This window comes from Tiliqua scincoides, chromosome 3 (genome assembly GCF_035046505.1).
Source record: "Tiliqua scincoides isolate rTilSci1 chromosome 3, rTilSci1.hap2, whole genome shotgun sequence".
NCBI classification, from domain to species: Eukaryota; Metazoa; Chordata; class Lepidosauria; order Squamata; family Scincidae; genus Tiliqua; species Tiliqua scincoides.
The window spans coordinates 14,245,676-14,370,827 of NC_089823.1; the positions used below are offsets into that span (position 1 = coordinate 14,245,676).

Below are 125,152 nucleotides of genomic sequence, written 5' to 3' on the forward strand. Positions count from 1 at the left end.
TGCTGTCTTTTCCAGGTGCCTTGCCAAAGGCAAGGGAGTCCAGGGCCACATGAAGTTCTTCTAGGGTTGGTTCACTGTCAAGCTCCTCCAGCACAGGCAGGCACTCAATGTTGTTCAGCGCTTCTTCGGTGATTACATTTTCTCTGGAATATAGCTCAGAGTAGTGCTGCACCCAGCGTTCCATTTGCTGCGCCCGATCCTGGATGACCTCGCCTGTGGCAGACTTCAGAGGGGCAATTTTCCTCTGTGTTGGACCTAGGGCCTGCTTGATACCGTCATACATCCCCTTGATGTTGCCCGTGTCAGCTGCTATCTGTATCTTGGAACAGAGCTGGAGCCAGTAGTCGTTAGCACATCTCCTGGCAGTCTGTTGGACTTTGCTGCGAGCAGTTCGGAGGACCTGCAGGTTGTGCTCACTGGGACAGGCCTTGTACGCTGCTTGAGCTCTCCTCTTTTCCTCAATGACTGGTGTCAACTCCTCAGAGTGGGCTTCAAACCAGTCTGCCGCCTTGTTGGTCTTCTTGCCGAATATGGACAAGGTGGTGTTGTAAACGGTATTCTTGAAATGTTCCCATCTGTTGGATGCGTTTGCGTCGGCCAGGCCTGGAAGAGATTCCTCAAGCGCTTGTGCAAATTCCTCCACTTTTCTCTGATCCCGGGTCTTGCTGGTATCAATGCGAGGTCTTCCTTCCTTTTTCGTGTGATACAGTCGCTTTGTTTGCAGTTTCACTCTGCTGCACACCAGGGAGTGGTCAGTGTCGCAGGCAGCACCGTGATAACTGCGTGTGATCTTGATGCTGGGAAGGCTGGAGCATCTGGTGAGGATCAGGTCGAGCTGGTGCCAGTGCTTTGATCTTGGACGTCTCCAAGAGACTCTATGTTGGGGCTTTGTGTTGAAGAACGTGTTGCTGACACAGAGACCGTGATGACAGCAAAACTCTAGCAGGCGTTGGCCATTTCGTTCATCCTCCCAGTGCCAAACTGACCTAAGCAAGTGGGCCATGAACTGTTATCAGCACCAACTCTAGCATTGAAATCGCCGAGGATGAACAATGGCTCTTTTACAGGGATTTTCTTGACAGTGGTGGCCAGGTCATCATAGAATTTGTCTGTGGCTTCTGCTGGAGATGACAGAGTCGGTGCATAAGCACTGATGAGAGTGCCAGGTCCTGCTGATGACTGGAGCTGCAGGGACAAAATTCTTTCACTTCCCACAGTAGGTGGGATGATGGATTTCAGCAGGGTATTTCCTTTCTTGTTATACATTGATCTTTTAATACATGGATTTGACTCGACTCAAATGACTGCTGTAAATGAGAAGGAATGTGTCAATCCCTGGAGAAGGGGAAAAAATGCACCCCTTTAAAATCATGTTTTTAAAAACTGTTTTTCTTACTGTTGTAGAGAGGCAGTTGGCAATAGAAATGCAAGCAACCTCTCTCACTGAAGCTTGGAATGCAGAAGTAATTAAATGCTTTTTCATTCCATTCTTCAGTGAGCCAAACAAAGGTATGGTGTCCTTTGCATTTATAATTGCTGGCTGCCTCTCTACAACAATAAGAAAAGCAGTTTTTTAAAATGATTGTAAAGGGACACATTTTGTTTAACTTTTTATTTAATGCTTTTTTTGGTATCTGTAGGGAGTCCTAGAACCACACTGTTGTGGATGTTGAGGCATAAGAACAGCCCCACTGGATCAGGCCATAGGCCCATCTAGTACAGCTTCCTGTATCTCACAGCGGCCCACCAAATGCCCCAGGGAGCACACAAGATAACAAGAGACCTCATCCTGGTGCCCTCCCTTGCATCTGGCATTCTGACATAACCCATTTCTAAAATCAGGAGGTTGCGCATACACATCATGGCTTGTACCCCATAATGGATTTTTCCTCCAGAAACTTGTCCAATCCCCTTTTAAAGGTGTCTAGGCTAGACGCCATCATCACATCCTGTGGCAAGGAGTTCCACAGACCGACCACACACTGAGTAAAGAAATATTTTCTTTTGTCTGTCCTAACCCGCCCAACACTCAATTTTAGTGGATGTCCCCTGGTTCTGGTATTATGTGAGAGTGTAAAGAGCATCTCCCTATCCACTCTGTCCATCCCCTGCATAATTTTGTATGTCTCAATCATGTCCCCCCTCAGGCGTCTCTTTTCTAGGCTGAAGAGGCCCAAACACCGCAGCCTTTCCTCATAAGGAAGGTGCCCCAGCCCCATAATCATCTTAGTCGCTCTCTTTTGCACCTTTTCCATTTCCACTATGTCTTTTTTGAGATGCGGCGACCAGAACTGGACACAATACTCCAGGTGTGGCCTTACCATAGATTTGTACAACGGCATTATAATACTAGCCATTTTGTTCTCAATACCCTTCCTAATGATCCCAAGCATAGAATTGGCCTTTTTCACTGCCACCGCACATTGGGTCGACACTTTCATCGACCTGTCCACCACCACCCCAAGATCTCTCTCCTGATCTGTCACAGACAGCTCAGAACCCATCAGCCTATATCTAAAGTTTTGATTTTTTGCCCCAATGTGCATGACTTTACACTTACTGACATTGAAGCGCATCTGCCATTTTGCTGCCCATTCTGCCAGTCTGGAGAGATCCTTCTGGAGCTCCTCACAATCACTTCTGGTCTTCACCACTCAGAAAAGTTTGGTGTCGTCTGCAAACTTAGCCACTTCACTGCTCACCCCTGTCTCCAGGTCATTTATGAAGAGGTTGAAAAGCACCGGTCCCAGGACAGATCCTTGGGGCACACCGCTTTTCACCTCTCTCCATTGTGAAAATTGCCCATTGACACCCACTCTCTGCTTCCTGGCCTCCAACCAGTTCTCAATCCACGAGAGGACCTGTCCTCTAATTCCCTGACTGTGGAGTTTTTTCAGTAGTCTTTGGTGAGGGACCGTGTCAAACGCGGTCACAACTATATAGCACTATATATATATAAACGAGGCACACACACACACATACACACACACACATATATATAAACGAGGCACACACACACACACACACACATATATATATATATAAACGAGGCACATACATACATACATATTTTATATATGTATGTATATATATAAAATATATATATATATAATACATACATATTTTATATATGTATGTATATATATAAAATATATATATAAAATATATATATATATAAAAATGAGGCACAACTATATAGCACTATATAGCTATAAAATGGAGATTCGCAGCCTTTTGAGAGCTGATACAGGGGCTAAGGAGCTGAGAAATTATTTTTGTGGTACAAATCTCCCCTCTGCCAGGCAATGGTATAGCTAATGAAAGAGTAGCTGGTGCCAAGTGCAACATGATGCCCTGGAAGTGACATCACACCCAGACTTTTATAAAAGTGAAAAATGGGGCAGTGGCGTAGCTAAGTCATCTGCTAGCTAGGATCAAAGAAGATTTTGTAGGCCCCCTCATGATGCAATCAAGTTTATTAAGTAAATAAAATGTTTTCTAGTAATTGGCCATAACATTTGACAGACAACAGATATTCCAGCATGGTTTGCTTCATTGCATTCAGCATTAAATTATCTTTCCAATGATATATGATGGTATTATTTGTGCATACCAAGGTTTTCACATTTGTTGCCACTAGGGTCAAGCTCAGCTTGTTGCTCCTTAAAACTTGTTGCCCGGTGCAATTGGTACCCCCTTAGCTATGCCACTGCTGCCGGAGTTCTTATTAGGCAGGCCTCTTTCTCTGTCTCTGCTCCCCACGTGCACTAAAGCAGTACAATACTAATCTTACAAAGCATATAAACCGCTTTGCAAACTTGGAAAGTGCTATACAAATGCTAAGTAGTATTCCTATTTTGCATGGTGTGGAGAATGTGGATAGAGGGAAGAGTTTTTCCCTTTCTCTCTTACAATACTAGAACCAGATTGGGTCATCAATTGAAAATGGGTGGCAAGGGATGGGCAAAAGAAAATACTTCATACAGTGTGTAATCTGTGGAATTCCCTGCCGCAAAATGTAATGATAGTCGCTAACTTAACTGGCTTTTAAGGGGAATTAGACCAATAAATAAAGGAAGAGAGGTTCTGTGAATAGCTTCTAGTCATGGTAGCTACATGCTTCTTCCAGGTTCAGAGGCTGTATGCCTCCAACTATCAGATGTTGGGAAGCAGTAGCAGGAGAGAGCTATATACTTATATGCTCTGCCTGTAGGATTCCCAGGAGGATTTAGATGGCCACTGTGGGAAACAGGATGCTGGATTAAATGGGCTTTTCACCTGATCAAGCAATACTACTTTAAAAATCATCTGTTTTTTAAATTATGTTTTAAATCTGTTTTAACCTGTTGTAAGCCACCTTGAGTCCCTTCGAGGAGAAAGGCGGGGTAAAAAAATAATAATAATAATAAATAATAATAATAATTAATTATTATTATTATTATTTATTACTACTACTTATCTTACAAAGCATGTGAACTGCTTTGCAAACTTGAAAAGTGCTATACAAATGCTAAGTAGTATTCCTATTTTGCATGGTGTGGAGAATGTGAGATTAAATATGACATTGTCTAGTTTGGGGGGGGGTTATTTTTATCTTAATTTATAGCAGCCCCTTCTGACTCAGATCAATACCATGGCATGGCAAGTAGTGTGTGTTTGACCATTTTCCTCTGAAAAATTCCCCGCCAGGCTGTGGTTCCAGATCCAGACTGGATCCCTATGTAGCTGCTATATTAAGTTAACACAACTCCAAAACTAGACATCACCATATTTAATCACACTGAGTAAGGTAGTTTTGTGTGATCCATATATGATGAACTTCCTTTTCCAGCTCTTTCATTCTTGATTATCTACCTCTGTCGTTAGTATTTCTGTGCCCTTCCCCTTCACACTGTTTTTCACACTCTTACTTCTGCTTCAATTACAGAAAAATATATTCCTCCCCATTAACCAAATTGGTCTTTTGCCTTCCTGTTACGTGGAAGAAGAAAGCTGTCCAAGAGCTCTTCAATAAGAAAGGTGAATGCAACAAAAAGAAATAAATGCAGAAATCAGAATAATAGAAATGAGAATGATTACAGGCCTGATAAAATTACATATCTAGACAAATGCCTGCCAATTTCAGACTCTAGAGAAAGCAAGTGAACAGAGGCCATTAAGGAGAAAGTGGCCACTCAGAGGCTCCTGCAAAGCTAGATGCAGAACAACAGTCATGTGTTAGCAAGACCCAGTGCTGATCTATGCTTGCAGAGAAACCACATGGTGCAAAGTCTTGGAACTTGGAAAGTCTTGGAACTGTTCCACTTCAGATGACAGGAGTGGACATGCCTGATCGAATGCTCTTCTGTGTAAAAACTCCCTGTGCACATTGGGGAGAAGGTGGGCGAGAACCCTAATCCCTGCAGTGTTAGTGTGTTTCGGTTGCATTTTATGAGATTGCGTTTGAACTTGCAGTCCTTGGGTTCTGCCCAAGTAGTGATGAAATGAACATAAGACACCAACCTCGGTTGTATGTTCTTTTGCATGAACAGATGCTTGATTCAACTCTCTCTCTCATATTCCCATGAACCTAGGCACAATAAGGAGCACCACAGATGTCAAACTTTTGGGATGGAGAACCCACATGGAAAAGCATCTGACACAGGGCTGCTGGTCCCAGCTAGAGGCAAAGAGGAGCATAAATTGGTTGGAGCGCAGGGTGATCCAAGACCAGATCCAATACCATTATGTTGCAGTTTGAGTAGTCAACACTATGGCAAAAGGGCACATCAGTCGCCGAGGTTTTTTCTTCTGCATTTGTAGTGAAGTTGTGTGTGTCTCCCTTTGTTCCTTTGGTAGGAAAGTAGAAAAGGGAGGGGTTTACTTTAAATAAGGAGGAAAGGTAGGAACTGGCACTATCCAGCTAGTAAGTGGAGTGGGTTTCAACTGGGAGATAATTACTAGGGATGTAGCATTCTGTTGCTGCTCAGGATAGAGAGTGCAAAGGTCTCAGACAGGAGTGGTGGGTTAAGACATAGGGTTTTAGTGGTGACCAAGCTTGTCTTTTATCAATCCTTTTAGATTTTGTACGGTTATACTATATGAATAGTCAAATCTGAGGGATTGTATAGCCATTGGATGTTTATATGGGGACTACTGAGTTTTTATTCTGTAAAAGTAAGGATGTTCTGTCAATTTAGCTATAATAATTGAGGGGTTGCAGTTTTGCTTCCTCTGCCTCCTTTTTGTAGTATTAAATTCCATTTAGCTTTCCTTTGTTTTGTATTACTGGGTGATAACTGTTTTAGTTTATAGATTTTTATGGAAAGGTTAAAGGACTCTGCCCAGGGAGCCTTTTTGGAAGATTTTGGGGAAAGCCTGGGTTGGTGGCAATGGAGAGCTAAGTAAGTTCCATCACACCCAGCCATGACAGAGTTGGAAGTGATAAACACAGTAGTTGAGACATTAGAAGAGATTTACTGTGTGCTGCTGTTCTTGCATATTCAGTGTAGTCATTTTCCTAGTAGAAAGGGAAGGCTCAAAGGAACTACAAAGTGGCTTAGAAAGGACAAAGAAGCCATAATGTTTATAACCAGGGAGAAGGTGTAATGAGCTCAGCTCCACCCACTCACCAAGTACATCAAAGAACTGATAACATGCAGGAAAAAAACCAGACCACGCCCCCTGCACTGTAGGTTAGATAAAACAGGCTGTGTTAGTAACAGGAATGAATAGCAATTTCAAGCAATCATCAATAATGGAGAACTTCAGCTGAACTATAAGAGCTAATGTGCATTCAGCAAAATTTCTGCTTGTCTGGAATACGCAGTGAGACTTGGATGGCAAGTAATTAGATAAGAAATGGATTTCATAAATTCAATTACCAGTCGCCACACCGACCCTGTGAAATTTGAGACAATGAGGTTAAGATGTCATTCCTACTGCCAAAGTAATATCCGGATTATTAGCACATGGAAGTAGCTACTGGATACAGTTTGAATATTAGTCTGTCTAGCCCTGAGTGGCCTACTCTAACTGGCAGTGCTGCACCAAGATCTTAAGCTGAGGTCTTTTCCACCCTTGCTGCTTGAAGTACTTTAATTCAGACTCCTGAGGATAAATATGAGACTGTGTGTGTGCACTGTGGCCCCCTCCCCTACGCAGGATGTTGGACCTGTGACTACATCACTGCACTTCAGATGCTTTGTCCTTGAATTGATTATTAACCCCATGATGGTATAGCTGTGCATAACACACACACACACAAGTCTTCAAAAATTGCAACAAAAGTTGCACTAGAGTTCCATTGAGTTTTTGCTACAATGGACAAAAATAGGACATTTTCCTACCCCCCCCCCCCAGTGTAAGACTGGGTGAGCACCTTCAAGATACAACCCCCAATGTCAAGACTGAATTCCAGCTTGATCCCAGTTTTCAAAAGGGATATTTCCCAGCCCTATCTTGAGATGGCAGGGATTGCACCAGGGACCTGCTGCCATCAGGGACAAAGTATATGCTGAACTACTGAGCTATACAGCTCCAGAACGGTGGCCATGGTGGAGACTGCTATTCCTCATGCATGTTCCTAATGGAGGTGCATAAATTGGGGGCTAAACCTATAAGGTGATGCCACACCCTTAGGTTGTTCATTTCCTCCCAGCCCCCAGGTGTATACATTTGATCCCTGTTGCATATATGCAACATATATATGCAACATTGGGCAGAAATGGCTTAAGCCCATTGTGAGATGGGGTCTTGGATCTCTCCACGCTTTCTCTTCACTCCCCATTCCAGCCATTTATAATAAAGTCTCCTGGCTTTGCTATCTGTCTGAGATTGTAAAACTGGATTAAGTGGGTTATCAAACATTGAGCAGGGTTTCTGCAGGTTTGATGCACATTGGAACAGATCAGGGGTGTCAGACTCATTTCATACAGAGGGCCGTATAGCATGCATGCTGCCTTCCGATGAAGGCCGGAAGTCATGTCATTAAGCAGAAAGAACTGTCATTAAGCAGGGCATGATGAAACAAAGTACTTTTTTCTCATTCGCTGCAAATAGAAGAGAAAATACACACATCTTGATCATAATTGCATGATAGGGGAGAGTCCAATTATCATGTGTCACAGCAGTGACACCTCAGCCAGCTTAGCAGCTGAGAGCAGCTGATGGTGAGGCTGGGAGAGGCCAAGGGCCAGATAAAGAACTTCCACGGCTGCATCTGGCCCCCTGGGCCTTATGTTGGACACCCCTGGAACAGATCAAATGGACTGGACACCTTTGCAAATCCATTGCAGTAGATGCAGCCGGTCAGTAAGATGTGATTCTGTAGTAGGGCTACAGTGGAACAGGCTTAAAAAGATGGTGAAATTGAATCACATGACCATTTTCATCTCCCAAGGCATGTCCCACCTGGTTGTTACTGTCTTAAAATATTTTAAGTCTGCTCAAATGACGCAAGTGCAGCGGGGGGGGGGGCACACAGATATTTGCACTCATTTTTAAGAATATATTAAATCCCAAAGCAAAACCACCACTTCAGTTTGATGGCTAGATGGCAGCAGAGGTGAAGGCTCTTCCCTTTCACTTTATGACATCAGGAGCTGTGAATCGTCCTATGTGGTTTCATCAGCACTTGAAATTATTTTGCAACGACAATAATTACCTTCATCGAAGACTGTCAGAAGCTAAAGCGAACCAAAAAGCAGCAAAGGGACCCACACGACTCAGACTCCCATTCAAGCAGAAGATATAAAACTTTCTTTTATTCAAATCCATTGTAAAGCAATTTTCTTGCCGCGCAGTAAAGAACTATTGATTGATCTCAAGCTCCTGCTGAAAGAATAATTCAAAGAAATGCTGTTTAACAGATGCTTCTGGTAGATATTAGCTTTGCAAAGATTATGAGGAAGAGAGTTTCCAACCATTTAGCTACCAACACCTGTGGCTTTGTATACACCAGCAGTTCTCAAATATTTTGGTTTCCAGGAGGCCCTTAGGCTCCTTAAGGTGTCTCAAGGAGCCCTGTGGGCACATGCGCAGAGACTCAAGGAGCCACAGAGTGCCGGCATACAAGCAGAATAGTACAGCGCTGAGCCCAAAGCTGTATACTGGTGAAGAGCCAGAACAGGAGGGGAATGCGGGAAGAGAACCACGAAAAGGAGAGGTGGGACAGACAGGTGAACAAACCAGGCATGAGGCAGATAGCAGCCACTTATGGTGTGCTCATGGTACCCCTGAAGGGGTCTCAGAGACCCCCAGGGCTACTAGAGCACACTTTGAGAAATGCTGGTTCACACTTGTCTTCTTGGTTTCTTTGAAGAGATTTGGACAGGGCAAAAGGAGAGGAAGTACATATATAGGGTCCAAAGTTCTTTGCATGCTTTAAATCCATCACATACATTATTTGTAATGATCAAGGCATTCATTACTTGTGTGTCAAGAGAGCTTAAACAGGTTAGAGCTGTGCTTTTCAACCTTTTTCATCTCATGGCACACTGGCAAGGCACTAAAATGGTCAAGGCACACCCTTGGTTTTTTGACAATTGAAAAGGCACATTGTGCTGCTGGTGGGGTACTCACATCCCCCAATGGCCCTACTAATAAATGACCCTCTCTCAAATTCCCACAGCACACCTGGGGACCATTCGTGGCACACCAGTGTGCCATGGTGTCATACCCCTGCCCAGAAGGGCAGCGCCAGTTCGGTAGACAGGGTGGATTCTGTCCAGTGCTGCTGAGGCCGAATAAGCAGACACTGAGAGGTGGAAGGCTTTGAAGGTTCTTTATTGTTCAACAGACATGTCTGTGACCTTTGAGAGTTTGCACACTCAGATTCAAAAGGGTGGGACCCTCCTTGTATACATTTCAGTTGTCATTCAAAACACAGTCCCCCAAAAGGGTGTTAACTTTCCCTGATAACGTTCCACTGGCCTCCTCATGCCCTTGCTCCCCCGCCCTTCTTCACTGTCGTCCTCATGGCTTTTGCCCCCCACCTTCCAACAGGGAAGTATCCTGGTTTCGGTCTTTCTGTGCAAACATGTTTTGCTATGGCTATTTTCAGCTATGAGGTTACATATTGTCTGGCGTGTGGGGTTTTGTTAGCTGTCAGCAGGGGAATTTTGTGACATTAAGCACTTTGGTTACCTCGTCAGTGAAAAGGAAGGGGGTCTGTTAATTATAGAATTTGCAAGGCAGTTAGTCTGGAGCATCTCTTAAGTTCATACTTTGCCTGTCTTTATTCTGCACCCCCTCCCTCTGTCCTGTGTTGATGGCTGTTACAAGTTACTTTGAGAGGAAAGAAGGGGGTCCAAGACAGGTAATTAGGTAACAATGGCACAGTGGTTGAAAATGGCTGTGTTACAGGGATGACATTGGTTCCATCTCTCCTATTATACGAACTTAGGAGCATTTCAGGTGTTCAGCCTGAACAAGAGTGGAAAGCAGCTGCCAGCAGAGCAGAGCATATTGGGCTAAAAATGAATAAATCACCAGACTTAATAATAAAGGTGGTGTCTTTCCAATGAAAAATATGAGCAGTAATAATATGGGGCCATAAAAACAAAAGAGAAGTTGTGCAGAGTTCCTCCCACCTCTCATTAAAGATGGGAAGAACAGCAGCATCTTTTCAGTGGTAACTTTTGGGAAATTTTTACCAACTTTGATCATTTTTATCCGTTTTCAAGTTGCATTTGCTTGGCTCGAATCCCTGGAACCTCTGCCAGTTGGACTGAGCAAGATGGATCAATGGTTTGAGCCTTTGTACCTCACTCAGTTCCATTAAATGTGGCAATTTTTATTGTAAGAGGAGGCAATAATTCTCTGGAGGGAAAGAGGCAGCAGTTGGTCCAGAGAAGAAGCAGCAGCCTGCCTTGAATTGATCGGACACCATATACGAAGTGCTGAGCAACACCATTAATGCTTTTTATTTTGTGCAAGTCAGTGCCATAACAAATTACAGGACATCAATTCATATATTAGAACACAGTTGTCTACCAGACAGAATAAGTTACAAGCAGTCCTTGGGAGCAAATGAAGCACATCCTAGAAACCCGAGGACCGTGACATGGTCCCACTACTCCGTATTTGCAAATTAGCAATGGAGAGAAAAATGTGTCACTATCTAAATATCCACTGGTTGTCTGCCCTTGCAAAATGGCCAGATTGGCAGCTTTGATGTTCAGCTCAAGCCAACACAAAACGTCATTAGGAAAAACGTCTACTGAAACTCTATGCAGGTGGAATACAGTGGACCTCCACTTTCACTGGGTTCACTTTACAATCAAATCGCTTTCAAGTGAACTCTGTGTCGTAAGACACATTCACTATACGTTATGCAGTTTACTAGAAGCTCACAACTGCCACCAATAGGACCTTATGGGTAATACATAAGCCATCAACGATATAAATGCAAGCGTTTGGTAGCATCTCGGCCAGTTGCAATTTTAACATCATGGCTGTGTGTTACTGAGGGAAGGACATAGTCAATTTGAACACTGAAGCAAACGCAAGCCTTCTAGGTAGTGGTCTAGGCCAATAGCAGCATTTTTAAGACCATGGCTGTATGTACTGAGGGAAGGACACTGCCTTGTAATTTGTGTTCTATAATTACAACATTGTAGAAATGGATAATCATGGCTCCTAAGCATGGCACGGTAGACACCTTTTTAGAGAGAAAATAGTTTAGTTCTGTGGCAGAAACTTCAACTTCTGAGGTCTTAGAACGACTCCCCCCCCATGCATTATTGGGTTCATGTTACAGTAGTAGGTTGGCAACCTTCAGTCTCGAAAGACCATGGTATAACCCTACAGCACCCGGTATGCTCAAAATACAATGGTGTCTCTAGACACCATGTACTGGGTCCATGTACTGATATATACTACGTCTTCTCACAATTGCTGGCAGTTGAAAAGTCACCTTTTCCCTCTCTGAATGATTGAGCAGCCCCTTTGGAGGCAACATAGTGATGTTACCAGACTTTGGGTCCAACCCTATCCAACTTTCCAGCTCTGATGCAGGCTGTGCCAATGGGGTTGCATTGCATTCTGTGGTAGGGGGCAATCTTAGAGGTCTCCTTAAGGTAAGGGAACATTTGATCCCTTACCTTGGGGCTGCATTGCAGCTGCATTAGTGCTTGGAAAGCTGGATAGCATTGGGCCCTTTGTCTCCAGACAATTTGCATGGTGGAGTTCTGCTCCTACCTACCTGACACTAAAATACGAGTGTCTAAAAAAATTAAAAAAAATCGTATCTGCTAGATAAATGCAACAACCCCCAAACCATACAGGTGAAATAGACCTGCATGTCACCACAAAACTCTCTGTTCCAAGGCAAGGCGCTTTATACCATTTTCCCACAGATGTTGCTATGCGATACTAGCGAGACCCAGAAGCACGGAGAGGAGAGCAGATGCCCTAGAGCACTTCAAAGGACTGAGGCAAGTGAGCCAAGCTAGCTACAACTAAAGGAGAATGCAGAACTTCCCCCAGGGTCACACATCCACCAGACCTAGGAGAAAATTCTGTCTCTTGCTCAAAACCACTAGTTGCACGCTCTCTCGCAGATGACACAATTGCTCACTTCGCCACATCGTTCAGTTCACAGCAACCAGTGGCTCAACAGATGTTATGTCTGTCTTTCCAAACTGATAATTGGAGGTTGAGGGGAGGCCGTGGGAGACCTGCAATCTCTTGCAATCGTCCTTCTTTGGCCATGCTACTTTGTAGGATGGAGCCACAGAAGCAGGAAGTCTTTGTTCTCTTGGGCTGGGGGTTTTCCGGCATATGGTGAGAAAGGTCTTCAGCTCTGCTCTGAAATTCTCATTGAGCCAGCAGTAAACGAAAGGGTTGTAACAGGTGCTGCTCATGGCCAGCCAGTGGAAAGCAAAGTACAGGCCATTGTTGGTATGGATGACTTGGCTGGAGAGAAGAATGACGTAGCAGTTCAAAGGAAACCAGCAGACCGCGAAGATGACCACCACCAGCATCATCATCTTAATCGTCATCATCTTCTTCCTCTGAAGGGCAAAGTACTGCTCTATGGTGACGTCTCCAATGACTCTACGGAACCAGAGTTTCTTGGCCACGGTCATATAGGTGATGGAGATGATGAGAAGGGGCAGGATGTAGAGCAGAGTGAATGTGGCCAGGTCCAGGTACTTCCAGAACAGATCTGCTGGCTCAGGGAAATCGGGAAGACACAAGCATCGAGTAATTTCTTCACTGGAAACCAAGGACAGAAACAGTTAATTCAGAGATTCAGTGAACACAGAAGAGGAGGACATAACAGGATATCCCTGAAGACCACTCTGGGTGTCCCTCGCTTTTGGTTTGGCCCCACCCATGGGGAAAGACTATGCTATTCGTCATACAACCTATGTTTAAATGATTTAGGGAGGAGCTGTAGCTCAGACTGTATGCAGCAGTCCCAGGTTCTATCCCTGGCATCTCCAGGTAGGATGGGAAAGGACTGAATCCCTAAGAGTTGCTGCTAGTCAGAGTACAGAATACAGAGTTAGATGGACCGAGTTAGTAGAAAGAAACTGTATATGTTAAATCACAGATCATAATAAAGGTTCCAGAGGTACTTTTATACAAGCCACCCTTATTAGGTCAACTCAAAAATACAATTCGAATTCTCATGACTTCAGAGATTGGTTTGAAAATGCATTTCAAAACACTATGGAGGGACGAGAAACAAGGAGGCAAGCCCAAATTCCTTGCATCTCTTTTTTAGGATTTCTAACCTCCTATTTTGAGATTTTCATAGTGAGTGCTGGCTCACTATATTCACATCAGTAGGCTGCAATTTTGCGTAATAATATTGTAGAATCTATCAGTCTACACAATGTGTCCATGGCGGTATTATTCCCATTCATGAAAAGTCATTATGTAGAATATATTTATTAAGAAATGTATACCCTGCACTTTCCCTTCCCTTCCCTTATGGAGGTGCTCAGGTAATAAATTTCTTGAGTGCCTATTAGTTAGGGATGGGACACCAGTCAGTAAACCAAATATTGTCTGATAAGAAATAACAAAGAACACCCTTGGGAAAATGGCAGCCTCTTGCACCATGAGGTCATCAGATCACAATAATCTGTAAATAATTGATCTGTGGAACTCCCTGCCACAGGATGTGGTGATGGTACCTAGCCGAGGTGCCTTTAAAAGGAGATTGGACAGACTGATGGATGAAAAGTCCATTACACGTTACAAGCCATGGCAGGTGTATTTAACCACCTTGTTTTAGAAGTAGGCTATCTCTGAATACCAGATGCAAGAGAGTGTCAACAGGATATGGGTATTTTGTGTGCTCCTTGAGGCATCTGGTAGGCCAATATGAGATAAAGGAAGCTGGACTAGATGGGTCCTTGGCCCAGTCCAGCAGGGCTCTTTTTAATTTCTTATGTTCTTAATTGTGGGTGAGAGGACCTCTTGTCACTAGACCTGCAAGAGTAATGCATGTTCTGCATATAGAACAGGGGACCTCCCATTCCATAATCTCCAGACAGCATCTATCCTCTCCCATTCTGTGTCTGCTTCTTTGTGAAGTCTGCATCCCTGTTCAGAGATGCTTGGCATTACAGTACCTGGCTGGTATAAGATGCATCTCTGAACAGCAACACAGGCTTCACAAAGAAACAGAATCATCCCATAAATGCACACTAGTCAGAACTACCATAGAGTTCATTGCATGTGGTGTGGCATGGAGACTGCAAGTAAATGGAAGCTTAGAAAAATTTATGGGAAGAACTAGGTGTTGGTATCTCTAGAAGACAGCTTTTGTAATGAGTGTCAATTCTCTGTTTCTCTGGTAATAAATGTACGCTTCAAATATTTGTCTACTATGTACTGACCAATATTCAACTGGTTGATTTGCCAAAGTTCTTTAGTTCAGTCAAATGCCAGGGCTACTCTCATTCTTGAAAATGCCACCCATCCTCCCTGCATTATTGTTGCTTGTTATTTCATCAACATTTAGCATGCAACGTGTTTTACGGTCTCTACTTTGTTTGCTCTAACAACAACCCTGTAAGGATTATCATTATTATACCCATTACATAATGGGAACTGAGATATAGAAAGTGCCTCTTGTCCACCTGGGTTGCTGTTTGAAACCTGATGTACTGGGTTCTAATCCAGTAGGCTGCCTATTGAATTGCAACAACTTGGCAGGTCCTAAGAAGATTGGGGGGGGGGAGGAGAAAGTTGTCCCCAAAAGGAGAGTCATCCTTACCTGTATTCAAAAGTGAATAATTTCTGGTAGATGGCATGTGGAAGGGAGAAGCAGGTGGCCATTAGCCAGATGACACAAATACAAGTAAGACTTTTTGTGGTAGATATCCGAGGCTTAAGGGGATGCATTATCACCTGTTTGCAAATCATTTGAACATAATTTAACAAAAAAAGTTATTTTTGTTTAATTCACTCAAAAAGTCTGGAGAACTTTAAAATTCAATTAATAGTTTTTTCCCCTTCCTTATTAAGACAAACAAGAATAAATATATCAAAGGCTGCATGCAGAAAAAGTCACCAGGACTCAGGATATGGCATTCCTGTTTCTTGCCCAATACATCCCCCTGTGTCTCTGGTCATTCCTCACATTATTTCTCCCTTGGAGGAAGCAGATTTAGCAGGAAGACTTGGCTGTAGTTCCCTCTTGCCTTTCTTCTATGGCTTTGAGAGCGACTAAGATGATTATTGGGCTGGGGCACCTTCCTTATGAGGAAAGGCTATGGCGTTTGAGCCTCTTCAGCCTAGAAAAGAGACGCCTGAGGGGGGACATGAGTGAGACATACAAAATTATGCATGGGAAGGATAAAGTGGATAGAGAGATGCTCTTTACACTCCCACATAACACCAGAACCAGGGGAATCCACTAAAATTGAGTGTTGGGAGAGTTAGGACAAAAGAAAATATTTCTTTACTCAGCGTGTGGTCGGTCTGTGCAACTCTTTATCACAGGATGTGGTGATGGCATCTGGCCTGGATGCCTTTAAAAGGGGATTGGACAAGTTTCTGGAGGAAAAATCCATTACGGGTTACAAGCCATGATGCGTATGTGCAACCTCCTGATTTTAGAAATGGGCTATGTCAGATGCAAGGGAGGGCACCAGGATGCAGGTCTCTTGTTATCTGGTGTGCTCCCTGGGGCATTTGGTGGGCCGCTGTGAGATACAGGAAGCTGGACTAGATGGGCCTATGGCCTGATCCAGTGGGGTTGTTCTTAAGTTCTTATGTTCTTCTGTCTCTCTCCCTCCCTTTTTTGAAAAGTCACATAGGCAAAAATTCTTCCCCAACCCTTGAAAGGATGAGAGAGGAGAGACAAGGAATTTGATGAGAAGAAACAAAGGATTCCTATTCCAAGCAGACCTTGAAGGCCATGAGATGAAGAAAAGGTTTCCCTTTTGTCCTTGCTTGGAGGTGGCCAGTAGTGGAAAGAGCTCAGAGTGAGTGCCTGGCTGAAGAGCAGGCAGGATTGAACACCGAGAAGGATCTTCCTCTGGGGAACTTTTTGCTGATCATAAATCCTGCCTCTTGGAACAGGTGGGAGGGAATCCACTCAGGATGCCCCTCATCCACTAACAAGAGGTTGCATCTTCCAAAGATGTTTAGGAATTAGTTTCATTTCACAGCGTTTCTACTTCAACTGGGCTCTACAGGGTTATTCCCCCCCCCAGTTGGTTCCACAGTTGCCTAATTGTTTTGGAGGCTTTTACATTTCTTGCTGGAAGTTTGTTAGGTGCTTTGAAAGCAGAACAGCAAGATGTAAAAGCTTTTAATTACAATTGTTGGTCACTTGATGGAAAGAAGCCACAAGCGGTGGCAGCTTCCTGCTGCACAAACAGAAAACCAAAAGTCCCCCCTGTGCATCCATCATCTCACACTAACTGTGCACAGGACTGACATAGGTTTCCTGCACACCAAGAATTTCTCTGCAAAAAGTTTATGTGAAATGGTCCTTAGACACAAACATGGGCAATAATGGCATGAAGAGCAATAGTTTGAAAAAAAAGGTTTTCAGGAATTATCTGAATGCACTTGTTGCAGTTCTCACCTGACGTCTGTCCACAGCAATGGCTGTCAAGGTCAAGGCAGAGACGTGCAAAGAGCAGTACTGTGCAAATCGACTGATGTGGCACATCTCCTTTCCAAATATCCACGTGCTGTTTACAAAGCGAGCCTGAGGACAAAACATTCATGACAGCGTTCTCTCCCATTCAAAGACATTATTTGCCAACAGCCTAATCTGGTGGCCGCATTTCTACCTTCAGCTCACACTGGGTTTTTGTCTTTACAATCTAAGGAACATAAAACTACTTCACTGCTCTTTCTCCTGTTCCTCTCTGCAGTATGTTGATTACTAGAAAGGTGAGTTGGATCACTGTGAGAACTTTACAGCCCTGATGGAGATGACCTTCAGCATCTTGCTCCCACATTAGCCAATCAGAAATCTCAGATATGAAAGCAACAGGTCTCCCCCTACACCCCCCCCCCATTGTGTTGCCTCTCAACCTCTAGTATTCAGGGACATATTGTCTCTTCTGAACACAAGAGATTCCACTTAGATGTTCTGATTTCAGGCATATCAGTGAATCTAACTGACCTTATGCCAGAACACAGATTGCGCTTTTATTTTCCCCCAAGCCAAACAATCTGAACCAGTTTGACCCTCCGGTGCTATAGAAATTGTTAATAGTAATGTTGTAGTGCATTGCAGAAACCTCTCTACTCTTTGAAGTAGAGGGCTTGATGAAGCAGGAGACATCTGGCTGATGATAACTAATTCAGCCACTTGTTAACAGCAGTAACCTTTGCTTTCAAGCTTGCTTTAAGTGCTCTCCTCATCTAGCTGATAATGAGTCATGAAAATCTATGTATAATACACACACACACACACAAACACACAAAATAAAGCATTAATATAGCCATTTCTCCAAAGGCTCACAGTACTTCACATAATTATCCTCGCAATTTTTACACAACCGTGTGCTTCCTTTCATTTCAATAGGGCTTGTGCAGGTCAATTTACTAATACATTGTTCCTAACATTCTTGACACCAAGAAAATCTTACTCCTTTTACCCCTACCTCCAATCCTCTCTCTTCTCACACTATAAATCATATGTCTGTTAGGACAAGGATCTGCCCTCTAGTAGTCTATAAATTGCCACGTACATTGATAATGCATTATAAACTAATAATAAAGTAAGGTGACAGAAAAAAGTACTGCAACACTTGAGAACATAAGTTTACTGTAGAACAGTAAACTTATGCTAGGACCTCTCTTTTCTAGGAGCTCTCTCTTCTTGAAAGTCTCAAGACAAATATGAATTGAACATCCATCTTTCAGGATCTCACTATTTATAAAGTAACCAGTATTGAGCTATACATATTATTTGACTTTAAAAAATAAACTACTGCTGTACCTACCCCCCCAACAACTTGAAAATACTCACTAGAATTAAAGCAAAATTAGACATATTTTACATTCTGACATGTGTCTATAAAGAAAACAAAATTAAAACACCAGACATGAGCACAAATTCTTTAATTAAGAACCTCCAAAAGAGACTTTTCACCCCAAATTCTTACCAAGGTAAAGGGAGTGTTGAGAAAGGTGATCATTAGGTCTGCTACAGCAAGATTTGCAATGAACAGGCTGGTGGTGAAGTGCATCCATTTGTTTTTGATCACGACGTGACAGACCAGGACATTGCCAAAGAGTGAGAACACTATGATAAAAGAGTATGCCACAATGAGGAGGATTTTCACAATAAGATTCTGAGACCCTGTCTCATGTCTTCTCCCATCCAGAAAGCTCTGCCAGTCCTGAAGGGTATAGTTTGTCCAAGAAAAGAAACGGGATATGTTCGGTGTTCCAAAAGATCTCCCAGAAGTTTCATTGACTGGAAACTTTACTGATCTCTCAAAACTGTTCACCAAGTAGGGGAGGAAGAACCATATATAGTGAGATGCCATTTCTGAAACAACAAACCAGCACCCTAAAAATCAGCTTCTCTTCAGATTCAGAAACAGCTCATTTAAGAACAGCAGAAAGTGCCCAATCAATGAGATATATAACAAAATATACTCTGGCTTTTGTTAAGCAACTGTCTGTGTGAACAAGATGCAGAAATCTTGTGGTAAAATATCAGTGGTTGTCCCAGATAATTGCTTTTTTTTTTTTTTTAGGTCTCTCATATAATCAAGGCACACTTCTCAGAGCTTGTCAGCACATTCCCTCTTAGGAAGCAGACTACCTAGAAACACTGCCTATTGATTTACACAGTATCTGTGTAAATAGAATCTATTCTATTCTGACGCATCTGTTTCGTCTATGCTCATCTGGAGTCTGTGGTTTGGTCCCATACTTCCTATAAACAGGAGAAAAACTATAAATTACTACAAAGCTTGGCTTCTAATTTCACAGCTACACAGCAGCAGTTCCTTGCTTGGTCAGATGTTGTGATGCTGTATTCAGAATGATGGTCCAAAGTGGTGTGTGTTAAAATGAGCTGTGTAGGCTAGTTCAAGTCTTGTGGCAACCACTCAAGCCTCTGCTGTGTCAATCAAGCTCAAAAGAGGTTAGAACAAAAAAGCAACTCCAGCGAGCTAATCTGGATTTGCCTTGAAAAAAGGTGGTTGCCCTAAAGGTCTCTCTCTCTCACTCACAGGTAATTTCCACAACTTAAAACTATGTTTAATGTGCACCCTTCATTGTTTTCAGTTTTTTTAAATATGTGCTTTAGGGTAGGGCCAAAGAGCCCCAACAAACTCTAGGTTTTAACAAATAGCCAGAATGCAAAGAGACCTAGCCAACAGAAGAATTCTGAACAATGTGTTTTTTAAAACAGCAACCTCTCATGTTCCATATAAGCCTGATTTTGAAACAGAGAGGAATTTTGAAATTTTTGTTGCACAATATAGCAGGAATGAATAAAGAAAATATAAGAACACAGCAGGAGGAGGAAGGTAAGTACACTTGACGTAATGCTCAGCAAGCTGTATGAAAGTTATGAAGTCGGCACAGATGTCAATACTAACCAAAAAGACAAAAGGTGCTTAGATGCATGGCTAAGAGGTCCTTACTAGCATGGGGATTAAAAGGAAACAAAGTCTACGAAGCTATTTGAGCCTGCTGTGCCATTTGAAACACAGATTTACTGCACAGGTTTGTTCATTAAGACCAGTTTCCAAAATCTCTGATACCACTGAAGAATGTTGGGTGATGACAAGTCATTTCAGCCTGCACATATTTTCATTTTGGCAGCCATCAGGGGAAAAAGAAAGGTATACTCCCTATAAGGTATGTACTCTTGATAATGCTGAAATATATTAAGGCAGGCTAGTTTTGGATTTGGTGTTATCTGTTTATAGGGAATAGTACTCATTTCATAGAAGATTTGCCCCCAATAATTTTGTATTACCTTATAAGACCATCACACATAGAAAACCGTTCCCAGCTCCCTACAATTTTGAAATGATTCCAGTTTCAAAATTATTTTGAAACTATTTTTTAAAGATGGTATGGTACAGTTTAAAAAAATAAAAAGAACAATATTCATCATGCGTCTGACCTAACTTTGGATCTCAGCAAATATTTATAATATACACATAGGCACAGCTGCCTCCTTGTTAAATCCTCTGCAGCTGGAAGTCATGCATCTCCTCCGTGATGATATAGGTGCTTTAAAACATGAACACAAGACTATTTCCAATAAGTTTATTCATAATGTAATATAGCTGAATATTAGGTTTTTTTTTATTTTTACAAAAAGCATTCACACAACTAATCTGCATTGCCACAGACTTTCATAAGTAGCCTTTAAGAAAAACAAAATTTGAAATTATACAGTTAGTAAACCATAATTATAAGATTTTGATGCCTGCAAGTAGTTTCCTTCTAGACAAGCGGGGGAATCTTGTTGTCTAGGGGTAAAGTTAAATAAAGTATGCATAAGAAATATGTAGAAAAACACAGTTGTGGGTACAAACACCCTACTGATCCATCGGAGGACAATGCTAAAATCTTTCTAAATGAGACACAGAAACTTACCCAGATTTTGAAATTGCCATTTGGAACTACAGAGCCAGGACTGCTTTTCTTCCAGATCTCCAGCAGCAGAGGTTTTGATTATTCACCAATTTCAAAAGATACTTCAACTAGTCATGCAAGCAAGGGGGTGGATGAATAGCTAATACCTATTCTATATCTAGATTAAACCAGCAGGACAGTCAGCTGACTCATACGTTTGGAGAAATAGGTGTTAGGTGATTAAGGTTGGACTGCAGCCCATCTTTCTATACTTGTTCACAAAGCAGTTGTATGCACAATAATGGTTCCCAATAGCTCTGTATTCTAGCTGGATATGCAACAGGCAGTGAGACCAACACACATTGTGATGCCCAGAGAGACAGTGAGGCATCAAAGGATGAAACATTAACACAAATCAAAAGGCACTGCAGTGCAATCTTTTTATGCACATAATGTTGCTACCTTACTTCTAGTAAAATAATAGACTCTTTCTCACTTCCGTGTAAAAGTAGATCAAACCAAAATCTAATTGGGTTATATTAGATGTAAAAGTAGATCAAACCCAAATATTAACAAATAGACATACCACATTAGAAATCTTAATAAAATACAGGGGAGGGGAGAAATAAAATATCCAATGAACTCAGTTTTAATTGATTGATATCACACACATAATATTCCCCAGCAAATCTTTTCAGAACAATTAAAACAGCTAAAAAAATGTCATCATCTGCACATACATTTTCTGTGTAAAAATATACCATACTATTCAAAAATTCCACAGTGCAGCAGTCTTGAGAGCTGTTTCCTGAAACACTCATGTTGGAATTGATCTTCAGCCTTGTAAAGCTGATTTCAACCTCATAGTGCAATCCTATGCAAGTTTACTCAGAAGTAAGTCCCACTGTGTTCAGTGGGACTTACTGCCAGGAAAGTAGGATCACACTGCAAGTCATTGAAACAATGGATGCTATCTGAGCAGAATACAAATCTTAGACAAGACAGAAATAAGAAATGCCAAACTTTAGCATCTCTAATTACTACTTTCAAACCATATCTATTTGGATCCATTTCAAGTCATACATTCTTTTCCAGAGTAGTATAAGGTTTCACACACTTAGAAAAGCAAAAGCATTCTCTGCTCTACCCATGCAGGTAGTTCAAGTTTATTCCTCTATAGAATTTTTTTTAAGATAAAGAAAATCAATGTTTCTTTGTACCAAGTAATATCTCTTGAACAACAGCATCTATCTTCGTTTTGCAAAGGTTCTGCTCTTGGAGATGCTGTTTCTATTCGGTATTCTTGCTCCAAGTGATGTCGCAGTAACAGAAGCAAAACATTTTAAGGCTACCTGTAACTGACAGTAAAATCATTTGGAGAAAGCTGCATAAACCCTAAGATTTCCTTACAGAACACTGAGATTGTATGGAAGGACACTGCAAAGAAAAAATAGTGGACTGAAGCTATCGTCTGTTTCTTCTTGTAGTAGGAACACTCTTGAATAGGTCATCCTGTAAATTAATTGTAGACAATTCATTAAGGCATGAGCCAGTCACATTTTTAAGGATAGCAATCAACACACACAACAAGCTACAGTGGGACTTGGATTCCCAAGGGAATTACTGAGTGCAGTTCAGTCCTGAATCGCAGGAATTTCTACTACAAGACTTTGCTACTAGAATCAATAAGAAAAACAAAAATCTAATCAATTTTGAGAAATTTGATAATCCCAGGATATTTTAGAGTGTGTAAGGATCAATCTGCATTAACACTATGAGATCAGTAAGAACTAAATTCTAAGAAATTATAGCTGGAATGATTGCTACATAGTGATGTAGGCTTTTAGAATCCCTGAATAACGAATGGTTAAACTCACACAGGCTGGTGTCCTAAGGTCTACCAGACTGCCACTCCATCATCACAAGGTCTTTCCATTCCCTAAAATGCTTTGTTTGCATGAGGGATCTTTGTACAAGTGGACTGCTCCCTTCTGGGAACTGAAGAAACATCCGACGATGGAGGAGCAGTGAAACCTGAGGATACAAACCATACTGTTTCCAAATGATTTGCTCTTTACATCATCACTTCCAATAATGTGACATGACCTACAGTTTGCCCTGATGTCAAAAAAGACTGCCTTTCAGGGTAACCTCTGATGCTCTGTGACATGGCTGCACATGGTGAATCAGCACTCTCCAGCAGAGGTTCATGCCAGTAAAGAACCTCTGTACCCAAAGAAATGAGATTAAACTCAAAATTCAGTGCATATGGTACCATCAAGCAAAGCCACATCATTTACAACTCCCTAAATGAATTTAAATTTTGACCTACTTCTCTTCCTCACGTATGCTGAATAACATAGCAATAGCATACTAAAATGCCACTGCCAATACCAATCAATATAGACAATATTGTGTCAGATGGACAAGTGGTCTGACTGTGTATATATGACTCCATCTGTGAGTGCGTGCACATGTGAAGGCAGCTGCATATACATTAATTCATTGACAGGGATACCATTTTCTTATTTTTACTGGTAATTTCTTAGTTAAGCAATATATTTACGTATATTCAGTTGTGCTAAAACTAACATGAGTGTACTTATGCTTGCACAAGCAATCTTCATTGCCCTCTCCTCTCTACTGCAGGTCCCTGATGCCCCCCAAAAGGAATTCAGAGGACCTTTGGTAACAGCACAAGATGCAGTGTAGGGGGCTGAGGTGAGAAGAGAAAATTCCCACAATGGGCCCGGGCACCTTCCAACCTTCAGAAGAGGCTTGGGGAACTGCAGAGGGCTGCTGTGCTGTGGGCAGGGTGCAGGTGAGAAAACTGCATTCTGTGAGCATCCTTCCGCTCACAGTAACAAACAACTATCCAGCTTGCACAAAAAGGAAAAAGAAAAAACTTGTTTATACCTCCTCGTCTGATTCAAAAGCAACTCCTCGTAGTGTCTGGCTCTGCAAGTTCCTTTGGCTAGACGCTGATGTGCTAGTTAACCTAGGTAGGATAAGCATTATAAACAGAATACAGGAATGACCTTAAATGAAAGCATGGCAACAAAATTCACACAAATCATTGCATTAGCACTTATACATTATAGCTGTTTCTTCAACACCACATATGAAATAAACAGAGATTCCATTAATCATGTCCCCAATACCACTAATGCACTCAGTAAAGGTATGAAGAATACACTAGCTAAGCTAGATGAAATTATGTTCTTTCTTCCCTAGGCTGAAAAACAAACCTGTTCTACATGTTGGCCTGGATTTAAAAATATATATGATTCATTCCATCATCATAAGCGGTTTGCTATGTACCAAAGTGAGAAAGGTTTCCAAAGCAGTTGATGAGATGACACTAAAGTAGAGTGGGGAAAGGAGAGAAGACCTACTGTTTAAAGAGTAAAAATTCAACTGAACATGCCCAATGCCTTGGGAATGCTGAAAAGAGGTAATTGTTTTAATGCAATTTTGTACTACTGTGCTTTGTTCAACCCCTGCTTTTATATTTTAATGGTGGTTTTAAAGTCCTAAAGCCCATAATTTAAAAAACCCTTATTAAATGAAAATTTTAAACTAGAATCCTGATCTTTAATTACCCAACAAGTTCTCTAATACAGTTCTCTAACACAACCTACAGGCTAACTAAGAGCCCAATCCTGAGGTCCATGGCACGGCTTTGCGCCGTGGACCTCAGTCACAAACGAGCCATAAGCACATTTGCAGGGCTTACCGCTGGGCTCCCGCCGGGCTCCCGCCGGAGCTAGCCCAACACCCAGCTAGGCTAGTGCCTGGCGGTTGCCCGGGTTCTGCAACTCCGTGGTCCCCCGGACTGCGGAACGGGAGGCGGGGGCGTGGCCAGGGGAGAGGCAGATCCGCGGAGCCAAGCTCCGCAGGATCCAAGGCACTCAGTTTCAGTTTCAGTAGACCTTTATTGGCATATTGGCTGTTCACCCTACACGAGCACCTTTACTTTAGTGGCGACCTTTGGTTACCGCCAAAGTGAGTAGCCCCATTGTGGGGCTGCTTCCCTTACTTGGGGGAAGGGGATGAACGTCCCCTTCTCCCAAGGAGCCTCCCACGGTAGCACAGGAGGCGCAGGATCAGGCGGCAGCCCTCTGTGGAGCCACCAGGTCCACGAGCTCCGGGCAGCTCAGGATTGTGCTGCCCAATAACAGGTATATGCCTTTAGCCTGATTCATTCAAAACAAAATTGGCACAAACATTTCATTTTTCATTTTAGTGTAAATGAGTGGTTGGCATTGTATATTATGATCCATATGCTTTGTTTTCATTAAATTATTAGTGCAATATATTAAGGTATATTGGTAAATAATTCTTTTCATATAAATCTGAAACTTGTTTACGTATACTGTATTTCTCACAATTTCAATAGACAAACTGCATCCATGATTAATCCTTGTCAAATAAAATAATAATAGCATTTGCCTAAACACTTTGAGTGTGCAAAGCACTTCACATGTATTCTTTTGATATAATCTACCACAGTCACCCATTAAGATATTATTATTCCCATATTACAGTTGGGGAGCTGAGCTTGAGATGGTGCGATGTGTCTTAAGGCCACCTAGTGCATTCATGGCCAAGGTGATTTGAGTCAGATTTACAGATCCATGCATGCAAATATATTTTACTCATGCCTTATATAAGCAAACACAAAACAACCAAAACACTCCAGAGAAACAAATTGTTTAATCTTACAGCAGCTTTTCAAGTATAACTACAATGCCTGATGACTGCCCCCCCCCCCCCGCCAAATATCTTTTGGCTAAGGCACCAGCCTGGTTTGCCTCTAAATCTGGCCCTGGTCATGTCTAAGCAAGTTAAAAAAACAAATCACAATCTCCCATATTTTGTCTGAGGAAGTTAGTGCAAAACATGGTCCAACTGAATAATCCCTCAACTGTGAAGTGAAATGATTACTAACCTTTGATCAGAGGTGGAAGGAGGAGTAAAGGACACTTCTTCCAAATCAGAGTCATCATCTTCAATTACCTAGAGGAAGAAAAATCCAAAAAGAATAATGGCACAGCATGCAACATGACCTTTTGCTATTCTGTCATCAGCCATTCTGCTGCTGCTAGTTCTTCTGTTGTCTTGTAGAGTTTTCAAAATGATAGTCTTATGTAGACTCTGTAGGATATCCTTTTATTTTGAATTGCAAACTGTCTTGCAGATCTTTCGACATACAAGTAGTTTATAAATGTTTTATCTAAGTAAATGCACAACATACCATAACTAAAATCCACTGGAAAAGAAGAGGTTTGCATGACTGATATCCATAAAATTTATTTATTTATTTAGGGCACAATCCTGAGGTGCCCTTGGGCCAGTGCAAGTTCCTTGCGCTAGCCCAGGAGGGTCACAAACATGCCGTACAGCACATCTGCACCTCCTCGAGAGTAAGCCGTGCTGGGCCAACGCAAAGCCTGGCTGGGCAAACACAAGCCTCTGGGGTGGGTGGGGAGGAGGTGGGAGGGAGGCATACCTGGGTGTGGGTAGGGTGGGCAGCCGGGAAGCGTAGCTGGGATTCAGCACTTATGCTGGATCCCAACCTTTGTTCCCAGGGAGTTCAAAGCAGCTTGAAGCCGCTCCGCTATCCTTGGACTTCGAGGAGACCCATGGGGCAAGGGCACCTTACCAGGGGTAAGGGGAAAAGTTTCTCTTTGCCTCAGGCTGAGCTGCCTTGGGTCCCTATCCTGCGCTGGATACAGCGCAAGCCTCTTGGCTTGCCTGTTCTAGCACAGGATAGGATTGCTCCCTTATTTGTTTACTAAATTTCTATCCCATTTTATCTCCCCAAAGGGGATTCAAAGCAGTTAATTACCTACCTCTGAATAACTTTTTGCAGGCAAATTCCGGGAAGGCTGCTGTCTTGATGACTTAAAAGCTAGAATTAACCAGAGTGAAATGTATTATTGTCAGGCATTATCCAATATGCATGAATGGGGTGGATCACAATGTGAAAGAATTTTGTTAAATAAGCACTTGACAACAAAAAGCATACAAGCTTTCAAAATGCACTTACTGCTACTAAGACTGGGTTCCAAAAGAGCATTTGCATACAGACAATTTTTGATGTTTGGTAGTCACAGATCAGTTAAACTCATAAAGTATAAAGAATATTGAACTTGTGCGGCAACAACACAGTGCATTTCCGCATCCTGCTTCTCATTCACACTCTGGCCTTGCAAGGAGACAGTGAGGCACTCCATGGCAATCAGATCTAGCTATCACTGCTCTGCAACAGCCTGACCTGGGTGGGGAGTGGGAATGTTGCCTCCAGTGGTGGAATGGATGGTCCCACCTCAAGCCCTTCCCCAGCAGGGACTGGCCAGTTAGTTTAACAATTTCTCAGCAAGTGTGTTGCAGGAAGAGAGAACAGCTGCCCTCTAATCAAGTATGCACACTCACTCTTACAGAGCACTTGCAGTATTTTTCAAGCAGTCTAATGAGGAGCATGTACATAAACAGCTCTTAGTTTTACTTAGCTAGATAGGCAGTATTCTTTGAAAACACAGGAAAAGATTAAAAGGAAAACAGGGAAAGTATAAAATCAGGAACCAAAAAAAGTACTTGAGATCAGAGAGAAGACAAAAATTCAAAAGTAGTTTCCAACTACTCTTAAGCTTATGCCTTATTCCACACCATTCCTTAAAGAACCCACTTATGCAGAATGAAGTAGCAACAGCAGCCACTCCACCATCACTGCATAGAGAAGCACTTGGCTCTTATATTTTCAGAGCACAGCCAAAGCATGTTTTGTTCTCCTCACAGGGGTTATAACAGGATCATCATGTGACAAAACAGCCTTATTGATGGCATGCAGTATCACGCAATTAAGATTAATTTTCAAAGCATTAAAATTATTTTCATATTGTGGTCAAGGTTCTAAAATTATTCAGCACTACAACAGTATTCTTTGTTCCAAACAATCATTAGCCTAAAGGCATAATTGAATTCCTATCTCAAAGAAAGCAATCACAGGCATAATTGTTCTTGAGGGTGAAATTCTGGCTGTGCTTAAATACAGAGTGCACCTCAACCTCATTGGAATTTCTCATGTGCATATTTGGCTTCAGCAAAACAATCTCCAACATACTGAAATACATACAAGGAGCTGAACCTATGAATAAGGTCCAAACACACACCTACTGATTTCTAGATATATTTCACACAGCTGCCCACAGAAGCTCTAAAAGAATCAATGGCTTTTGCATGTCAAAAGACACCAGATGAATCTCAGAGCATAATGACTCTTTCAGGGTCAGAAGGAAGGTCTGGAGGTAAGTTCAGAGTCAGGTGGAAATTAAGGTAGGAAGGGGCTGTAGGACAGTGGTAGAGAACCTGCTTTGTATGTACAAGGCCTCAAGTTCAATCCCTGGCATCAAGAAAGAAAGTACAAGGTATCACAGAAAGTTGGTGGGATAAGACCTATGAGTAGAATATAGTACTTCAAGAGTATACCTTGTACAAAAGTAACATAGCATAAAGGGGTTGTTTTTTGTGTAAAGAATGTATACACAGGCTGAGAAATCTGAGCACGGAAATCTGGAAGAGGAGAGAGGAATAAGAACAGTACTATAATTGAATAGGCAGAATATCTGGCCAAGTAGCAGTCATGGACGATGCATTCCAGAAAACAGATTTCTAAGTTCTCCCTAGAGGTGATAATGGAAGACTTCAACTATCCTGACATCTGCTGACATCTCTAAATTGACTAAGAGTGGGAGGTCCAATAAATTCTTGACTTGCCTCGCTGATCACTATATCTTTCAGAAGGTGGAGGAAGGAACAAGGTTATCCTTACCACAATGAAAGCATTGGTTAAAGTGGGGAAAATGACAGGGACTTTAGACAAAAGTGACCAAAACTTTTTGGAATTCTTGGTATCAAGGGAAACGAAAGCCAAGAGAAGTTAGATGTATACCCTGGATTTCAGCAAAGCTGGTTTACACGGGCTCAGAATCAAGTCTTATCCTGTAGCTAGAAAATAGTCTAAAAGGGATAGGGTATTTTGAAAAGTGGGCACAACTGTAAACAGTTCCCATGAGAAGAGAAGTTGGGAAGCATCTAAGGCAGTGGTTCTCAAACTCTCTGGGAGAGTTTGAGAGCCACTAAGTTATTGTGTGGGCAGAGGCAGCATAACTTAGCCACTAACTTAGCCACTAAGTTATTGTGTGGGGGAGGCAGCGGGGGCGGGGGGAGGTAGCGGTGTGATCCCCAGGATCACGCCACCCAGGGGGGCTGCAGGGGCTTAGGTGCACTTACCCAAGCCTCCAGCAGCCTCCCCAGGCTGCGGGGAGCCCAGCGCAACCTGCAGCAGGACTCCCCGCAGCAGTGAAAGTAAATGCGGAGTGATCGCGCCCCGCCTAAAGCGGAAGTGGAGCGCGATCACTCCGCATTTACTTTCACTGCTGCGGGGAGCCCTGCTGCAGGTCACGCCAGGCTCCCCACAGCCTGGGGAGGCTTGCAGGAAGCTTGGGTAAGTGCAACCAAGCCCCTGCAGCCCCCTTGGACGGCACGATCCTGGGGATTGTGCTGCTGCCTCCTCCCTGCCTCTAGGCTGCCCCCGCCCCTTAAGAGGGCAGAGGCCAGGGCTCACAGGCTGGGGCGTCGTGACGCCCCAGTTTGAAAGGGCCTGAACTAAGGAAACCAGTGCGACTGTAGAAAAACTACTGAAATGTTGAGGGGCAAAAACAACATTTATAGGAAAGGAGGACAGTTAACTCATTTTTGCCCAGCCCACAGGTGTACATATTTGATCCCTGTTGCATATATGCAATGTTAGGCAGAAATAGTTAATAAAGAAACAGTACACAAGTAAAGCCCAAACGTGCAAAGATGGTGTCAGGAAGGCTAAGACACAGAATGAGCAAAGGCTGATAGGGGGGTTTAAAAGGTTGTGTTTTTTGTTTTTGTTTTTTTTGCTATGTCTGAAACAAGACAAAGGTTAAGGAAGCAGTAGGCATGTTGCCTGGAGATGGGATGTGATGACAGATGATAGGAAGGCAGCACCACTTAATTCTCATTTTGCATCTGTCTGCTCTAACAAGAAAAAGATAGCTTGACCTAACAGAAGCTGCACTACAGAAGGGGGGGGGGGAGAACCATAGCTCAAAATATGTAAGGGAACACCTAATTACTTTAAATGAATTAACTCCAGGACCAGATGGACTACACCCCACTGAGGCAACTTGTGGATGTGATCCTGGAGCCACTGTCTGTAATCATCGAGAACTGCTGGAAAACTGATGAGGTGCCAGAGGACTGCAGAGTAGCAAATGCCATCCCTACCTTTGAAAAAAAGAGATCCAGGAAGCTACAGACTGGTCACCTTGATCCAATAGTTGTAAAGATTCTGGGACAGACTACTAAGCTGAATGTCTCCGAGCACTTAGCAAATAATGAGGTGATTTCTAGGAGTCAGCATGGGCTTGTCAAAGACAAGCTGTGCCAGCCTAATCTCATCTCCTTTTCTGATAGTCAGACTAGTCTAGAAGATAGTGAGAATGACAGGAACATAGCAGACTAGATTTCAGCAAAGCATTTGACAAAATGAAAGTCCTGTGATATCTTTATGGACAAAATGTGAGCTAAATGCTAGTAACAATTAGGTGGGTTCAAAGCTGATTGAATAACTGTTCCCACTGAATGCTAACAAATGGCTCCTCAACCAGGAGAGAAGTGTTGAGTGAGGTCCCACAGGGCCCTGTCTTGGTTGCTGTGCTGTTCAACATTTTTGTAAGTGACCTGGATGAGGAAGTAGAGGAAATGGTTATCAAATTTGCAGATGGCATAAAGCTGTGAGGGATAAAGAAGCTATTTACTTACAGTTCCACTGAGTGTATATTTACAGCATCTGATTAGGATCAGAGGTTCAGCTAACACTTAGAGATAGCAAGGCCCTGGAGCTGCCTTGCCCTGCATGCCTTGTGCTCAAGATGGCCTCGGCATCAGAGCCCTGGTGTGCGCATCTTAACAGGCTCGTGGTCAGAGGACAAGAGGAAGTGCTCAGAGGAGAAGGAAAGGATAAAGGGTTAGGGTCACACCCCACAAGGATCACAGAGAGAACAGGTAGAAAGGTCAGAGTCATTGGGCCATAACTTGACCCCATCTGGACAGCATCCTGCCCCCTCTGGACAGCAGACGGAGTTGCATCAACTCCAACAAAATCAAGTTCTCCTCCCCGCCCTCCTACCACCTCCCTCATGCCCCCACCTATCTCTCCGCTGCCCCAAAGTTCATGTGACCACCAAGTGGCAGAGCACTGGCTTTCCATCAATGGTAGCCTGCTGGGCTAGCTCTGGTGCTGGGCCAGCACTAATCCCCGCAAACATGCCTTATGGCACATTTATGACAGTGCGCACCGGTGGTATGCTGGCACACAGAGCTCAGGATTGGGCTCTAAAGCATGATAAGAAAGCTGTTTTCAAGTATCTGAAGGGCTAGCAAGCAGAAGGAGTAGAGAACTTACTTTGTCTGACTTCTGAGGCAACAACAGAATGACAGGGAAGTAGCTTTAGGCTAGGAAGAATTTCCTAAATGTAAGAGGTGAACAGCACTGGAACAGTCTACCTTCTGCAGTTATCGGCTGTCCTTCACTGGAATTTTTCAAACAGAGGCAGGAAGTCTGTCATGGATGTTATTACAGTTGCCTGCACTGAGGGGAAGGGTCAGACTAGATGGCCTCTAAGGACATTTTCAACTATTACATTTTATTATCTCTAGGCAGGGCTGGAAAGAAATCTTCTCTGAAACCCTGGAAAGTTGCTGCCAATCAGTGTAGTAGACAACACTGAGTTAGATAAACTAATGGGCTGATTTAGTATAAGGCAACTTCATATATCCACAGAACTGAACAGAGACCACAGAGGCCAGGGGCAGGTACTCAGACCATCAGGTTCAAAAAGGCAGCAGTTCAGGCCAGGACAAGACTAGGGCAAAGAAATCTGTATGTTACTCTGGCAGCGCCCTGCTCAGACTGAAAAACCATGTTTGAAGCAACAATTACACAGGGCTCCTATTGGTTCCCCAGAACACCTGGGTCTGGCTGGGCTGATGAGTCTGACCATTATCTGAGTGATGCTGCAGAACAACAGAAAACAAGTTAATAACTCTCTTCCTTGACAAGTTGCTGGTTAGAATATTTTTCTCCACTGCCGTCTTTGTAGATCAGTGAAGCACTGCTTACCAGAGGAGCATCATGAATCAACACAATTAAATCAACCACAATACTGGTATAAGTTGGTTTAGAAAAACTTCCACGACTGTCCTCTTTATGACCTAAGATGGGTCTCATCTCTCCTTTCATGCCAACAGGGATACAGGAGACAAAATCAAATTTCTAGTATTGCAACATCTTTGAGTCGATGCAAATAGCATATTCTTTTCCTGGTTTCAAACAAACCTTTGCCATGAAACAGAGATAAATATAAAATTATCCGTTCAAACTCAGATGCAATGAAAACATGAAGCCACACTTATTCACATCATGTAATGATCTTCTCAGGAAACAGACACATATTTTACAGCCCAACAACATGATTACAAGGCACCCTACTGACTACCTGTAGAGGAAGAGCAGCTGGAAATGCTGATAGAAGACATTCTTAACACTAGATGCAGTGCATAACCATCTTTTAAATATACAGAGAAACAGCACATGAATTCATATGCCAGCAGGTACATGCAGTGAGTGGGAACACACATTCCTGTGCCCAACAGCTGGATAATTAACTACCCTGTGGCAAGCATCATTACAGTAATAAGGGGTCAACAAAACATACCAAGCAAGTAATTGCCTTGAGATATCAGGTAAGATAATAACTGTAAGTATATATCTATAAAGACACATATAAACAATCAGGTCACATCTTATGTGAGGATTAGGTTGTGAAGACAGTGTATATAGGAAAAATTGCATATACTGGTGTGAGCCCCTTAACAACCTTTTGGCCAGCAATGAACTGTATACGTGATGGCCGCCACTGGTCAGGAGGTCACACCCGCCAAGCCACCAAAGCTGAGAGAATCTCTGCTCCCCTTGCCTCTGGAGGTTTCGCATAGCGTGAAGCCCTGCCTGATGACAGGAATGCTGGTCCACATTCCTGTCATTAAGCGGCGCATGACTGTAGTCAAAACTACCAAATCCAAAAAATACATACTGTCTCTTTAAAAACTAAAACCACACTATAGAGGAACTGAGATGACTAAGGAAACAACAAATTCATTCTCCCATCTCATGCTCACTCTAGGACATATATGCAGTAAGTAGAATAATGGGAAGAATTGCTTATACTATTAAACTGTCATTTCTTTCTCTCTCTTGCCAAGTGTGTATATAGGCACGCCCCCTTATCTGCAGGATTGCATTCCGCAACTGCCCTGTGGATATGCAGCCACAGATACGAGGGGTTGGCTCCTCCCACTCTCCGGAGTCAGATGATTCTGAGAGCTTCTCTGGGCCTCCCTATGCCTTATAAGGCATTAAAAATGTCACTTTTGGTTTTGACGAAAAACCCCAAGTCACATTTTTTCCCCTTATTTCAGTCATTCTGAGCCTGGCAGAGGCCACAGGAGAACATGCACAGCCTCTGCCAGGCTCAGAAGACCCTCACCTCCAGAGGGGGCACTTGGAGGCAGCAGATCCTTGATCTGCAGATAAGTGAAACTGCGGATATGGGAGGCCCTTGACTTGAATTTGCCCATGTTAAGGCCATGTATGATGTGACCTGACTGTACATGCCATAGATTGATTCACTTGTATTCTGAACATACCATCCATGATAGACATGTTTTTTGTAGCTACTGGCTTGTACGCTCTGCTGCTATTTGAATGCTCTTGAGCAGCGCTTCCTGTAGGAACATAAGTATTTAGTGCTTAATTTTCTTCACATCCTGAAAGCCAGTCTGTTGTAGTGGATCAAGTTCTGGACTTAAGACAAGGGATACATTTCTCAACCCTTCTCTCCCAGCTCTCCACATTCAGTCCTGAAGCTTAATGCATTATTCTGGATCACTTGCAGAACAATCAAATATAAAAGTACTGCTAGTCTAACCTCTGCAGCATGGAAAGGTGGGCAAGCAGAAGCAAAGCCTTTTGTTTCAGTCCTTGTCAAATATTTTGGAATCTAAAAGCAAACTGAGATTTCTAAATCACCACATGCAGGATTCAATGGCTGGACCTGAAGGGCTGTATTGTCACAAGGACTTTCTCCTATAAGAAAAGGATTTCTCAAGTCTTGAGACAATGAGCAACTTGGGGATTAATATTGCTCATTTTGACCCATAAACGCACATCTTTTCTAGCAACAGCAATAAGATCATAAGCCACTGGCCTCCTCTTCCTCGTCGAGATGCTCCTCTGGCTGATGCATTCTGCCCTCTTCCACCTCTTGCCCGACCTCTGCCTCTGCCTCTTCCCTGGGTCACCGCTGAAGAAAGGATCTCATCTGAATCATAATTTACTTTTTGATCAGTGATTGCCACATCCATGAGGTCATCATCACTTGTGACTGAAGTATGGTCTGCTCCCTGAGACCTGTGGGCTTTGGCCCTGTTTATAGCCTGGGAGAAAATGCACAAACAGGTTAAAGATACCAGAATGCCTTATGCTTATTTTTTTTCTAATGTCTGGTTTGGTTTGGCAGGTGCTTTTTCGGATTGACAGGTATGGTTTCAATTATGCTGACTTGTTTCATTTGTAACTCAGTGCTGCACTGATATTTTTTCCACTGCTATTTAGGGAAGAAAAGTGACATACAAATGATTCAACAAACATAAAATGCAAGAAAATGATCAAAGAGGAATCATTTCTAAATTCACTTTGGGAAGCACAAGACATATTGGGTGGTTATTGGAGCTTTTCTTTTACATTTGTTGAAGTCAATCAATCTACACACATGCAGAGAGAGATTGAAAATGGTCAGGCTCTGCAAGACCAAAATCGTTGCCACCTATAGTGTGGACTGGCAGCAACACAATTATAACCACACAAACAAAAAATTTGTATATCAACCGTAAAATAAGCAACAGGCTACATATTTGAAAAATATTACTCAAAGTCAGTAGTCATGTAAACAGCATTCATCATTGCATTTGTTATGTTTCTAATCTCATTAAATTATGCACAATTTCATCATCCTATAGAACAAAGCATCTCTGTCCTCCTGCAGTATTTGACTGCCCAGCTCATTTCTACTCAATTTTTCAGCTTACAGATATTACCTCACGCACGTCCGCATCTTCTTCCTCGATGTTCTTTTTTCTTGTCTCCCTAAAGCGTTGCACCTGCATTAAAGTGGTTAAAACTGTAACTATTGACAGTCTAATTTGTGTTTTAAATTGATTCATTTCCCAGCCCAAAAGCTTTGATTTTCCCCCTCTCCTTGCCTTCCTCCTACCTATCCTCCATTACTTGGATTTCTCTTTTTAAAACTAGACTGTAAGCCAAGTGAAGAACAGCCTTTTTATTACTAAGGCTATGAAAAGCATTAAGAAAAAAAGTTTGTTTATAAGTGACCAATAATAATGCAGTACAAAGAAGAACACTTTCTGTAGCAGCACAGAGATATCTCAGAAGCAAGGAAAGGAATGAAGATATGCATAACAAATACAGTAAAGGACTGGACACATTAGCATAGTCACATTTCACAGGTGGTAAAAAGAGCCAGTTACAGTTCTTCTGTTTGACCACACTGCATGTTAACACATTTGCTTGCTTCTTGTTTTTCAAAATACTCAAATTTTAACAGTTTTCATATCCACACAACACCACTGCCTTATGATTAGACAAATAAATGGCACCAAATAAAATTTTTTAGAAGTGCCTTCTAAATACGAAGTGGGCAGGTAAGGCACAAAGGCAGCAATCTTCACTATAGATAACATCAAGCGCAACACCTCCCTACGTGTAGCCAGAATCATGAACACATGGTTATATTCCACTATTTGAATAACCAGTGGTAACATCTTGGGCTGTAATCCACAACCCACTAATTTTCTATTTGTCCTTTTAAACATCATTGGAACTGCTCTGGAATAAATGTGATGTGGATTGCAACCCCAAAATATTAATCTATACCCAAATAGTACTGCCCCTGAATATCTCACAAAGGTGGAACTAGAAGCAAAATTTATAACATTACTACATTAGCTTTGTAGTAGTAATAGTAGCAGTAGTAATTGTGCATTTGCTTTAACCCTTACTAACTGGGTAAGAGACACCTTTTCAAGTGAGTGCTCCTCTTTTATTTAGCAGGGGAGAGTAACTGGCCCTCCTCATCCCAACAGTGTCTTTTCCAGTGGCTGTCTGCTGGTGACCTTTTGCATCTTTTTAGATTGTGAACCCTTTTGGGAGCCATTAGTTATTTAACTTTCTCTGTAAACCGCTGTGTGAAGTTTTCATTGAAAAGCGGTATATAAATACTGTTCATCATCAATCTGAAGTGTTTTATAGAGGAAATGCACATCAACATTTTCTACAGACCTTGTTGCATATTCTTTTTCCAACTTACCAGATGGAGTGCCAGCCTCTGGGGGGTCCTCAAGCCTCTGTAATAGTTAAAAAAAACTAATTTTTTTTAGAACTTCCTGTTCTCAGTTGAAAACCAGAAGTGGGTTTCAAACCAGTTTTTTTTTTTTTTTTGGTACTATTACAGAGGCTTGGGAAGCCCTGCACCTCCCGGAGGCCAGTACTCCATCTGGTAAGCTGGAAAACACCCCTCCCGACCAGCAGCAGTGCAATCCTGGGGGTTGTGTTGTTGCCTTTCCCCCTCCCCATCCCTTTAGGAGCCAGAGCTACATGCTTTCCAAGCTGGTGGGTCACAACCCACCGATTTGGGAACCACTGATTTAACCCACTGCCATCTCATGAAAGACAATCATTCCATACCAACCTCTTCATCAATCTTTGCCTCCTCTGCATCTGTATGCCGTTCCTTCAGAAACCTTTGGGTCTTTTCCAGTTGGAATTTCACCAACTCTTCAATAGCATCTTTCTCCTCCTTGTCCACAAACTCTTGCACTGCTTCTCCCATTCCCCTTTCAGTAAGGAGAGAAAGCTGCACTTTCTTCAGGAGATACAAAATGAAGGGATAATGTATGAGAAGGAGAAAATATCTTCATTTTAAACTTTTAACGAACAACAACTCAAACACTATCTCTTTTCTTCTACTAATTTTTGTGGCTCTTGCCTACAAAGCTACATGTTACATGCTACAATAAATCCATTCAGGCTGATTCGGTTTAACGCTAAACCAACTAACCACAGTTTTGACTCTCAATCAAAATTTGTATTCCAGATGTATGGGTATGTGTGGTTTCTCTCTTTTCTGGATGCAATGCCAAACAGCAGCCTCTGAGGTTGAAGCAATATGCCAAACCACAAGTTTGTCAGTTTGGATGCAATGCCAAACCATAGTTTGCCCAAACTATTTGCAAACCAGCTTCAAACCACAGTTTCAGGTTCTGGTTTGTTGCTCATTTGGAAACGATGGTTTGTTGGATAGTGTCAGTTCAAATACATGAAAACTATGGTGCGGCATTACACCTGAAACATCTCGTGTTCTTAGATGACATATGTCTCCATTGTTTTTACTGCATTACCTAAACATCGCTCCTCTTCTGGAATGTTTCCTAACACAATATCTAGAAAATAAAGAACAAGTGGCTAAAAGATTTTGAGGGACTGAATGAGAATGCACACTAGCTGTTATTAAGAACTGCAATTGAACATGCAATTCTCAAGAAAAGCATCATAAATCCAGAAAAATGCAGTTTACCTTCTCTGCTGTCTGGAAGTATTGCTTCACAAGATCTTCTACTCTCAGTGTTGTTCCCTCTGAGGCAGGCTTGTGAACCAGCTTTCCAAAATTAATCTCATCTTCTAAAGAAAAGAAAAGCAAAACCAATGTGACAATATTAAAAAAAATTCTCTCTGTATTGCCCCAATTGACTACAACAAGCAGACAACTCTTATCTGCTGAGTAGATGAATTCAAGGTATCTTACATTAGCACAAAGGAGAATTTTTTATTCTTAAATAGTACATACTTAAAATGTATGAGGCTTAATTGAAAACATTTTGACTAATATGCATCATGACTACATAATGTTTAAACAAATCATTTTTTTCTTATTATTTTCTTATTACTTATTCATTTACTTATTTCCAAAAAGAATTATCTTTTTAATTTTGATCCTTTAAGGCACATTTTCCATTGCATAATTTTTTTTGAAGAGCATTACACAATTTCTTCCTAAAAACCAGCCTCACAATTCTTAGTAAAAAAATGTATACAGAGACATGGGGGGAAATGGTCTATAAATTGTATACAATATCAAAATGTAACTGGGACAGGATAGAAACTTTTTAGAATAAACATAAATCCAAGTGAGTCCCTACACTTTACTCTTTCCGAGACTAACTACCTGCATAGGTATGTGCAGGAAGGCCAGGTTTTTGTTACCTTCCTAAGTAATCACAATGATGTCAGCTAATAGGAAAAGTGCTATTTTGCCAATCCCTTCACCCACTCCCCAAGACTGATCCTCAGTCTAGGAAACAGTGCTGCCCCATGTCCCTCCACATGCAGATGGGTCCCACTGAAGTCAATGGATTTAAGTGCATGCAGTGGTACACACTACTTCTTCCAGATAGGGGCAGAGTCATGTTGATAGTCATGTTGATAGCTCAACAGTACTATTTACTATTAACTCACGCCATAGCGCAGGGCTTTGTTCCAGGGCCCCCAGCAACCTGGCGCTAGTGCTGCTTCCTCAGTCTGTGCACTGCACACACACCTAATGGGTCATGCACCTGTTTCCAGCCCCAATGAATGTGTTGTTTCAATGAGAATAGTAAGAGAATGAGTATGTACAAGGCAGGAATGCAAAGGGCATGGACTGCACTTGTACAGATGAACATGTGTACAGAGTTCTCTATAGGTAGAGGTATTTATTTCCAGTGAATAAGATAAGATTATCTATTTACAAATTTATACCCTGCTTTATCTCCCTAACAGGCATTCAAAACAACTACAGCCCAAGTCTTACTGAACAGAATGGGCTAATTTCCAAGTAAGATTATAGCCATTTCCTAAAACAGCTTCTTATGAAAATAGATCTCTAATTCTAATAAATGTACGGTTTCAAAGGCATTCCCTTCATGTTACTATGAATATTTTTATTTTCTCTGCCAACTGTACTATTTTAAAAAAATAGATCTCTAATTCTAGTAAATGTACTGTTTCAAAGACATTCCCTTCATGTTACTACGAAATTTTTATTTTCTCTGCCAACTGTACTATTTTAAAGAAAAAAATTCTGGGAAAATATAGACAGGCAGACTTTTCCTTTTACCATTTTTCTCTTTTTGCTCCCGATGCCGGAAAAAATGTATGATATCTTTTGGATTAGCAATCCTGTCCATATACTTCTGGCTGAAACGAACAATGCTGAATGGCTCAAAGCCTCCACTGTAATCTACCTTAAAAGGAAACAAAATAATTAGAGGTATAAGACCTACATCCATGCATATGAAATGGTACAAAATTCACCTGTTTGGTTTAATGCACTTGTAAATGCTGAACCAGCTTGGGAATAAAGTTATTGTACAGGTGGGCCTCTTTATCTGCGGATTTGGAACCAATAGATTTGACTTACCGCGGGATCCAAACCTGTGGTGGAGGGCCTCACCTAATTTCCTGGACACAACCAGAGATGTTCTCTGGTTACGTCAGGAGGCTGACGTAATAGGAAATGTTTCATCATCATGACTATACTTGTTAGCACCTTTTTAAATAGCTATATTACGTTTAAACCCATTATCAATTGCAAAAGTTCCTTGATCTTCCGCCCAGAAAACATTTGTCACTCTACTAAATACAAAGCAGCTCTAAAAGTTGTATCGAGAAGGAAGAAAAAATAAACTCTTGATAAACATATTCAGTATGTTTTTACAGATTTTCAGAGCTTCATCTTACTCGTAATCTTATCAAAGGCTTCTCTGGCTGCTGGGGGTTACTAAGACGCTCTCTTTCTGCATTGTCCAGCATAGTTTCAACCTTTAAAAAAACAACACAGGTAACTGCTTAGCCTTAGATTCTTTATGAGAACAAATAAAATATGCTCTTTCATTTTTTAAAAACAATTGTTTTCTTTGTGGTACACCGCTTTGATCAAAAGCCAATATTTCATTTATACAAGAAGCTGAACGGTTCAACTATAATGCCTTTCATGAAAGGCTCTGTTACAGAAGAAAAACTGGACACTGTCAGAATAGTATGTCAGGGTGGAGTATGTCAGAATAGTATGACACTGTCAGGGTGGAGTCTGCAAGCTTGCCCACCTGCTTGCCTGATTGTTCTCCTCCCCCCTTCCCTGGCAGGTATTTACATCACTGCTGGGCTTGCCAGAGGCGTGAGCCTTTGGCGCGAGCCGAAGGGCAAGAGCCAAAGAGCTCTTGGCCTGTGGCTCTTAGCCCGGAGCTCGTGCCTGGAAGATCTGGTGCCCTCTTGGTCTGCGGAATAACAGCGGTCGGATACCCTCCCCTTCTGTTTAGGCAGGGGAGAGAGGAGCAACAGTCGCTCTGCAGCAGAGGATCCGCCTGTGTGACACCCAGTGCCAGGCTTGCCTTTGTTTTTATCTTCTTATAAGCAGTCCTGCTGGGTGCCACTCTTTGTATAGGCCAGTCTCAGAAGGTGGGCTTCGCCACATGTGTTTTTTCTCAGGAGGGAGCTCAGGGGAAGGGAAGGGTGCCACTATCAAGAGAGTGACGGGTCAGGGGAGATATGGCGGTGGGGGTCGGACAGGCCATTACAGGAGAAGGAGAGTTTATCACAGGCAGATCATCTCCCCTTCTGGTCCTTCCCCCAATTCTCGGATGCCTGGTGGTCTTGGTGGTGAGTCCCTGGATCTGAAGCTGCTGCTTTTGAATGCCAGGTCGGTGAATAACAAGACCTGTATCATCCGGGATTTAATCCTGGATGAGAAAGCCAACCTGGTATGCATTACGGAGACCTGGTTGGACATGGAGGGAGGCGTTAGTCTCTCTGAACTTTGTCCACCAGGCTTCCAGGTGGTGCAGCAGCCAAGATTGCAGGGACGGGGAGGGGGAATTGCAATGGTCTATCGTGAGTCCATCTCCCTTACCAGGTGCCCTGTCCAGCAGTCTGCTGGGTTCGAGTGCCTGCATGTTGTGTTGAGAGGAGCGGACAGGATTGGGATTCTGTTGGTGTACCGCCCGCCCTGCTGCCCAACAGTCTCCCTGCCTAAGCTGACTGGGATGATCTCGGAGGTGGCATTGAAGGCCCCCCGCCTGTTAGTGCTGTGGGACTTCAATGTTCATGCCGAGGCCCCTGTGGCAGGTGCAGCTCAGGATTTCATGGTCGCCATGACAACCATGGGCCTGTCCCAGAAGATCTGGGCCCTGACACATACTGCAGGACATGTGTTGGACCTGGTGTTCACAGCTGGACACGGAGGCAGTGATCTGGATGTGGAGGAGATTAAGATCACTCCGTTGTCATGGACAGATCACTTCCTGGTAAGGTTTAGGCTTGTTGCGACTTCCTTCCTCCGCAGAGGCGGGGGGCCGTTTTCTATGGTCCGCCCCCGGAGGCTAATGGATCCTGTAGGTTTCCTGAGGGCTCTGGGAGATTTTCCCACTGCCAAGACTGGCGCCTCATCTGAGGTCCTGGTTGACCTCTGGAATGGGGAAATGACCAGGGCAGTGGATGAGATTGCTCCGGAGCGACCTCTGCCACGTCACAGACTCAGAGCGGCTCCTTGGTTTACTGAGGAGCTGCGAATGATGAAGCGGCAGGGCAGACGTCTAGAGCGACGGTGGCAGAAAACTCGCGATGAATCCGATCGGACATGGAGTAGAGCTCATTATAGAGCCTACTCCATGGCGGTGGTAGCAGCAAAGAGATCGTTCTTCTCTGCTACCATTGCATCTGCTGACAACCGTCCGGCAGAGCTGTTCCGTGTGGTGCAGGGCCTCCTTCATCAGGCCCCTCTAGTGGACCAGGAGGAATACACGGTCGGCCGCTGTGACGGGTTTGCGCAACACTGCAGATAAAATCGATCGTATTCGTCGCAACTTGGATGCCACATTGACAATGTCTGACGATGTCCCCTTGGCAACTGCTTGTCCAGTGTTGTGGGATTCTTTTCAGCTTGTACAGCCTGAGGATGTGGACAGACTCCTTTGGAGTGTGAGGCCGTCTGCCTGCCTGTTTGACCCTTGCCCAGCTTGGCTAATAAGAGCTGCCCGGGGTGGACTGGCTGAGTGGACGGGGAGGGTGGTTAATTCTTCCTTGATGGAGGGGACGTTGCCACTCGCTTTGAAACGGGCGGTGGTTCGCCCCCTCCTGAAGAAGCCCTCCCTGGATTCCACGGTGTTGGATAACTACCGGCCAGTCTCTAACATCCCGTTTCTGGGCAAGGTAATTGAGTGGGTGGTGGCGGCCCAACTCCAGAGGGTCTTGAATGAAACGGATTATCTGGATCCTTTTCAATCTGGTTTCAGGCCGGGCTTTGGGACGGAAACTGCCTTGGTCGCCTTGGTGGATGACCTATGCCGGGGACTGGACAGGGGGAGTGCGTCCCTGTTGGTCCTGCTGGACCTCTCGGTGGCGTTCGATACCATCGACCATGGTATCCTTCTGGGCCGATTGGCCAAGTTGGGAGTTGGAGGCACTGTTTTGTGGTGGTTCCGCTCCTACTTGGAGGGTCGGTCCCAGATGGTGGTGCTGGGGGATCCCTGTTTGACACCCTGGCCTTTGAGGTGCGGGGTGCCACAGGGTTCAATTCTGTCCCCCATGCTATTTAATATCTACATGAAACCACTGGGAGAGGTCATCCGGGGGTTTGGAGTGGGGTGTCATCAATATGCTGATGACACCCAGCTCTATCTCTCCTTTCCTCCAGACTCCAGGGTGGCGGTTGAGGGCCTGGAGCACTGTCTGGAAGCAGTGAGGATCTGGATGGGGGCTAATAAGCTGAAATAAATTCTGGATAAGACAGAGGCTCTCCTGTTTCGGAAATCCTCGATGCAGGTGCTGGATTATCGGCTTGCCCTGAATGGGGTTGCACTCCCTCTGAAGGAGCAGGTCCGCAGCTTGGGGGTCCACCTGGACTCGCAGCTGCTCCTGGATTCCCAGGTGGCGGCTGTGGCTAGGGGGGCCTTCGCTCAGCTTCGGCTGGTGCGCCAGCTGCGGCCGTACTTGGATCAGGCAGACCTGGCCACGGTGATCCATGCCACGGTGACATCGAGGTTAGATTATTGTAACGCGCTTTATGTGAGGCTGCCCCTGAAGACGGTTCGGAAACTGCAATTAGTGCAGAATGCGGTGGCCCGTGTGGTCACTGGAGCTGGGCGGTTCGACTCTGTCAGTCCGCTTCTCCGGGGGCTGCATTGGCTGCCCATTCGTTTTCCGGCCCAATTCAAGGTGCTGGTTTTGACCTTTAAAGCCCTATACTGCTCTGGGCCAGGGTATCTCAGAGATCGCCTACTTCCGTACAATCCGGCTCGTCCTCTTAGGTCATCAGAGAAGGCCTTTTTACAAGTGCCGCCGCCTAAGGAGGTACATGGGGCGGCGGCAAGAAATAGGGCCTTCTCAGTAGTGGCACCAACATTATGGAATTCCCTTCCCCTTTACTTGAGAATGGCTCCCTCTCTTGAGACTTTTCGGCGAGGCCTGAAGACATTTTTGTTTAGAGAAGCCTTCTGAGTGCATGGCCTTTTTAAACATCTTTTCTGTATCTTTTTAGTATTTTTACAGGCCTGATTCCTCTGATTTGCTACGTTTTGCTCTTTTTATCTGACTTTTTATCTGACTATGGTTTTTATGGGTATATGTTAATGTGTTTTTAATATGTTTTTATTTGTGGTTAAATTATGTTTTTAATCTGTTTTTAATATGAATTTTGGATTCTAGTACCACTGTTAATTATGTGGCACTGTTATTGGGGTAAGCTATATATATCCTATGGAACTCCCTGCCACAAGAGGCATAGCTGACACCCTCTCCAGTTCTTCTGATTAGCTGATGTGTGTTTGGTTTAAAACTTTTCACTGTTTCTCACTTTTGTGTTTTTCCCCCTGCTAATTGTTATTGTCATGTCTGTTGTTATGGTTTTATTATTGTAGGTACAAACCACTTTGAGTCCTTTACAGAGAAAGACAACATACACATTTAAAAAAATCTGTGATTTTACTAGCATACTCAATAATGAAACCTATTTGGTTACAAGAAGATCTCAGAGTTCCAAAGTCTCAAAAGAATATTGCCTAGTAGAAGTGTGTGCTGATAAATAAGCTGATGTGATCTCCTTAGTCCTGGTATACCCTCACTCAAATATCCAGTTGTAGACAGATGATATGTGAGATGCATTATCACCTATGTGATTCAGGAAATCAATCTAAATATAAAATCAACCCTCTGGGCATTTAAGAGCCTATGAAAATCACATATTCACCTTCTCCATGCAGAAAGCCTGTATCGCTTGTGTTACTTTAGGATTGTCAGGGTTAAAGATGTCCGGATAATCAGCAAGAACAATGTCCTCAATGTAGAAGGGTCGCACTGTCCGAAGAGGAATCTTCTGCATGTTCATTTTTTTGCCTTTGATGCGCAGCAAGCCAACATGCCTAGAAAACATTGAAAAAATGTCTGTAAATTAAGTAGTATGGAGAAGAATATAAACCAAAGTCTTTACCAGTGGAACCACACTCACCACATTCTTCCATGCTTCTCAGCTAATCAGAGTGTGATATGCTTGTACCAAGAGCATGCAATACATCTAAAGTCAGCAGCCACTTGAACTGGTGTTGGCTATTAGGTAAGTCACTAACAACACAATCCTTATGCATGTCTACTCAGAAGTAATCACCACTATGTTCAGTGGGGCATACCCCCAGAAAAGTGTGTATAGGGTTGCAGCTTCAATGGGAGGGAGCCACAACAGTCCTGGTAGTGTGATAAATACTGCCAACCAGCAAAGTGAAGCAGCCCTGAGTCTTCTTATAATTAATTATTTTGAAACCAAGCAATCAGATTTTGGGACTTAGGGCTGTACCAAGATACGAGAACCAAGGTCAGGGCTTCAAGGAAGAGGAGGTGCTCCTTAAACAGTAGAGTCCCCGGAATACACAGAATAAAAAAATGCATGATGTTCTATCCTACCTTTGCCTTATGAACATGTGGTAAGGACCAGACAAACAAAAGGTTTTATTCAGAACTTTCCCAGAAAGTTTTATTCAGTACAATATACAAGGTTATTTTTAAACCAAGAACATACTTTTTAGCAGCTTCTCCAGGTGACAAAGATGTAACCACTGAACTTCCTGGCTGAGAAACGTAGAAAAGCTGCTGTTCATTTCGAGTCGGAGTTATTTTACATTCATGCTCATGACCCCAAATTACAAGATCAAGGAAGTCATCTAAAAACTGTTCAGGAATATAATTTGTAGCTCCATGTTTACTCCTGTGTCAAAGGAAAGGAACAAATATAGCTGCAAAAATAAGAATGGATGTTTTGTGTACACTAAAATTAAGCAAAGATAATGTAATTAATATCTAGTGTGCATTTCTGCAATATTTCATTGTCATGGCTACAAGCAGTATGTCATACAGGGCACAATTTTCAAAGTTTAAAGAAAGGCAAATAAAAATGATATCTAGAACTACAGTCTAAATAAATTTCCAAACACGAGCAGCTGCACAGAAAACTACAAAACTATTCACTGTTACGTTTCTAGGATTAATTTCTGTTCCAGGGACCTGCTGGGTTCCTGAATATAGAATACAGAACTCCTACCACAAACACAGTGCACAGCTTAGTCAACAATTTGATCCATCAGCATCGTGAGTTTGAAATGCAAAAACAAATTTTATCCATCATTATTTAATCCACAAGTTATCTTGGCCCATGCCACATGGTAAACCATTTCTGAAGCTGAAGCCAGCCTCAAAAGCAGTGTGCAATATGGCCTGCAAGTCCGCTAACAAAGACAAAAAAGCAAGCAAGAAATTCCACTCACTGAACAGGTTCTCATCTAACCCCACTCAATAAAAATCGATACTACACCTTTCAAATTGTGGGCTTCACCTTGCCATAGGAGATCCACTACTCCAATTACGCTCTTTCAAATTTCCCTATTCAGAGATATGTAAACCACTGCCTCCTAGGCAAACAAGCCCAAATTTCAGAGGTCCTGCTCTGTGTTCCTCTGCCATCAACAGTATAACAAGTGAGGACATGAAGGACAGAGCCTTCTGTGTTGTGGCACCAAGGTTGCAGAACACTACCAAGGGAGATCCATCTAGCTGTATCTCTGTTTGCCTTCCAGGCAGACAGTATAAGCACACCTTTCAAAGTGGAATTTGCCAGGCACTATATTTTAATAACTATGCTCTAACACTGTTTATCAGCTGTAAACTGATAGACTGTGAAGGTTTGACATGGACCCTTTTTTAATTACTTACGATTTTTAATTTTAATGTCAGCATTGTCAATTCATATTCTTTTGTGCAATGCCTTAAAATAGAAAAGTGGGATAAAATCACCTTGAAATGTACAAAAAACAAGAAAAGGTTGCCCAAGTACTCTGCACTCATCAACTGAGTATAGTTGATATCACAGTTCACCAACTCACCCCTTTCATTTAGATTTTCCCAAGCTGTATTATTCCTATAGATACTTGGCTGCATTGTATTTTTTTTTGTCACCTAAGAACAAACAAGGTGGTTTTACTGCAAATCCTTCCTGAACAAAAGCAGTAGTACCTGTTCTGGTGAATTACAAACAGATTAAACCAACTATCTTCATCTTCCTTTGGCCTCAGCATGGTGACTTGCTTATTCACAAACATTCGGTACAGTCTCTCATCTGGAATAGATCCTGGAACAGACATAATTTAACAACTGCTATGTAATAAGCTCTGTGTAATCAAACATTCTCAAAGCAGTACAACTTTGCAGTAAGGTTATCAATGTTTAGATAAGTTAATGTAAACTGCAACTGCTCCTGTGAGCAGGCTGATGCAAACTGCACCTACTTGTACTATCACTGCTGCCCCCAAAGGGCTGTAGTATGTTCTCATATTAAAGAAAAATATGACACAGAAAACCACTAAGGATGCTGCACTCATGACTGCTGTCAGTAGCAAAAGAGGTTATGGCAGTTTCCATCACCCAGAACTGTATCTGGAAATGTAGTCCAGCACTTTGGCATCTGGGGAGGGAGAATTCAGCTGGATGACAGTACCAAGAGATGACTCAGTGCCAGAATACGTATTACCAAAACTGGCCTAAAGAAACATAAGAAACTACTGGTTTATGCCTGCTCATTAGAGATTTCACTTCATGTACCTGATGAAGTCAACTGTAATCCACAAAGGCTTATACTGAAATAAAGGTGCTGTAAGACTTCGTTGCTGCTGCTCCAACAGTAATCTGTAAACAACGCTATCCTAATGGAAATTATTTAGTGCTTTCAACAAGAAGTTTACAAAGCTGTTTACACAGCAGAGAGTGCCAGCATCAGGTTGCTGGAGGCCCAGGGGCAAAGCTCTGCACTAGGACCTCCCATGACACCATCCTCCCATCCCTTGATGGCATACTGGAAGATACCACTGGCACCAGTACTAAGGGTTCAGGGGTTGGCCCAACAAGGTAAGCTTGAATGCTGACACATACCAATACCAGTAAGCTAAGACCCATTGCCCTTAGTGTACTCTGGTGATGAAGACAAGCAATCCACAGAACCCATACTCTCCAAGGGGTCTGCATCCTTTCTGCAGCTGGGCAGCATTGCAACGCTGCCTCTGGACTTTTGGCAATGATGTGATAATATCATCACAAAACTTCCAGGTTGCCAAGGTCCACAGAACTCAGCTGAGAGGTGCGCAGCCAGTCGGCCATGCACCTTTAAGGGAACACTGTCCACAGGCTACTTGTCTGCTTGGCCATGCTGTCTTTCTATGATGGCACCAATTTCAAAGTCTCGCAAGGAAGTTTCTCTCCTGTTGATCCTTCAGCTGAGGCTTTCCTTAAGGAAAACATATAGGTTTAAGAAGGTAGCAAGAGAAGTCCAATCATTATATTTATTAAAAGAAACAAGCGGCGGATACAAGCATCGCAGGGAAGGAAAGTGACAATGGACTGGCAGGTCCAAGCATCACCCAGGAAGGGCCAAAGAAAGCAACTTCTGCAAGTCTGAGAGTGCACCCATTGATGCTTTGTGCTGTCCACCAGCTCAGAGTACTTCCCCCACACCCACATGAAGCCTTGCTCAACAGATTTTTTAAAAAAATTAATAGGTACAAGAAGCCAAACTGTTGGCAGCTGTAGCCAAAACATTCATTCACCATAAAAACTAAAAAGAGAGTGGCACAAACAGAAAAGGTGACAAAGGATTTCCTTGAGCAACTAGGAAGGCAGAGAAAGCAAACAAAGATTCTGTAGAGAATTTTATTTTCGGTGAACCACAAATAATATAATTATCACCTGCTTAGCACTTTAAAGTAATTAATTATTTCTGAATTTACACTCCATTTTTTCATTTAAAAATTTCAGTGAGAGACTTAATAGTACTTTGAGCTTACTATCTTTTCCTCATCAGTTTGCTGAGAAGTCACCATTTCCATTTTATGACAGCAACCAAAGGATGAAATATTTTCCCTTAACAGCTGAACTGAGCACCAGTTTGAACCCAGAGGTGCCTTATCAGTGAAAACCACAAATAAAGACTGATTTACAGATGTCTCCCAAACAGAATTTTGCTACTCTTAGTTCTCAGAACCATAAAATGAATTCTAATAAATTTAGACTCTCTTTTAAAAGCCAATACATCAGACCTCCAAGATTCTATGTTTTGTTTAAAGCCTTGCGAAAAAACATACCTAATCCATAGAGAGCTATTTTCGAATTGCCTTTCTGAAGTAAAACAGGACTAACATCTATCTTCTCTACAGATGGTGATCGCCCAAAATGATTGAGGAGTCCTGCACAGCTCAAAATGTCCAAAGCACAAAGAGCATCTGCCTGTAAGATGCACGGAGAAATAACGACAATCAAGTTATTGACCCTTTAGATTTGTTCTGTGAGGCAACACACAATGCAACAAAGTTAGTTATAACAACTTTTACAAATGTCCATGTTGGCTAAACCAGGTTTGTAAATAAATACCACACTATCTTGGTAGCCTGTGGCAGGTAAACACAGCCTCGCAAGCAGGGAGGCTTTTGTAACATGGAAGAATTATTATATCTTTGTGCTATGCTGCTATCACAAGCCAGCTCAGAAATAAGTCCCACTGAGTTCAATGGGACTTACTCCTAGGTAAAAGTGTACAAAATTACAGCCTGATCAATTCATGTTAATTGCTTATCAAAATACAACTGTAAAACAATTTGTAATGTGTGGAAAACAATTGCAAATTATATAGCTAATTTTTTATTGAACTGTGATCAATGATCAGTTTTATTCATTTGTAACTTAGAAGTCTCTAATAAATGATATAAGTGTACAGTGCATATGTAAATTTTATAATCATTTCTACATATTTTTAGATGAATTACTTTGATCAATAAATTAGGGGAGACTTACCCCTGTGGGATCATCATGGTTGCCATGGATACTAAAAACTGGAACTGAAATGTTGAGATTTCCATCTTGGTAATTCACCCATGGAAACCTGAACAAAAGCAAAAAACATTTTAGATTTTACAATTATTTATAGATTCAGCATTTAACACATTCTTTTCCTATGTGAAAACAAGGGCTTAAGTGGATGGCTCAAACAGTACTGCTATGTTCCAGTAACCCACTCTCACTATCGTGTAACTGATCTTTCCATAGGATCACAGACCAAGTCTGCAATTCCGCTTCATGAAAATCAGTGCAAGTGTCACTACTGACTTCAGTAGCAGCACGATCACATGACAAAGCACCAATTCTAAAACACATGTATAAAATTGTTGCAATAATTGGAGCTTGAACACATTAAACCAGTGGTTTGCAAACAGGTGGGTCACAACCCACCAGGGGAACCAGAAGAGGGTCATTCTCCCTTAAGGGGAGTGCCCCAGAAATGAGTGCCCCAACAGCACTGAAATAATCATGTGCTGCTGGGAGCAAAGGGCTTTTAATCTTACCTGAGGGGGGTTACACTGGCCTCTGGCAGGGTGCGGGAAACTCCCAGCCTCCTCTGCGGGCCTCCTCGCTACTGCAAATAGGTCAGACCAGTGATCAGAGCTCACTTCCAGTTTTAGTCTGAAAACTAGAAGTGAGCTCTGATCACCAATCGGAGCTAAAGTATTTGCAGAAGCAGGGAAGCCTACAGAGAGGGCTGTGAGCCTCCTCGCACTCTGCCAGAGGCCAACGCAAACCCCCAGTTAAGTTTAAAAGCCCCTTGCTCCTGGCAGTGTGCAATTGCTGCAGTGCCACTGCTGGCTCTCTGCGCTCCCCCCCCCCCCCCGCAAGAACTTACCAGGTAGTTCCCAACTCCCCTAATGGAGTTTTGGAACCACAGCATTAAACAATTAGGATGATTATAACTTCTTCATTAAACTCTTGGAAAATTTAGTAGTAACTTGATATCTTAACTTCACAGTAAGAATACCTACTTGCTATAACCAAAGTTAACTGACTGGTCACTCAGAATTTCAAACTGAACAGGACGGTCACCCATGCAGTATTTCCTTAATAATTCTAAGCAAGTGTGCAAGGTTTTTCTGGAGGGCTTGTTTTCATGAAAGAGATCTCCTCCTAATAAAATTAAGTCCACCTATAAAAAAGAAAAAAGCTCTTTACAATTGGCTTAGTAGTAAGGCATCTTTTTTCAGGGAGAATGTCCCAGGTTCAAACCCTATCATTTCCAGGTAGGCCTGGGAAAGATCTCCATCTATTACCAGCCAACATCAACAATAATGAAATGAATAAACCAACAATCTAATTTGGTATGGGGAGCTTCATATGTTCATAAAACAAATTTGTATTTCATGGGAAAATTTCTCACATAGGCTTTAGAGTTTATTTAAATTCATATTACAGTGCAACTGCACCCTAATTATTCTGTTTCTGTTCAAATGAACCTTGCTTTCTGAGTCTTAAATAGCTTTAAAAGCCCAATGAGAGAGAGAGAGAGAGAGAGAGAGAGAGAGAGAGTGTTCAGAAGTACACAAAGCATAACAGGAATGTATGGCTAGATTTTGGGACTTCTCCCTAAATGCACTCAAAATTTTCAACTCTGTAAAATGAATCAGTGATCAATTAAAATAAAAGAACATACATGTAATATTAAACCTTTAAAGAACAAAATATGGACAGATATAGGTATACTGATACAAATTATGCAAAATTCACATTAGGAAAGTGAACTCAAACACCCCTATCAGTATCCATATTCAACTATTTATATACAACATGGCTATAAATCTTAAAAGCCACTGAAAAATTATCTCATAACGTACAAATCTTCAGTATTAAGTGAAATCCACTCAGTATGAGACAATGGGTTGGTGCTCTGTCCACACAGTGCCAAGCTATCAACATGAAGATTACATGCAATCTACATGAAATACAGGAAGTACTTTGTCAACAAGCCAAAACATTAACTTCTAGAAACTAGCTGGTCTCTCACTGCTGTGTAGTATAAGAGTAGCATACCTCATTATCTTGAGCAAGTTTCAAGATTTCATCAAAAGTTACAAACGTATCATTTCCACGTGCAGCATCCTTCTCCAAATAACCAAGATGAATGTCGGTAGCAACTAAAATTCTAAAAGTGTCCTTATCTTCTTCATCCCTAAATGAACATAGAAAAAGAGATGGAATATTTTTTCTACATAATCTACCCTTTTGACATATCCTGACCTATTTTGCAAGAATCAAGAGTTTACTTTCCTTGAACACCGGAATATACAATATAACCTTATTCACTTTTAAGGACTTTGTGCCATCATGGTAGCCCAACCAATGAACAACCACAGAGTTTACATACTCCTGCACAACACAGAGGAGATTAAAAGTGAGTTGGACTGTTGACAGCCCCTTTTTATGCTCCCCTACAGATTCTTAAAACTGTCTATTTCATTGTGAAAAAATAAGTGCATACTAGGTTATACAGCCCTATCTCAAGAATGTGTTCATGGAACCAAGTCCCACTTGTTATAGGGGCTTTTACTCTCAAATAAGTGTGCACAGGATTGCAGCCTCAGAGATGGACATTTGTTTGATGTAGTTGCTGCACCTAGAGTCACACTAGGACCAGGAAGACTGAGTTCAAAATCTCCACTTGGCCACAGAGCTTACCAGGTGATATCAGACCATGCACTCTCAGCCTCCCCCACAGGGTAGCTGGGGGGATAAAGGTGCAGGAAAATAGAACATGCAGTATGCCTGGAAATAACCCTTTTCTACTCACAACAAAGTTTGAAACCACTATGGTGATAACAGAAAGAGGAGGCACTTGCATAATAATCCAATCAAGCACAATGCAAAAACAAAACAGAATTACATTCACTCCTCCTTAGAAGGAGGCAAGACCAGAGCAGAAAATCATACAGAGACCCATGGACAGCCTCTTTGTGGATAATCACTCTGGGGTTACAGAAAACTTAGGGCGCAATCCTAATCCCTTATGTCAGTGCTTTCTAGCACTGACATAAGGGCAATGTAGCTCCAAGGTAAGGGAACAAACATTCCCTTACTTTGAGAAGGCCTCCCAACCCAACTGCAGGATGCGGCACATATCCCATTGGCACCGCTATCCCAGTGCTGGAAAGCACTGACATAAGGGGTTAGAATTGCGCCCTTAATTATATAACTACTTACAGCACTGGGCTTAGGCATTACCAATTTACAGATAGAAATAACAAAGAAAGATTCTTCTTCGTATCACTTATATTCAGCTAGATTTCCTTGTTGTTATGTGATGAATACACCAATCATTGGCATCCTTCAGTCTCGGGAGACTATGGTAAAAGTGGTTCTGGAACAGCGTCTAGTGTGGCTGAAGAGGCCAATTCAGGAGTGACAATCCCTTCCACACTGGGAGCAAATGTACTACCACAATATTTCAAGAACCAGAGAATTTTAAAGAAAAACAACTAGATTGCAACACTACATAACCCCCACCCATTGTCCACCAAAGTAGATAACACATTGTGGACTTTAGGAAACTTACATGGGTATGGTTAGATTTGCTCCAAAATCTTCTAAACTTCTCTCAAGCAAACTTTGTTGTATTATTGAACACTAAGAGACCAGCAATAACATCCAAAGTCAATACCTAAGAATGACCAAAGTAAGATTATATTAGAATTGAATGTTGAGATAATAATGTTGAGTTATTTGAGAACACAAATGTTAAACATGCACTACTGCAATTCAAGGATGATGGCGAAAAGCTGAAAAATGTTAGTGAGCTTTCAAAAATCTCTCCTTTTGTTACTGTAATGAAAGAGTGCTTAAGCACACTGTCATACTATCTAGCAGTTAGCTTCCCCCCCCCCATCACTTCAGGATAGCAAGAAGCAAACCTTCCTCCAAGCCACACTCCATTACACAGGATGTCTGTTTAGAAGAACTGAATTCATTATGAGTAGGCAAAGTTTCTCAACAGATTACTACCAAGATCTGTATAGTCCTCATCTATACAGTGCTTTCAGTGTACAATGCACTTGACATACAGTATATTATTGCACTGCAATTCTTATAACAGCATTATAACCTAAGTACAATATTTTCACATTCATATTGCAGAAAGGGGGCTGAGGAAGTAACCCACCAAAGGCCACTTATAGCGAATTCTTGACAAGAGGTGAGATTTAAACCAAGGAAGTTCCAATTCATACCTCAGTTTCCTAACTCAGATGCTTCACAGGCTCTCAATAATAATAATAGCAACAGCTTATTCAACTTAAGCATTTCTGTTGCCAGCAGTTTGACACTACAATACACATAAATGCTTGGTCTTGGAACAGATTTGGATACACTATTGTTGGTTAGAAGGAAATAACTGGTTTTCCATTCTTGAAGTCCTATCAGGAAAGTAGCATTCCCCAATAGGAGAAACAACCCACACTGCCTCATGCAGAGGCTGACATCAAAACAGTCTGAATGATCTTCATTTGACAACAGAATGAGTCTAAATGAAGGGGAATGGTTGAGGCAGAACTGCCCATCCTCAGCTGATTTGCAGGGAAGCACAGTTAGCAGCAAGTGAATCAGAACAAAACAGGCATGCTCCTTTAAGAGTAAAATTATGCAAGGGATGTTCTTTTCCCTCTCAAACAACACCAGAACCCAGAGACATCCCCTAAAATTGAATGTTGGAAGAGCTGAAACCGAAAAAAGAAAATATTTCTTTACCCAGTGAATAATTAATCTGTGGAACTCCTTGCCACAGGATGTGGTGATGGCATCTGGCTGAGATGCCTTTAAAAGGAGATTGGAGGAAAAGTCCATCACAGATTACAAGCCCTGATGGATATGTGCAACCTCCTGATTTTAGAAGTAGGCTACCTCAGTGTGCCAGAAGCAAGGGTGCAGCTCTCTTGTGGTCGTGTGTGCTCCCTGAGGCATCTGGTGGGCCACTGTGAGATGCAGAAAGCTGGACTAGATGGGCTCTGGGCCTGATCCAGTGGGGTTGATTTGATGTTCTTATGAATAGTAACTCTGCAGTTCTGGAATGAGGTGGGCCTGAATAATACAACCATTCCTAAAACAGCAGAAGCTGATTTGGAGAGAAAAACAGCCAGAGCGGCTAATCCTAAGAACATAAGAAGAGCCCTGCTGAATCAGGCCAAAAACCCATCTAATTCAGTCTCCTGTATCCAACAGTGGCCCACAGCAGCATCAGGAAGCACACAAGACAACAAGAGACCTGCACCCTGGTGCCCTCTCTTGCACCTGGCATTCTGAGGTAATCTGATTCTAAAATGAGGAGGTTGCACATCAGGACTTGTAACTTGTGATGGACTTCTCCTCCATAAAATTGTCCAATCTCCCTCAGTCTGATTAGGTATTGGCAACCTTCAGTCTCGAAAGACTATGGTATCGCGCTCTGAAAGGTGGTTCTGGCACAGCGTCTAGTGTGGCTGAAAAGGCCAATCCGGGAGTGACAATCCCTTCCACACCGGGAGCAAGTGCAGTCTGTCCCTGGTCTGTCTCCCTGGCTATGGGCCTTATCCGGAATCTGGCAGCCTAGTCTCTTGAAGGGCGACGATGTCCATCTGCAGTCTGCTCAGCTCCATGTCGATGACAGCTGTTCCTAACGTTCCAGGTGCCCAGCTTTAGGGCAGTAGTTTTCTGTTTTCTGTTGCATGGTGCAGAGTTGTCGATCCGCTTGTCGGTTTTCACCCTAAACCCCACGCACCCCATGAGGTTAACGGACCGTGGCGAGGCAACACCTTACTGGCTGGGGACTGCCCAGCTTAAGGCGGGCGGTAGCTGCCCAATGAGATGCAATGATCTCTCCCACCGTCGGAAGCAGCCCCTGGCGTCATGCTCTACGCCAATCGAGCAAAGACTTATAACCGGTAAACTGCTGCTTCCCGTGTTGTGCCGACGCCGTATGGCGAAGTTGGAGTGTCCTCTCCAGTGCGCGAAGCCTGGGTAAAGAAGGTATGGAGGATAGGTTGTTACCCATGCAGCAAATCCCCCCTCTCCACGTCGCTGGAATGGTCCAATGGAAAGGCAGAAGCCAATATGGTTGGTTCCAGCGGCGTCGCAGGAGTTGCCAGAACGTGACTGTGTTCAGCCATGAACTGCCTAAGGGACTCCGGCTCCTGATTTTGCCTCGAGGTTGACTCCTGAAGCCTTTTCCAGAACTGGATGTAGCCACAAGGCAGTGGAGGTTTGAGGTCAGAGTTTCCTTCTCTTAGATGAGCTGCCTTCCTAGGCTGACGAGTCCCATCTACCCGGTGGCTGTTTAGTCGCCTCTTACGACAAGTACAGCCAAACTGAGGGCCTATTCTTAGCCCCCAGCCCCCAGGGGAGCCCCCAGCCCCTCAGTCTGATTACACACTCAGTAAAGAAGTATTTGCTTTTGTCTTTTCTAATTCCACTCAATTTGAGTGGATCTCTGCTGGTTCTGGTATTGGGTGAAAGGGAAAAGAACATCCCTCATCCACACTATCTACCACTGTGTCCTGTGGCAGGAGTTCCACCAACTCAGTTTGAGCAGCTGTGCCCTGGTTCTGGTGTTGTGTGAAAGGGAAGAGAACATCCCCTATCCACTCCATCTATCACTGTATTATGTGGCAAGGAGTTCCACAGACTACATTTGAGTGGCTGTGCCCTGGTTCTGGTGCTGTGTGAGAAAGAGAAGAGCATCCTTCTATCCTGTGGCAAGGAGTTCCACAGGCTCCGTATGAGTGGCTGTGCCCTGGTTCTGCTGCTGTGTGAGAGGGACAGCATCCCCCACCTGCTCTATCTATCACTGTATCCAGTGGCAAGGAGTTCCACCGACTCTGTTGGAGCAGCTGTGCCCTGGTTCTGGTGTTGGGTGGGGAAGAGAACACCCCCCATCCATCACTGTGTCCTGTGGCAGGAACTTCCACAGGCTCAGTCTGAGTGGCTGACCCCTACACAAGACAAGGGGACGTACTTCTGAGAGGACGTGCCTAGCGCTGTGGCCTGGTCTGGGAGCGGAGTGGCCTCCTCCGGTTGAAAGGCCTCCACGAAGCAGCTCACGGGCACGGTTCCCCCAGGGCCTACCTAGACGCGAGGCGCGCCTCAGGTTTCCATGGCGCCGCTCGCAGAGAGGGTAGCCCCACCCACCTCGCGCACGCGCGAAGAGGCGCGTGGCGCGATGACGGCCACCTCCCCGCCAACCGTCACCCTCCCGCGGAGCCCGCCCCCTCGCTCACAGACCGCAACCTGTTCTCACTGCGCAGGCGCGGCTGACATCCGGGGACCGAAGCCTTCAGAGGCGGCCCGAGCGAGGCCGGAAGTCGCTCCCGGGCGCGAGGCGCTGAAGGCTCGTCGGAGGAGGCAGAGCCGTTGGTCACTCCTTGGACCCGCCTCCAGGAGATGGACGTGGCTGCGGGGCCTCGGAGGCGGGCCGCTGTCCTGAGGGAGAAACAGCGTTGAGGTGAAGGTGCACGGGCGAGGCTCATCCGGGTCCTTGGCGAGGTGGGGGCGCCTGTCCTTCAGGATTTCAACGTCTGACGTTAGGCTCAGGCTGCTGCTGTTGCCGTGGCAACGGGATAACGGCGATGGGCTCCTGGGATGATGCTGATGCTGGCCCTGGGCCTGCTTGCACGCCAGGGCAGAGTGGCTCGCAGTTTACACCGCGCGCAAGTCGCCTGCTGGCCTACTCGAGAGTAAGCCTCACTGGGCAGAGGCACCTCCCTGGTGAGGAAACGCTGAGCCTTTGGAGCTCCTCAGTCTAGAAAAGAGGCGCCTGAGGGGGGAGCGTGATTGACAACCCAGTCCTGTGCATGTCTACTCAGAAGTAAGTCCCATTACGGTCAGTGGGTCTTACTGTCAGGAAAGTGTGGATAGGACTGGGCTCTGAGACAGACTCGATTTCGCAGGGGGTGGATAGAGGCAATGGTGGGTCCTCATTCATTCATTCATTTGGGTTGTGGCACAAAAAAGCACAAAGACCACTGCTGTAGTTGCTTGGCAATAATTCTCATTTACTTCAATAAGAAGACAGACAGCCCAATCCTATGCATTTCTCCTCAGAAGTAAGTCCCATTTGAGTCAGTGGGGCTTACTCCCAGGAAAGTATGGATAGGATTGGGATGAGAGACAGACCTTGGCTTTAGAATTAACAAATGTATTATAGCATACTCTTTTAAAATACAAGTTTATACTTTGTATTGGCCTTTAAGAAGTCATGGGACTCCTTCATTTTTTGTTGCAACAGACTAAGGGCCCAATCCTTTGCAATTTTCCAGTGCCAGTGCTGCTGTGCCAATGGGGTAAGGCCATAGGCCCATCTAGTCCATCTTCCTGTATCTCATAGCAGCCCACCAAATGTCCCAGGGAGCACACCAGATAACAAGAGACCTGCATCCTGGTGCCCTCCCTTGCATCTGGCATAGCCCATTTCTAAAATCAGGAGGTTGCACATACACATCATGGCTTGTAACCCACAGTGAACTTTTAGTTGAAAAGCGGTATATAAATACTGTTGTTAATAATAATAATAATAATAATGGATTTTTCCTCCAGAAACTTGTCCAATTCCCTTTTAAAGGTGTCCAGGCCAGATGCCATCACCACATCCTGTGGCAAGGAGTTCCACAGACCGACCACACGCTGAGTAAAGAAAATATTTTCTTTTGTCTGTCCTAACCCTTCCAACACTCAATTTGAGTGGATGTCCCCTGGTTCTGGTGTTATGTGAGAGTGTAAAGAGCATCTCTCTATCTACTCTGCCCTTCCCATGCATAATTTTGTATGTCTCAATCATGTCCCCCCTCAGGTGTCTCTTTTCTAGGCCAAAGAGGCCCAAACGCCATAGCCTTTCCTCATAAGGAAGGTGCCCCAGCAGAGTTCTCTTTTGCACGTCTTCCATTTCCACTATGTCCTTTTTGAGATGTGGCGACCAGAACTGGACATAATACTCCAGGTGTGGCCTTATCATAGATTTGAACAACAGCATTATAATATTAGCTGTTCTCAATACCTTTTTAAATGATCCCCAGCATAGAATTGGCCTTCTTCACTGCCACCGTACATTGGGTTGACACTTTCATCGACCTGTACAGCCCCCCCCCCAGATCTCAGTTCTGATCAATCACAGCAAATAAGCACAAAGACCTCATCAAAATATGGAAACATTTGTTCACTTGTCTCAGGGCTGTACTGCTGCTGCACCAGTGCTGGAAAGTTGGATTGGATTGGGCCCTAACGTGGCTATCTCCTGTGGACATTGTTAACTTCTGTGGGACTTGCGTGGGATTGCAGTCTTACAGCTTAGTTCTGTCCTGTATATTTGGAAAGACATCTGCTGTAGCTCATGCTAGTCTGCATACAATTCCAGTCCTAATGTTTTGTGTGAAAAACATCAGAAGTAAATGAGCTCCCAGAAACGTGGGGTGTGCAGTGAAAGATGATTTCATGGTACCATAGAATGTTCTATACAACTCTGAAACTGCACTGCTGTTCGTTAGGACTGCTGTCGTCTAGATTTCTTTATAATTGTCTATTCTTGGGTCCCTGTGGGGAGAAAGGTTGGATATAAATAAAGTTAATAATAATAATAATAATATTCTCTTACCACATACGTAAGGATTGTTTGCTTTTGTCTATACCAGCAATTTTCCACAGTACATTAATGTCCTGCTAATGACCCGCAGGTGGCTGCAGGAGTTTAGGAGAAGGTCATTTAGGGTTACTGGGGGATATGAACCCCCCTCACCTGCAGTTCGGAATTCTTTGTCAATTGTCAAAAAACCAGTGGTGTCCTTTGATAATTTTGATAAACTAACCGATAGTGCCTTGTTAGTGTGCTGTGAGATGAAAAAGATTGAAAACTGCTGGCCTACGCAATTCTTAATGGGGCTCTTGGTGTAATGGTGCCATCTTGAACTGTGTGACTTCCATGCTCAGTCCCCATTTATTTTGAACTGTCTTGTTTCTTTGGAGGATTGATTACTCTTCTATAATACAGATATATGCAGGTTTTTTATTCTGGTAGAGAATCAAAAACCTTTTCTAGGGAGAGAACATTCTGGCAGAGGAGAGAATCACACTTCTTTTTCTAGGAAGAGAAGCATAGACTTTTGAAGTGCAGGGTGGTTGTAGTGGAATAGGAAAGGGATTGGGTGAAGATCATACGTGTGAGTGGTTGCCTTTAGAAGATAACTTTTGTTTCGCATGTGGAGTGATATTTGTCTCCATGTGGCAGTTTTTCAGAAAGTTGAAGGTAGTTCAAAAGGAATGATCGCTGCTCATTCCACTTTCATGTGTAAGGAGCTGGTTTCAGTGGTGACAGTAGAACAGGTGAAATGTTTGCCCACCTTTGAAAATGAGTCCTCCCTCAAATTTTCAAGTCTATTATTTTTCCAGTCTGTGGTCAATCAGCAGGGAACCACAGGTGTGCTTGGTACTGGAAAGCTTTCGACCTAGGAGTTGAAAGTGAGATATGGTCTGAGACTTCTTTGACCTTGTGCTGAGCTTTTATGATACTTTTATGATACTTTGAAGCTATAGACTCATTTCTATAGGGCAGGGGTGTCCAAACTTTTTGGCAGGAGGGCCACATCACAGTGTAGAGGCTCACTCCTGCAGGTGCATTGAGCTGTACAGGAACTGTGAAGCATCAAGGCTTCTAGCTTCTTAGTGTCTCAGGAGCCTAGTGCAACACTGAAGGTGCGATTTTGCCCCTCTGAATTAGGGTATGGCTATACAGTAGGTGTTGCCAAGCACAAACTTTGGTTGGACAGGCTTTGGAAACCAATCTGTGAACCCTGGTCATCAGAAGATATTTTTCTATATGTAGAAGATTGTTCTAGACAACTTTGGTGGTGCATTTTGTTAGATGGGATACTTGAAGTACCTTGTAATACTTGTTAGAATGTTTAGTAAAATGTAATGTGTTTGATGTGTGCTATTGATTTTCTTTGAAGAGGCATTGTGTTATGTTATATCAGGAGTGGTTTGCATAATTAAAATTATCCTCCACACAGAGTATCCTACTTGGTGAAGGAAAACGTGTCTGACCTTCGTTACCTGCAGTTACCCAGCAACAATGCCTTGTAATAGCAGTAGCTGAAAAATGTGCTGCAACAAATCAGTCGCAGGAACTACCACTGGGAAAACTGCACTGCAATTGTGAAAGATCTTGCATTGTATATTGCAAATACATCTCCTAGGTAGGTGAGGCAATCATAGGGAGTCTGTCTTGGCCATCATGCTCATTTATATAGAATTTTGACTTGTCATTCAGATGACTGCTGGTCTTGAAGATGTACTTGGTGGTCTATGCGCTTTCTTGTACATTGTCTTCTATATGGCTTCATGACCTGAACATGCTGTACTAATTGAACAAAGACTGGTTTTTGGTGAAGCAATGGTATAATTCTGTGATTCAGAATCGGGGGCCCACAAATATAGTCCACATTGCAAATGGTGATCAGAAATTGAATCCTTGTGCGTGGTGGTGAAGGTCTCTAATCTACTCTGCTACTGGATTAACAAATCTTTTAATAGCTGTAAACAACCTAGACCAGCAGAGAATAGAAATGAAACCAGGATACACCTTATTCCAAGGTGTACCTTTTGAAAGTAGGTTGGAGGAGAGGGGTTGCTGCAAACACATACTTACGTATGCTGCTGTTCTCTTGTCAAGCCTGTTCCCTGGGACACAGGCACAAAAGAAATATTTCTGCTTGGTTCCCTGAAGCAGAAAGTAAGAAAGCTGAGCTGGAAGTTGGTTGTCAACTGAGACCCTGTGGACCCGGGTCAAGATTTCCATCCCTCTGTATAACTCCAATATGGTGTTTGTTTTAGTTGTAGAATCTGTGTATGTTGAACTTTTTGTCATAATAACCTGTACATAATAGCAAAAATCCCTTCCCATAATGTTTCTGTATGAGACCCATTGACTTTGCTTTGTGTAGCACCATAAAACGTGTTCTTGTGTTGTATTTATAACGTAAACATGAATTATGCCTTGTCCAAGCTGCAGTTGTAATTGTATACTGAATAGCTACTTGTACCTGCAACAATATAAGGCTTCTCTGCTTTATACTAAGTCAGTGTTTTCTGTGCTCTGACTGGTGGCAGCTCTTCCTCAGCATTTCAGGCAGGGGTCTTCTCCCGTTCTTGGAGATGTGACAGATTGTCCCTGGAATCTTCTGCATGCAAAGCACATACTCTGCCCTGAGCTATCACCCCTTGCAGCAATCCCTCTACTAATTCATTAGACCTTTTGTACAAGAGAGATTCTAATATAAGCTGACACTGAGAGTAGAAGGACAGTATTTTTTATCCTTGCATGTGTAGCTACACTGCTGCAATACTCTCATTTATGTAACTGGTAAAGGGTACGGAACTTCTGTTATCTTCTGCCTCTGGTCATGATAGTAACCTCTTTTTTTCCCCTTTCTCAAAAGGTTGTTATGATGTTGCTGCTGTCTATACCATTCTTCATTCGCTTTTGTTAGCAGTTTTCACATGTTTTCCAAATCTCGTGATGTATGACCTAGAAATGAAACAAACCAGAAGAAGAAGCAGTGATACTTATTTGTGAATATTTGGGACCTGCATGCTCAAGCCTGCAAAATGAATGAAAGTGGCAAGTCAGCGGAGAATACAGAGGATGAGATAAAAGATTACAAGGATTTTGCTGAGAGTTTTAACCAGCTTGAATTGTTGGAAACCCACAGACACCTAATCCCTACAGGAACACAGAGTCTTTGGTCTGGAGATTCTGATGAAGAAGATCAAGATGAAAAAACTGAGGAATGGTACCAAGCTCAAGAGAAAAAACTGGAAAACAATCCAGATAAGCTTCTTCTTTGGGCTGCTGAAAAAAATAGGGTAAGAAGTGTATTGTCAATTTTGGGTATGTTTATAATTTTTTCTAATTGGTTCAGGCTGGATGCCTTCTTGATAGAAGGTGAATTCAGCAAGATAATTTTATACTGAGGTTTTCAACTACTGTTGTAAACGTGTTCGGTACTCATATGCTCTGGCTCTTGTCTATTTCTTTGTATTGTCTTATTGCTTATAAATCTTTGTTGGCCTTGGAATTGAAGGCCTTGGAATTGAAAAGCAGGGTAAGAAATAACCCAGTTAAATAACTGGGGCAGTGTTTATGGTGCTTCAAAACAAACAAAAAAATCCAGTATTTGAAGTTATTAAGAGAAAGCTCATAGTGGGGATTTGGACATTGGGGATTTGGACCAAGCAAATTTCATTACTTGGTCTTTGAACAGGTCTCCAGAATGACTTTAATGATACAGTTGAAGGTTTTGCACTTAAGTCAAGATCAGCCAAAAGTCTTGATGCCATTTGTACACCATAATAAAAACCAATTACTAACTTCACAGTTACCTTGTCTTATACTTGCAAAAACCCTGCATTCAGTTCAGTTGAGAAATGATTAACTTGACCAAGGATGGACAGTGAGCTTCATTGTTGGGAGGGTTTTGAACTTGAGTTTTCCCGTCGGCAAACACAGTGCTACCATCTACTTCCTAAGGCTCAACTATAACTATATGCTTGTTTTTCTTCCTACAGCTTTGCACAGTACAAAGACTTCTGTCTGAAAATCTTGCTCCAGTAAATGTCCGTGATGAAGATCAATATACCCCTCTCCACCGTGCTGCCTATAATGGACATTTGGATGTTGTGCGCAAGTTAATTGCGCATGGTGCAGATGTCCATGCACTGACAGTAGACAGTTGGACACCACTACACAGCGCATGCAAGTGGAACAACACAAAGATAGCTTCATTCTTGCTTCAACATGGCGCAGATATCAATGCCCAGACCAATGGCTTGCTGACACCGTTGCACCTTGCAGCAGGGAACCGGGAGAGTAAGGAAACCCTTGAACTGTTGCTCATGAATCGCTATTTAAAACCAAATCTCAAAAACAACTTGGATGAAACTGCATATGATATCGCTCGAAGGACTGATATATATCATTACCTGTTTGAAATTGTTGAAAATTGCACAAACTCTGTGTCTGATTCTTAGGAATTGTAATTGTGAATGTTGAAATACACTGCCGGCGCCTTTGTAAAAAGTACACTTTGTAATTGCACTCAACGTTGGTGCTTTCACCCCCACCTCTTGACACAGCTTTACTCTCTCTGAGATGCTAAAATGGGGTCTCATTTTGATAAGATATCATTATTTTTATAATATAAACTACACTACCCTTATATTTGTGAAACATTTCCACTTTTACTTGAAAAGCTTTGGAGGAATCCTTAATACTTTGGAGCTTTATTCCATATTAACCACTTAACACAGCAAGAGCATTCGCATATCTGAATACATAACATGAGCATGTTATGAAAATGATTAATTCTTCTACTTCAAAAAATGTGGTGGAATTAATGAGGCCTAAGTGACAGCTATGCTTGGACAAAAAAAACTGAAGACAAACTGCCAAAATGTATAAATGCAGTGCTGTGGTTACCATCTGGCCATTAGCACATATGGGGGCCTGTATCTGTGGATCTTATATCCGAGGATTCAGTTATCCACAAATCGGATCCAGGGCCCCCCCTACGTGCCCCCTCCAGAGGCTTTTCTGACCCCCGCAGAGGCCACATTCATCTGCCCGCAGCCTCTGCGGGCCTCAGAATGGTTTGGCAAAAGAAAACAACCGCAGTTTCCATAGTGAAACTGGAAGTGACGTTTTATTGCCTTATAAGGCATTCTTAGGCCTGCGGAAGCCCCTGGTGGGTGGTGTGGGCATCCCTGGGTATCCGCAGTCTCAGTTAACCACGAGAGGTTCCAGAATTGATTCCCCGCAGATACTAGGGCATGGTTGTAGTTGCATCCTCTCAGCTAATAAAGACCAAGTCATCCTCAAATCAATAGTGCAATGTTATGACCAAAGGCCTACTGGGATGTTTGAGGCAATGTGTATATGCCATGAAGTGTTAATCTTCAAACCATAACATTTTGTGTTGCTCAGTCTGTCTTTTTGAAGTTATAAGTATCTACATATAGAATATTATGCAAGGACTGTATCTCTGGGAACCTATGATGGAGGAGTCCAAACTGCACCTTGATGGGCCACATCTAGCCTCTCAGTACAATTTGACCTGTGCTGAACCAGTGTCATTATAATTAAATGCAGCCCTGTCCCGCCTTCCTTTCTTCCCACTTGCAACATCTCCCTTCTGCTGGGCTGGATTGCTTTTACTAAGAGCCCAGCTAAAGGAGAGCAAGCAGGTAGCTCCACAGCTACAATATTTTTTTTTCCTTTTGTGGAAATTCTTAGTATACAAAATATGCATATTTTCTTTAATTGACCTGTTTTGACCCATCACAAGAGTAGGTCTGTAGCCCCAGCAGCTGAAAGTTTGATGACCTCTTCTTGAAGTAAAGCTTCAGTCATGGCTCCTGTAGCTTCTAAAAACAGCTGCTAAGGTGGTCAAGACCACTTGGCACAGTAATCCCCTGTATTTTAAAGAGTAATTGTTTCTTAGATCTGTAAACATGATCCTAGGTCCTATTAAAGAATTCATTTCTTGAAAGTGACTGAATGATCAATCTTAAAGTAACAGTTTCATCTAGGCCCTTATTCTTAAAAAAAAATAATCTAATCCAGGAGCACAAAGTATGGCATTTGAAGTGGCCTAAAAGATTCATTACCATGAGATTCCAAGAATTGCTTGGTAGTACGCTTAGTTTTATATGTACTTGCCTTCCTGTTCCACATTTTAATTTTGTGAGAGTGACTTGTGGAAACACTTGGGTATTATTCATGAGCAGTGTGAGAAGTAGCCATGAGTTTAAGAACATAAGAACATAAGAACAGCCCCACTGGATCAGGCCATAGGCCCATCTAGTCCAGCTTCCTGTATCTCACAGCGGCCCACCAAATGCCCCAGGGAGCACACCAGATAACAAGAGACCTCATCCTGGTGCTCTCCCCTACATCTGGCATTCTGACTTAACCCATTCCTAAAATCAGGAGGTTGCGCATACACATCATGGCTTGTACCCCATAATGGATTTTTCCTCCAGAAACTCGTCCAATCCCCTTTTAAAGGCGTCTAGGCTAGACGCCAGCACCACATCCTGCGGCAAGGAGTTCCACAGACTGACCACGCGCTGAGTAAAGAAATATTTTCTTTTGTCTGTCCTAACCCGCCCAACACTCAATTTTAGTGGATGTCCCCTGGTTCTGGTATTATGTGAGAGTGTAAAGAGTTTGAAGAAGTTTGTACATGTGAGTGTGAAGAAATTAATATATAATGTGACTGTGTATATTGTTTCAAAATATCTACACATGTCAATATTTGACTAGTATTTATACAAGGCAGAAACTGGGTACTGACCTGATTAAGTTGCCGTTTGCGTGGATGATGACAATGTATGAAATGGCACACGTGTTAAAAGCGCCACTATGCAGTGTAGTGAATGTGCTGTGCATGAAAAAGAAAACTGCAGCAGTGAGTGTGAGTTGTGGCTAGGATGCTGTTGCAACTTGAGTATATCTTGTACATTTTGTTAGCCAGTTTGAACATCTTATATGAATCAACTCTAAGTTAAAACCAAATCCTGCTGAAATGGGACTTAATTCTGAGTGTGGTGTGCTGTTGCTCCATCAAGGATTGCTCTTCTTAATTATGGAGGCTATTCATGAATAAGTGGTTGAAAGGTTATTACTTAAGATTGTAAGCCAAAAACCCCTTACCTCTACAGTAGACTCATAATACTCAGCAGAAGGTCAGTGAGGGAACTGTAGGCTTCCATGCATAAGCTACTTGCTCCAAAGGTCTCAATGCTCATTGGAAGCTCCATTACTTTTACTAACCTGTAAGTCCCCTTGAAGTAGGTGGAATTTCCTTGACTGTGAATGTGGTTAGGTCTGATGTTTTACAAAGTGGATAATTAAAGTACTAGAGAAGTAGTACTTAAAATTGCTAGGCTGAGATATATTGGATCAGTTCCACTGATCTCCAGTGTATCTGTGTTCCACTGATCTCCAGTGTAAGGTTGCCAATCTCACTGAAATCACACAATAAGGCCCATTTTCCTAACTGTACCTAGCTAGAAAGTAACATTAAAATTATGGAGGTTACTTTAAAATGAGCTACTTAGGTTTTTTTTTGGCTGTACAGTCTACCATCCTAAGTGCAAATCTAAAGAAATGTTTCAGTGTTTGACATCTGAATAAGTTTGTATCCGTGTATTGACTTAAGTGACTTGAAGGTCACTGCCTTAAGGCTATACCACACATTTAAACCACTTTGAAACTAGTTTTATTGGCACAGCATCCCCAAAGAACACCAAAAATTGTAGTTTTGTCAGAATGGTGAAGAGTCTTCAGAAGGACTGCTAGCCACATGAAAATACAATTCCCAAGATTTCTGGGTTGGGAGCCATGGCTTTTAAGCAGATCGGAAACCATTTTAGATGAGTGGTGACAATATGGTAGTACGTCTTCAGGTACTGCAAACTAGCAAACATCTACTATAACTAAAAGCTGTAAAGCACTATTGCAATGTAACTAAGAGAACTGGAATATGTATTTATTGTATGATGACATATACAGCTGCTGTCAAAGTTCACTTTAATTTTTGTGTGTGAGATACTTTTCAAAAAGTTGACAAGTGCATGGAAACAAATTGAATGTAACTGAACTTATGCAGGTAACTTATACAGGTATACTGTAATTCTGCTGTGAGTCTAATTTAAAATAAAATATTTGACACTTGATTAGAGCTTCTGTTGCAAGCTTTAATAAATCAGTGTTCTCACACATTTAGCACCAGGATCCACTTTTTAGAATGAGAATCTGTCAGGAACCACCAGAAGTGATGTCATGGCCAGAACTGACATCAAGCAAGAAAATTTTTGACAACCCTAGGCTGTAATCCTACCCACACTTACCTAGGAGTAAGCCCCATTTACTATCATGCAGCTTGTTAAAAGTACAGGTCTGTAACATTTCCCCAAATGCAGTCACATACCATGGGAGCATCTAGTTCAATATATTAAAAATAAAATATTGAAATGAATGGGGACAGGTCCTCTCATGGATTGAGAACTGGTTGGAGGCCAGGAAGCAGAGAGTGGGTGTCAATGGGCAATTTTCACAATGGTGAAAAGCAGTGTACCCCAAGGATCTGTCCTGGGACCGGTGCTTTTCAACCTCTTCATAAATGACCTGGAGACAGGGGTGAGCAGTGAGGTTGCAAAGTTTGCAGATGACACCAAACTTTTCCGAGTGGTGAAGACCAGAAGTGATTGTGAGGAGCGCCAGAAAGATCTCTCCAGACTGGCAGAATGGGCAACAAAATGGCAGATGCGCTTCAATGTCAGTAAGTGTAAGGTCATGCACATTGGGGCAAAAAATCAAAACTTTAGATATAGGCTGATGGGTTCTGAGCTGTCTGTGACAGATCAGGAGAGAGATCTTGGGGTGGTGGTGGACAGGTCAATGAAAGTGTCAACCCAATGTGCAGCGGCAGTTAAGAAGGCCAATTCTATGCTTGGGATCATTAGGAAAGGTATTGAGAACAAAACGGCTAATATTATAATGCTGTTGTATAAATCTATGGTAAGGCCACACCTGGAGTATTGTGTCCAGTTCTGGTTGCCACATCTCAAAAAAGACATAGTGGAAATGGAAAAGGTGCAAAAGAGAGCGACTAAGATGATTACTGGGCTGGGGCACCTTCCTTACGAGGAAAGGCTACGGCGTTTGGGCCTCTTCAGCCTAGAAAAGAGGCGCCTGAGGGGGGACATGATTGAGACATTCAAAATTATGCAGGGGATGGACAGAGTGGATAGGGAAATGTTCTTTACACTCTCACATAACACCAGAACCAGGGGACATCCACTAAAATTGAGTGTTGGAAGAGTTAGAACAGGCAAGAGAAAATATTTCTTTACGCAGCATGTGGTTGGTCTGTGGAACTCCTTGCCACAGGATGTGGTGATGGTGTCTGGCCTGGACGCCTTTAAAAGGGGATTGGACAAGTTTCTGGAGGAAAAATCCATTACGGGGTACAAGCCATGATGTGTATGTGCAACTTCCTGATTTTAGAAATGGGCTATGTCAGAATGCCAGATGCAAGGGAGGGCACCAGGATGAGGTTTCTTGTTATCTGGTGTGCTCCCTGGGGCATTTGGTGGGCCACTGTGAGATACAGAAAGCTGGACTAGATGGGCCTATGGCCTGATCCAGTGGGGCTGTTCTTATGTTCTTATGACCCACCTGAAATTGGTTCATGACCTACCTAGTGGGTTCTGACCCACAGTTTGAGAAGCACTGTATAATGAATAAAATATTCATTGCAATAACCTGCAGATAGGACAAAATTAGTATGTGGTGCTCCTATAGGAATTCTCAACATACTAGGTCCCCAAGTTATGGATGTCCTATCTTATGGACAAGCAGGCCAGTCTTTTGCACAGGTGCAGTCTATCTAGCCTTGTGCTTTTGCACAGATGCAATAGTGCTTTTCCAAACTGCATCTGTTCTAACTTCCTAACAAACCTCTGAAATGGAACCAAGACTGTAAGGGGAAATGTCTAAGTTGAGGTTTGTAGAAGAGCACTTCATAAACAAAAGGTTTTTCTAAACTCATTTATGAGCCAGCATTTCTTTGATGGTGTGAAAGAGGTTCACTAGTGTTTGAAGGAAGGGGATGATGGAGTCACGGTCCAAAGGGATACGAGATGAATGTCTGAACAGAAGAAGCTATTGTACTGAGTCAAACTGCTGGTCTGGCAGTACTGTCTCTGAATTGCTTTTAATGGGGAATTTCAGATATCAACCTGGAGCTTTCTACACACAAAGCTTTGATTATCCACTGAGCTACAGTTCTTCCACATGTTCAGCTGGGTTGTGATGTGCTTCTGGAGATAGCGGTGCTAGAAGAAGTGACAAAGAATGTCATGCTGCTGCTGCTGCCGCCGCCACTGCTATCTTAAGCTAGTGGTCTATTGCATAAACAAACATAGCCTTGCTGAAATTTACAGGAAAAGCAAGGGAAGCATTTATGAATAAAAACAAATAAGTGCATTTGTTTATTTGGCACACTGTTTCTTCCAAACTGCTCCTCTATACTAAGTCCATGAAATGCCACTGTATTTTGCAAGATGTTGAGTTTAAAAATGTTCTTTTCAGCTTGTTCCGTTCCTGTTCTAGACAGGACTGCGCTGGGAAGGGGTTAATAAAAGCATGCCACTGGAACAGTTTCAGGTCTAAAATATTGTTCTCAAATGACTCCAAGCACCCAGCTGTTTTTTGCATCAGTTTTATTATTGATGGCCCATTCTGGCCTTTACATGCTCCCCAGTGGTGCATGTGGTGGGAAATGAGCATGCTTGGAAGTTTGACCCAGACACTGGGACTTATGGCAACCTCTAGATCAGACTGTATGCATAGGAAGGGAGCACCTAAATCACTTCTTGCACTTGTCAGAAAACAGCTGTGTTTGTAGTGGGTTGGGTATGAGAAGCTGTTCCTAGATAGTACCAGAGGGGGCATGTGCATCCCAGACAAGTAGCTCACTTTCCCATCTGTGCCCCCCCCCTCCATTACAGGAAGATTAGTTTAAGGAAAGCCACTTTACATTTGGGTTGTAATCTTATTCACAATTTCCTGAGAGTAAATCCCATTCTGACAAGACATGCATAGTATGGCACTCTTATGTCAAATATACCATCCAGGAATCCAACAGGTAGCTCAAAACCCTCCCCCCTGCCACAAACTGCACTAACTTTGCTTGTTCTGTGCCGCTCCAGTGTTTGTTTTGGGGGCTGCAGCTTGCAGGGGAAAAAGTGCAGAAGAGAGTGCACAAAATGATTGCCAGGTTGGGGCACCTCCCTTACAAACTGCAGAGTTTGGGGCTCTTCAGAGGCGCCTGAGGGGGGACATGATTGAGACATACAAAATTATGCAGAGGATGGACAGAGTGGATAGAGAGATGCTCTTTTCCCTCTCACACAACACCAGAATCAGGGACATCCACTAAAATTGAGTGTTGGGAGAGTCAGGACAGAGGAAAAAAAATATTTCTTTACTCAGCATGTAATTAGCCTGTGGAACTCCTTGCCACATGATATTGGGATGCTCTTCTCCCTCTCGCACAACACCAGAACCAGGGAACATCCACTAAAATTGAGTGTCAGGAGAGTTAGGATGCACAAAAGAAAATATTTCTTTATCCAGTGTGTAATTAGTCTGTGGAACTCCTTGCCACAGGATGTGGTGATGGTGCCTGGCCTGGATGCCTTGAAAAGGGGATTGCACAAATTTCTGAAGGAAAAGTCCGTCAGAGGATACAAGCCCTGATGTGTATGTGCAACCTCTTGATTTTAGAAGTGGGCTACCTCAGAATGCCAGGCGCATGGGAGGGCACCAGGGTGCAGGTCTGTCTGGTGTGGTCCCCGAGGCATCCGGTGGGCTGCTCTGAGATGCAGGAGGCCAGACTAAAGAGGCCTTTGCCCTGATCCAGCGGGGCTCTTCTTGTGTTCCTATGCGATCAGTCTGCGGAACTCCCTGCCACCTGCGGGAGGCTGTCCCGGAGGGGCCTTTGCGCTGATCGGGGGCTCTTCAAAGAGGGCGGCGGCAGTGGCAAGGCGTCCAAGGGCCGTGCCGGCTCCTTCCCTGGGGCCGCGGCGAGTCTCGCGCTCCCGGGGCTGCCCTGGCAACGGGCGGCGCGTCCCTGTGCCTGGGTGCGGCTGCAGGGGCGGCGAGAGCATGAGAGCGCCGGGCGTCGGGGAGCCCCTGCTGGAGCCCGGGGCCGGCGGCCACTCGGGGAGCCCGAGCTCTGCGCAGTGCGGGGACAGCGGCGCGCCGCCCTGTGAGTGCAACCGCTGCGGGGCGGGGGGTGAGGGGCCGCAACACACGCGCATCACATACGCACGCGAAGCCACAGCACACACGCACAAGCCGCACACGCACACACGAAGCCGCAACACACACGCGCACACACGCGAAGCCACAACACACACACACACAAAGCCACAGCACACACGAAGCCACAACACACACACACAAGCCGCACGCACACACACGAAGCCACAACACACGCGCACACACATGAAGCCACAAGACACACACACAAAGCCACAACACATGCACCCATGAAGCCACAACACACACACACACACAAAGCCACAGCACACGCAAAGCCACAACGCGCACACACAAGCCGCACGCGCACACACGAAGCCACAACACACACGCGCAAAGCCACAACACACACACACAAAGCTACAGCAAACGCACAGCCACAACACACACACACAAGCCGCACACGCACACATGAAGCCACAACACACACACACACACACACACACACACACATGTACACACACTTCCCTTGCACTAGGAAGGGGGCATTGCCACCACTCTCCATGGGCACACAGCCCTTCTTCTGCTTTCCCTACCTGAGCCCTCCACCACACAGGTTGGGGTTTTACCATTACCTGAGGCGGTGGCATAGCTGGGGGGGCAAAGCACTGGGTTTTGCAGGGGCCCCCATTGTGGCAGCCCCTCCGCTTCTCCTTTGGAGCCATTCTGGTAGTGGGAGCAAAATAAAGGTGAATGCATTCTCCTCTGTGTTGCTCCCACCCAGAATGGCCAGAAAGGAAGGGGTCACTTGCACGGCACATGCAGAACCCAATCCTATGCATGTCTGCTCAGAAGTAAGTCCCATTAGAGTCAATGGAGCTTACTCCCAGGCAAGTGTGGATAGGATTGGGCTCTCAGGCGCCTGTAAAACTTAGTGCTTTGCACCCCTCTAGCTACACTACTGACCTGAGGAGATCTTCTAGACCTCCTTCCACTGTTACCCACCTGCTGGGAGCGGGGGCACGCAGAATCGCCCTTCCCATGAGGGTCTTGCCTCAGTCCCCTTGAAGCAAGACCAAGGCTGCAAACCTGTGCTCACTTTCTTGGGGGTAAACTCACTGAACACAGTGACACTTCTGAGTAAACACAAGTAGGATTTTGCTGTGACAGGCCTATATGTGTCTTCTCAGAAGCAGCCCTGCTGTTCAACGGGATAGACTGTCATGAAAAGTGTGTATACCCTTTTTAGCACCAGAACCTGCTTTTTTAAATGACACTCTGTCAGGACCCACTTAGGTTTACTAGATTTTTTTTTTAAAAAGGGAGATCTAGAAAGAAATGTTTATTTATTTATAAATAAGTAATAATAACTGGAAAAAAGACCCTCAAACATTTATCTTCCAATATTTATACATGCTTGCAAACTGCAGGAGTTCAGCTCCTTGCAGGGCAGTTAGCAGCTATCTTGCAAACTGTAGGAGCTAAGCTCTTAGAAGGGTAATTAGCAACTACAGTGTCTGATTTTTGAATTGCCTCAGTGTTTGAGGCAATTAATTATCTGATCTTTCCATCACCCTTTGGCGACCCACCAAAAATCAGGTTGCAACCCGACAGTGGGTACCAACCCACAATTTGGGAACCACTGGTCCACAGGATTGAGGACTAAGAGCCTAATCCTATCCAATTTTCCAGCACTGATACAGCTTCAATGCAGCCTCAAAGTAAGAGAACAAATGTTCCCTTACCTTGACAAGGCCCCCATGACTGCCCACCCATGACAGGATGTAGCCCATGCTCCATTGGCACCCCCCCCCCGGCATTAAGCCTAGTCTGAATCTAGGGGCAGTGAAAGTTGAATAGAATTGGTGAGGCTGCAATCCTATGCATGCTTACCTGGGAGTGAGCCCCATTGACTATAATGGGACTTACCTCTAAGTACACGTGCATAGGATTAGTTTGAAAGTATTCTAAGGAGTTTTGCCCCATCCCTTTTATAGTACATTGTGCCCATCTTATACTACTATGCTGTGCCACTCATGTAAGTATCACCCTCCTTTCTGTGGGACGATTATCCCAGGGGTCTCCAAATCCCAGCCCGTGGGCCAGATGTGGCCCGCAGAGAGCTTCTGTCCGGCCCATGGCCAGCCTCTGATCCCCTGAGAGCCTCTGGCCCAGTTGACCAAACACAACCAGAGTTGTGCTTGTGGGGTGGGGGAATGGGGGTCCATTTAAGTGTGTGCTTTATTTCTTGGGCTGTGTTGGTGCTTGGGGAAATCCTGGACATTTGAGTCCATCCATTCATTCATTTAAGTCATTCATCTAAGTTCCATCTCTAATGTATTTATTTAAGTTTTATATATATTTTTTTTCCGGCCCTTGACACCACGCCGGATATTTCATGCGGCCCTTCGGCTGAAAAGTTTAGAGACCCCTGCTCTATCCTATGGAGCATCAGGGACTCATTTCATCCCACATTGGAATGAGAATGAAAATGGTTTCTGGTTCCTGATTCTGAGCAGTCTGAATAAGGAACTGAAATTTATATACCTGCACACTCCAAACCTAAGGGTGGTGCACATGGTTCCGTCCTTCCTTTTGTCCTCACAAAAATCCTGTGAGATATGTGAGGCTGAGAGGTAGTGACAGGCCCAAGGTCACCCAGGAAGTTTCATGCTTGAGCAGAAATTTGAACCTGGATCTTCCAGGTCTAAGGCCCCAACCCTATCTCCTGTCACCAGTGCCAATGCAGCGCACACCAAAAAGGCACACACTGCATCCTGTGGTGGTGCAGCAATCAGACAACCTGCAAATGCATGTAAAAACTTTTTGTACTTACCTCCTGGTAGGTTGCCCAGTCACTAATGGGTCTCCTCAGACATATACCACCTATTTTGGTGGCATGTGTTAGTGGAAAAGAAAGGGGTGATAAGGTTTACAAAAGGGGATAAGATTCTTCCCTGCCCCCAGTTCTGCCCCGAAATGCCCCCATTCTTCCAACTCTCTCCCTCCCACCCCCACAGCTGACTCACCTTGCCCTGGAAGACAACAGTCTTACCACTGGCCTGCACATCTGGCCACCAGCAACTTCTTTGGCAGCCTTGTTGCACACACCAGCAGTGTGAGTAAGTGCAACAATGTCATGGCACGTGTGCAGGGTCAAGGCACCAGGATCAAGGCACTCCCACCTGGATCCTGGCACTTCTGCCAGCGCAAGATGCATTCCAGTGGAAGAGCCCAGCAGATAGGATTGGGGTGCACATCTAACACTAGAACCAATACACCATTCTGGCTCTTGTTGTTTGCACAATGTTACCATGCGGTACCCTCAGACTACACTGAAAGGTGAGAAGCTGGGGGGGGGGGTAGCATCCTGCCTGAGGGTTGTTCCCATCCCTGTACCCTACAAAGATAAAGATTCAACCCATTCCCAGTGTAGGAGCTGCAGCACATTCTCCAGGGTACAGTCCATCCCACCCACCCACTCTTTCCAGGGGACATCCACTAAAATTGAGTGTTGGGCAGGTTAGGTCAGACAAAAGACACGCTCTTTACTCAGCGTGTGGTTGGCCTGTGGAACTCCTTGCCGCAGGATGTGGTGCTGGCGTCTAGCCTAGACACCTTTAAAAGGGGATTGGACAAGTTTCTGGAGGACAAATCCATTACGGGGTACAAGCCATGATGTGTATGCGCAACCTCCTGATTTTAGAAATGGGCTATGTCAGAATGCCAGGTGCAAGGGAGGGCACCAGGATGAGGTCTCTTGTTATCTGGTGTGCTCCCTGGGGCATTTGGTGGGCTGCTGTGAGATACAGGAAGCTGGACTAGATGGGCCTATGGCCTGATCCAGTGGGGCTGTTCTTATGTTCTTATGTTCTTTCAGCTTTTGCCCTTTCTGGCATGGCTGTTTACAGGCCCAACCCCCGGCAGGAGGCCCACTGCCAACCTCAGGATGACAGTACACCAGTCCTTCTGCTGCTTCTTGCCTTCTCCTTCTCCAAGTGTGCGTTCACTGACAAGAGAAATGAGAAGGAGCAGCAGCAGCCTATATTCACCTTTCACTTTCTCTCTGACAGTGGTGCAGATTGGAGCTAGAGAGGAATGGCAGTGGTGACAATTGGCAAGGAGGAAGCAAGCCAGCTGGCTACCTTTGCAAGAGCCCTTTGCAAGAGCCAGCCCTGGCTGTTCAAATAATGTATTGATGGAAAGGATTATTTTGTTTTCTATCAAAACCTGCTGCATCTAATTTCATACATACATAATACAGCACCCTCTGGTGTTCAAAAGAGGTAGACAATTTACCTGTTCCTTTTCTCTAAATCAGTGGTCCTCAAACGTTTAGCACTGGGACCCCCTTTTACAATGAGAATCTGTCAGGACCCACCAGAAGTGATGTCATGACCAGAAGTGATGTCATCAAGCGGGAAAATTTTTAACCACCCTAGGCTGCAATCCTACCCACACTTGCCCAGGAGTACGCCCCATTGCCTATCATTGTTAAAAGCATATACATAGTGGCCTGTTAAAAGTACAGATCTGTCACATTTCCCCAGATGCAGTCATATATCATGATAGCATCAAGTCTAATATATTAAAAATAAAATATTGAAATGTATGAGGAAATTGACTTGTGACCCACCTAGTGGGTCCCGACCCACAGTTACCGCAGGTAATGAGCGGGCTGGAGGACTCTTCAGGGTAGTGGGATATTTTTCCCCTTATCCTGAGTTAACACTCCAGCCTGCGCAGTGGTGCTACTCAGACCTGTGCCAGCTAATGTCCAAGCAGTCCAAGCAGCCCCATGTAGGGCAGAAGCCCCCTCTGCTATTCCTGCCCCCTCCCAGGCCTGATCTGTCCTTGCCGTTCCAGCTTCCTGAAACACTTGCACCACTCTGCACTTTTCTTACCTGCACCAGCACCAGGGTCTGGATACAGCACCAGTGGGCTGGCACAGGCCTTCTTGCTGGTGCTGTTGCCTCTAGAGTAGTCAGAAATGTGCTTTATGGCACATCTGTGATGCTCTAGTTTGGTGCAGCAGCTGCTGCGCTGGTGGAGCACTCCATTAGGATTGTGCTGTCAGACTTGACCTCAGAGAAGCATTACCCCTTGTGCTTCTGTATGAGTCACAGATCTGGCTGACTCTCAATTAGAAAGAGGAAAGCCCTGATGCAGCCAGTAGCATCCTCTGATGATGAACAATGTTATTGTATCTTCTGCATCAGTCTGGTGCATCCCTGGAAACTTGCTGCCTTTCCTCAAAGTCTAGTATCTCATGGGTGCTCTCCCTGCAGGATTACACCATGTTCTACAGAGAGGCAAAGCACCCCAACAGAGGCTAATTCAAAAAGGACATAACCAGCGTAGTAAACCGTGTAGAAGAGAGTGGGCACCCTTGTTCATGGAGAGATGTTTTGGGCTCACAGGAATATTAGTTACTCAGTTTATTTCTCAGGGCATGCTGAAGTACAATAATATACGGTTTGGGAATCACTGGAAGGTTATTTCCCTTTTCAGCCCTGAACTGGGAAAACTAGAGTTATCAAGCTCTGGTTGGACCACTACTACAGGCCAACACACATTTTGCTTCCTTAAACATTACACCAATTCCTGGGTATATTTGGGATGCTGATTCCAAAAATGGCATCTGTTTCGCCCTATCCTATCTAGTTTTGGAGACACGGCACAGCCTCTTTAGTGAATGGTTCAAGCAGCTTCTTCATGAGGAAGCCTATACCATGGCTTCCTCATGAGGAAGCTGCTTGAACAATTCACTAATGAGGCTATACTATATCTCCAAAACTAGACATGATAGGGCAAAATGGATGCCATTTTTGGAATCAGCACCCCATATTCAAATCAAACCACCATAAAGTTTGGGAAAAGCTTTTCTGACCCTCAATTCCGTAGTCCTGTGTAATTTATATGAACCATTATTATTTTTAAAATAACTTTTCTTACCCTTTTTTTTTACGATTTTTTGACATCAATATGTGAATCTTAAGTAAGAATAATTATTGATACCACTGAATGGAATAAAGCAAACCATTTGAAAACTCCTTAACTATCCCTTTGCACTGTCTTTTATAAAACAGGGAAGAAATTTATATATGTTGCACCACCTAGGAGAGTTAAGGAAGTACTTGAGGAGGAGCTTTATTTCCGCAGAGATGAATGCAGAATTAAACATCCTTCAGAAGGTAAGCTCTGTGGCCAGTAAATGAGCAAAAGAAAACAAAAACAGATTTAGGAAATAAAATGTGAAATATTTATAGGAAGAAGGTATTGTGAAAAATCAGGTAGATTTAACTACTGCAAAACCATTGTCTTTTCTGGGGTGGAGGAGAGTATACACAGATGCTGCAGGAAAAGTGAAGATTTATTTGTCACATTCTTGGCTGGCCTTCGTCTAGGAATTCGTATTGGCAACCTTCAGTCTCGAAAGACTATGGTATCGCGCTCTGAAAGGTGGTTCTGGCACAGCGTCTAGTGTGGCTGAAAAGGCCAATCCGGGAGTGACAATCCCTTCCACACCGGGAGCAAGTGCAGTCTGTCCCTGGTCTGTCTCCCTGGCTATGGGCCTTCCTTCTTTGCCTCTTAGCCTCAGACTGTTGGCAAAGTGTCTCTTCAAACTGGGAAAGGCCATGCTGCACAGCCTGCCTCCAAGCGGGCCGCTCAGAGGCCAGGGTTTCCCACTTGTTGAGGTCCACCCCTAAGGCCTTCAGATCCCTCTTGCAGATGTCCTTGTATCGCAGCTGTGGTCTACCTGTAGGGCGCTTTCCTTGCACGAGTTCTCCATAGAGGAGATCCTTTGGGATCCGGCCATCATCCATTCTCACGACATGACCAAGCCAACGCAGGCGTCTCTGTTTCAGCAGTGAATACATGCTAGGGATTCCAGCACGTTCCAGGACTGTGTTGTTTGGAACTTTGTCCTGCCAGGTGATGCCGAGGATGCGTCGGAGGCAGCGCATGTGGAAAGCACTCAGTTTCCTCTCCTGTTGTGGGCGAAGAGTCCATGACTCGCTGCAGTACAGAAGTGTACTCAGGACGCAAGCTCTGTAGACCTGGATCTTGGTATGTTCCGTCAGCTTCTTGTTGGACCAGACTCTCTTTGTGAGTCTGGAAAACGTGGTAGCTGCTTTACCGATGCGCCTGTTTAGCTCGGCATCGAGAGAATGAGTGTCGGAGATCGTTGAGCCAAGGTACACAAAGTCATGGACAACCTCCAGTTCATGCTCAGAGATTGTAATGCAGGGAGGTGAGTCCACATCCTGAACCATGACCTGTGTTTTCTTCAGGCTGATTGTCAGTCCAAAATCTTGGCAGGCCTTGCTAAAACGATCCATGAGCTGCTGGAGATCTTTGGCAGAGTGGGTAGTGACAGCTGCATCGTCGGCAAAGAGGAAGTCACGCAGACATTTCAGCTGGACTTTGGATTTTGCTCTCAGTCTGGAGAGGTTGAAGAGCTTTCCGTCTGATCTGGTCCGGAGATAGATGCCTTCTGTTGCAGTTCCAAAGGCCTGCTTCAGCAGGACAGCGAAGAAAATCCCAAACAGGGTTGGTGCAAGAACACAGCCCTGCTTCACTCCGCTTCGGATGTCAAAAGGGTCTGATGTGGAGCCATCGAAGACAACAGTGCCCTTCATGTCCTTGTGGAAGGATCTGATGATGCTGAGGAGCCAAGGTGGACATCCAATCTTGGGGAGAATCTTGAAGAGGCCGTCTCTGCTGACCAGGTCGAAAGCCTTTGTGAGATCTATGAAGGCTATAAAGAGTGGCTGTCGTTGTTCCCTGCATTTCTCCTGCAGTTGTCTAAGGGAGAATACCATATCAGTGGTGGACCTGTTGGCTCGGAATCCACACTGCGATTCTGGATAGACGCTCTCTGCAAGTACCTGGAGCCTCTTTAGTACAACTCGGGCAAACAGCTTTCCTACAACGCTAAGGAGAGAGATGCCGCGGTAGTTGTTGCAGTCACCCCTGTCACCTTTGTTCTTGTACAGCGTGATGATGTTTGCATCCCTCATGTCTTGAGGTACTCCACCTTCTCTCCAGCAGAGACAGAGGATTTCATGCAGCTCAGTGACGATGATCTCTTTGCAGCATTTTAGGACTTCAGCAGGGATGCTGTCTTTTCCAGGTGCCTTGCCAAAGGCAAGGGAGTCCAGGGCCACGTGAAGTTCTTCTAGGGTTGGTTCACTGTCAAGCTCTTCCAGCACAGGCAGGCACTCAATGTTGTTCAGTGCTTCTTCAGTGACTACATTTTCTCTGGAATATAGCTCAGAGTAGTGCTGCACCCAGCGTTCCATCTGCTGCGCCCGATCCTGGATGACCTCGCCTGTGGCAGACTTCAGAGGGGCAATTTTCTTCTGTGTTGGACCTAGGGCCTGCTTGATACCATCATACATCCCCTTGATGTTGCCCGTGTCAGCTGCTATCTGTATCTCGGAACAGAGCTGGAGCCAGTAGTCGTTAGCACATCTCCTGGCAGTCTGTTGGACTTTGCTGCGAGCAATTCGGAGGACCTGCAGGTTGCGCTCACTGGGACAGACCTTGTATGCTGCTTGAGCTCTCCTCTTTTCCTCAATGACTGGTGTCAACTCCTCAGAGTGGGCTTCAAACCAGTCTGCCGCCTTGTTGGTCTTCTTGCCGAATATGGACAAGGCGGTGTTGTAAACGGTATTCTTGAAATGTTCCCATCTGTTGGATGCGTTTGCGTCGGCCGGGCCTGGAAGAGATTCCTCAAGCGCTTGTGCAAATTCCTCCACTTTTCTCTGATCCCGGGTCTTGCTGGTATCAATGCGAGGTCTTCCTTCCTTTTTCGTGTGATACAGTCGCTTTGTTTGCAGTTTCACTCTGCTGCACACCAGGGAGTGGTCAGTGTCGCAGGCAGCACCATGATAACTGCGTGTGATCTTGATGCTGGGAAGGCTGGAGCGTCTGGTGAGGATCAGGTCGAGCTGGTGCCAGTGCTTTGATCTTGGATGTCTCCAAGAGACTCTATGTTGGGGCTTTGTGTTGAAGAACGTGTTGCTGACACAGAGACCGTGATGACAGCAAAACTCTAGCAGGCGTTGGCCATTTTCGTTCATCCTCCCAGTGCCAAACTGACCTAAGCAAGTGGGCCATGAACTGTTATCAGCACCAACTCTAGCATTGAAATCGCCGAGGATGAACAATGGCTCTTTTACAGGGATTTTCTTGACAGTGGTGGCCAGGTCATCATAGAATTTGTCTTTGGCTTCCGCTGGAGACGACAGAGTCGGTGCATAAGCACTGATGAGAGTGATAGGTCCTGCTGATGACTGGAGCTGCAGGGACAAAATTCTTTCACTTCCCACAGTAGGTGGGATGATGGATTTCAGCAGGGTATTTCTGACCGCAAAGCCAACGCCATGTTCCCTGGTTTCGTTTGGTGGTTTTCCCTGCCAGAAAAATGAGAAATTTCTCTCCTTGACAGATCCGGAATCTGGCAGCCTCGTCTCTTGAAGGGCGACGATGTCCATCTGCAGTCTGCTCAGCTCCATGTCGATGACAGCTGTTTTGCGTGCGTCGTCTATTTCTTGCAGGTCATCAGAGAAGCCAGGTGTCATTGTCCTAACGTTCCAGGTGCCCAGCTTTAGGGCAGTAGTTTTCTGTTTTCTGTTGCATGGTGCAGAGTTGTCGATCCGCTTGTCGGTTTTCACCCTAAACCCCACGCACCCCATGAGGTTAACGGACCGTGGCGAGGCAACACCTTACTGGCTGGGGACTGCCCAGCTTAAGGCGGGCGGTAGCTGCCCAATGAGATGCAATGATCTCTCCCACCGTCGGAAGCAGCCCCTGGCGTCATGCTCTACGCCAATCGAGCAAAGACTTATAACCGGTAAACTGCTGCTTCCCGTGTTGTGCCGACGCCGTATGGCGAAGTTGGAGTGTCCTCTCCAGTGCGCGAAGCCTGGGTAAAGAAGGTATGGAGGATAGGCTGTTACCCATGCAGCAAATCCCCCCTCTCCACGTCGCTGGAATGGTCCAATGGAAAGGCAGAAGCCAATACGGTTGGTTCCAGCGGCGTCGCAGGAGTTGCCAGAACGTGACTGTGTTCAGCCATGAACTGCCTCAGGGACTCCGGCTCCTGATTTTGCCTCGAGGTTGACTCCTGAAGCCTTTTCCAGAACTGGATGTAGCCACAAGGCAGTGGAGGTTTGAGGTCAATTCAAGTGGATTGAATTGGAATTCAGTGTACATATATTTAAAAGGGAAAAATGAAGAACTGATCCCAAATTGTGAGGGATAAACCAGTTAAGTACAACTAACTTACATCTCAAAAAGGACATAGTGGAAATGGAAAAGGTGCAAAAGAGAGCGACTAAGATGATTACTGGGCTGGGGCACCTTCCTTATGAGGAAAGGCTATGGCATTTGGGCCTCTTCAGCCTAGAAAAGAGATGCCTGAGGGGGGACATGATTGAGACATACAAAATTATGCATGGGAAGGATAAAGTAGATAGAGAGATGCTCTTTACACTCTCACATAACACCAGAACCAGGGGATATCCACTCAAATTGAGTGTTGGGAGGGTTGGTTGGCAACCTTCAGTCTCGAAAGACTATGGTATAAGCCTACAGCACCCAGGGTTAGGACAGACAAAAGAAAATATTTCTTTACTCAGCATGTGGTCGGTCTGTGGAACTCCTTGCCGCAGGATGTGGTGACGGCATCTGGCCTGGACACCTTTAAAAGGGGATTGGACAAGTTTCTGGAGGAAAAATCCATTGTGGGTTACAAGCCATGATGTGTATGTGCAACCTCCTGATTTTAGAAATGGGCTATGTCAGAATGCCATTGCAAGGGAGGGCACCAGGATGCAGGTCTCTTGTTATCTGGTGTGCTCCCTGGGGCATTTGGTGGGCCGGTGTGAGATACAGGAAGCTGGACTAGATGGGCCTATGGCCTGATCCAGTGGGGCTGTTCTTATGTTCTTAACTAGTCTGAACACACCTCCATTCTATGCTTTATACCGTCATTAATACAGATAATTCAGAATTGTATGTATCTGCAAAAGTTATTGTGATTCTGCTAGCCATGCAGAGGGTCAAGGAGCATTGAAACTCCACTTCCTCACCACAACCTATCCTGTTCAGATATCATTGATTTGAAATTTCACCAGGCTTTGTACATACTGTTTGCAGCTTTTGTTGCCACAGGAACTAGAAACTTGGTTTGGAGGGAGAAAATGAAAACTGGGACACCAAATTTTGTGTTTGTATTATGAAAGACATGAGAGTGCAAATGTCACATACTCTTACCTCAGTGGTTGCCAAACTGGTGGGTCATGACCCACCAGGGGGACCAAAAAAGCGCCAATCCCTTTTAAGGGAAATGGCCCAGAAATAGGAAGCAACACAATCACTTTGATCGTGCTGCTGCTGGGCAGGGAAGGATTTTTTTTCACTTACCTGGGGGTTGCAATGGCTCTCTGGAGGGTCTGGGGAGCCTGTGACCCTCTCTGCAGCCCTCCCGGCAATTTCAAAATGTAGGAAAAAAAGGGGAAAAAACCCACTTCTAGTTTTCTTCCCAAAACAGGAAGTGGGTTCCCCTCCATTTTTCCTACAATATGAAATGATGTGTGTAAGGCTAAGCATTAACATTTCTGCCTCTCGCTGCCCAAGAGTGACACAGGTTCCTTCCAGACCTAGTTATATTGATAGTATAACTATCATGTTGTTAGTAGTTGACTATACAAATACTTCAGTTGTGGATTTTCATTGCTTTGTATCCTGCATGAAAACAGAACATCAGCTGAGTCCTTAGCTATAATCATGTTCTTTTTAATATTATAAACAGTGGCCTTGGAAGGGATTTGGAGTTTGAAAAGGAACTTCCCCATGGGAGGCTTCAAGCTGGCATCGCAGAATCAAAGCAGCTTGCTTTCTCAGCCTAAGTACTACTCCAGGCATGAAGTAATAAAAAGTAAGAATATGCTAGCTCCCTATTGACCCAACAAAACAATTGTCATTTTGCAATAGTGGAGGAAGGCTGCAATCCTATCCACACTTACTGGAGAGCAAGCCCCATTGACTGTAATGGGGCTTACTCCTGAGTAGACATGAATAAGATTGGGCTCTAACACATCAGAAGGCCAAATCATATGATACCGACTGGCAAATCCATATTTGCAACTAAGTACACACCCAACAGCCCACCATGGCCTGTCCCAACTTTCTGGGCAGTCAACCAGTATACATGTTTGCATTTCCACATTGCAGTATACATGTTACCGTGACTGTCCACATGACAATTTCAGATGGATTTTGTGGACATTCAAAAGTGGAAAGATACACCACTGAATGCTGACAGTCGTTAAAATGGGATTGTCATAATTCATCAGTGCACAGCTTACAAGCTGGGACATACAGCACACCAGTGAATGCCAGCATTCATAAAACATGCCTAGGAAGGGTGCTGAATGCCGATGTTTACCACAGTTCAAACATTCACTGAATGGTATAATTAAAACATATACCCCCCCAAAAAACATTTACCAACCTCCGTGCTCATACTTCTTTTCCCTCTAGGATAGTTCCTCTGAAAAGCAGCATCTTTCATGATTGAAGTTGTAGAAACAAGACAAACCTACATTTGTCTGATTTTTTGTTGTGATTTTTCTCCCAGTGCAAACTACTGTATTTTATAATTGTGTAATAGCTTGTAAAATAAACTGTGAAGCTGTGCATCTGCATTGCTCTGTTGCTAGTATCTGTTTAACTGCAAGATATTCTGGACAAAAGTATGAAAGGTTTCCTTGCCCAACCTCCCAAATTTGTATTATCCATACAGTCAATAATGAAAATGTCTTTGAATTCTAAAATTGCACTTTTCTTAATATATCTGAAAGTGCCTGCATATTTCCGGTGACAAAGAGCCAATTTGAAGAGGAGATGCATGAACTTTCCCATCATGTCTCAGCTGTGTCCTCACCTTAGAGCCTGGCTATTTTCACTGTCCTTTTCCCACTCATCTTCTCCTATCCTGCCATGTTTCAGTCTCACTTCCTTGCCCTCTAATGACTGCTTCGATTCCTTTTCCTCCTCCACTGGAACCCTGTGGCTAGAGCATTTTCCATTCAGCTCCATGACCTATTTTCTTTTGTGACCCTTTCCTGTCCTGTTCACCACTCTGCAAGATTCTCATTACCTGAGTCATTGAGTTCACCATCACTGGAGGAAGCTTCATTCTGTATCACTTTTACATTTGATTTTTCAGCTTGCTGTTTCCCTCTTACTGAAATGCTAGAAGGGAATAGATGAGCTCAAAGTAGAACATCTCAAGGTGTTGGCTGACTATCAATCCAGTTTTAATCAAATATCGTCCTGTCAATATTGCAAGGGAACATTTGCTCCCTTGCTCAGGGTAAGCCCTCACTGCCCTGCTGAATCTTTTTGGAACTACTCAAGCAATTTTGTTAGTGCAAGTCTGAGTGGATCTAGGAAGGTGAACCAAGACCGGGAAGGGGGATAGTGTATTGTTGGTGGGGCTGCCACCAATACTGTCCCCTTACCAGCCTCAATCCACCCCATCCACAGCCTTTGACCCATTCCTCCTACCCCATGCCTTCTCCCCACTCCCCAAACTGACTTACCAGCACTGGGGGTTGTTGGTGGGCTGCTGGAGCACAACTGTGGCCACTTACTGTTTGTGGTGCTGGCCAAGCTGCACTGAATGGCATGTCACTTTTTGTGACAGCCATAAAGCATATTGCTAAATATTTCTGCTGTCACCTTAACTGCTCTGGTGCAAGCTGGGTGAACCACTGGTGAGCACACAGGGCCTCCAGTTCTTTGTGCTAGCAGCCCAAAGCTAATGACAACAGCATGGCTTTTGAAGGACCAGACCAAGACTTATGACAGTGGATCGCAATATCCTCTGCTGCAGGCCCTGGATAAGATGGGCCATAAGTTTAGTTAATTGTGACTGAGGAAGTCAGTGGGATTTTTGTGGGACTTACAGCACAATCCTACTCATGTCAACTCAGGTAAGTATTTTAGGATTATGGCCTAAGGCACAATTAACTAAAATTAGGTTGCAACTCACTGCCTCAAGCACCAAAATGTCTTGGTGCTTTGCCACCTTTGTCTATCTGCTTATCTATTTATCTAATCACAGCTACTAGAAAAAACACACTGAGTCAAAAGGAACATTAAGCCAGCCTACCATCTCCTTGGAAAAAATACTTGCATATTTGTAGGAAGAAAATATGGCTTGGTCCTTAACAATGGAGATTGTTAACAATGGAGAATCAGAGGTTCCAGCTTTGTAAGACAGGCTGTATTTTTGTACCATTAATATGAGTGGAAGTTTAGTTTAAATGAATACTAAATTCTTGATTCTTTATGTATTGCTTGCATTAATCATAGCAATTTCCATAGTACATTAGTATACAAAATATATGTATGTGCAACATATTATAAAAAATAGAATGTAAGAAAGAATAAAGTGCCTGTAATGTTAAATAAAACTTGAACCTGTGTGATAATAAACACTGAGTTATAACCACAGTGATTCTTTTTCAGTCTCTGTGCAGTCACACATCATGTTCTTTGTATGTGCAGAAGCAACCATGCAATATTTGCAACTTTGTTGCACTGACATCAGCTTTCTAGAGCTGAACATCATCTTTGAGCACTGCAATTTTTCCTGCCATCTTTGAAAAGTCAAGCAGTACAAATTCTAGTGAGCAGGCCAACAGCACTGTTTACACTGTTATGTAAAACAGTGTATTACATAAGCAAACAAGGTGGCACATTGAAAACCCTTTGCTCCTTGGCATGCAAATTTCAGTGTATCCAACATCTCTCAGTGCAATTCTAGGCATGTCACTGTGTTCTGTGGGGCTTACTCCCAGGAAAGTTAACATAAAATTGCAGCCTTATTATCCCAATTGCTGTTTATCTAGCCAGGGTATCCAACAACTTGGCAGATGCCCTCAGCGGAGTGGAAGACCAAGTGATTTTCCACAAATGGAGCCAACCATGCCAAGGTCTTTCATTCTACAATTCATCACTTGGATCGCCTGCTATGGATCCATTTGCCACTAGCCACAATACCAAGTGCCAGATCTTTTGCAGCTGAACCAGACATGATTCCCACTTGATTTAAGGACCCTCTTATATGCATTTTCCCCATTCCCACTGATCACCAAGATCATCAACAGGATACTGTTTCCCATGAGTTCCCTTTCCAAATGTGCATAGTCTCTCCTAACTCTATATTGGTTCCTCAGCAGTCATTTCTGAGGCTCAGCCAAGACCTCAACCTGGAGGGGGGTAGGCACAGCTGCTCTGTCTAATCAAGATCTTGCTAACTAAGGGCCATTGATTGGCATAGAAGACTGTAGAACTGCTGCTAGGTGGCACTCTTCTTCAAATTTGAGTTTCCCCACCTTGACACAATCAGGGTGACCAGATTGTGGTCACCTCATTTTCCTGCACATATCCTCTTTTTTAGCCTCATGTCCTGGAAAAGAACTTAAATGTCTTCCTTTTCCCTGTGAGTGAGCCCGTTCAGGCAGCACATAGCTTTCTTGTAATTAATAAATTATATGTGACAAATTATATGTAATATAGTTTTAAATTTAATAAGTAATAGTGTTTAAATTAACCATGTGAAATCAATATACTAATGTTTTTAGCTTTTATTTTGTCATGCCCTACATTTTTCTGGGATGTCCTACATTTCGGGGTGCCTTTGCCTCATTTGCAGTCATGACATCTGGGCACCCTGGGCATATTCTTGTTTAAAAGCACGTCTTCCTGAATAATAAACTGCCCCATGGCCAGGTCACCTGGACAGTCTTTTCAAACCTGTTCTCCACAATGTCTGTCCCATCAATGATCCAAGCCTGGGTGCTGCCCTGACATACCTTCAGGGAGAGTAGTCCTCATCTCTGGAGGAATTGCCTTTGCTTCTCATCAGTGGGCTCAATTTTGGCTGCGTTTTTCCTTTTATTCCCCCAGAATCCAAGCCATGCAGCCCAGCCTTGCTTCACAGAATGGTATCACACCCATTCTGTGGGTGCTACCCATTCTACTGTGACTAGTCAACCCCAGTCTACCCAGCAAACTAAGGATTACTAATTTCTCACTCTCTCCTCTCTCTTCAACCCCTCCTAACAGCTATTCCTTTCAAAAACACCATTCCCCAGTGCATGTCTGAAACCTCCCACTAATTCCCTCCTTCCATCTGTTCAGTAGTCTCAGGCAGAAATTCTGCTCTTTTCCTCTCTATCCTTTAGCCTGTGCCTGATGGAACAAAACCATTTCAATTATCTTGCATTCACCTACAACCACTGACTAACCCTATATGCAAGTAAACATTGCCTTTTCCTTGCTTTTCTGTATCGTTCAATAAAACTTATATTCTTTGTCGAAAACTCTGTCTTGTGGTTACTGTTAGTCTGCTTGGAGGTATTCTGAGGTTGTTCACTCCACTATCAGCAGCCCCAAACAGCCATTCAGTCTCTGGTTAGGGAGTGTAAAATCCCCCCAATTAGCAGCCCAATCCTAACTCAATCCAGGCTAAATCTGCCCCCCCCCCAATGCATCTCGAAAGACTATGGTATTGCGCTCTGAAAGGTGGTTCTGGCACAGCGTCTAGTGTGGCTGAAAAGGCCAATTCAGGAGTGACAATCCCTTCCACACCGGGAGCAAGTGCAGTCTGTCCCTGGCCTGTCTCCCTGGCTATGGGCCTTCCTTCTTTGCCTCTTTGCCTCAGACTGCTGGCAAAGTGTCTCTTCAAACTGGGAAAGGCGATGCTGCACAGTCTGCCTCCAAGCGGGCCGCTCAGAGGCCAGGGTTTCCCACTTGTTGAGGTCCATCCCTAAGGCCTTCAGATCCCTCTTGCAGATGTCCTTGTATCGCAGCTGTGGTCTACCTGTAGGGCGCTTTCCTTGCACGAGTTCTCCATAGAGGAGATCCTTTGGGATCCGGCCATCATCCATTCTCACAACATGACCAAGCCAACGCAGGCGTCTCTGTTTCAGCAGTGCAAACATGCTAGGGATTCCAGCTCGTTCCAGGACTGTGTTGTTTGGAACTTTGTCCTGCCAGGTGAAGCCAAGAATGCGTCGGAGGCAGCGCATGTGGAAAGCGTTCAGTTTCCTCTCCTGTTGTGAGCGAAGAGTCCATGACTCGCTGCAGTACAGAAGTGTACTCAGGACGCAAGCTCTGTAGATCTGGATCTTGGTATGTACCGTCAGCTTCTTGTTGGACCAGACTTCAGTTGGGGGAGGGGGTAGTCCAGAGATCTCCAGGTAAGAGAACTCTTGTAAACTACCCCAATCTTAGCTGGATCTTAGCCAGCTATTTTGCTGACACAGAACCGAGGAGAGTAAGTGAGAGAATCAGAGAAGAAACAGGGTTATGATCCTGACTCATGCTGTGGCTTTTTAAAAAAGGTTGATGAATGGGAGATCTAACAATGACTATTAACCATGCTACCTTCATACACAGAGATACTATACCTTTGAATACCAGAAGCTGTAGACAAACAATAAGGGAAGGCTGCTGCCTTTGTGTCTGACTGTGAACTTCCTAGAAGCCTCTGGCTGGCTGCTGCTGAAAATAGGAGATGGGCAGCCTAATACTGAGCTGCCCGGTGTCCAGCAGAGCAGTAGCACCGAACTGGCTGCCACTGCATCCAATTGCCACTGGGCAGCCGCTGTTGGCTCCTCTGGGAAAGGGGACATTCATTCCCTCCCCTGGGTAAGGGAGGAGGCTCCGCAATGGGGCTACTCAAGTCTGCGCTGGCTATTTAGCTGGTGCAGAGCGGCCCGTGTTGGGCCAGGAGGCTCAACATGGGTTTTTAGATCCAGCATAGCAGAGCTCCGCCAGTCCCACCCCCTTCTGTCTGCTCCCTTCCCCTGCCATGCCCTCCCCCCTCTCTGGAACACCTCCCCCCACCCCCACTCACCTCTCCACTGCCCAGAGCGAGGGACAAGCTCCAGGCAGTGTGCAATGGGCTTCTGGCCGGTACTGGCTGAGTGTGGACTGGTGCTGAGCCAGTGCTCAGGGGATCAGTTTATCAGGGGATACAAAATTTCTTTTGGGCCTCTTTGCAAAGGGGAATGGGTGAAAGCGTTGGAGGGTGGTGATGAGTGAGCAGAGCTCCTATACATGCCTTCATGGTAAGCAGATCCACAAGTCAAGGAGCTTCTGTAGTTAAGGAGTGTCATGCATGCATTCCTTGGTCTAGCACAGGGGTGCCCAAACTCTGGCCCAGGGACCACTTGTGGCCCTTGGGGGCTCCCAATCTGGCCTGTGGGGAGCCCCCAGTCTCCAATGAGCCTCTGGCCCTCCAGAGACTTGCTGGAGCCTGTGCTGGCCCAACGCAACTGCTCTCAGCGTGAGGATGACTGTTCAACCCCTCGCGTGAGCTGTGGGATGAGGGCTCCCTCCACTGCTTGCTGTTTCACATCTGTGATGCAGCAGTGGCAGCGAAGAAAAGGCTGGCCTTGCTTTGTGCCTTGAGCTACTACAAGTCCTTCATTCATTCATATAAGTTCAATCTCTAATACATTCATTTATGTAAATTTATTCAAATTTTAAATGTAAATTAATTTTTTTCCCCCAGCTCCCGACACAGTGTCAGAGAGATGATGTGGCTCTCCTGCTAAAATGTTTGGACACCCCTGGTCTAGCATATACGAGTTGCTAGTAGTTGCAGCTGCACGCTCGTGGTAGTATCCCCAGCATACCATGCAAACAAGAAGTCTGAGTAGACAGGAAAATGTAAGATCCCAGGAAATTTCTGGGCTCCTTTGGCTCCTGGGCCCCTTTTTTGACCCTGGGCCTAGGTACAAATTACCCCCTTTACTCCCCTCTCCTAGGCCCTGGCCAGTGGTGAGTCTCACAGGTGTGCCTTATGGTACGTTTGCAACACTCAGCACCTGCAGAGGGCTGGCACTGATTACACAGGATCAGGCCCTGAGTTGGATGGACCTTGGCCTGATCCAGGAAGGCAATTTTTACGATCTCTTATGAAGGCACTTTCAATGCTGTAAGACAGGGGTGCTCAATAGGTGGATCGCGATCTACTGGTAGATCGTGAGGCAAAATGAGTAGATCGCGGAGTGCCGACCCCCCCTTCAGGTGCCTCTGGGAGGAAACGCCGGGAGTAAGGCCCATTGTACTCAATGGGGCTTACTCCCAGGTAAGTATGGCTAGGATTGCAGCCTCACAGCCTAATCCTAGGCATGTCTACTCAGGAGTAAGTCCTGTTATACTCAGTGGGGCTCAAGGTACACCAACATACATTGTACACATAAATGTTATATGTTATGATGGCGCGAACATTGTAAAAAAAACTCTGGTAGATCTCTGGGCCTTGCTGGGTTTCAAAGTAGCTCTCGAGCCAAAAAGGTGTGAGCACCCCTGCTGTAAGACTTCCTTGTTCGAAGGGCTGTGACGGCAGACAAAACTAAATAAATAAAAATGTCACTTGACCGGAACTGATATTCTAATCTTCGTGACATTTGGAAAGAAAAAGTTACCATACCGGTTTGCTAAATGTGGGGCCAACTCTTCATATGCTTTTATACTGTTGGAATGGAATAGTCAACTCTATTATGGCTGGCCTGGAGGGAACAATGTTGCCATTTATCTCTATGCCTGCTGCTTCCCCCCTCCCGTCCCTCTTTAGTGCCACATCAGTCCATGTAAATGAAAATAAACCCATTAAGTCCTGGAAGCAAGGGAGGAAAGACTCGGATAGATGAATCATTCAAAACTGAAACCACAATCTCAAGGCATAGCAGAGAGGAGGACGAATAAAGCCAAAAACTAAATTTGAGAAAGAGAATGGCGACCAAAATGTCAGCAACTGAAAGCTCCTTGGTCAAATCCACCTCCTAGCCTGGCTACCAGTTAGCAACAATGTACTTCACAGAGGCCTCTGTGGACCTTGGGACCCTGACTCCTTTCTCAAATTGGCTATCTAAAAAATATAGTTGCTAACCAGCAATGTAAGAGGAAGGAAAGTGGGGTGGGGGAGAAGAACCCACACAAGGAAGATACAAGTAATTATCTCCTTGAGATTCAGTGTGGTGTAGCTTTATGAGTACCAAGGCTGAGACCAGGAAGATGTGGGTTCAAATCCCCACATAGCTATGAAGCCTATTGAGAGGCCTCATAAATATAAATACTGTACAGTGCTTTAGAACATTTAGAGCCCAATCCTATCCAACTTTCCAGCACCAGTGCAACCACAATGCAGCCTCAAGGTAAGGGAACAAGAGTTCCCGTATCTTGAGGGGCCCTCTCTGACTGCTTCCCCATCACAGGATACAGTGCGTGCTTCATTGGCATGGCTGCACCGGCACTGGAAAATTGGATAGGATTGGGCCCTTAGAGTGCTATATCACAACAACTCCGTGAGGTAGGTCAGTATTATCATCACCGTATTACAAATCAGGAGACTTGGGGTAAGACAGAGTGACTTGCCTAAAGCTGTGTAAAAATTCCTAATGTGTAAATGGCCCTACTCCCATTCATAGCTGAAACAGAATTTGAAGAGAATACATTCCAGAGCAGGGGTGTCAAACTCGTTTCATAACAAGGGCCGAATACCATTCATGGTGTCTGCTGAGGGCCAAAAGTGATGTCATTAGGCAGGAAGGGATGTCATTAAACAGGTCATAACCAAAAATAAGCACTTTTTCTCATTTAGGAGCTCATTCACTGCAAATGACAGAAGAGAAAATACACAAGTCTTGATCATATTTCAAGATAAGAGATAGCACAATTTTAATGTGGGCTGCCCTTACAACAGTAACACTTCAGCACTGCACAGCAGCTGAGAGTCAGAGGGCCAGATAAAAAGCTTCTGTGGGCCGCATACAGCCCCCGGACCTTATGTTTGACACCCCTGTTCCAGAATATAACACCTAATGCTTGCCTTTATTAGCATTCTGGAGATTGCCCACGGTTTTTCTGTTAGAACTGGCTTTTGATGTCTCACTCACTTACTAATTTGAGCTGGGGAATGACACTGTTTTAATGAGAGATTTGCTGGTGCAATTCTCGTTAATGGGTTCTTATTGCCATGCTGCATTTTAAATTTAAGTCAATTGTAACTTTGACCTTGCTGGGCAATGTTTTACTATTTTTAGTAAAATTGTGTGTGTGTGTGTGGATCTAATAAACACTTCTGTAATTGCATGCTATTTGTAAACCATGCTGAATTTGTGAAAAAAAGTACAGGTATAAAAATTCAGCTATATGCCTTATAGTTCTGTTCCATAGAGTGACAACACTGTAAATCTGTTTAGGCAAAAAAAGTTTCAGCTAAAACAAGACCTGGGTTTATGAAAAGGAATGCCAGCAAAGGTTCACACAGAATGCTGGGTGTGCTGGGTGTGCTGGGTGGAGTTGACACAGAATGTTTTGTGCTCAATGTTTGGTTCACACATTAATGCATTTGGCTGATGCATTAAGGTGGGGTGGGGAGCATGACATTTGGCGTGCAATATTATTATTATGGGATTGGCTGTATATAGAAATGCTGAAGATTGGCGGTGGATGGGCAGAACAAAGAACTGTTGACTAATACCCTGCTAAGCAAGGGACCATGAGGAGTGGCTTTTATGGTTTTTTGCAAGTGAGTGGCAGATGTCTGGCTTTGAGAAGGATGGAATTCCCTGAGACTATGAAGACTTAAGGAGGAGCTTTTTCTTTGGGGAGAAGGTGAAATCTAGGGAAGGGGAAGATATGGGCTAACCCCATAAAAAGTACCATGTATGGGAAGTGCATTTATGTGCATTCACACACTCAAAGCCTTTATTGGAGGAGGGGAGAGGAAATTCCTGGGGGGGGGGGTTATGGATTCCAGAAGTTTAATTTCTACAAGGGAAGGTGCCAAAAACTCTTATCTGGAAACTGTACCCCCTGACCTATGGAATTCCAACCCTCCCCCAAAGAGAAAGAAAAATAGGAACTGGTTATAGTTAAAGGAACTCTGCTATGGGTAACATTGCTTTGGAACCATTGAGACAGGATGTGGTTGATCCCTGGAAGGGAATTTAGGAAATAACTGTTGCCTTGATTTTGTAGTCAGGCCTTCTGTTCAGCCAAGGCTCAGCTTTGGACCCTATTTGCAAAGTCAGAGCTGTCCAACCTCCAGCCATCTGCCTGAAACATTAAAGCAGCAATTTTCAACCACTGTGCCACTGCACATTGGTGTGCCATGAATGGTCTGCAGGTGAGCCATGGGGGTTTGGGAGAGGATCATTTATCAGTAAGGCAACGGGGGGGGGGGGGATATGAGCCCTCTGCTGGCAGTGTGGTGTGCCATGTCAATTGTCCAAAAAACTGATGATGCACATTGACAAATTTAGGCTGCAATCCTATCCCTGTCAGACTTAGAAGATCCAGGTTCAAATTCCCCCTTAGCCACAAAGTGTCCTGGGTGACCTTGGGCTAGTCACGTTCTCTCAGCCTCACCTACCTCACAGGGTTGTTGTGAGGACAAAAGGAGGGGAGCAGCCATGTACACCTCCAGGAAGGGCAGTATTAAAAATGTGATAAATATCCACACTTACCAGAGAATTAGCCCCATTGACTATAATGGCTTACTTCTGAGTAAACAGGCATAGGATTGGGCTCTTAGTGCCTAGCGCCATGAGATGAAAAAGGCTGAAAATCGCTGCATTAACCCATTTCTGCCTAGCCCACATGTGTACACATTTGATCCCTGTTGCACATATGAAGAAAAGGCTTTTAAAGTGCTTCGGAGTGTATGCAGAGTGTGTTTTACTCCTACTTTTTACTCCTGCTTACTAACTAGCAGCAGCAGCAAGAGTCCCATCCATCCGTATTTAGGGGAAGGGGCTCCCTCGCCACTTGCCATCAGAGCAGCAGGTATGAACACCCCCCCAAGCTACCCCACCCACCCCCAGTACCTTCCACTGAGAAACAAGGCTGCAATCTTCTCCACACTTTCTTGGGAGTAAGCCCCATTGACTATAATGGGAATTTCTTCTGAGTAGACCTGCCTAGGATTGGGCCCCAAGTCACTGTTTCCCTGGAGAGGGATGGCACCAGCGATGCCCCCGACTGTGCCAGGAGGGGTTGCTAAGAACCCCACCGTCACTCCTCCTCGCCCTTGCACGACAGGCAGGCATTCAACAGATAAAGGCTGCAATCCTCCCCACGCTTTCCTGGGAGTAAGCCCCACTGACTATAATGGGACTTGCTTCTGAGTAGACAGGCGGAGGATTGGGCTCAGCAGGGACGGGAAGGGGGCCACGAGCAGAGCCAGCTGGTGCTCCGGCTGGCTGGCTGGCTCTCCATCCTGGGGGCGGATCAGCGGGGAAGCGGCTGCGCTCGGGGTGGGGCGGGGCGGGCGGCCGGGGACGGAGCATGGCCGAGGGGCCGGGCTCCGGGGGCAGGCGACGGCACGATGCGTCCCCGGTGCCCCCTGCATCCCTCTGGCCGGCGGCGCCCGGGGCTGCGCCTCCGCCCGCGGTCGCGGGGCTGGGAGACCGGAGGCGGCGGGGCTCGGCGGGCCGGCAGCCCCCCTGGAGCGCTCCGATGGAGCCCCCCGAGAGCGGCGCCTGGAGGCTGCGGGGCCGCCGGCGGAGGGGCTGGCGCTGGGGCTGGCGCGCGCGGCGGTGGCGGCTGCTGGCGGCCGGGCTGAGCTGCTGCACCGCGCTGGCCCTGCTGGCCGCCGGCGGCCTCCAGGAGCGGCTGTGGGGCGAGGACGGCGAGCGGCGGCCCGTGACGGTGCTGCTCTGGTGGGAGCCCTTCGGGCGCAGCCGGCGCCTGGGCGACTGCCGCCTGCGCTACAACATCAGCGCCTGCAGCCTCACCACCAACCGCAGCCGCCACCTGGAGGCGCACGCGGTGCTCTTCCACCACAGGGACCTCATCCTGCAGGGCCCCGGCCAGCTGCCCCCGGCCAGGCCCCCTGGGCAGCGCTGGGTCTGGATGAACTTCGAGTCGCCCTCCCACTCCCCTGGGCTCCGCGGCCTGGCCGGCCTCTTCAACTGGACCATGTCCTACCGGGTGGACTCGGACGTCTTTGTGCCCTACGGCTACCTGCGGCCCAGGCAGGAACCAGTCCGCGACCCCCCGTGGCCCAGCAAGACCAAGCTGGTGGCCTGGGTCATCAGCAACTGGAACGAGGAGCACGGCCGGGTGCGCTACTACCATCAGCTGAAGAAGTATCTCCCCATCGACGTCTACGGAGCTCAGGGCCTGGACCTGAAGGGCGACAGCGTGGTCGAGACCGTCTCTGAGTACAAGTTCTACCTGGCCTTTGAAAACTCCCAGCACCCCGACTACATCACCGAGAAGCTCTGGAGGAACGCCTTCCGGTCCTGGGCCGTGCCGGTTGTGTTGGGCCCATCGCGGTCCAACTACGAGCTTTTCATACCCCCGGATTCCTTCATCCATGTCGATGACTTCCCTGACCCCATGCAGCTGGCCGGGTACCTGAAGTTCTTAGACAAAAACAAGAGCAGGTACAAGAGCTATTTTGCCTGGAGGAAGAGGTACGATGTCCAGGTGACCTCTTTTTGGGACGAGCACTGCTGCAGGGTTTGCAAAGCAGTCAGGACTGCTGGGCAGCAGCACAAGACCATAGAAAATCTGGCCAATTGGTTTGAGAGTTGACCAGATAGGCTTGGCTAGATTTCCATCTTAATTAAGGAGATTAAGGAAATGGGAAATTAAGATTTCCATCTTAATTCTTTTTTTGAATTAAGGAAGGCCTATGAAATCTATAGAGGGTAGGGGGTTGATGGGTTGCTACACACAGTGCACAAGAAGAAGGGGGTTTGTCGAAGGGCGAATTCACACATTTCGATTGTGCGTCACCACAGTGTGAGTCACTACGAAGCCTTGCCTCTCCTCTTGGTTCTTAGAGTGGCATCTTCATTGAGCCCCTATAGTAGGTTGCTTCTGGGGCCCTATCACTTTAGATTTTAATGCTTCCATTAAATGACGTACAATGACCTGTATGTCTCTAGAACAGTGTTTCTCAAACTGTGGGTCGGGACACACATAAGCCAATTTCAGGTGGGTTGCATAGCACCTAGCTCAGCTGCCATTGAAAATACGGAGCTGAAAATACAGATGTTGGGCAATGCTTTACAGTGTGGGATCCTGGTAGGAAAGAGGCCTGGTGTTTTGCCCTGAGTAGGTGGGAAGATGGGGTTCTGGAAAAGGGGGAGGACTGCGTGGTTAGAGAAGGATCCAAGTCTGACTTCTGTGCTGGAAGGTTTGAATTCTGGGCTATGCAAAATAACAGCACGAGCGCACTGTGTAATGGGACTTTTGGCTGATTGCGGCTTAGGTTTGAAGCCTAAGTTGATGTCACTTCCAACCATGACATCACTTCCAGGTTAATGATGTCACTTCTGATGGGTCCCAACAGACTGTCATTCTAAAAAGTGGGTCCTAGTGCTAGAAGGTTTGAGAATCGCTGCTCTAGAAAACTAACACATCGGGGCCATGATTCCCTAGCTGTGTGCTGTGGCACACTAGGGTGCCACAGCAAACTCAGAGGAGCACCGCAAGATATCTTAAAGATGCCACAAGAACACTTGGCACCATGAAGAAATTATGGCAATATGGCACCAGGAACAAAGATTGTTTGGGAACCTTTGCATCAGGTGAGGGCTAGTCGAAAATATTTCTGCCTAATGTGCTCATTTCTACATGGAGAGAGTTTTTAATATCCTCCCCCCCCCCCCGCTGAGATACATAATGTAACAGAAGGGCTCTGCCATGACAATGTAGCAGTCAGTTGATTTTTTTTCCTGTGGTGGTTAGCCATGGTGGCATTTCCACAGCTCACTGACTATGTGATATGGCTGATTTTGAGCAGGCACAAGCCAGTTGAGATTGTGACATGCCATCTTCTTGCTCCACCTGCATTTTGAAAGTTTTCCTAGCCCTGGAAATATGTGTCACCATGAGATTGACACATATTGATGGAACACATCACCAACCCCCTTGGCAAAACCACCTGAAAAAGTTACCGCAAAAGTTACGGCTCTTCATGTAAGCACTACAGGAAAATAACTGTGTACATTGGGTTCAGTGCTCCCATTTTGCAGATTACCAAACAATAACTGCAGCGTATTAACAATGTATAAACTCACCTTGACATGGTATTTAAACATGTGTCAAAAGTTCAGCTAAATGCGATTCTATCACTGGGTAATAATACACCCCTTGGTACTTTACAGCCAAACTATTCTAGTCTTCCATAGTTGAATTAATAGATGCTGCACAGTTTGAATGTACATGCTTTTACAGGTGTGTAGCTGTAATCTGTTTTGATTGTGATGGATGGCTCTTTAGATTGCTACTGGTTTTCAGTTAAAATATCTGAACCAGCAGTTTGCACATTGTGTTCCTAAACACTCTGGGATTCTTCAAAGAACCAGAGGTTCTTTGATCAGCAATAGTGGACAAGTTTTCCTGATAAGTAGCTTATATTCCATGACTGATTTTCATGGGCAGTGTCCTTCAACAGAGGAGTGTGGTGTTTGTTCCATGCAGTGGCGTAGCTAGAAGAGGTGCAAAGCACTAAGTTTTGCAGGGAGCCTCACCACAGCTTGCAAGGGGCTCCTTCCTCCCCCTTCGGAGCCATTCCAGGCAGGGGGAGCAAAACAGAGACAAATTATTCTGAAGGGGAGGGGCCATTTGCAGTGAGATTCCTTGCAAAACTTAGTGCTTTGCACCCCCCTCTAGCTACGCCACTGTGTCCATGCACACTCTTAGGTGAAAACAGGCATAATTTTAAAAAAAATCACAGTGGGTTCTTCATTGTGAGTCCAGATTCCTCCCATATTTGTGACTTGCATAACTGATCTACATGCCAACAAATCATCTGCTGGCTCAGACAGTAGTCTTGCCCCTTCTCCCAGGGTGACCAGATACAATGGAGGACTGAGTGCGTATACCGTTAACCATTGCATAGAAGAGGGAATTTTGGCAGGTTCAGCTCAACATGGAAGGATTTAAAAAGCTGCACCTGCCAAGATTCCCTCTTCTATGCAATGGTTAAAGGTATAGGCACTCTGACCTACATTGTATCTGGTCACGCTGCCTTCTCCATACTATTTTTTAAAATATAATATTAAGTGCTGCATATCCATTTACATGTTCACCCTTTTAGGCCACAATCCTATAAACACTTACTGAAGAGTAAGTCTCATTGAACTCAAGTCGGGTGTACTTCTGAGTAAACTAACAGTCCAGTCCTATGCATGTATACTCAGAAGTAAGTCCCATTACAGTCAATGGGGCTTACTCCCAGGAAAGTGTGGAAAGGATTGGGCTGTTGTGTAGGATTCTGCTGCATAAATTACGGAAGTGTTTTTAAAACAGCTGCGAAATTGCTCCTTGAATTGAGAGAGGAGGTATCTGTTGGTAGCATTTTTCATGTTAGTTGGTCAACAGCATGCTTTTGCTTAAAACTTGCAGGACCATTTTTCCCTAGAGCTCAGCCCCTCAAGGAAAAAAGTACAGTACACATATATGAATGCAGTGAGGTGTTTCAAACCAGTCTCAGTGCTCTATAAACATTGTGACTGTCTTCACTTATAATTTGCACAAGACATTGCAGGACCCAACAGGACAAGCCGGTGTCCTAAATGAATAGGATGTACCCTAGAATGCACCCCAGAACCTTCTATCATACACAGGAATTTTTGGAGTACAAATGTCAAAAAGTCTCCCTAAGGTCAGGGAAATTTGAAAAGCACTGATCATCCTCCAGACCAGTGGCATAGCTAACGACTGTGTAGCCCAGTGCCAAATTCAAAATGTTGCTCCGGAAGTGATGTCACAACCAGAACTGACATCACGCCCAGGCTTTTTAAAAAGTGAAAATTGGGAGGAACCCACATCCTCCACCCAGCAGCTCTTCACCCTACTTACTCTGCTGCCTCCCCCCAGTCAGTGGCATAGCTAAGACATATATCTGCTACCTGTGATCAAAGAAGATTTTGTAGCTCCCCCCACATGACAAAATCAAATTTAATTAAGTAAATAAATAAAAAGTTATTGGTTCCATGCTGTATCATAATAGCATCTCATTGGCACTCAAAACATTCAATCTCATAGGTCAGTTTGGAGTTAAGAAAATCCACTTTCTGTTCCACAAAGCAGTTGTGTTTTCATTTTCTGGTTAATTGACCATAACTTTTGATAGAATACAGATATTCCAGTGCTGTTTGTTTCATTGCATTCTGCATTAAATTATCTTTCCAGTGATATATAACATGATGGTGTTATTCATACATACCAAGATTTTCACAGTTTTGGTCACTAGTATCAAGCTCAGCTTGTTGCCCCCCTAAAGCTTGATGCCTGGTGCAACTGTTACCCCCTGCACCCCCTTAGCTACGCCACTGCTCCAGACCAAAGAGCAAGTCTGTTCATTGCCCTCTCCATCTGTCTTCCAACTTGGATGTCCTGATATTTGAAGTGCAGTTGATATCACACCCCCCAAATTCTGGGTTGTCAGTTCTTTCTTCTGGATCTGTGTGCAGCGAATGTAAAAATTGAATCATCTTTACATAAGCACTCACATAAATATTTTAAATGGTCATAAATAAAATAAAAGTAGCCCTTTGGATAAATTCAGGCAGTTAAGAGTGGCACAGAAGACATCCAGGTGCCATGAAAACAAACAACCTTTGAGGGTATAAAGGATTTCTTTCACTTAAAATAACTGAACTTGTATCCAAGGAGAAAAGTAAAGAGAGCCAAAGAAAGAAGACTTTCAGAGCTTTCACTGGGAGTTTGTGTTTACAGGTATTTGCACAATTTTCCCCTGCCATCATAGGGAAAAATTAGACATTGTCTGTCACTTCATCAGACTTATTTGTGAAGGATTAATTTATTTTTCTTTTTAGCCTTAGCAGTTTATATCACGTTCTTCTGCAAAACTCAAATAGTAGGACTGAAAGTTTTTATATAAAAATTTACCATTCACATACATTTGAATTCATTACAAAATGTGCCTAGTTGGAATTGCAACAGTGTTAAGATAAAATATATGTAAAATCATGGAGAGATTGCCTAGTAAAGAAGTGCCACCTTGTGACCACTAAAACCTCCATACAATATTTTTCTGTTTTATATGTTTTCGCAGAAACTGTCAATATGATTTGAATTTTTCTCTCATGAGGGCTGATAATTGCTTGAAACAGAATTGCTTGCCTCTTCTTAGACTTATACCAGATATACAGCTAGCATTGGTCCAAGGAGACCCATACCATCAAGGTGACTATGCAGAGAGAAAAATACTTTGTCTTATCTCTCACAGGCCTCATGATTGTCTCCCACTGCCTCAGCATGCAGTGTGCCTCCATGCCTCAGCCTGGCAGAAGCTAGGATTGGGCTTTTAGAAAACCCAATACAGCTGTAGCTATTCCCCCTTTTTTCAGAGACCTGTTTAAAAACATGGTTAGCAGTAGTGTTGCCAACCTTTTTCTACACTTGGTCATTTACATTTTTAAAAACTTAACCCGTCTGGAAGCCCTGCAGACAAAAAAGTGGGATAGAAGCATGAATAAGGAACCAAATCATAGGCAGACAAGTGCAAGGGGAAGCTTTCCCTATCAGGCAAGAAAAGATCTGCCTTCTGCACGTCTTGTCACACAACTGTTAAAAAAGTCAGGAAGCCCTGCTGGAAGAGAAGTTGGCAACTCCTAAGTTATCAGACATTCCTTTGCAGGGGACTTCCATCTTTCGAACTTTGGTCGCAATCCTAACCCCTTATGTCAGTGCTTTCCAGCACTGGCATAGCGGTGCCAATGGGACGTGTGCTACATCCTGCAGTTGGGTGGCACTCATGGAGGCCTCCTCAAAGGAAGGGAATGTTTGTTCCCTTACCTCAGAGCTACATTGCCCTTAAGTCAGTGCTGGAAAGCACTGACATAAGGGGTTAGGATTGTGCCCTTTGTTGCCTAAGGCCACCTCTGCTGTGCACTAGGTGGCCTTAGGCAAACTGCTATACAGGTAGGGCCTCAGTATCCATGGGGAATCCATTCTCGGACCACCCATGGATACCAAAAATCGCAGATAATCAAATCCGCAATATTTGGCCCCTTGAGCTGGCCCCTTGAGACCAGAGCCATGCTCCAGCCTCTGGAGGGCTCAGGTGGGGCCAAGTATGACTCAACATGGGTCCAGGGGACCTGCGTTGAGCCAGATCCATGGTTACACAATCCGCTGATACAGAGGCTCCACCCGTATTTCAACCTTTTCCCCAGCTGTGATAGGGGGATAATAAAATTGATGCAACTTTACAGCTCTGTGGTATGGGATAGTCAGATAACGCAGGTGAAGTGCTTTGAAAACTCTAAAGCACAGGGCCTCATTTATAGATTCAGAGTGAAGGCCCAACTAGATGTGATGAGGGGCTCCAATCCCTATGGTGCAGTGGAAAGAGCTAAATTCCTCTGTACCACAGCCTTGAGCCAAACTGTCCCTCCACAGGGCGTGTCAATCATCAAAACTCTCACATTATGTCTAGTTTGACTCTCAGGTGGAAGGAGATTTAACTCCTGGGGCAAGTGCCTCCAGAATGTTCTACTGTAAAAACTCAATTGACATGAATGGGGATCTCCTCATCACATCAGTGGAGTTCATACAGGAAAAATATAGTAGTGAATGATTCCCGTTTTAATTAGTTATCAGGGAAATCCTGCTTGAATTTTCTGCCAGAGGTACCAAATGTCTTGTACTGGCCTATTCTGATGATGATCCACTGGGTCTAAAATCTGATTTCTTTTGCATCTTTACTCATAGTTTTGTTCCCAGAGAAATTCTGCCTTTGATCAGTTCCAATGTCCTTTTCATACAGAGACTAAATATGGAAAGTAGCCCAACAGAGCCTGCCAGGAAAATTTTCACAAAAATAGGACTAAGGATAGAAGAAGGAGAGAGTGCATGTATGCTGAAAACAAGAGTACCATTCTCTACCACTGTAGGAATTTTACTGCCTACAGATAAATTTAACACATAATTAAGAAGAGGGATAGTATAATCTCAACCTTTGAGGCAGGCTCCTAGGGATTTGAAAAAAAATTTCCAGCTCTAGCTAAGGAAATGGTTCCTTTGAAATGGTTATAAGTTACAGGAATAATAAGCTTAAAATATGACCCGGCTGAGAACAAGCCAGTCTCTTAGCTGCTCAATTGCCTTTCTGAAGGAAGCAGCTTAGAAACAGTTTGTAATTTATCGTGGTCCAAATCTAAAGAGCAACATGACCAGTTTTGCACAATTGAAGAGCATTACCTGAACATCAACCCTCCATGTCACATTGTCAGTCTCTTTTGCAACTGAGGGAAGTTTTGAGAGTGCTTGACACAGGTTTTGGGCTCAGCTGTTTGCAAAAAAAAAAAAAAGTAAAAACTTCCACTAGGCTTGCCCAAGCCCTTGGACAACATACCTAAAATAGTCCTTTGGATTTGACTCATGGCTGTATTTCTCCAAAGAACCTCCCCAACAAAGGGCAGTTGTGAACAGGAATACAGAATGGGTAAAAGCACTTTCCTTCTCAAGGTTTCTTCCCTTTTGACATTTTGAAAATCAGAGTACAAAATATCCTCACCCTGCATCAGTTGCAAATGGATTGATTCACTACCCTACATCACAGATTAATAGACACCACTCCCAGGCTGCTAGCAATATAAAAGTGACCATTTTTAAAAATCCGAAAGCTAAAATGACAAATGCAAAATAGCACCAAACCACAATGTAAAATGATCAACAGCTGAGCAGCCAAATGCAGCATTAATTAATTGGTGGAACTCCTTGCTGCAGGATGTTGTGGTGGTACTTGGCCTAGACATTTGGAAAAGGGGATTGGACAGATTTATGGAAGAAAAGTCCATCACAGTTTACTACTCCTGTGTGTAAACTCTGGATTTTAAAGGTAGCCTGTCTCTGAATGGCAGGTGCAAGGGAGTGGCAACAGGATAGAAATATCATGTTGTCTTGTGTGTTCCCCAAGGCACTTGGTGGGCCACTGTGAGATGCAGGAAGCTGGACTAGATGGGCCTTTGACCTCATCCAGCAGGGTTCTTCTTATGTTCTTAAACCACAAAATCCATAATCAGCCAAAAGTAACCTGAAGCCTTATTAGGCTTGGAATGCTAACTAACTAAGTGCAAGCATTATAAACAGAAAGCCCCAGGCTCAGTCTCCAGTTAGAAAAGAACTAGACAGCAGGTGATGGGAAAGATTGTCCTAATATCTTGATGAGCCGTTGTCAGGCAAAAGAGACAAGAATGGATTAAAATACAGACTGGTTGGCAACCTTCAGCCTCGAAGACTATGGTATAAGCCTACAGCACCCAGTATTCCCAGGCGGTCTCCCATCCAAGTACTAACCAGGCCTGACCCTGCGTAGCTTCTAAGATCAGACGAGATTGGGCATGTGCAGGTATGCAATGACTCAGTACAAGGCAATTGCATGTGTTTAAAGAGCCATGTTTTTACCATCTGCTGAAAAGTGAGCAAACAGGGAGCCAAGTAGACCTCCCAAGGAAGAGACACCATGATTGAGGTGGTCCTGGGTTTCATTCTGACTTCTGCTCTATGGTGATCCATAGCCACAAGCTCCTTCTATTCACAGATGGCAAATTGTGTCACTTACAGATATGAACATATACTTTATACTGAGTCAGATCATTGGCCCATCTAGCTCAGTGTTGCCTTTGCTGGCTGGCAGCAGCTCTCCCAGGATTTAAGCAGGAGTCATTCCCAGTCCTATCTGGAGGTATTCGGGACTGAACCTAGGACTTTCTGTATGCAAAAGCATGTACTTTATCTCTTTCATTTGCAGGAAGACCCCTTTTGTGAGCATGACTCCTTCTAGTTAATGGGGTGCCTCTGCACAAAATGTTAGCTACAACCCCCCTGTCATACTTCTGACAATGGCACGCAGCATGGGACGGCCAATATTGACCTAGATCTTGGATGCATAGTAGGTTTTTGTGAGGGACAATGGTCCTTAAATTCAGATGTTTGAGATCAGACATCTAAATCACTGTATTTTTTGGCCAAATCCATAGAAATGGGTAATTTTTTTCTTTATGTTTTTGCAAATAATGCTTCCATGCATTTATCTGAAAAAAAAATGGCGGTTTTACTACATGCAGTGGCTAAGCTAGAGAGGGTACAAAGCACTAAATTTTGCAAGGAACTTCACCACAGCATGCAAGCAGCCCCTCCCCTTCAGAGCCATTCCGGGGGGGGGGGGGAGAACAACAGGTGAATGCCGGAAGGTGAATGCCTCCATTTTGCTCCCACTGCTCAGGATGGCCCTGAAGGGGAGGGGGTGCTTGCACGCTGTGGTGAGACTCCCTGCAAAACTTGGTGCTTTGCACCCCCTCTAGCTATGCCACTGGCTGTGTGTGTGCTATTTCCATCTGATGCAAATAATTGCATTGGTTATTCCATAGCAGAGACCAAAGTATCAAGTAAAAAGCAGTACTTGGATGCCGTTCACACCCCTGCTAACTGGGAAAGAGGCACTTTTTAGTGGGTGCTCTTATTTAGCAGGGGGAGAGTAACTGGTCCTCCTTACCCCCAGCACTGTCTTTTCTAGTGGCTATCTGCTGGTGTTCTTTTGCATCTTTTTAGATTGTGAGCCTTTTTTGGGACAGGGAGCCATTAGATATTTGATTTTCTCTGTAAACCGCTTTGTGAACTTTCTGTTGAAAAGTGGTATATAAATACTGTTGTTAATAATAATAATAATAATAATAATAATAATAATAATAATAATAATAATAATAATAATAATAATTCAGATTATAAGAAACTTTACTGAAACCATCATTTCAATGTTTGAATCACCTTTGGCTGGAGCATCTCTTTCTCTCTTCCTTTTAGATAGATGTGGCCTTTTCTCCATCACTTGGCTGCAAAAACCTCTGTGGAGGAAAAGAAAAACTATAGCTGGTTAAATACTATACTTGATCATTTTCTGTTAAATATTTCCTGCAATAAGAGAATTTCTTGTGGACTTCAAAGACCTGAACTTTTTTTTCTCACTAAAATGATTTTGATTCCCCCCCCCCCCCAAATGATTATTTTACTTTTGTCTTCATGCCATTTTGGCAGTCACATTGGTAGCAGCAGTTTTAACTGTAAGGCTGAGAAATCAGAGATCACAGGACCCAGTTAATAAGCACACTTCTGTATCAATCCCATCACCTGTATCCAACTAGTCATATTTTGGAAAGGTATTTATGACATCCTTGCATCTCTAGTTGGGTAGGGATGCACATTTCAAACATATCCTTTTGAAAGGAATGCGGTGTGGCTAAATGGTGTCAGCATTTGGATGCTCTGTCCAATGTACATTAAGAGGTGCATCAGAAATACGCCTGCGTTGCCTGATCCCGCAAGTGTGACACATGTGGGAGCTTTATGTTCTTACGTTCTTATGTGTATGGATGCATCAGGGCAGCATGTATTTAATGTGACTTTAGGGAAATTCTGGTACGGATGTAACTGGAAGCACAACATTCTCCTGTGTGTTGTTGTGTCTGCATAGAACATGCACAACCCCTAACTGCTTTGTGTTCTCAGTTGCTGACTGAAATAACACTTGTGTTGAAAATGTGCTGTTGTTTATTTCTCAGGCACATCCAACTATTGAGGGCTATTCTTTAACAAACCCAAAAACAAGAAATGTTCATTAAGAAAGTGATGTCTTGATTATCTGGATCCTTTGAAACACAAATGTGTATGGTCCTATCCTGCATTTGCAACAATGTAACTCAGGGAATTTGATATATGTAGGTACGTATTTTGACTTCTTAAAAAACAGTGTATTTATATTTGCAGTCTGAAAAATATGGCAATAAAAGAAGTTAAATGAGGCAAGTAAAGATTGTCTGTTTCCCTTTTTTTCTTTAAACTTTTGTGCTCGTCTTGATGTATGATTGGTGATGATTGTGGGGTGGGATTGTTTACCTCAGTAGTGCAGCTAGAGGGGGTGAAAAGCTGTAATGCCTCCATTTTGCTCTAGTGGCCCAGAATGGCTCCAAAGGGACGAAGCCACTTGCACACCATGGTGAGGTACCATGCAAAATTTAGTGCTTTCTACTGCTTTGCCTTCTCTTTGCAGTGTATTGTTCACCTTATCCACTTGAGTCATTGGTAGCCATTTGCTCCATAGATGGTACTATTTCTGTAATCTGTTTGCCTTTTACATATGTCACCTGTGATGGGGAGAGAAAGGGTGGGGAGTTGTAGGAACATTTTTCTTGTTGCAGCTCATCCAGCTGTTCGCTTGTTCATAAATTGAGCAATTCTTTTCTTATCATGCAACAGCTGAAAATTGTTTTATTGAAGCAACTTTTAAAAAGCTTTTATTTCCTTTGGGCCAACTCTGACCTGTGATCATTATCTCAACAAACAAAGTTTCCGAAGATTTGAAATGAACCTTGTTTGCTCAGCTTCTTCTAGGACAGTGTTTATCAGCCAGTGGTACATGCATCAATGGTGGTACTTGAAGTGGTGTCTGGTGGAGCTCACGGGACCCCCAGACCACCACTGCTTGGCAGCAAGACCAGCAATGCACTACAACAAGCAGCGGTGGGAGGCTTGGCTCAGTGGACAGATCTTCAGTGTGCATGCACTTTTCTCACACTCAAAAGAGCCCTCCTATCCATGCCTGCCTCAAGATCCATCTGCTTGTGCTATATCTCCTATAATCATATCATATAATACATATGCGATCATATCATATAATATCATATAATACATATGCGATATGTATTATATTGTGGCCCAGCTCATACATGCCTGTTTTCTCTTGATGTTTGCAGCTATAACCCCATTGATAGAACTTCCATCTCACCGCAAACAATGCTTTCCAGTGGTGTCGTTCACATATTCACAAAGGTGATGATCACCTCTAACAATCATAAAACCTTATAGTTCAGGGTACAGTTACACATTGGCACAAACTTTGACTGTACACTCAATACATAATCATCATCTCTTGCAACATTACTGTAATCATTAATAGTGTACTTTTCTATCATTTCAGCCTTATGTCATTAACCTTGTCCCCATCTACCTTCCTGTAAGTACTGGAAACTTACCTTTTTTGTTTAAAAGCCCATCACATAACTAGTACTGACAGCCCAATCCTATGCATGCCCACTCAGAAGTAAGTCTTAATAGAACCAGTGGGGCTTACTCCCAGGAAAGTGTGAATAGGAGTAGGCTGTGAACCAGATCATTGGTTCATCTAAGGCCCAGACCAAACAGGTAAAAAAAAAATCCATACCAAAACCAGCATTTCCAACTGAATAACTGCATATCTGGGTACAAAACCCACAAAGGCTTCCTGAGTCATGAGTGTCCACCCCCCCCCCCCAAATAAGCCAGGCACTTTTTCACTTCTTAACCCATAAGTTCCAAATCTTTCACATTGATTTTGACCATAAGATTGGAAAACTCACATGGTTGTGTTGATATCCACGAGTTTTGAGTCCCTGGAGGAGGTGAGACAGTGTCATAGACTGACTCCTGATGGAGCTCTTCTGAATCAATCTTCATGCTCATCTTGCTTACTGCTTTAAAGGGCAGTCATTTCCCTTTGCACTGTGGGAAGGGGGAGAGGACTATGCCTACTCTGAAGTAAGCACCACTGTGGGGCTTACTCCCAGGAATGTGTGTTTAGGCATGGATCAACATTAAGGAGGTTTCCACTGTCCTGACCCTCTTCTTGCTTGCTGGGAGCTATCCCAGAGGGCAGGGATTTGGGGCTATCCCCCTTCCCTCCTCTCCTCCCCACCCTCAGATTCCAACCAGATTTCGCACTGCAAGAGAGAGGCACAGCACCTTTTTTCTCCCAGGCAATGGCACTTCTGACACATGCCTATTCATGCCTACTCAGAAGTAAGTCCCATTGTTTTCAATGGAGCTTACTCCCAGGAACGTGTGTAAAAGATTTCCATTGAGAAAGTAGGATGCTGACATCACATCAATTTGTCCCTCCAGTGCCTTGCAGTCACTTTTTTTACACTCTTGTTGCATTAAAAAAAATACTTTTAGAATTTAGATCTTTTTGGTTGTTTTTCTGAGTATAAAGGGGTGTGAACTTGGAACCTTCTGCACCTGTAAAGCAGGTGCTCTGCCACTAAGCTATCAACCTTTAGTCAATAGTGTTGCTAACATTTTTTTTTTTCTGTGCTGTACCTTTAATCCCATTTTTGCCCAGCCCACAGATGTACACATTTGGCCCCTACTGCGTATATGTAACACTGGGCAGAAATAGCTTAATAGCAGCTTGCTAGAATAGAAGTTTAGCTTCCTGCCATGACTTTTGTAAAAGCTTGGTCTATCAACAGCTGTTAGAAATGCATTTTCTCTTTCTTTAGTGATTCCATGCCTATTTTCCGTTAAATTCAAGGCTGCCTACATGAAGTTCCAACTCGACCTCCCAGCCAGGCACTGACCAGACCCAGACTTACATACTGTTAGCAGGGTTACTGTATGTACCTGCAGACCTTGCCTGGGGCCAGGACTAAATGGAACCCTCAGCAGTGGCAAACTGGATCCTCCATCATCAGGAGCAGTCTAGCTTGAAATAGTAGTTGCTGAGGACAAACAGTAGGGAGGGCTATTTCCACCATCTGCCTGAGAATAATATAGGAAATGGGAAGCTGAATTAGATGGACTCTTGGGATGATTCAGAAGGGGACTTTTGAACAGGTTTATATGTGAAATGCCTGCATTTAAGGAATGTGTGAAAGAGGCAGGAACCCTACCACAAAACAAAACAAACAAGCACTTGGCTACCATACTCTCCTGCCCTCCTCCACCTGACACAAATATTTTCATGTGAACGTTGCTTCCTCACAGTAACTTGCCTTGGGAATTAGAACCATTTTATTATTCCAGGTGCTTCCTTGACATTTTTCGTCTCAAGGGCCCTGACTTATCAAACCGCAATGAACCATGCTAGGCTCAAGAAGGCAGAACATTTTGCCTGGAGGAAGCACTGCAAGCTGGTTTTGCTCTCATCTCTCTGGCTCTGATAGCCATCTGAGGGACTGAGAAAGAATTTCTCCCTCAGGGTGACTTCGTGAACATGGGGGAAGTTTCCCTTTCTTGTCAGCATTGCCCTCCCCCCACATACAGTGCATATTTAAGTGGCTTTTCTTCTTATCTCACCTTCCTCATCAGGTTGATTACCTTATCAGGTAAAACAACAGAAAAAATGAGTTTCTGCTTGCACATAAGGAGAGGAAGCAGCCTTATAGAAAGCTGGTTGAGGTACCTTTGTATGGATACCAGTGGCTCTCATTGATGCACACTGATGCTTCCCCCCCTAAGGTAAATGGTGTACAGGGGGCTTACAATCTGGACTGGAACCTTGTTGGGGTAAAAGTGTGAAGGCCCCCCCCCCCGCAGCTCCAGTTGTGTCCACATCTCCCTTTGCATGTGCTATTTACCAAAGGAAAACAACAGGTTTAACATGTGCATTAAAATAAACATGTGCTTTGATCCTGGGTACCATGAGTGAGCCGTGATTTGATCCTGGGTCTCCTATACTCTTAATGTCTGCACTGCACTTGCTCTCATGCCACACCAGCTTTGCCAATTTGCCCAAATGACCCTGTATCTCCATTTCAATCCATTTCAATTTCAGTTCATCGCATTTCAGTTCATTCCTGTCCTCATAATTGCAGCCACAAGAGTAGTCTGATCTATCTGTTGGCAGGCAGAGCATGCAGGAATGGTCTGGTGAATTCATGAACGTAGAATTGCTGCAACAGAGAATTCACTAAAAGAGTGAATCATTGCCTGTACAATACAATTTGACAAAGACGACGACAACTGTGCCATCCATGTACATGTCACTTTAGACAGAAGGAAGAAAAGGAATTTGCTCCAGGTCAATTCGGGTCAGATCCACAAACAAATGGTAACCTTGTAAGGTTAAGGTTGACTACAATAGAAAGGGAAGCTAACATTGCATATGCAAACCCTGAACATTAAGGTCTTTTATAACATGGGGCCAGTTGGAAGGTTGAAATTGTGTTCAAACTGGCCCAATTAAATAAGTGCTTTAAAACGTACTGGAGTTTCCTCATTTTCATTTGTGAATAATGATAATTTACCTCTGAGAGTGACTGACCCAACAGAAGCCAGCAAGACTCATCCCTGAATAGAAATTTGACTTCAGATTCTTCCAGGTCAATACCAGCAGCCTCTCCATTTCACACGAGAAGCTTTGGATGGTGTACATAGGCAAATTGAACCAATATAAATTAATGTCCCAATCCTATCGCCCACCACTTGTGCCAATGTGGACATACTATGGAGCCATACAGTGCATCCGACTGGGGGGAGGGTGATCAAGGAATCTCCAGGTAAGTCAGGGGTGTCCAAACATTTTGGCAGAAGGGCCACATCATCTCTCTGACACTGTGTTGGGGGCCAGGAAAAAAAGAATTAATTTACATTTCAAATTTGAATAAATTTACCTAAATGAATATATTAAGAGATGGAACCTATATGAATGAATGAAGGTCTTGCAATAGTTCAAGGCCTATAAAAGGCCTTGCACAAAGCAAGGCCAACCTTTTCTTTGCTGCCACTGCTGCATCACAGATGTGAAACAGCAAGTAGCAGAGGGAGCCCTCACCCACAGCTCAGGTGGAAGGTTGAACAGTCATCCTCATGCTGAAAGTAGTTGCGTTGGGCCAGCACGGGCTCCAGAAAGTCTCTGGAGGGCCAGAGGATCATTGGAGACTGGGGGCTCCCCGTGGGCCTGATTGGGAGCCCCTGAGGGCCGCAAGTGGCCCCCGGGCCGGGGTTTGGGCACCCCTGAGGTGATTGCCTTACCTCTAGGCAAGCCCCTTGTTGTCCTATAGTCTCCTTGGACCTATATCAACTATAGAGCTGGTATAAGTCTGAGGAGATAAAGGGTAAGGGACCAGGCAAAGGGACGGGGATAGGATCCTGGTGCATGCCAGAGCCACCAGGATCCACCCCTCCAGTCTGCCACCTTCCCACACTGGATCAACCATAAATCTCCCCCTGTCCTCCCCCTCCCCCTTCCCTGGCAACTTACCAGGATCAGCTTAGCTCCCAGAGTTGCTGCTGCACATGCCAAGCTGCTCACTATTTGTGGCAGCAGTCTGAGCACGTGGTATCACCCAACAGTGTGCAACAGTGGTGCATGTTTTGTGCCACCATAAAGTACAATATGTTGCTGAGATGCAAACTGGGCTGTAAGGGCAATACTTCATTCACTCTCCTGGGAGAAAGCCCCACTAAACAAAAAGGGGCTTATTTCTGAGAAAATATTCATAGGATTGCATACCAACTTTGCATTCTAGTAGCCATTTGCATGGATAGATGGATTTAAGCACAAAACAAATTTTTGCCCAGAATTAACTGTTAGTGATGTGCCAAGCACACATCACAAGCGCCATCTGCAAGAAGGATCTGAAGGCCTTAGGAATGGACCTCAACAAGTGGGAAACCCTGGTCTCTGAGCGGCCTGCTTGGAGGCAGGCTGTGCAGCATGGCCTTTCCCAGTTTGAAGAGACACTTTGCCAGCAGTCTGAGGCAAAGAGGCAAAGAAGGAAGGCCCATAGCCAGGGAGACAGACCAGGGACAGACTGCACTTGCTCCCGGTGTGGAAGGGATTGTCACTCCAGGATTGGCCTTTTCAGCCACACTAGACGCTGTTCCAGAACCACCTTTCAGAGCGCGATACCAGAGTCTTTCAAGACTGAAGGTTGCCAATATGGATGTGCCAAGCTCACAATGAGAACTTATTTTTTCTTGCAATGAATCTGGGAGGATCACTGGTGCCAGACAGAAAAATTACGAAGCTTGAACAGAAAATGCACACAAAGATTTTCAAGCGCAGACATGTCTGTGCTTGTAGATTTCATCACCTCCCCCCAGAGTCTGAATGAAGAAAACTCACACACACACACACAAATTGCAGATCAGTGAAATGTCACAAGGCTTTTGCAACAGCTATGATGACAGAGCTGTCCTGTTTCTTGCTGCTTTATGGCACATTTCATCAGAAGACTGGCGCACCTTCCTTACACTGAATGGCTACGTTTAAGGCTTTTTTAGTTTGGGAAAAGGGGGGGATGCAAGAGGGGCATAAGTGAGACTTCGGGTGCAATCCTAACTTGCGCTGGAGCAGGCAGGCTGGCGGGCGTGCACTGAATCCAGCACAAATTTGGGACCAGAATCGGTGCAACCTGAGGCAAGGGAAAAACTCTCCCCTTACCCCATGTCGCACTGCACTGGCCCCAATGGGTCTACTTGATCTAGGCGCAAATCCAAGTAGACTGGAGCAGCCTCTGTGCCGCTCAGGAATGGGGTCAGGAACTGGCATAAGCACTGGATCCTGGCCCCGCATCCAGCTCCCCAGCCACCCCTGGGAACACCCACTGCCCCCCCTCCCCCGCCCTGAAACGCCTCCTCCCTGCCCTACCCATGCCCCCCGCAGACCCTTGCATTGGCCAAGCTTGGCCGACACAAATTTATTCCACCAAGCCTGGATCTGGCATGGGGCGGCCAGCGCAACTCCTTGCGCTGATGCCTCATGTGACTTGTGCCAGCCCAACTTGAGGGTTAGGATTGCGCTGTTATACAATTTTGCATGGTGCAGAGAGAGAAAGAAGAAGGGAGCCCTCAGTTTCCAATGAGCCTCTGGCCCTCTGGAGACTTGCTGGAGCCCATGCTGGCCCAACGCAACTGCTCTCAGCGTGAGGCCAACTGTTCAACCTCTCACGTGAGCTGTGGGATGAGGGCTCCCTCCACTGCTTGCTATTTCACATCTGTGATGCAGCAGTGGCAGTGACGGAAAGGCCAGCCTTGCTTTGTGCAAGGCCTTTTATAGGCCTTGAACTATTGCAAGGCCTTCATTCATTCATATAAGTTCCATCTCTAATATACTCATTTATGTAAATTTATTCAAATTTATTCAAATTTCAAATGTAAATTAATTCCTTCCCCCCCCCCCCCGGCCCCTGACACAGTGTCAGAGAGATGATGTGGCCCTCCTGCCAAAAAGTTTGGACACCCATTAAACATGGTGATGTAAACCAAAACAGAGCTAAGAAATATAATCAGGGAACAATATAGGAACAAAGAAGGACCAGGAATAAGCAATAGGGAACAAATAAGACCAGGAAGGCTTGAAGGGCCTTTGGTCTAATTCAGTGGGTTTTTCTTGTGCTCTTGTCATAAATTTGAAATCTCACTGGACATTCCCAAGTCCTTCGGCATGCCCAAGAATCTCTCCACATCCAAGCTTTAATAAATAAAGACAAATCAGATAATCCCTGACAAGGAGGGGAAAAAAACCAAAACTCTGTGCTTTTCCTAGCTGTCATGGAGAGGAAAAACAGTAGCTTTTTAAAATGCTTTTCTGCCCAGCTCATAGGTGTACACATTTGATCCCTCTTGTGTATATTTGTTTGTTGTTGTGTCTCACCTTTATCTATGTCAATAAAGGTCTTGGCATACATATGCATCTGACATATATGTACGTGCTTTAACCCCATTTCTGCCCAGCCCACAAGTGTACACATTTGATCCCTGTTGTGTATGTGCAACACTGCACCAAAATGGCTAGAACACTTTTTGCACTTTAAATGCACTTTTTGTGCTTTAAAAATAAAAACAATCATTAAAAAATTATTTATATAATAATGACATGTTATAATATAATAACATTTAAACGATATAATTAGTTATATTATTTAAATTATAAGGTTAAATGTTTATATCAGTTAAATAATTCTTGATATTATTTTGAAAAGATCAGATCAATAATTAAAATCCAGCAGGTGTAGCTCGATGGCCTAATCCTATGCGTGTCTACTCAGAAATAAGCCCCATTAAAGTCAATGGGGCTTACTCCCAGGAAAGTGTGGAGAGGATTGGGCCGTGAGCTGCGAGCATACATGTCCCCTGCGTGCGTTTCCATGCCGAGGAGGAGCTGCCCGGGTGCTGATTCCTGCACCAGAGTCAAGCCCTTCGCGCGCTCCTGTCCAGTCTGCACAGCTGCGCAGTACAGTATCCACTGAAGCTCCAGCCGGTACGGCGCCTCCTGCGCTCGCGCACCCCCTGCTGGCAGGACCGGCGAACTGCAGAGAGGCAGCCGAGACTGGAGAGGGGCGCTGCCCGAGTTGGCGCTGGGCGCGTGACAGTCCCCAGTGCGCCTGCGCGGCAGAGCCCGTGAGGAGAGGAGGCGCGCAGGGCGTTCGATTTGCGCAGCTCGTCGAGGGAAGGCTTGTGGGGCGCGTTCTAGGACAGAGAACCTTGCCCTCCCCGGCCTTGCTCTGCCCCTCGCCCCAGGTGCTCCTGAGGTTCTGCGCTGCTCGCTCCCGCTGACTTGTCAAGGCGCTAGTCCTCAAGGAGGTCCTCTGCCCCCAGCAAGTGGGGTGAGGAAAGGAAGATCCCCTCCCTCTCCAGTCACATCCCCTGGGATCTGCTTTGCTTTCCAAGTATTAGTGTGTATATTTATTAGTGTATATTATACACACACACACACACACTGTATATTATATATATACACATTAGTGTATGTGTATATATATATAATTTGTATATATATAAAAATAATTATAATATAATATATATTAATAATTATATAACATAAAGTATATTATACTTTATAAATATAATATATAATATTAAGTATTATATAATGTATTATATATAACACGTTTTATATATAAATATACATATATATATATATATTTCTAAGTATTATGTATATATAATGACCCATATAAAGTATTAGTGCAGTGTTTCTCAAACTGTAGGTCAGGACCCACTAGGTGGGTCGCGAGCCAATTTCAGGTGGGTCCCCATTCATGTCAGGATTTTTATTTTTAGTATATCAGAGTTTTTGCTTTCCTGGTAGGTGACTGCATTTGGGAAAATGTTGCAGACCTGTATTTTAACAAGCTACCATTTATATGCTTTGAAGAATGATAGTCAATGGGAGTTCTTCCTGGGTAAGTGTGGGTAGGATTGCAGCCTAGGATTGTAAAAAAATTTCCTGCTTGATGATGGCAGTTCCTGTCATGGCATCACTTTTGGTGGGTCCTGGCTCCTGATAGATTCTCATTTGAAAAAGTGGGTCCTGATGCTAAGAGGCCCTTTTTCAAGTGGGTGCTGTCTTTAGTTTAGCAGGAGGAGAGTAACTGGCCCTCCTCACCCCACAGTGACTGTTCTAGTGGCTGTCTGCCGGTATTCTTTTGCATCTTTTGGGGTTGTGAGCCCTTTTGGAACAGGGAGCCATTTAGTTATTTGATTTTTCTCTGTGAACTGCTTTGTGAACTTTTCATTGAAAAGCAGCATATAAATATTTATTTATTTAAGAGATTTATATCCCGCCTTTCTATCCAATGAAGGACAGTCAAGGCAGCTGTAAATACTGTTAATAATAACAATTAATAATAAAGTATATATGTTATAATTATATTAATTATTAGCAACAACAGTATTTAATAGTATTTAAACAGTAGTTCAGTTAAAAACACTGAGCTTTTTTTCTACATTAAATTGCTCTGGCATTGATCCTCCAAGTCATGTAATAGTCACCGTTGGCCTATCTCAGTGGTCTTCAACCTTTTTATATATATTGGGGTCATGGTACGAAAAAGTTTGAAGTCCACTGAGATAGGCTGTATAGATGGGACCTTGGTATCCACTGATACTAGGGTCCACCTTTAAATGCCTTGTAACAAGATAAAAAAGCACTAAAGTCCAATTACCTATTTTGTGCTGTTAAATAATTATAATTTCATTCCATTATTCACCCCATCTAGTGGCTGAACGCAGTATAGTATCTATACCAATATATTCTAGGGGGACAATGGAGAAGCAAGAAACCTGGAAGTGTGTCTTTAAACATATTTTTCCACTGATTTGATATCCATTGATTTTTTTTAATCCGTTGGGGGTTCCGAAACAGAATCCCAGTGGATAATGAGGCATGATAAATATTCACATTTTTTTTATACCACCCTTCCTCCAAAGAGCTCAGAGCGGTTTACACAGCTGCTCCTCCCCTCCTCCTTGTCCTCACAACAACCCTGTGAGGTAGGTGAGGCTGAGAGAAAGTGACTGGCCCAAAGTCACCCAGGAAGCTTTGTGGCTGAGGGGAGATTTGAACCTGGATCATCCAGGTCTAAGTCCAGGTCTAAGTCTAAGTCCACCTCCCAAACCACTACACCATCCTGGCTATATAGATATAGCTATATTAGAATATGAGACTGGGAACCCCAATATCCACCCACCCCACCCCCATCAGCACCCACTCTCTGCCCTTGTAATGCCCTCCCAGCACTATTCACTGTAACCTAATATTCTTATTAGAGATAGCAGAAATCATTGCCATGAAACCTGGCTCTAGTGAACTTTACTAGTGAACCGGCACTAGCTACTTTATCATACTTGCTAAGAACCTGAATGGGATTGGGACACAGAGATTGGAACACATACCTTCAGAGGTATCTGAAGAGGGTGCGCCAGGTGCCTCCCCCTTTACCTGGCAGTGCCCTAGTCCAGTGGTCTTCAAGCCTTTTCATTACCATAAGTTGCTGCAAACTCACAACTGAGGCTTCATTGGGGTCCTGACCCCAAAGTTGAAGAACACTGGCCTATCTAATTGGCTCACACATGAACAAATAGCTTATAAAGTCAATTTTTATAATGGTAACGTTTTCATGCAAGTATGCCTTTCCCCCTACTTCTTCCTCTTCTGTAATCCTCAAAAATATGTCATCCATTACAGTGATGTAAAAAAATCACCCCATCTCTCTGCCTGCACCAAATCCCATGCTATCATCCCATATCATTTATTATAAAAATAGATTTTCAGATTTTAGGTGTACAGCTAAAGTCAGATAACACAGGCCTATAAAATTGAGGGTCAGAACAGTTTTTCCCAAACTTCATGGTGGTTTGATATGAATTTGGGGTACCGATTCCAAAAACAGCATCCGTTTTGCCCTATCACATCTAGTTTTGGAGATACAGTATAGCCTCATTAGTGAATGGTTCAATTAGCTTCCTCATGAGGAAGCTGCTTGAACCATTCACTAAAGAGGCTATACTGTATCTCCAAAACTAGACGTGATAGGGCAAAACGGATGCCATTTTTTTGAATTGGCACCCCAAATATACCCAGGAATTGGTGTAATGTTTAAGGAAGCAAAATGTGTGTTGGCCTGTGTAATTATTACTGCAAGTTGTGCATGCCTTATCCAATGTGCTTGGGACCAGATGATACCAGATTTTCCCATATTTCAGAATACTTGCATATACATAATGACAGATCTTGAGAATGGGGCCCAAGTCTAAACACAAAATTCATTTATGTTTCATATATAATATCCTTCATATATCACACCCTTCCTACATATCACCTGAAGGTAAATTTATATAATATTTTAATAAGATTGTGCGTGAAACACAGATTTTTTTTTACTTTTTTGCCTAAAGAAATAAAATCACAAAGTCACATTGTCACTCCAAAAAGTTCTGTTTTTTGGAATATTTTGTATTTAGGAATTCTGGATAAGGGATGTCCAACCTGTATTGCAAACTGGATCAGAGGCCTTTCTCAAATTAAGCCCTCAATTGTTGGATTTCATCCTGGTCCTCGATCCCTTGAATTTACTGTGTTCTTTTAGGCAAAGAATGACCTACAAAGCAGTTAACAGCTTAAAAACCACAAAAACAACATTACAGAAACAAATAACAACCTAAGAGAGGAAGTAAGTAAACAATCAAAAGATTGCTTAGTAGAAGAAAAAAAGAAGGTTCAGCATTTAATACCCAGCCAGCAGGTTGATCAAATAATAATAATAATAATAATAATAATAATAATAATAATAATAATAATAATAATAATAATAATAATAATAACTAGGTATATACCGCCTTTCTGGTTATTGGATTACTCCTCTGATTTTATTCAAGGCGGTTTACATAGGCAGGCATTTCTAAATCCCTCAAAGGGATTTGTACAAACATAGCAGTTCTCTCTTTCAGGAACCAACAACGGTTCAGAATGGATCTTCCTGGTTTGGTCTGGCCTCCAGTTTTCCCAGGCAGGCTGACCAGCAGCTCCATCTCTCACATGGAGAGCAGCCAAGATGCTTCTTGCTCACACCAAGAGCAGGTGGAATCACTCAGCTGGGCTTGTCAGCTGCTTCAAGGTCTCACAATTCTCAGCCGCTTAGGGAGCTGCTGGTGTCCTCGAACTGGCGACCTTCTGATGTTATCTTTGGGCTAATGGAGGCTCTACCCTCTAGACCAGACCTCCTGCCCAATGTCAAAGACTTTCTGAAACAAAGCAGTTTCATTTATTTCTGTTAGGTATCTATGCACTTCTTTTCAGGAAAACCTCACAAAGCTGTTTATGTGAGAATATTAAAGCAATTGGCATCTTTACAAAATTATTCTGGTAAATATCAAAGAAAAGCAGCAGAAACTTATTTTTTGAAGGCCAGATCTTTTCCTGCTGCACTTTAAATGAACTCTTGCCTCCTTTCAAGGCAAGATGGTTCCTCTAGCTCTGGTGTGGCAGTTTTACCGTATTGCTTAAAAGTTAGCAAGGATCGAGCAAGATGAGCCTTGTTCAAAGGAGGTGGTTCCGTGACTTCAGTGCCACCCCCTCCCCATTTCCTGTCTCATGTAACCACCTGCTGCACCTTTGATGGGAGGGGGAGGGAAACATGGTTCAGGGGATCTGTGGGTGACTTTTGTGTGAAGAAATTCATATGGGAGGAGGTTGTCTTCTGAAGGACCCCTAACCTCCTCCCCGTGAGTCCTTTCCAGCAGCACCTATGCTGCTCCAAGAGGTGTGATCAGCTGGTAGAATTTATTTTAGATAATTTCACTGTGTTATTTTGTTTATTTCAGAGACTTAAACCTTAAGCAATGTCTGGACGGGCCCGAGCAAAAGCCAGAGGGCACATGATCTTCTCTGGTGATGGAGGAACATGTGGACAGCCTGGCTCTCTCAAGCCGGTATCTGTGAAAACTGTGACTTCCTTTTACACAATGTTATCCTCTCTCTTAAGTGCCTGGGAAGGGCCGGCCCTACTTTTAAGCAGAGTCAGGCAACGCTCCTCAGGCAACAGAATTTGGGGCACGATGAAGGGCAGGGCAGCAAATGGTCGGTTATTTAATCTACATTTTTATTTCCAAGGGTAAGAAAGGCAGTCTTTGGATTTCCTGCCTCAGGCATCGCAAAGACTATCTTCACAAGTAGTGTTTTTCAGTTATAGCTATCCAAATTCAGCTAGTATCATTCCTGAGGCCTTTGTGGGATTTTCCTACTGCCAGGGCTGGGAACGTATCCACAGTTCTGGTTGAAGAAACAGCTAGCTAGAGCTATGGATCAGATTGCTCCTAGCGACCTCTTGCCACATCATAGAGTTAAAATTGCTCTTGGTTCACTGAGGAGCTGCAAGCAATGAAATGACTGGGCAGATGTCTTGAGTGATAGTGGGAGAAAACCTGCCATGAGTTCCACCGAGCAGGAGCTAGAGCAGGGGTGTCAAACTCGCATCATACAGTGGGCTGAATAGCATTCATGGTTCCTGCAGAGGGCCAGAACTGATGTCATTAAGCAAGAACTGTTGTCATTAAGCAGCTGATGATAAGAAATAGAGCACTTTTTTCCTCACTTAGGAACTCATTAGTTGCAAATGACAGAAGAGAAAATATGCAAATCTAGATAAACTTTTCAAGATATGGGTGCACCCAATTATCACGTGGGCTGCCCTTTTAGCAGTGCAGCTTCTACTGAAGTTGTCACTTTGTAGCTCAGCAGCTGAGAGGTGCTCTGCAAAGTGATACCTTGGCAGAAGTGGCATTGCTGAAAGGGTGATCAACATGATATTGAGCAAAGTCTTATTTATTTCACTTGCCCTAAGCATAAGAAAAGCTCAGATGGATCAGGCCAAAGCATTCTGTTCACCATTCTGTTACCCACCGTGGCCTGCCAGTAGCCTCTAGAAAATCCATAAGTAGGAGGGAAGGCATATTTCTTTCTTGCCATTGTCTGCAGCTGGTATTCAGAGGCACAGTCCTGCTGAACCTGGAGGTAGCGTATAGCCGTCATGACTTGAAGTCATTGATTTATCTGTCTTCCATGACTTTGTCCGATCTCCTTTTGAAGCCTTTAATTACTTCAGTTTAACATGTTTTTTTTGGCAATTTTTAATTTAGTGTCATATTTTAGTTTTGTATGTTCTTTTCTTTCGGTTGTATTTTAAGAAAGTTACAGCCCAATCCTATCCTGCCTGGTGCTGCCGGTCACAGTGGCACCAAAATGGTTACTGCTGTATTAAGGGAGGTCTCTTTGGGGGAAGGGAACTTTTGTCCCCCCAAGAAGAGTCCCAGGCCCCAAAGTGGGGCTACTCCACTTTGCCTGCACCAGCTATTTTACCCACAACCCCCCTCTCTCCCTCTGCAGTCCTCCATTACCCTCAACCTCTCCCCATCCCTCTGCAATCCTCTACTACCCACAACCCCCCTCTCTCCCTCTGCAGTCCCCCATTACCCACAACCCCCTCTCTCCCGCTGCAGTCCTCCATTACCCTCAGCCTCTCCCCCTCCCTCTGCAGTCCTCCATTACCCTCAACCTCTCTCCCTCCCTCTGCAGTCCTCCACTACCCACAACCCCCCTCTCCCCCTGCAGTCCTCCATCCCCCACAAACTCCCTTTCTGCCCCTCCATTCCTGCATCATCCCCTGGGGGCTGGAAATAAGAAGAGGCCCTCAGTTTGACCATACTTGTTGTAAGAGGCGATCAAACAGCCACTGGGTAGATGGGACTCATCAGCCTGGGAAGGCAGCTCATCTAAGAGAAGGAAACTCTGATCCCTAACCTCCACTGCCTTTTGGCTGTATCCAGTTGTGGGAAAGACTTCAGGAGTCAACCTCGAGGCAAAATCTGGAGCCGGAGTCCCTGAGGCAGTTCGCGGCTGTATACAGTCACGCTCTGGCAACTCCTGCAACGCCGCTGGAACCAACCGTATTGGCTTCTGCCTTTCCATTGAACCATTTCAGTGACGTGGAGAGGGGGCATTTGCTGCACTGGTAACAGCCTGTCCTCCATACCTTCTTTACCCAGGCTTCGTGCACTGGAGAGGACACTCCAACTTCACCATACGGCGTCGGCACAACTCTGGAATTAGCAGTTTACTGGTTATACGTCTTTGATCGATTGGCATAGAGCGTGACGCCAGGGGCTGCTTCCAGTGGGAGAGATCATTGCATCTCATTGGACAGCTACCGCCCACCTTAAGCTGGGCAGTTCCCAGCCAGTAAGGTGCTGCCTCGCCACGCTCCGTTAACCTCATGGGGTGCATGGAGGTTTAGGGTGAAAACCGACAAGTGGATCGACAACTCTGCACCATGCAACAGTAAAAAGGAAACTCCTGCCCTAAAGCTGGGCACCTGGAACATAAGGACAATGGCACCTGGTTTTTCTAACAACCTGCAAGAAATAGATGACGCATGCAAAATAGCTGTCATCGACATGGAGCTGAGCAGACTGCAGATGGACATTGTCGCCCTTCAAGCGACAAGGCTGCCAGATTCAGGATCTGTCAAGGAGAGAAATTTCTCATTTTTCTGGCAGGGAAAACCACCAAACGAGACCAGGGAACATGGCGTTGGCTTTGCAGTCAGAAGTACCCTGCTGGAATCCATCATCCCACCTACTGCAGGAAGTGAAAGAATTTTGTCCCTGCAGCTCCACTCATCAGCAGGACTTGTCACTCTCATCAGTGCATTTGCACTGACTGCCATCTCCAGCAGAAGATAAAGACAAATTCTATGATGACCTGGCCACCACAATCAAGAAAGTCTGCGAGAAAGAGCCATTGTTCATCCTCAGTGATTTCAATGCTAGAGTTGGTGCTGATCACAGTTTGTGGCCTACTTGCTTAGGCCAGTTCGGCACTGGGAGGATGAACGAAAATGGCCAACGCCTGCTAGATTTTTGCTATCATCACGGTCTCTGTGTCAGCAACATGTTCTTCAACACAAAGCCCCAACACAGAGTCTCTTGGAGATCAAAGCACTGGCATGAGCTCGACCTGATTCTCACCAGATGCTCCAGCCTTCCCAGCATCAAGATCACACGCAGTTATCAGGGTGCTGCCTGCAACACTGACCACTCCCTGGTGTGCAGCAGAGTGAAACCACGAACAAAGCGACTATATCACACGAAAAAGGAAGGAAGACCTCGCATTGATACCAGCAAGACCCGGGATCAGAAAAGTGGAGGAATTTGCCCAATGCTTGAGGAAATCCTTCCAGGCCCGGCCAATGCAAATTCATTCAACAGATGGGAACATTTCAAGAATGCTATTTACAACACCACCTTGTCCATATTCGGCAAGAAGACCAACAAGCTGGCAGGCTGGTTTGAATCCCACTCTGAGGAGTTGACACCAGTCATGGAGGAAAAGAGGAGAGCTCAAGCAGTATACAAGGCCTGTCCCAGTGAGTGCAACCTGCAGGTCCTCCGAGCTGCTCACAGCGAAGTCCAGCAGACTGCCAGGAGATGTGCTAACAACTACTGGCTCCAACTCTGTTCCCAGAGACAGATAGCAGCTGACACAGGCAACATCAAGGGATTGTATGATGGTATCAAGCAGGTCCTAAGTCCAGCACAGAAGAGAACTGCCCCTCTGAAGTCTGTCACAGGCGAGGTCATCCAGGACTGGGCGCAGCAGATGGAACACTGGGTGCAGCACTACTCTGAGCTGTATTCCAGAGATAATGTAGTTACTGAAGAAGCGCTGAACAACATTGAGTGCCTGCCTGTGCTGGAAGAGCTTGACAGTGAACCAACCCTAGAAGAACTTAATGTGGCCCTGGACTCCCTTGCCTCTGGCAAGGCACCTGGGAAAGACAGCATCCCTGCTGAAGTCCTAAAGTGCTGCAAAGAAATCATTGCCACTGAGTTGCATGAAATCCTCTGTCTCTGCTGGAGAGAAGGTGGAGTACTCCAGGACATGAGGGATGCAAACATCGTCACGCTGTACAAGAACAAAGGCGACGGGGGCGACTGCAATAACTACTGCGGCATCTCTCTCCTTAGCGTTGTAAGAATGCCCGAGTTGCACTAAAGAGGCTCCAGGTACTTGCAGAGAGCATCTATCCAGAATCGCAGTGTGGATTCTGAGCCAACAGATCCACCACTGATATGGTATTCTCCCTTAGACAGCGGCAGGAGAAATGCAGGGAACAACAACAGCCACTATTTATAGCCTTCATAGATCTCATGAAGGCTTTCGACCTGGTCAGCAGGGACGGCCTCTTCAAGATTCTCCCCAAGATCGGATGTCCACCCAGGCTTCTCAGCACCATCAGGTCTTTCCATGAGGACATGAAGGTCACTGTAGTCTTTGATGGCTCCGCATCAGACCCCTTTGACATCTGAAGCTGAGTGAAGCAGGGTTGTGTTGTTGCGCTGACCTTGTTTGGAATTTTCTTTGCTGTCCTGCTGAAGCATGCCTTTGGAACTGCAACAGAAGGCATCTGTGTCTGGACCAGATCAGACAGAAAGCTCTTCAACCTCTCCAGACTGAAAGCAGAGTCCAAAGTTCAGCTGAAATGTCTGCGTGACTTCCTCTTTGCCGATGATGCAGCTGTCACCGCCCACTCTGCCAAAGATCTTCAGCAGCTCATGAATCGTTTTAGCAAGGCCTGCCAAGACTTTAGACTGACAATCAGCTTGAAGAAAATACAGGTCATGGTTCAGGATGTGGACTCTGCTCCCTGTATTACAATCTCTGCTCATAAACTGGAGGTTGTCCATGACTTTGTGTACCTTGGCTCAACGATCTCTGACACTCTTTCTCTTGATACCGAGCTAAAAAAAATGCATTGGTAAAGCAGCTACCACGTTTTCCAGACTCACAAAGAGAGTCTGGTCCAACAAGAAGCTGACAGAACATACCAAGATCCAGGTCTACAGAGCTTGCGTCCTGAGTACACTTCTGTACTGCAGCGAGTCATGGACTCTTCGCTCATAACAGGAGAGGAAACTGAACGCTTTCCACATGTGCTGCCTCTGGCATATCCTCGGTATCACATGGCAGGACAAAGTTCCAAACAACACAGTCCTGGAACAAGCTGGAATCCCTAGCATGTATGCACTGCTGAAACAGAGATGCCTGCGTTGGCTTGGTCATGTCGTGAGAATGGGCGATGGCCAGATCCCAAAGGATCTCCTTTATGGAGAACTGATGCAGGGAAAACGCCCTACAGGTAGACCACAGCTGTGTTACAAGGATATCTGCAAGAGGGATCTGAAGGCCTTAGGAATGGACCTCAACAGGTGGGAAACCCTGGCCTCTGAGCAGCCCGCTTGGAGGCAGACTGTGCAGCATGGCCTTTCCCAGTTTGAAGAGGCACTTGCCTAACAGACTGAGGCAAAGAGGCAAAGAAGGAAGGCCAGTAGCCAGGGAGACAGACCAGGGTCAGACTACATTTGCTCCCACTGTGGAAGGGATTGTCACTCCCAAATTGGCCTTTTCAGCCACACTAGACATTGTTCCAGAACCACCA

The 125,152-nt window shown here is 44.4% G+C and overlaps 5 protein-coding genes across 12 annotated transcripts; 3 read left to right on the top strand and 2 right to left on the bottom strand.

Annotated features, from left to right (window-relative positions):
• Positions 1-12,415: 12,415 nt before the first annotated feature.
• GPR83 (G protein-coupled receptor 83) lies at positions 12,416-19,067 on the bottom strand. Of its 2 annotated transcripts, XM_066621938.1 has the most exons (4): positions 18,576-19,067; positions 17,039-17,164; positions 15,218-15,351; positions 12,416-13,200 (listed from the first exon to the last, which is right to left on the bottom strand). In XM_066621938.1, the coding sequence occupies exons 1-4, from the start codon at positions 18,960-18,962 to the stop codon at positions 12,573-12,575; spliced, it is 1,275 nt and encodes a 424-aa protein (XP_066478035.1). In that variant the 5' UTR covers positions 18,963-19,067; the 3' UTR covers positions 12,416-12,572. The 2 variants fall into 2 exon arrangements, with proteins under 2 accessions (XP_066478035.1, XP_066478036.1); XM_066621939.1 differs by lacking the exon at positions 17,039-17,164.
• A 1,624-nt stretch (positions 19,068-20,691) lies between these two features.
• MRE11 (MRE11 homolog, double strand break repair nuclease) lies at positions 20,692-56,831 on the bottom strand. Of its 3 annotated transcripts, none has more exons than XM_066620261.1 (20): positions 56,777-56,831; positions 53,241-53,345; positions 51,722-51,860; positions 50,680-50,840; positions 49,661-49,748; positions 48,955-49,096; positions 46,838-46,952; positions 45,351-45,536; positions 44,529-44,700; positions 40,028-40,108; positions 39,405-39,531; positions 37,827-37,930; positions 36,942-37,115; positions 35,272-35,334; positions 34,383-34,611; positions 33,823-33,900; positions 26,874-26,932; positions 25,970-26,037; positions 23,935-24,016; positions 20,692-22,530 (listed from the first exon to the last, which is right to left on the bottom strand). In XM_066620261.1, coding segments are annotated over exons 2-20 (2,118 nt in total). In that variant the 5' UTR covers positions 53,243-53,345; positions 56,777-56,831; the 3' UTR covers positions 20,692-22,482. The 3 variants fall into 3 exon arrangements, with proteins under 3 accessions (XP_066476358.1, XP_066476357.1, XP_066476359.1); XM_066620260.1 differs by having other exon boundaries at positions 56,667-56,824; XM_066620262.1 differs by lacking the exon at positions 33,823-33,900 and having other exon boundaries at positions 56,667-56,824.
• Positions 56,832-56,984: 153 nt separating this feature from the next.
• On the top strand, positions 56,985-67,432 carry ANKRD49 (ankyrin repeat domain 49). Of its 5 annotated transcripts, none has more exons than XM_066622368.1 (4): positions 56,985-57,515; positions 60,706-60,891; positions 62,134-62,560; positions 63,263-67,432. In XM_066622368.1, exons 3-4 carry the CDS (start codon positions 62,303-62,305, stop codon positions 63,722-63,724), a joined length of 720 nt encoding a protein of 239 aa, XP_066478465.1. In that variant the 5' UTR covers positions 56,985-57,515; positions 60,706-60,891; positions 62,134-62,302; the 3' UTR covers positions 63,725-67,432. The 5 variants fall into 5 exon arrangements, with proteins under 5 accessions (XP_066478465.1, XP_066478467.1, XP_066478464.1 ...); XM_066622370.1 differs by having other exon boundaries at positions 56,985-57,193; XM_066622367.1 differs by lacking the exon at positions 60,706-60,891.
• A 3,997-nt stretch (positions 67,433-71,429) lies between these two features.
• Positions 71,430-84,139, top strand: C3H11orf97 (chromosome 3 C11orf97 homolog). The gene is made up of 4 exons (XM_066619499.1): positions 71,430-71,532; positions 77,615-77,719; positions 83,350-83,475; positions 84,081-84,139. Exons 1-4 carry the CDS (start codon positions 71,430-71,432, stop codon positions 84,083-84,085), a joined length of 339 nt encoding a protein of 112 aa, XP_066475596.1. The 3' UTR covers positions 84,086-84,139.
• Positions 84,140-94,916: 10,777 nt separating this feature from the next.
• On the top strand, positions 94,917-96,323 carry FUT4 (fucosyltransferase 4). The gene has a single exon (XM_066619505.1). The coding sequence runs from the start codon at positions 94,917-94,919 to the stop codon at positions 96,168-96,170; it is 1,254 nt and encodes a 417-aa protein (XP_066475602.1). The 3' UTR covers positions 96,171-96,323.
• The last annotated feature ends 28,829 nt before the right edge of the window (positions 96,324-125,152 follow it).

What these genes read in the sequence shown, in the direction of transcription:
- MRE11 (XM_066620261.1), bottom strand. An exon ending in AATAGCTCTCTATGGATTAG is followed by an intron (nt 46,953 to 48,954) that starts GTATGTTTTTTC and finishes TGTCTGTTCCAG; the next exon opens with GATCTATTCCAGATGAGAGA. An exon ending in AAGATGCGGACGTGCGTGAG is followed by an intron (nt 34,612 to 35,271) that starts GTAATATCTGTA and finishes ATTTTCTCCCAG; the next exon opens with GCTATAAACAGGGCCAAAGC.
- FUT4 (XM_066619505.1), top strand. Translation starts at nt 94,917, where the DNA reads ATGGCCGAGGGGCCGGGCTCCGGGGGCAGGCGACGGCACGATGCGTCC.
- ANKRD49 (XM_066622368.1), top strand. Translation starts at nt 62,303, where the DNA reads ATGAATGAAAGTGGCAAGTCAGCGGAGAATACAGAGGATGAGATAAAA. An exon ending in GGGCTGCTGAAAAAAATAGG is followed by an intron (nt 62,561 to 63,262) that starts GTAAGAAGTGTA and finishes TTCTTCCTACAG; the next exon opens with CTTTGCACAGTACAAAGACT.
- C3H11orf97 (XM_066619499.1), top strand. Translation starts at nt 71,430, where the DNA reads ATGAGAGCGCCGGGCGTCGGGGAGCCCCTGCTGGAGCCCGGGGCCGGC. An exon ending in GGACAGCGGCGCGCCGCCCT is followed by an intron (nt 71,533 to 77,614) that starts GTGAGTGCAACC and finishes TTTATAAAACAG; the next exon opens with GGAAGAAATTTATATATGTT. An exon ending in AATTAAACATCCTTCAGAAG is followed by an intron (nt 77,720 to 83,349) that starts GTAAGCTCTGTG and finishes TATTATAAACAG; the next exon opens with TGGCCTTGGAAGGGATTTGG.
- GPR83 (XM_066621938.1), bottom strand. Translation starts at nt 18,962, where the DNA reads ATGGCATCTCACTATATATGGTTCTTCCTCCCCTACTTGGTGAACAGT. An exon ending in TCAACACTCCCTTTACCTTG is followed by an intron (nt 17,165 to 18,575) that starts GTAAGAATTTGG and finishes TTTTGTCCTCAG; the next exon opens with GCTCGCTTTGTAAACAGCAC. An exon ending in TTATTCACTTTTGAATACAG is followed by an intron (nt 13,201 to 15,217) that starts GTAAGGATGACT and finishes CTTGGTTTCCAG; the next exon opens with TGAAGAAATTACTCGATGCT.